This window comes from Poeciliopsis prolifica, unplaced genomic scaffold (assembly GCF_027474105.1).
Source record: "Poeciliopsis prolifica strain line A6 unplaced genomic scaffold, Auburn_PproV2 SCAFFOLD008, whole genome shotgun sequence".
NCBI lineage: Eukaryota > Metazoa > Chordata > Actinopteri > Cyprinodontiformes > Poeciliidae > Poeciliopsis > Poeciliopsis prolifica.
This window is the reverse complement of record NW_026562383.1, coordinates 5691948-5835000: the sequence shown is the minus strand read 5'-3', so window position 1 is coordinate 5835000 and position 143053 is coordinate 5691948. Positions and strand designations below refer to the sequence as shown.

Sequence of the window (143053 nt, the reverse complement as noted above, 5' to 3'; positions counted from 1 at the left end):
CATCTATGTATTCATGTCTACGTTCATGCTGGTAAAACGGAAGAGAAGGACATTTTTGAGCAGAGATCTGACGGAGAAGACGACATTACGGCCAGCAGAGGTGAAGAATCCAGATGTTCTGTAATTGATGTCCGAACTGTATTATTTTCCCTGTAAGAAGACGTAGCAACCTTGCCGACATCACGTTTGTCTCTTTTAGAGGACAAAAAGTTTGTTACGAACTATTTTGTTTTTATTTCAGTTTTCTATGTTGAGTGTTCAAGGTGCTGCTAAAGCACCATTTTGCTGAAGCCCTTGCTAGTTAGGAGTCACTAGCAATTACACAGACCATTAACGTAACAAAAGATTATCTTCGCTCCATTTCTTGAACTTTATATTTTTCATTTTTGCAGCTCTTTTTGAGAATAAAAAAAACATTTTATTACGGCCCCCCTTTTTTTTTTTACTCCTATTCCTGCCGTTGCTCTTTCAAAATACTTTGACCTACATGAAAAAGCTGCTTTGGGAGCTGAATAGAAATTCACCTCACATTTTTCATACTTGCTTTGCGGAACATCCTAATACATTTGGATTTGTGGTTGTAATGTTCCCTTATGTCTGGGTACGGCTCTGGTAATTCTTTTCATGACAACAAGCAATAAGTGATGAAGAAAAACAAACATTTAACCATCTTTGTTGTCCTAAAATACATCCCAGCGTGAGCCCAGTCATAACTAACTATTACCTTTATTTGCGAGAGAGCTGATGTTGAAGAAAACAACAGCAATTGGAGCGATCAATAACTATTCCGGGCTTCTCTGGCACTGGTTCCGACACACTGTTTATTAGAGCGACAACTCAATTCTGACCCCCCCGTGAGGCATAAGGGAACATTAGGGTGAGTGCAATCATTTGGACACCAATGAGGACGACTGTGGCTTTTATGTTCCAGCTCGAAGAATCTTCGGTACCGACTTCCCACCAGCGCAGCTCCGTCTCAGCAGGCTCCTAATGTTGTCTGGTACTTGGCATTCCCTGTGGCCCTTGCGTCTTGCCTTTTTCCCTCCTAGGCATCTCTGCTCATCCAAAACTCAGTGCTGGTGGAATCATGTTTTTCTTTCCTTTTCCCTCCCCTCCTCTCCTCCGCTTTTGACAAGCCCGCTTGATAAACAGCTTTGGATTTACAGGCACGTTCAGCATTTGCATTTTTGTCGAATTTGCAGATGGCAGCTTAATGGCTTTGTTTATTAGCGACTAAAGACAGATTGCATCGCAGGATTTTCCCTGTCAGTAGTGTTTTGGATAGCTCGCGGTTCCAGCCGTGGCCTAACTAGACAGCATCGTGGCGTTGATTGGCTGACCCACATCTTAGCGAGCCTGATGTAATCTATCAAAACATATCAGGATATCTGCTAGCTTGAAGCTAGCCCGAAGGAGTGAGATGATGGTGTGTTTGATTTTTACTGTGCAGTGGATTGAAAGGGGTGTTTACATGTGCAAATATCACTTTTAGAAATAGTTCTGCCAACTTCTTTCAGTCTGGGGAGTCAACTTTCCAAAATGGAATAAAAACAAGTAAATCAATGGGCTTCGTGTGCCTGAGCTTTTAAAGGTCTTAGCTGGAAGTCTTCACCTTTGTGCTTTCTAATTAATGGGATTAGTTTACATTAATTAGCCAGTCTGAGATGAATTCACACACATGCATTTTTTTTTCTTTTGCTGTCTTGTGGAAAACATTACAGAGTATTTATAATTAGCTGCCTGCTGGTCTCTGTTTCCTCCTCAAAAGGGTTCTTGACATTCCATTTTGCTCATTTGAACTGAGGTTGACGTAGGTAATCCTTAACATCTTGGCTTTCCTTTCACAGGCCCAATGGTCCAGTCAAGTCAATATTTGCTTAAGTAGGTAGAGTCTAGAATGACAGGGCTACGATGTGACTGTAAGTGCTGGAGCCAAATAATGACACTGAAAAGAAACAAAAACAGTAGAAAGCGGTGGCTGCAGGGTTCGTACTGGTCATGGGGAACCTGGAAAGTCATGAGATTCTACTTTTCAAGGCCTGGAAAGTCATGAAATGTAATTTCAGGTCATGGAATTTGCAAATGAAGGCAAACAAATAGCTGTTTATTTTTCTTTCTGTGGTGCATGTGTTTCTGTGGGTCTCGTCTTGGATTCGACCGCATTTGGGCTCGTCGTGGCATCAGACATTGATGATTCAGAATTTTATTTCCAGACCAGTCAAAGACCGCAACTGTATAAATGTCACCAAATTACAAAGCATGTTGTTCACTGTATTTGTCAACATCCAAGTTGCTTTCACTGGATGCGAAACAAACCCATTCAAATCCAAACATACTAGTTATGTAGGCACCCAGTATAACACTTGCATTCTATTGGCTGGGAGGTTGCCAGACGACGGTACATTTCTGCTCCAAGCCGTGCAGAAAATGTTTCGCAAGTGAGCAGAGACACGTTTTGAGCGCCAGGAGAAAGGTTTGAGAAAGCACAGTGAATAAATGTAACTTGTAATTTCACAAATAAATGTATACAGAGTAAAAAAAAAAAAAAAAGATATGAACAAATTTAATTTTTTAAATAACAACACAAAGGACAAATTTGAACATTTTTACATATAAACGAGATCAAGCAGAAGCTCTGAATACAAGCATTACAAGTTTTGAGAAGAAAGACACAAAGTCCTGGCTTCAAAATGAAAATGTAAGCACAAGCATAAGAAGTTTTGAGAACAAAAGACATGAAGTCCTGCTTTCAGACTGAAAGTGTGTGCTCTCGATTTATGGCAGAAAAATTTCCCCATAATCTTGTTGCTGTTTATGTATGTGTTTCAGAAAGGGACAGTAGCGCTTTGGCCATGTTGGATATGTCCAGTTATGTGATAGTGACTCAGTGTAGGATTAATATCGGATATCAATATTGACCCATTTCAAACATTTTAACATTTTGTACGTTTCAAAAGTTTTTTTTGGAGAAATAAAACACATGTAGTGTAGCAAGAGTGTCTGGCTTTTTTTGTAAACTTTTCCTGTTTGCTCTGGTGCACTGAATAGTGCGCATCATTGTGACAATGTTTAGTCATTTTAATTTGTGCGTTTTCCAGTTTTTGATTTGTGCTGCCGTGCATTTCTTTCGGTTCCTTCTGTTCTCACCCAGCTAACCTCTCCCTCGTTCTTAAGTCTTTAGACATTTTTGTCTTTTTGCTCTTACTCTGCCCCCCTTCTGCCTGCATTTGGATGCTCACAAACACTTCACCGGTGACATTGGCTTTGTCTCACTGAAACTACTTCAGCTCCACTTGAATCTTTTGCCTTAAAGTCCTTGAAACATCCTCGAAACATTAATTAGACTAAAATTTCAACCAACAGCAATATCCTTGAATGTGAAACTATTTGATTCAACAGAGTGTGTGCTTTTACTGGAGGTAGCCAAGGTTGACATATGATGAATGATTTCAGGCTCCACTGCCTAGAAATGTGTTAAAGTTTGTCCAGTGGGTTATTTTCGGGGCTAAAAAAGGACGTTTTACAAATTTGCATCCAGTTTTATGTCATTTCAAAATGCATTCTCAAGACTTTTGGTTTATTCTCAAAAATGAGAGAATGAAATTACTCAAAATAGGTCTCGCCTTTATTTCTTACTTCGATTAAAAAAAATAAATAAATGTTTTCCAATCTCTGCTGGTAGTGTAGCGCAGAAACAAATTATTGTTGCAGCATTATTGCTGTTCAGTCTTCACTGGTTCCATATTTAGAAGTTATCTGAAGCACGGCCAAGGTCTGCAATCTCATCTAGCTGCTCACATTTCTCTATGTGACATTCGTCTGCTGCAAGATGATGGGAAGGATGCAGCCACCGTGACGGTTAGGGATGAAGGACACGTGCTGGAGCTGGAGTATCATTTACATCAGGGTCACAAAGGCAACGCCAGCTTTCTTTGTCTCCGTATGGAATGCGCCTCGAGATTACAAAGCTTCGCACCGAAGATGGCACTGAAGATAAACTGCTTATGGACCTTCAGGTGCGTTCTAAAAGTAATAAAACTTAATGACAAGGTATAAAAAAAAATATACACATGTATTCAGCATGCCAGATTATGGCTATAGTTTTTTGTTTTTCTTTTTTTAAGTTATAGGCTGTTTTCGATGGATGCGGTCACCGTAACGGCATTAAAATAACTACGCAGCAAGAGATGAATCACAGTACATCAGGATTTAATTATTCATTTCTGTATAGAAATGAAATCGCAACACAGAAGCTCACCTCAACTGAGAAGATGCTATTGACAGAAAGGCTTAAAGCGATCTACGATGCTAGTCAATGCTAATCAATATAATGTAGATGAGTAATGAAGCTTGTGACCTGGATGAAAATTATATTTTGTAATATAATTAATGTAGCATATTTACAGATTCATTAATGTTTAAAACCATACCTCATTTTATTGGAAAACTTAACCAAATAGGCGACTGTGGGAACTGTCGCCGTAGCAATACATGCTGTTTGACAATTAATTCATCAAAAGAGAGAAATAAAAAAGCCTGCTTTTGTTAGGACTCTGCAGTCTGGTGTGCGCGGTGATATGAAGTTGAAACATTTTTCTTTTACATTTTTATATTGCACTTATTCATAAGAATTTAACCTCAACACAGTAAGTCTCCATCCTAGGGAATAAAAACTTGAAAGGACAATTGTGGCTGGCTGTTGATAATTCATGTTGGTACAGTGCAGGGAGGGATAACTTTTCCATTTGAGCCAGAGGATATTTTTTGATTATTGTTCATACTGCACTGCAGGTTAAACGGTGAATAGAAGAACTTAAGTTCAGTCTCTACGCCACTTCTGAGACAACCACAACTGTAAACGCTGCTGGTTTTTTGTGTTGCATAGCTTGAATTTTGATGATTTAGATTTTTGCTGTTTATATATAGTCAAACAGAACAACTAGCTTTGTCCTGTCCTTCCAACTTATGAAACTTACTTATGAAAGTTACAAGCTTTACTTCACCGTGCAGACAATCCCACATCAAACAGCGTAGGTACAAATGCAGCAGAGATAAAAAAAAAAATCTTTGATCTAAAGGCAGGAAAAAATAAGCATCAACCAAAGACTGACTTTGAGAGTATATTGATATGTTTTTTTAATTTTATCTTACTCGTTTCAGTACGGCTGCACAGTGACACAGTTGGTAGCACTGTTGTCTGGGAGCAAGAAGGTCCTGGGTTCGATTCCCGGCCCGGGGTCTTTCTGCATGTTCTCCCTGTGCATGCGTGGGTTCTCACCGGGTTCTCCGGCTTCCTCCCCCGGTCCAAAAACATGACTGTCAGGTTAATTGATCTCTCTAAATTCTCCCTATGTGTGTGTGGTTGTTTGACCTGTCTGTCTCTGTGTTACTCTGCGACAGACTGGCGACCTGCCCAGGGTGTACCCCGCCTCTTGCCCTAAATGTCTCGATAGAGATTTCTTTCTATAACAAGTGCATCGAAATCTATTTATAAAACTTACTGCAAGCTAAAGGCTCAAAGACCCTGAGACATTCTGTGAATCACACGTGCTCTGCTTACACTGTGCAGATTTCCTTGTGACTGGTTGCGGCAACTCTCAACACTATCAGCTCGGTGTTGCATGCAGATCAGTTCATTGTGAACACGGTTCCCACTGAGAAGACGCTGTAACCGTGTGACACCCAGTCTGCCTGGGTGATTTTAAAAATGTATCTTTGGTTTGATGGCCGTCTGCCTTGAGTCCTCCTGGAGTCCGCTAGAACCTCAGCGCAGTTAAGTACGTGTAAGTATTTGGGGGGTCTTAAACACTAAGGGGACAAAAGATAACAAAAAAAAAAAAAAACCCTAAATAGATTTTTAAAGCTATACAAAACTACACAGACTTTTAAAAGTGCCAGTCCATCCCAAGACAACATGGAACCCAGAACAAAAAGAAAAATGCTAACATGCTAATAGCCAGCCTGGTAAGAACTAGCCCCTCATGCTACACTTTGCCTTCTGGAGGTGTGGACTCTGTTGATGTTGAAGTTTTAAATATTACCCACTCGCTGAAGTTTGCCTGTGAGATATGTAGTGTGCCAGTGCGATGCTATGAAGCTTACCAGAAAATGCCTGCACTGTGAGAACCCGCAAATCCAGGGTTTGCACACCAAAGTCCTTCCTGTACTGCACCATGCAGCCACCTTGAAGTTCTGGATGTTTACCTTTTTTCCTGTTTGTGTCCATGGTTGTCTGTTTGTCTCTGCACACAACTATGATCAAAGCTCTTCCGTCTATTCAGTGCTTGACTTTTCAGCTGCTCTCACGCTGTGAGGCCGCTGTAGAGTCTTACATGGCATTATTACGCCTTTCGCGGTATAATCAGAAGTGGACAGCTCTAAGTGTTCCCAGGTGGCAATGAAATGTGTCAACACATACTGTAGCAAACTTTTCAGTGAGCCCGCCTCTCCCCGTGTCACAGCTGAGCTACAAAGGAGGTAGTGCAACATGAGATAAATAACGTGTGATCTTTCACAGCTCAGCGTCGGTCTAACTGCTGATGGCACACAAACACACTCTGAAGTTGTCGGCCTACTTCAATGCCAATGTCTCTCAAGCAGGCCTTCGCTTCCCTCTGCCAAATCTCATTTATTAAATTTATTTATTTTATTTACTTTATCAGACCCAGCGGTCCATTTCGGGAGATCTTTGCGCCCCAGAAGCGCTTCCTTTCAAATAAACTTATAGATTTCTGTTGCATCATTTGAAATTGGCAGGCAGCAGTGTCTTATTTTCGCACGAATTTTTTTCGTTTTTTTCTCCCCCCCTAAAAAGAGAAAGCGAGAAAACATCCAGGTGGCAACGCTGCTGCTGCTCTGTGCTTTTCCACCTGCTCTCAGCTCTGCACAGAAACGTTTGGATCACCCACAGAGTGCGAACTCCAGTTCAGAGATATACAGGGACTTTGTCCTGTGAGTGGTGGGAGGATACATTTGCATATCCGCAAATGCGGTCAGACTTCTGAGCAGTGTTCGGCATGCATGCACGGAGCTGCACTCAGCGATTACGTGCGCGTGTTCGTGAGGAATTTAAAATACGTAGCATGTCAGTGCCGCAATTCGCAAGCATCTCCATTCACCTTAGGTTCTGCATTCCAATGGCTATCACAAGGAATCTATGGTTCAGGATCAGATGCAACACATTCATCACAAAGAGGAACTAAAGGTTAAAATAATTACTAGGTTACCTCATTTTTGGAAACAGATTTAAACCATAAGCACTTACCTAATTACCCAGCAGTCTGTTTATGCTCAGCACTGTATATCACATTCATTCAACTCCATCCTCCCTCATTCCCCAGTGCTCATCCTTTGACCCTCCCTTATCTCTCCTACCTCTTATCTGTCATTCCTCATTCCTACCCTATTGCTCATCCCTATCCATCAACCCTCATCTCTATCCATTCCGTCACCCTTACCTCCTTTCTTCTTAATTCCTACCTCACTCCTCTCTACCCAGAAACTTACTCATTCGTACTCTCATCCACCGTGTCCACTTCCTTCATCCCTCAACTCGGCCTGCTTGAACCTCATTCCTACTCTGCAATTAAACCATTCATCCATTTTGTTTACCCGCTTAAACCAAGCAGAGCAGAGGGACGGGGGAATTCCCAGCAGTCAAAAGTTATGCTTTTATGCTATTTGTTCAGTATTTAAAAAGCTACGTCTTAGCAATATGAGACAGATGATCTGTGTAAAGACTGAGCTCCTCCACATCCTCCCAGTGCTATTTTTGCCGTCTGTCAAAATGTGCTTCTCCCGGTCGAAAGCAGCCAAATAGAGGTAGTGCTGTCAGTCACTCTTGTGTATGCGTTACTCGACGTGCTACTGCTGGAGAAACAACCTACTAAACCTGGTAACAAGCCTGATCATTCATGGCAGCCTCCGTTGTGGTAATCTGGCTCTACCATAGGGAAGATCAAGCAGTAGGGTCTGAGCAGCATGTACTAGAGTTGATTGACATGCGCTAAGATCCTCCTTCATTCTCTGATTGGTTGTATCTGATTAAGCAGACTCAGCCAATGTGCTGCGGATGTCGACAGGACTACAGGGGAGGGCAGAGGAGCTTGGCCCCCCGACCCAAATTTTTTGTTTCATATTATGCTGTTGCGACATAAAGACAAAATAAGTTACACAATGCAGCTTTAGCCAAATAAGGATGAGGATGTTCCTTTGCATGTATAACTTTGAACTTGTGTGGTAGGCTTCACCCAATTACTGCTTTGAAAAGTGACTAAAATTGTTTGCTTTTTCAGTTTTAAACTGGAAAAGCAGTTACCATGAATTCAGCATGCATGCTGATTCCAGTTGCATGTAAACTCCTAGCAGGACATGTCGGCCAAAACTGCAACATCAACAGAGTCTTGCTGAAGCAGTTTGGTCAAGAATTTTGTTTGCAAAAAACCCCTCCAGAAAATCAGTATTGAAACAGAGACTTTGGCTAAATGTTGAGAATTCAGACGGATACTTCATCTGTTTTCTTGTTAAGCCCTCTTCATTTTTATTTTTTGTGTTCACACAGAAGAGTGCTCATTTGAAGCGAAAGCGTGAGTGATGGAGAGGAAAGCTCTTTGTATATATATCAAACGAGACACTTTGGCTTTGGTGCAATTCATCAATATGTTTCTTTCTGCTGAATCATGATCCTATAGGTTTTCTGATGGGGTGGGCTTTTGTTCTCTTATTTTTGAGTTTTATTTATTTGTTTTTTTTATCTTTTGTTTATTTCTGTTGTCATTTTGACAGATGTAGTGTTGGTTTAAAAAATGTAGCAGTGATCTGAATTGATTTTTCTCGTTTTCTATTATCCAGGGTGAGAGACGCTGTTCATTCATGCCATGAATGAAAATATCCTTGCTTAGTGTTCGCCATTCAAGCTAAACTGGCTTTTCCCTCTGAGAAGTGTGCAATCAAATACTGCTGCTTTAAAAATACATATTTAATCTCATGTGGACACAAAAAGAAGTGCACACAGCCTTTCAATAGTTGATGTTTTTAATTAAAGATAAATAGGATTTGATTTGAAAAACAAAACAAAGTAAAAATTGCAATGGCCGACGAAGCGCCTTGCAACTGAACATCAAAGTCTCTCCGAAAGAAAAAGTCCAATGTTCCCACAGCAGCGACAAACATGAAAGAAATTTTGTACAAACTCATCTCCAAAGAAAATCCGTTGTTGAGACCAGGCCGAACCGCATCAATAATTCAGTCCGAGATTGCTCACTTTTGACCTCATACAGGAATTCATTCTCTCGCGCCGCGCCAAGTTCATAGAAAAACGAGTGCCGATGCTTGAAAGAAACCAGAGGGGAGAAGAAAAAAAGAGAGAGAAAAGGAGAGCAGCATCTGTATGTGAACCGTGAACTCTCCCTGCTTTGTTGCATCCTCTCTGTGCATGGTGATTGATGGGATCACGGGCTGCCTTGGATGTAAAAAAGAAAAAGAAATCAAATTCGAATAGACGGAAAACTCCCGCGGCGATAAAGGCTTTCGCAGAGTATATCGTGATGCTAAAACGTTCGGCATCTTTACACGTGCTCCTTAAAAGTGCATTCAGAGAAGCGACACTGTGAACTTCAAAGCTGTCCTTGACCAAAAAAGAAAAAAAAGAAAAAAAAAAGACACCTCTTCAATCTTATCAAATGCATTGGGTTTTGAGGGCTTTACAATGTGCTTTCAACATGGCTTGTGCACACTCTGCATGCAGGTTTTATGACAAAGTGCCTCTTGATTTCGGAAAAGGTTAATTATGCTCTGTGCTACTTAACCAAAATGCTTTTAGCATGTGTGAAAATGCTAATTCTCACACTGCTCTCTGTCGTGATGTGATTTTTTTTCTACCGCTCTTTCTGCCTGATAAAGGAGAAGAGAAAGGAAAATCATGGAAAAAAGAACTCAACAATATTTTAACTGCAGCATCGTTGTACTTTTCAGTTTTTTTTTCTCTTCTCTGGCTGTGTCGTTCTGTCCACCCACTCTGTGTGATCAGCGTTAGTCGAATCCATTGTGCCCATGACAACCATTGGGCTCAGTCGGGACATGCAATAACATAGAATGAGAATAATATTATTGGACACAGAAGAAATCCATATCCTTCATGGATGTGGATATCCTTCATGATGAGTTTGCATCCATTGTGCCAGAGGATGCGAATGCATGCGAGCCGTGATAGAGAGATGTTCAGATGGGTTTTGAGACTGTCACGCCTTTTTGTGTGTAGCGTTTTGTGGGGTTTTGGTCTTGGCAAATATAGAGCATCCATAAGAAAACTTGGTGTGGAAAAATGTTGCACTCCTTAGTAGAAATAATCTGACATCAACGTTTAGAAACCTTTGAATCTTTTTTTTTTTTTTTAAATTGACAGAATATGATGTAAATGTTCTTGTTAATAGAAACTTTCCTCACATACTATTGAATTGACAGTCTGCACAAACAAGCCACGGCGGTGTCCATACATCAGACATCATGCTCGGGTCCTGCAGTGTTTAATGATAAAATTCTGAAATAGCAGCCCTTTGGAAAAAAAAAAAATATCGACATGCATTTGACTCAGAATCAATACAACATTTGGTCTTTGTGCAAGGCAAAGACGACTTTTTTTCTTGATTGCGTGAAACACATTTTCAATAGAACCAATCTATCTTATTCTGCAAGCGGTTCTGAAAGCACATCTTGAACCAAAGTACTTTGAGGCGAAGGATGCGTATGAACTGTAGACCTCTTAGACTGCACAACACAATTACTGACAACAAGAGTCTCTCTTTAAAAACCCGTTTTCGCAGAGCGTTGCTCACTCGGACTTGTCATGTGTCACGAGTTGAGAAGTAACAAGACATAAATATATCGAGTCTCAAAGCCGAACCGAAGAAACAGCAGGACAAACAAAAACTCGTTTTGAGACATTTTAATGTATACAAATAGGAAACTTAATGTACAGTATTCACATTCAGTTAGTTGTCACAGTCTGGTGTTAGCAGGTAAGTTTTTTGTTTTTTTTGTAAACAATTTTAGTCAAAGTGGCTTTGATGTTCACAACATCAAAAGCAATGAAAGCATCGAAAAACAACAAAAATGGTAAGCATAAAAACAATGTGTATAGATAATAATAAAATATTAAATCAGGAAGCAGAACAACATGACAAAATTCATAATGTGTTTTATTGTATTTTCTCCAGATGTTTTCTCTGTGGTTGAGTTTGTTCAGTATAATTCTGGTAACACTTTATTTGATGGGTTGTGAATAAGACTGTCATAAACATGTAATAACAGCCGTCATGAACATGAGTAAGTCTGCATGAATATTCATGACTGTTGTCACAAAGTGTCATTGGGTAAATCAAGACACTTTTAACACAAAGTTGACATTATTCAAAATGTCTTTGTTATGACAACTTGACATTAACCAAGAGTTTGTTATGAAAGTATTACTGGTTAAACTTGAAAAATTATGTAGCTTTATGTTATTGAAGTGAAAGTTTAATCAGTAATGCTTTCCTCTGTGATTTTTTTTATTTGTATTTTCTAAAAACCCAAGGCTACATGACATCCCCTTTACACAGAGGGGAACTATAACAGAATATGACATCAGAAAACACAACTTCAAGTGAAGTCTGCAGAGCTTTAGACGTTGTTCCAGGTTCTTCCATGACCTCCTGGATGAGCCACTGGCACGCTCTTGAAGTAATTTTGAAGTCTGTGACTTTATTCTAAGCTGTGTGGGTTTTCTTTGAGGTATTTTGGTCTACTTCCACTGAGGGTGAATGGTTAATAAAAGAAAAACATGGCTGATCACTGTTAAATCACTAATTTTCACGCAGAGCTAGGTTGGTTCGGGCTAGACATTTATGTGTGGAGGGAAAAGAAAACTGAACCAGAACAAATCTTAAAGGAAACAAATACCTTTTTTTCACTACTTCGACCTGTGTTTCTGTCTGAAAACAAATTAATTTGAATGTGCCATGATTAACCAGTCAACATCAATTAGGCAATCTCGACAAATACTCATGGCCTATAAGCTGACGTGACTAAATGTAATCCCACATTTTTTAAGGTTTTGGGTTAGGCTTCGGCTTGACTTATGGTCTTCTGAAATGTGACTGAAGATCAGGGAAAGCTACTTGAAGTCATCAGTTTGCCCCAAAATGGATGTGCGAATTGACCCACGGTTCCTATAAATTGTTTTGTTTTAAGAGGCTTTTATTCCTTGTTGTTTTTTTGTTTTTTTTGTATAAAATATTGTCTTTGGTTTTGTTGTGTTTTTAGACCTCCAAATAATATTCAAGATCATACCCCTGTTTTGGGGGTTAATGGCATAAATAAAGAAAACACAAGACATGCTCAAAGGATAAAAGCCGACGGTGAAGTGATGCAAACGTTGAGAACTCTGACTTTTGCAATATTTGTTGGACCCTATGCATTCCCTCTGGCCACACACTGATGATGCATCATCCATTAGGTGCATCATCTAATGGATGATTAGATGATGCATCTCGAATGTCATAAAAAGCTTCATTACAAGACGTTTGTTTCTTTTTACTTTTGTTTCCCACATAAGCTTGCCTCTGCCGCCAGTGTAATCATGGAATATTTTACAGCCGCTACAGATTCTCCATCTTGGGAAATATTGCTGTTGATCTAATTCTAATGAAATTTGTGACAGGGTCCACAAAACAGCTCTACTTCACACGAAATTAACTTCAACATACCTGGAGACGAAACATCTAAAGTAAAACAAAGAAAAACATTGATAGAAAATATTCATTACCAACCACTGACAATTGTTACAACCATACACTGCACAGTTTGGGAGGGGGATTTAGTTTAACTGCAATATAGACTTCTGGCCATTTGTAATTATCCTTAAAGGGTTTATTTGGAGACTGAAACCATTGGTCAATTGTTATTTTCTCTGTAATTCGCTCTGTCCAGTCCTCGAACACATCTTTTTGTCACACAATCAATTAGAAGCGGGTATTTGGAAAGCTGGAAGCAATCCAGTTCTCCCTCTGCAATCACTATCTGTGTGTCTCTTCTTTGTCGAAGGCCAGATAATAATCTGATGCTTTTAATTTCTTACAAGATGATTGGTAATGTCTATAAGTCCTTTGACGTTTACTTTCACCCATTGAAGATGTTTCAGCAGTGGATCTCATAGGCAACCTGCGAGCCAAACAGAAGGCTCTGGCTGAGAAGCAGTTCTTCTGGATCTGCCGTTAGCGGGCCCTCACCACCTTCAGTCGGGTTTCTGCGAAACCCCAGTCCCCCCGATCTAGTCAGTGTCTGGACCATTTCGTGTTCCAGGAGAGCTTCTTTCATTCCCTTCTGCTGGACAAAGCCGCTCATCATAGGACACCTGGATGAAGCGGAGCCCATGACGGGCTTGGTTCGGTTGAGGACATACATCTCATGGCCGTGATCATCGCGGTACTCCTCCAACTGAGCAAAAGTTGTTGGTCCGTCAGAGTAGTCATTCACGTAAAGGATGCTCTCCTCTTTGCTGGTGCAGTAGGAACCATTGTCCTCTTTTTGATACTGCTGGTGACGAGTGTAAATCATAATCAGGAGAAGAACGGCAGTGAGAGCCAGCAGGGAGATCCCAATGGCGATGGCGGTCTGCGTGGCTGGACCCAGAGCGCTGAAGTCCATGCTGTCCTGCTCGTACAGGGGCTCTTGGCTAACATCCAGAACTTCTGGCTGATAGAAGGAGCTGGACGACGACGAAATGTAGGAGTGTGTGTTCAAACGAGGCCAGAGCTGGGATGAGTACGAGGAAGAAGACATGTTGACAGCCAGGTGAAATGTCACCCTCGCCACTCCACCTGGGTTCCAGGCCTCACATTCATAGCGCCCGGCATGTGCTACAGTCACATTACTGAGGAACAGCATGCCACTGCCCATGTCCGGATCAAAGCTATCTCTTTCGCCGCCCTCCTCGGCCCCTCGCACGAGTCCCTGGATTCCTTCGGCGCCTCCCACCTTCAGCCCCCCGGTGCTAGGCAGGGCTGTCACCACTCCGCCCGGCCCTGGCCGGAACAACTCCCCGTTGGGTCCCAGCTCTTGAAAAAGACCTCGAGGTGATAACTGGGCCTTGCCATGGGAAGCTTTTTTCCACGTCACCTGAGGCTGTGGGTATCCAGAGGCCTGGCAGGACACTCGGAGGCTCTCGCCGAGTCGCACAGTCAGGTGGTTGGGCTCCAGCTGCACCACAGGCGGAATACACACCAGACTGTTCGGAGCGACCTCTGCCAGGCTAAGGTGGGAAAGACGAGGGGGTTCTGCACACATCAAGCGACGCTGCTCTGCCGAACTTAGCAAACGCTGTCCGTCTTCGCCAATCCACGTTCTTAGCCACCCGAGAGCGCAATCGCATCGCCACGGGTTCTCTGAAAGAACGGGACAGGAGAGAAAACTTGAAGGAGCCTCATCATTCTTCACATGCTACCATTTGGCCCAATCAGACTACCACATAAAACAAAGGAATCGTAGGATTCTGCATTATGCAATAACATTGCGTTATTGCATAATGTTAATGACAGTGGGTTGTGTTGCTGACATTAATTAATGACACGGCAGAACTAGATTACTTAATTGAAGCATATTACCTGGTAAGTAGTTGACACAAGCTAATTATTGCTATTTTTAACATCTATATGGTTTCAACAAGCCACATCATTATAACTGTCTGGTGGCAATTATAATGTCTGGTAATTGTAACATTATGAGGTTATTTTGATTTTAATTTAATATTTTTTTTAAAGCAAAATGCAACAGAAATGAATATATTTTACATTTTAATTCAGTTAAATTCAAACATACTTTGATCCCAAAGGGAAATTAAAAGTAGTTGTAACTCATACTAATTAAAATTCTTCAAAGGGTTATTGTAGATGGTGATAGTTGTCTAATTTTTTAGAATTATATTTATGTTTTGATCATTTTTGTGTTTTGATTTGTTTGGTTTTTTTTCATCTTCAGCTCATTCTCTGTGTTTAGTTTGACATAATTCAATGCTTTACTTAGAAGTAGGTCAGCAAAATAATTTTGCAAAATGTTTTTTTGAGTTTGCTAAAACACACATCCAACCTTTTTTTTTATTTATTTCATTTTAGGGAGCATGCTGAACTTGACTCTGCTCTTCCCTCCTGTTCTGTGGGGTGTGTGGCTTGAAGAAAGCTGCATTGGATCAAAATACCATTTCCCTAATCCAAAAATGAGAGCCTGTAGGATTTTTGCCTGACAGTTTACAGCAAAGCAAACCAAGTGCACACAAGCACTTGGCAAAAGTGCAAATTTCTTTCATTCTGAGGTGCTAGATTTCCCTCAGAGACACTTTCACCAGGGATATTTGGAGACGGTCCATCTTTTTGACACAAATTCATTTTGAGACCTCTTTACTTGGTCCTAGTTACTAAAACACTGCATCAAATCTACAAATTCTGTATAACAGAAGGCTAACTAGGCTGTTTATGCAACAATCTGCAATTGCAGTGTAACACCCCCGTTAGATATTAACTCCTTCTATACAGAAATCATTGGGAATTAAATCAACTGTAATGTGAGGGTATTTTCAAAACACATATATATTTTATATATGTTTGTTTACTGTATCTCACTTGAAAATACTGGAAAAATACATTCCTGTCTGTAAATAACTGTAAGATGAATTTTTACTGTTTTTTTCCCCCCATTTCTAAGCAATGCAAAGAGCAAATATAAAAATGTAGAAATTCCCCCACGTGAGATGCAACCTAACGCATCATGACATGTTTAAGGTACGATGACATAAGCATGAGAGGTTAGACTTGCTTTTCTTCAGACAAGAACATACGCAGTCTGAAGCACGTCACAGAGAACTTGTGCACAGCTGGGGTTTCGGCATGAACGGCAGAGATTCTCCTTTTCCAAACTCTAATCGTTTGCAGAAAGTTTTTTTTTTTTTTAAATCCCTATTTAATGTGAAACAATAAAGTCCAGATTAGACCTTAGATTTTGAACTAGACGAGATCGAATCCAGTTTTGTTGTTCCTGGTATCGGAAACATTTGACAGCAACTGTATAATTGGAGGACTTAAACAGCCGGCAACACAGTGTCGCTCTCACACCTCATTCACAGAACAAGTGAGTTGGCAATCTAAAAGTTATTCTGGGAGCTACTGAAGTGCAGCCATTTCGTGCCGCCCCCATGGGACACCCTGAGTGGTGAGCCATATGGCCTGGTCAAAAACTGCCACAGCTTTAGGCTTTCCACAGGAAACTGCCAAACTCTTCCCTTTCCTGTCAAAAATCATGCATTGGACTAAAATTTGTATTTTATTTTATTTTTTAGCAATTTATGCCCTACTTAAACGATGCAGAGCACAATGTAGGATTAATGTCATTTCATCCCTTTGTCATTTTAAAGTACTTTTCTGTATTCTAGCAAAAGTCAGTGATCAAGCAATGGGGTTGTGTTATTGCAGTAAAAATATCTTCCAGCACAAGGTTGCTGAGTCATTTTGATTTGATTGGAGTTTATAACCAGCCATATTTTAGGAGTCAAACGGTCGATACGGGTATGAGAACGCAAGAAAATGGAAATAGTGATCTGACTTCTACTAAAAACACACAATTGTTTCGAATTACATTAGAGTTTTGAGCATTTCTATTTCAATATTGCCCATAAGTCCTGAAAATACTCGACTAATATCAAAACTGAGTTCATTTGGTTGCAAATAAAAGACGACCAGTCACGTCGCAAATCAAAACTGTCGCACTGAAAACCACACTTTAAGGTATAATAAAATCCCAACTGTCACATGCTGGAAAACATAAAATGTGTCAGGACCTAAATGAAGTAGCTAAGTCCCACACAGCTGACCAATTACTGCTACAATTATGAATGAATGTCACAGCGCTGGTTTGAGAAAGTTGCAGAAATGGTCGGGCTTTGCAAAAGGTGCGAGAGGAAGAAGTCCCACAGCTGGCTGGAATGTACTGGCTTCCTAATTGGCCTCTACACCAACCTTCCCTTAATTGGATATTTCACCATTATGCACTTCACAATGGTGTCTTGAAGTACTGTTTTTAAAAGCAAGACTTTGGTTGGGTGAATTTCTTTAATATGCAAAAATTTGAAGGGCTCTTCATTTTCTCTAACATAAGTCTCCGTAGTATTTCTTTATATAAAAAGATCAGGAGCAGCTCTCAGTGCTTTGCTAAATGTGGTGTTAATTCTTTAATATCCGTCCATTTTCTGACACCCTTGTCCCCAGTGGGGTAGGGAGGTGCTGGTGCCTATCTCCAGCTAACGATCCAGGCGAGAGGCGGGGTCACCCTGGACAGGTCGCCAGTCTGTCGCAATTCTTTAATATTCTGACATAAAATATATTTTAATGATTCAGGGGAGTTTAGATTTTATGGGACTACATGACAGTAACATAAAAGACAGTATGATTTAACCTGTGATACGGAGGACTTGCAGGCTGACTAAGGGTTTGAGGAATGAGGCTCCCAAAGTGCGGAGATGATTCCTGCTGAGGTCCAGCAGAGCTAGAGACGATAAGCCGGACAGAGCGTGCTCGGCTAGTAACTCTATGCTGTTCTCCTGCAGGTGCAGTTCCTGCAGGCGCTGCACATAGAAGAAAGACATAAAGCAAACAGAAAGACAGGCGTGGAAAAAGGTTGTCAAATGCCGACAGGTAGTAAAACCTGCAGCTGAGTCAATCTTTACCGCAGTAGGAGTAAGATAAAGCTTAGCGAGACATATCAGACTCAATCTATTGTAGATGTTTGTCTACTTTATCCAGGAAAAGTCATCCTGAGTTTAATTTGTTGACATCTAAACTCAAACATCTTTATCTTTCCTAATAATCAGACCAAACCTGCAATCCCCTGAAGGTGTGGTCTTGGATGCGAGTGATCTGGTTGCCGGCAAGGTAGAGGATGCGGAGGTGCTCCAGGCCCCGGAACATGTCAGGGGTGACCAGGTGGATGAGGTTTCCATTGAGAGCCAACTCCAGCAGCTGCACCTGGTTGAGAAAGGCCCCAGGTTCCAGTGCCGAGATGCTGTTGTTCTGGAGGTACAGATAATGGAGGCTTCTCAGGCGATTCAGATCCTGAAGACGAATCTGTACTATGGCGTTGTCCTGGAGGAAGATCGTCTTTGCAAAGCAGGGCAGAGATAAAGAAAACGAGTGATCAAGACATGCAAAGGTTAGCAGAGTGAGCGGAGTTGCAAAGCACTGTATTTTCCTGTGCTTTGCAGAGTTTCACAAGAATATTGACAAATGCCAAAGGGAATAAGTTAGTCAAGGATCAGTACAATAAACCGATGTAATGGCACTTCTCCCGTTTTTGTTGTTTCTTTTGTTAAGCATTGCAGTGATCTGCAGAAACACTTGATTGATTTGGTCTTCATGAGAAGTGCTTTGCAAGTTTTAATCCACAATCCACGGGCGCCCGCCTGATTGCTAATGCGACTTCGTCGTGCGTCGGGGTGAGCTATGATCGACGAGGTAGACCTGCTGATTGAGGTTAATGGAACAATTTATGCGAGACTTGCTTTTCATCAATATTCATGAGCTGCGGTAATGTTGGAGGGCCTGAACCCTGTAGGAAAAGACGGTGTAATGTTAAACATCTTCTTAACAGACGATCAGTGGGTGTGCGAGAGTCACTTTCTGAGGACGGATTAATAATTACGTAGCCGCCGGTGCAGTCCCTCCCTCAGGCTTGCGTCAAAGAGGGTCACAATGAATTGGTTGGCCACGATCACTTCAGGGTGATGTGAAAGGATGCAGTGGGAAGGCACCTTTAACCGGCTGGCCAACTGACCTCCGTGATGGAGGGAGCACCCTGTGGGATTTCCTTGATCCCCAGCGAGCCGCACTCCACTGTAAGGCTGTAGCAGCGACATCCATAGGGGCAACCCAGGGACCGAAGAGGGATGAGGGCTGAGATGATCAGGGTGAGTCCGGAGAGCCACAGGAGGGTCATGGCAGTGGCACAACGCCCCTTCAGAGACAAATCCTAAGTAGGGAAGACAAAATGCAAGGAACAATCACACTCCCACCTCAGTGGCATAAGAACAAACCTTTTGCTCCAATGCTGCAATATACCCTCGTAACAGACAATATCTAGGGCTGCAGATGTATTGAATAAGGATATGATTGTCAAATAGCAAAGGAGGATTTAGAAAAAGCTAAAAAAAAAAAAGGCAAGAGAAGTTAAGCATCTCTCCTCATCCCCCCCGGCTGATTACTATTCAGCTGTGTCTATTCAGTGGGATTGCAGCGGCTTCTATTATAGGCTTCGATAAATTAAAGATGTGATAAAAGATGTGCAGGTTGCCTCAAGGACCTTTCTCTGTTCATTTGAACTCATACACAAACCCAATCTTTCAGCAGCTCCGTCTGCGTCTTCTCAGCACATGCGTGCGGACGTGACGCGAGGGATGGAGAGCAGCTGAGCTCCATAATCTCCGAAGCCACCTTCACCGCCTCGAAGCAAATCCCACGAGGTAAACAGCTCTAATGATCTGATCATGACCATCAGGGTCGGACGCGTGGCACACCTCGCGGCGATACATCCCTTTGATATGAACTCATCACTGAGCAACTCATCCGTGCACTGCTTTCCTTCCGTTTTTATTTTTTTATTCCTGAACTGCCTGGAAGGAGTTTATTGTTCTGTCTGACTGCTCACATCAAAACGGCCTCATGCACTCCCTCCGCAATAACGCGCAGCCCTGGCAGCATATGCAATCGTTCCTCGACTGCAGATAGCACGAAGGTACAGCGCTGCTGGAGATATAATACGAGTTGAAAATGTCACACTGCGCCGGTGCTGCTGCTGGTGCTGCTGCTGCACCGATGGAGGGTGGAAGAAGTTTCTTCCGGCTGAGCTGCACACGTCTCCCCGCTCCGATCTAAACTCTCGCATTATCATAAATGATTTATGTGCGCCCACGCGCCGTCGTCTAATCCTGTTAAGTTTGTCGTACATGCAGAATTTCTGGTTTGTTTAAGGCAGCCGAGTTGCCCAGGTGGTGCACAAATTCACGGCCAGCTCTAGATCACTTGATACCCTGCTTTATTAATTACTGGGATATCTGCAGACCTTGTTTAAGTCAAGTGATAAAAAGGCCCTGCGCCTGAAATAAATGGCCACTTATTAATATTTAGTGCCGGAGCTGCTCCGCCAGATTGATGTAAGCATGTCCCATTTGTAATGCTTTAATCCAGAGCGGTAATGTAATGCCTAAGCATAAAAAGCAAGTCGGAAGTCTTAGTCTTGGTGGCTGTGCAGCCGTACGGCATTATTGAGCCAATCAGCAATGAACTGGGTTTTAATGTGGCACATTTGATTTGGAGCACATTTGCGAGGATAGCCAGCCAGATTAATACAATGTGACCCACATAAGCTCTTCTGTCACTGGTGGCTCACTTATTAACAAAAGGGGGAGTGTGATGCCTCTTCTCCAGCATGGAGAGAGAAAGCATGTGTTTCATTGTTAGGGACCGAGGACATGAAAATTGACTGGCGAGCAAGGTGCCGGTCTGTAATGTTGCTGTTTCTGACAGTGCGGCATCGTCTAAATGAGTTTTGACTTGGGTTTGAAGGAAAGAGAGGCTGCAATGCCCTGAAAGCCCCGAATGGTACACCATAACGCTTGATATGTTCTATGTAGTTGCTTGTTGTAACCACAGAGTGAATCAAGTGCAAATCATTTGTGATGTGTGATTGATAGGAGCGGAGCAGGGCGTTTCTGCATGTGCATTTGTTGTGCTCTATGCATTGCGTAAGCTTATTAAACGCAGAAGCACAAGCCTATCCGAACCATCGAGCAAATCATTTTGGCCCAACCTGGCCTGAATGTTGGGTCATAAATCTATACTCTGTGTGCATCGGTGTTATCCCACCGTTAGCCTGATGCTGCTAAATAAATCTTGGTTTTCAGAAGTTCCCCAAGAAGTACATTGAGAGAACCAAAGGTTCTTGTTAGGAAATATTAGTGAACGGTCAGAATCAGCATTCAGATAAGGTGGAATGTTGTGGAGAAGCTTGAATTGGGGTTGGGTTATAAAACAGTATCCCACGCCCACGTTGATCCAATCAGCTAAAGTTTGGGAAAAAAAGGTTCCCCATCTGAAGAAAGAGAGCCTGTTTTGTCAGGTGTGACACCCTCTTGATGGGTTCACTTGCTACCGCTTTTATTGAGAAGGGACAAGAAGAAAGTCATTATTAAAAGTCTGTTTTGCAACATAATTTAGGAGACAAAGATAACAGGGAGAAGGTTCTCTGATCAGATGAGACCAGAAGACGCAGCGACTCTTTTAGCAGAAAAATAACAGTCCACATGTTGAGGCATGGTGACGGCAACGTCATGCTGAAGTCCAGGCTGCCTTTCTTCAGCAAAGACGTGATGCTGGCTTGAGTTTGAATGCTGAACTTGGTTGCAGATCTCAAAGTTTTGACTTCAGGAAGCCAGATAGAAATGTCTGCAACACTTTACGGCTTTTTACCATCAACGTATAAAACAGAACGGCACAATTTGTAACGGTAATACGACAAAAACATTGGAAAAAGTGTCGCAAGTTGCATATGTAACAGATGTCTGGCCCCCGACTTAAACGCAAATGACACCCTGCCATTTGGAGAAAACGCAACGTCTCTTCTGCGCTCTTTCATTAGAGGAAAGAGAAAAGCCTCCTGATTGACAATCGCTTTGCTGATAAAAAGTGTGATGACAGCCTGATGGGACGCGAGGAGGACTGACGGCGTGACCAGGATCCGCAAACGACAACAGAGGCTTTCTTTAAACAACCAGAGTCATTCTCCGGCGCGAAATGGGTCCAGATGTTTCAGATAAAGCGTCGAGTATCTGTTCTCGACCCACTTTTAGATTTTTACTGGAAGGTCAATTTGTTCATTTGAAGCTGAGTAATCCTCCGCGGAACACGCGGTAATCTGCACAATCAGATGCTTGTTAGCTAAGCCGCTCCAGGCGCCAGCGACGGTTTCATAGAAGGTAGGTGCTTTGTTTACTGGAGAACGAACCGGGCCAGCAATAAATCGCTGTTGCCAGTGAGTTTAAAATGTGCAAATTGGATGATTAAAGCTTAATGTTGTGTACACAGATCAGGCTGTCAAACGCGAGCAGCTGCAAAGGGCCTGCGATGCCAGACGTCGGTCAGCGAATGCCAAAAGGAAATCAAATCAAGGCGCGCGCCCGTCAAAATGTACCTCCACCGCCCTGAGTCCCGGGCGAAACGCTTCTGCAAACACTTCTCTCCAGGGTTTGTTTTTTCAGATATTTCTGAAGATTACATTCGGCACTCTTATTCTCGACATGGTGTTTTATTTTCTCACTCCAAACAAACCGTTCTCCTCTGAGCAATCACAGCCTCACTTCTCGCCCAAACATTCCCCAGCAAAAAAACCCAACAAAACATGCTCCCGCGTCTTTCCGTGATGATTGTTATCCAGGAAAAGGTGGGTGTCGGTGAGTCGGAAGCGCTGCAGACAGCTGAAGAGGCTGGAGGCTGAAACAAAGTTCACATCCCTGAGCTGCCACCCGTACAGGTCGACCTCATCTGTTGTTATGGTAACTCCTGTGATGAGGGAAGGTCTGCTCACTGGGCCCGAAGGCCAGCCGGGTCTCCCGCGAGCCGCTGTTAGGCAAACAACTCTGCAGGAATAGAGGCTGTCATTTCCCACGGAACATTTCTTCCAAGCATGCAGCTATCTGATGACCCACAGCTAAATTGCTAAATTCTTTTTCACTCCAGCTTTTTATCGCCGCCCCTCCACCCCCTCCTACCTTCATCTCTTTGCTCCATTTCTGCTCTATTTTTCCCCTTCAACAATTCTCTGAAAGATCATTTTCCCTTCCCCGAGTCTCTGACCTCTGCCTTTTCTCATCTTCCATCCTTCTTCTCTGACTGACAGGTGCTAAATCATTTGTCTTAGAGCATTCTTTTGTCCACAAATAGACCGAACCAAGCCACTAACCCGACTGCGCGGCACTAACCCAAGAATAACACACCGACTTTTGAGGGATTGTCTCGGTGCGCAAAACCGCGCACACGCTCTCGCGCATGCATGACACGCCTACAAAGTAGCAGTTGTGCACAAAGGCTGGCTACCTACATCCAGGGCTTGGGGACACACACACACACACACACACGTATTAGCTCAAGGTTTGTGTCTAAAACCAGCAGCACCGTCATCATTCACCTACGAGTCACAACACACGTGCCCACACATATTTTTATTTTTTTCCCCTTTCCGTGTGAGTATAGTAAAGGAAGCTCTGCTCAGTTAATAAGTCTGCATTGATTTCTTTATTTTTCCACAACTGCCCTGTCCTTCTTGGCTTCTGCAGCCATCGATTTTCAACATGAAAGCTGACGGGGAGGGGAAGGTCGGTTGGCATTTGCGAATGTCTATGTTGAAGAGAAACAGAGTAAATGAGTGGATTTTTTTTCCTCTAAAAGTGCATGGATGCGTGCGTGTGTGTGTGTGTGTGTGTGCGAGTGTGTGTGTGTGTGTGTGTGCGAGTGTGTGTGTGTGTGTGTGTGTGTGTGTGTGTGTGTGTGTGTGTGTGTGTGTGCGAGTGTGTGTGTGTTGCGCTTGCTTGTCAGACTGCCTCCAGCAGAATCACCCTCTGAGCAGCAGCAGCACTCCACCGCTGCTCCCTGTGGAACGTTTAGACTAAAAACCCTCCATCCATCTCCCCCTTGTGCTCAGAGAAAAAAAAAAACTTTATGAATGTTAGCTTTATATCAGTTCTCACGATGCACGGTCCTGACAAATGGATGCACTCACTGCTGGAGGAAAAGGGAGCTGGCGGTAAATTTATTGACGCAAAAGCAATAATACATGAAATTCGGATGCGCGATGAAACAAATGGTATACATTAAATTTCCATATTTCAAATTGTCACCATTTAATAGGTGCTGATAATTATTGTTTTCTAAACAAATAGCAGGACTTGTGTTTCCTTTGAATAATAATTTAGTCATTTGTGTGGATTTATTGCCATGTCATTTTATGAATTTCTCAAAGCATCTCATGCCTGAGCCACTGACCATGTGATGTACCCAAGTAGTATCACTTGGCATACGCACATTTTCAATTAATTTAAAGATCTTATAACTTATCTTCATTGAACAAAGGTCACATTTGTCCATTTTGGACTTAAAAGTGCTGTGAAAAAACATTTGCCCTCTAAAAGATTCCTTCTGTTTTGCCCTCGTAAACATTTGAGGACATCAAACCCATTTGTAACTGCATACAAAGACACCCCAAGAAACTGCTCAATTGATTACTTCCTTAATTAAGGCCAAACAAACACTGAGAGTTTAGGAAATGTTATAAAAAGTAACATTTTCATGTTACTTTTTAAAAAAGTAACATAAAAACAACTGGAGCGGTTGATTAGCAGTTGATTAGCAACCGCTCCAGTTACCATTGGAGCGGTTGCTAATCAATCACAGGGCATCACAGGACAGGGAAATATGTAAAAAGGCGTTCGATAGATGCAGCAGTCATGTTTGACTGTAGGAGGAAGCCGGAGTATCTGGTGAGAACCCACAAATGCATCAGGAGAAAGAAATAGTGCTACAAACGGCGGCAGTGCCTTATTAAGTCATAAATTAACTGTGATTAGCCACATGTTTTCGAAGAGCCGAGTTCAATATCACAAGTCACACTCTGAATTAATTACTCTGTGACATGTAAAATCAAGAAATCACTTGACAATATGAAGTCGATCCAAAAGCAGCACATCCTGCCTGGTGTGAAAGAAATCCAACGACAGACGATGTACGAAATAATTGTTAACAATCAGTCTGAAAACAACTGCAAAGCATCTCTGCAGTGGGCAGATGGCTTTGCAGCGAACCAAAGTGAGACCCATTCTCTACAAATGGGTAAATCATGGCACTGTTGTGAGACTTTCTATGAGATGTCGGGTAAATAAAACGGGTCCACCAGTGACTCATCCAGGAGGTCACAAAAGAATCCAGAATAAAATCTGAAGCACTTCAGCGTTTACCCGCCTCACGTAGGATCAGTGGTCAGTACTGAAAGAGCCAGCAAAATCAATGCGGATGGGTGAGTTTATTTGACCCAAACGGACGGGCCGGACTCACATAATTCAGAAATCAGAGCCTCCAAGACTTTTGAGGAGATAAGTGGAACGTAGCATCTAGTGGGGTTACTTTGACACTCCTGGGGGACTTGTGGTATTGTTGGAGCCATGCAGTTAGCTATCCTGCTGAAAATGATTAAGGATAACTTTAGTCCATTTATGAACCTTAGTCTCACTAGCAAATCCAGCTAGAAAATGAACAAAAAATAAACTCAAACTCTAAACTTCCATGTGACATAACTGAAATATTATCTGACCTTAGTTACTGTCAAAGAAGTGAAAAAATGATGCACAGAAAAGTGGGTAAAAATTCCTTGCTAGCTATGCTACTTATCCCAAACGCTTCACAGACAGACATTCAGTTTAAAAGCTCAAATGTTTTTTCACATTTGGTGTCAGGTTATGTCGTAAATCTTTCTCCCCCAAACAGAATAATCACATTTGCTCTGATTATCATCATCTGACATCTAAATCTCATTAATGATTTGAGCAATTCAACTAGAACTGTGGAAGAAGAAATGTTTGAGAGAGCAATAATTTTTTCGCAGCTCTTCCATTGCACAAGAAGCAGAATTCAGGATTTAGCGGGATTAGTGTGCAGTAAAATAACAATTTTGGCGTCGTAGGGTTAATAAAGCGGGAAAAACTTGTGGAAAACTCCAAACTTCATCAAGCAGCGGCATTGTTCCTGTAACAATACCTGGAGGAGGAAAAGAAAAACAGACTTAACAAGCATGTTTTGTCTCCTTGCTCTCTCAACAAGTTTCGGCGCTTTAATCGGGGTCCATTTGATTTGAGTCTGATAATTGTTAGCGACAGGCACAATGGCAAGCCGCATGGCAGCGCAATCAATGTCCATTTTCCATGGAAGATTTATTTTTCTGCACTCGCCGCTCAGACAGAGTGATTGTAACATCACACTGTGATTGCTCAGAGCTTAAAAAGAGATTTGAAATCTCATTTGAGCCTGACGCATTTCCCCCCTGCCACTCCCCTCCCCACCACCACACTTTTTTTTCCCTCCGTGCATCCTTTCTTCTAAATCCAGTGCTTTATCTGCTTGATGAAACAGAAGCAACGTGGCCAAAGCTCTTTGAAAAATGCATGACTTCCAAACAAGAAAGCACGAGAGCACCGACAACACTCGCGTCGCTCTCAATGACGGATACAGCGATCAAGATTAAATTGGAACAATGCAAAAGAAAAAGAAACATTTTTAGACTAATGAAGACACTTAATAAGAGAGCACAATCAATTAAATTGCTGCTCCCTAAATGTCCTATAAAACAAATCCCTCAGTGCCTCGTGATGCTCTTGTTACGAAGGGTCACCATCATCCTGATACGATGGACGCGATCACAGGGTGTTTGTGATGCGCAGGGAACGGCTCGCGTCCGCCCAGGGCATTATGTTCCCTAATAGAGCCAAAAAAAAAAAAAAAAACGGTCGTCTGCGTGATGCAGTTTGTCAACAGCTCAAAGACTAGAGCAACTTCAAGGCAAAGAAAGTGTGAAAAGTGAGCTCTTTTTGGGGAAAGGAGCAGGCAGGGACGCCATGTACTGAGAAACCAATCCCACCGCAAAGGAAAGATACACAGAAGCCGAAAAGACGCAACCAAATTCACACAGAATCAGAAGATGTACGGTTTTGCAGAAAAGATCTTTATATTTGTAGTTGGAGAAAAAAATCATTTTTTTGAGCAAATTGTGACAACTTAAATCCGGTTTACAGCTGATTTGATACGAGCAAAATGTAGACACTGCTTTGTATCTCTCCATGTACTTTGGTGTGTGGAAACTGGTATGAAGCAAAGTGGAAACTGTTATGAAGCAAAGGACGCAATGTGTCCTGTTGCGTCCAAGGACTGTGTGTGTGTCCTTTTTGAAGTACCCTTGTGTTGTATAGAGTGTCTAGCATCTATACAGGATTTCCTTTGTCCACTGTTGTTGTTATTTCTTTTTTTCCCCCTAAAAGCCTATGAATAAAATCCAAATGTTCTGTCCAGGGCCTTTGAGTGTCCATGGTCAAATAACTGCTAGTAGAAGTAATTAAAAAAACAATTAGGAAATGTACTGTAGCTTATCCATAAACCACTTTTTGCTCCAGTATAGCTAAATAAAGATCACATTCTCCCCGTCAGCATCTGTTAGTCAAAAGAGCAATAGAGATCGCTTGTTTTGGTATTCTGCATCCCCGAAACACCAACAGAGTTTCAAACAAGTGTTCAACAATTTATTTTATCAGAATACTTAGTGAAATTTCATTTCCCTTTTTCTGACATCGCCAAAGGAAACATTTTCCTTATCATCTCCCAAATCAAAATTGGTACCAATTTTCAGCAGAGTTTTTTATTATGACTATGTAATACAAAGTAGCTGTTTTGTTCCAAAATCTGATGTCGTTTGCTCTGGTTTTAACTTGCTAAGCATGTAGCACACTTTTGCAGTAAATGCATTAACCATACATCAAAAATCCATGTGGTTATATCACCACATGAATTCCAATTGCTCTTTGAAGGCTTTTAGGTTAGAAAGTCTACATTGATTCTTTTTACATTTTTCTTTGATTTTTCTTTTTTTTTGGTACTTCACAGAACTGATTGTTACGCAGATAGTCAGGAAAACAATCTAGGGAAAGGGTGAAAATCATCGGAAAGCTGCTTTCTAAAACTATATATTTAAACTGTAATGATCTCAAGTCTAGATACATTTCAGTTCAGAGTTGCCTGTCAGGTTTTGACTCTTTAGAGCCCTTAAATATGCATTTATTGTTTATTTCTTATTTGCCATTTTCCAATATTTTTGTATTTCTTGTACTAATGTGGTGGTTTTTTCCACTGTTTCCTTCAAAGTACGCTGAAATGCAGTGTGTCTAAACGGCGCCACACAAGCTGAGAAACCTAAAAGACTAGAAAATGCGGTTAGCATAAAGACACATTTACATGTTGGTGTCTTTCACAATATGCAGCCGCCAACAGGTTTTCGTACAGGATTGTTTAATATTCAGCTCCGACCAGATTCTCTTGCCTCTGCTTGAGGAGAGCATTCCCACATTATGATGCTGCCGCCACCATGTTTCACCATGGGGACGCTGTGTTCTGCCACAGACATTGTTCTGCATGTACGGTTTAAAAAAAAAAAGAGTTCAACTTTAGTCTCAGTGCCTCCTTTATTAACTTCTTGGCACGTTCTTCCATTAACCCTTCCGGACCGAACGGAGCCAAATTTGCAGTATCGTAATTCAGCCACATTTTCCTCTAGCTGCAAAAAATTACATCAGTTTCTGAAAGGGGGGACATTGCGCTTTCCAGCCAATATTGGGTTAATACGGTAATTTCACCCCCCCCCCCCTCCCCCGAGGGGCCGTCTTCTGCGAAAATAACTTGTTAGACATTGAAAGTTCCAGTTGTTATTGATAAATGGGAAAATATATATTTGCTTCTCTTAACTGCGTACAATTAAGAAGAGCAGAAATATCCAGGTGGAGATTTGAAACGTGAGCCTTTTAAAGTTTTAGTTGCACCACCAAAGGTTGAATCTCTCCCACCTGAGCTTTGGATCTATGCAGCTCCTCTCACGCACCTTTTTGTCTGTTTGCCGGGAGCTGAACACAAATACATGTGACAATGTCCAGACTGTATGTTGTAACAAATTTGAAAACCGTATATGCTTTCCCTCCTCATGATGTAGTTATAAACCACTCAGTACTGGATCATCAGATAAAAATCGATAGAAGTTTGTGGTTGCGACATGATGAAACTGCAACTGTGAGATCTGTGCAAGGGTAGTGAGCGTTTTTGGAAGCCGCCATTCCGCCTAGTAACAAATGTTTTTTGGCAGCGGCTGTCCACGATTTCCTTTTCCTCTCCCCTTTTCCAGAGGGCACATCTGTCAGCGTCGGCTGTTGTCAGCATGTCTCCGTGTTTCCTCGTGGTCTGTTGTGTCACTTCCTCTCAAACACAGACGTCCTTCGCCGTCTTCTGGGGACTCGGCCGTCGTGGCCGCACTGGCCGGGCGCCGGTCAGAAGAGTTGATCAGAAGAGTTGAATGGACGCAAACGCCATCGGAACCCATCAGAGAGGGCTCTTAAAAGTTTCTTGGTTGCTGAACTGTCTGTCATTAAAAACGAGAAGGCAGTTTTGTTTGAGCTTTTTTTCCCTCTTTTTTTTCTAATTTTGCCCCATTTTCTCAGGCCTCTCCTCCTTCCTCTTCTGCAAGTCACCGATCCATTTGCATTCGGCGATCACGTGCGACCGGCTGCTCACTGAGAAGCTGGGGATTTTGCGGCGCGAAGGAACGAACGAGATCCGACGAGTTGGAAGATGGATGCGGCAACAACAGCCACTCTCCTCTTCCACTCAGATCCACTGCTCCTTCCATTTGGATATTTGTGGAAGTGTCGTCCTTTCTGCTCTGTTTATATTCAACTTTTTTCTCTCCTATGTTCCAGACGGATGAATCTGGAGTAAATGAGAAAATTGCTTATTTCTTTTCTTCTTTTTTTTTTTTCTTTAAGGCAGTTGAGATGAAACATCAATAAAAGTGAAAGATAGAACGTGTGTCCCAAGCAAAAAAAAAAAAAGAAATTGGAATATTGCCTCTATCATGATTACTTATCAACCCCACTGTATTGCATTTCTGCAATACTGGCTGCGTAATGGTGTCTGCAAAAGTCAATGAATCCTCAGAAATTATGTTTCATTGTTGCCATGGAAGTGGCAGCATCGGCCGACTCCGTGTGATGGATGTCAAATAACGCCAAAGCCCTGAGCCTGTATTGGGGTTATCTATACAGCCGCACATATAGACAGGGGATGATGAAGCTGGGGGGAAAAAACCCCAATTATTATTATTTTTTGGTCAACTTGTTTTGTTTTTTTTTTTTATACATCTCTCATTTCAGCTTGTCTTTACAGTCATCCGCCCACGGTCGGGTCCGGAACCGAGACGACAATGCAATAACGGCCCGTGGAGAGATTTCAGTTATCATTGTCTGGCAGACGGAAGCCCATGAAAAATTAAAAATCTCCGCAGGCCCAAGGAGTCAACTTGTCCATACAGATCGGTCGGTGCAAGACAGATCCCAAGACACTACCCCCACCCCACGACCCTTAGAGTTAAACAAACGAGGTCCTATCTAGCGGCCCGCTGCTTGGCTCCACACAGCTTCCCATGTGCAGAATAGTAATTAACTGCAGAGCTGTGCATTTACAACTCTGACGTCGGGGGGAGTGCAGGGGGGAGAAACACCCGATTCTGAGGCTCGGTGATGAGGATGCGTAGCCGTCCTCCCTGTGGGGGACATGTAATATTTAACAGTAAGCAACTGCTAACCTAATCACAGCACATCCCTCCTGGCAACTCCCATGGCGTCGTTGCAATGTTTCTGCCAGATTCCTATGGAGAGTGTGCTGCGCTCAGCAGAGAGCGACTTAAGCATCCTTCAGCCAATGACAACAGCGTCACTTTTCACGTCGCAGTCGGATGTTTTTAGATCAGCCCGACTTGACTTGCGTCTGCGGCGCCACGTGAGATCAGCGGGCGTTAACTTCTCACTCATTCCTCGAGCCTTTCCAACCGACCACTCACCGGACTTTTACAGTAATAAGAGACACGCAAAGCAAGGCGCGCCTGACAGCAGATCCTGACGGACGGATCAGGGGATTTGCCCGGTTGTCAAGGTGTTGGGCTCAATAACTTCACCGGACCAAACGCTGCTGTAGACAACAGCCCTGCTGCAATAAGCCAGAATCTGTGATGGTCAGAGAGAGAGCCTGAGGACCTGAATACAAACTAACAGAAGACACATTTTGTGGGCTTTCTGTATTGTGCGAGCAGCTAATTTGGTGCCTTCAAAGCTCATGTTTCCTTGTTGCCTTAAACATATCGGCACCCTTTCGGGTCATAAAAATATCGTTTGTTACACAAACGTTTGAGGAAACTCCAAGCTTTTCAATTAGAGCATAAAACAAACTTACATTGAGAAGATAATGTTTGTAACATGATGATTGATGCAAAAGCTCAATAGAATCCCCCCTTTTTTTATATCCCCGTTGGACAATAATTGAATCTTCTACTGTAGCATTTACCACACAGACGGATCTTCACTCCATGTTCTCCTCAGCTGACAGTAAAGGTTTCCTATCAGAGCAAAGTCAATGGGTGACAAGGACCATGGGTGAGTCTTTGTTCGATTTTGATTTGCCCAATGATCTTCAGTGGGTCTTTTATGAACTCCTGTGGACAGAGTCCACAGAGTCGACCCGTCAGGCCTGCAGAAGTTTGGTTTGATCATATTCTCAGTTTCAGTGGCAGACTCCACCATGTTTCAATTTAAAATCCTCCTCACCTGTCGAGCTGTTTTAAGATGAGAGAGAGGCCCCCGACATCACACATCCTCTTCCATGCCTAACTGTACCTAGGTTACTTTTCGGCGTACCCATATTTCATTTCACGTCAAATCTCCCTAAATCTTCAGTCTTCGGCTCACTTCACCAAAGAACAGAAAGCTCCGGTTACATTTTCAGGTGGGACAGGAAGGCAGAAGACAACCACTCTCCATATATCTAATGACTGCTGCAGAGACTCTGCGACCCCAATACTCTACAGTTTTGGTGAGGTTCTGTCACAGGGAGTTTTCTAGATTGTTCTACCTTCCTCACCGTCCCACTCACTATGCGTGGTGACAGAATATATATGGCCCCTATTCCAGAGGAAAATGGGCCTCGCTGTCATATCATGTTTATACCTTCAGGGAAACAAAAACTCACAGATTGTTGCTTAAAAGTTCCTTAAAAACTCAAAAAGTAAGGCAGGAATAAATACTTTTTAGTTTGACGGATTTGTTAGTGGTTGTGTAATGTTTCAACTAATGTTGACGGCTTTGTATTTTTGTGGGGGGTGTTTTTTGTGATGTAAAACATTTTGAACAGCCTTGCTGCTGAAAATTTGACAAAATGAAAGTGAACAATTAAATTTGTTCACTTTAATTGTGCTGTCTCGTCTGTGGGTGAAATTTATTGTTACAGATCATTTAAAGTGAGGAACAAAAAGCCACCTTTCTAGTGGAAACTAAACTAAAGCTGCAAGCAGCTGTACAAATAAACTTGATTAATTTATTGCACTGCAGAATTTGCCAAATTGAGCTGGTTTTTGCAACCAATAGTAGAAAAAATGAAGGATTATATGAAGAAGAAGAAAAAAAGCACCAAACGTCCATCGTTAGGTACAGTAGGGAACCTGTGACTCATAATATCAATATATTATGACGCCAGTCATTTTGAGACAAACAACTAACATTTCCTAACATTGGTTTCCATATGCACAGATTTACATATTCAGAGTAGATTCATGCCGACACAACGGATTACTAAACATCAGCAGGTCGCAGCATCAACTTGATTTTTCGCAGCATCACCACATGTTTGGTCTGGTTCATAACTTTCGCCTTCATCCATTTACTTCCATCATCACCACTGCGACCGCGCGGGTGAGTTACCGTCACTCCAGATGCACACAAAGGAGGTCAAACAGTTCGGTTCTGATTCTTATCTGAAATGACTGCAATTTTAATAACAGAAGCATCATCTCACACAAAAAACTCGCCTGTTGTTGTTTTTGTTTCCTCCCAGGCAGTTTTGCCTCCACCAACCGGGATTCAGCCAAACCCAACAGAGTAGAGATGTTTTTAAAATAAACAAGTAAATGATAATAATAATAATAATAATAATAATAATAATAATAATAACTACTCCTCAAGAGCACGCTTGCTGCTTTTTTGTTGTTGTTTTGATTCAAGAGACACCTACCGCCTGCCGTTTACTGGAGCTCCACAGCAGAGTCCCTACTGGCTCCAAGGACTTGAAGAGAGAGAGAGAGAGAGAGAGAGAGAGAGAGAGAGAGAGAGAGAGAGAGAAAGGAGAGAGAGGAGAGAGAGAGAGAGAGAGAGAGAGAGAGAGAGAGAGAGAGAGAATAACAATCCTCTGAGAGGTTAAAAAAAGAAAAGGAATAAAAGCTGCTGCGTCTCCACTTGAGCCTCTCCTCTCCTCCTCCGCTGTCTGTCCGTCTCTCTGTCTGAGCAGCGGCTCACAGCCTGGCTGCTGGACGCTGAGGGGATGAAACTGGAACGTCAGCGACGATGATGCTCCACTCAGACTCTGATATTGTTATGCGGCTTTTGATTCCTTCTGGGGGGTTTTTTCCCCCCCTGCCTCCACCGGATGCTCTCCACCAATAATGACCCGCTCTTCTAATTATCCGCGCTTGAATGGACTCCCGCCCCCTTTTCTCTCTCTCTCTCTCTCTCTCTCTCTCTCTCTCTCTCTCTCTCTCTCTCTCTCTCTCTCTCTCCTTCATCTCTTTATCTCTGAGCTTGATTAAAACAGAAAATAAAGGGGTGGAGGGAAGAGGGGAGTTAGTGAAGGGGTTGTTTCCATATAATTTATATATATATATAGTTCCAATTTGTTCACTTTAATTGTGCTGTCTCGTCTGTGGGTGAAATGCATTGTTACAGATCATTTAAAGTGAGGAACAAAAAGCCACCTTTCTAGTGGAAACTAAACTAAGCTGCAAGCAGTCTGAACGACGGCATAACCTAGGGGCGCAGTGGAGTCAAATTACCGCTACCTGTGGAAGCGTCATGCTGTGGTAGGGTTTTTTTTTCTCCATCCTGATTGACAGGAAGGAGAAATGTGAGAGAATCCGAGAAAAGAGAGGTGGGGAATTACCTTGGCGGCCGGGTCTGAGGCGCATTTTCCAGCAGTACGACAGTAAAACGCACAACGGAGAAAAAAACCTCGCTTTTGATCAAACGGGTTGGTTTGAATGCACAGGTCAAAGTACAGGTGTAAATCAAAGTAAGATTCTGGACTTCATGCCTGCTTTTCTGACCAAGCTGGAGGTCTTCAACGCATGGCGGCGGATCGTCTCAGTTCCGGTGAAAGAGACGGTTGACCCGAGGGAGCTTTCAAACACTTTAGTTGTTCAAACATTTTGTTTTTCTATCTGGTCCCTCGCAATGAATTCAAAACCAAAACAAAACACGTCATTTGCAGCAAAAATCTGACAAAATCTGAAAAAAATAAATAAACTAACGCGGTATCCAACGCTTTCACGATGCCTTGGACATGCAGACGTCTGGTTCATTTGCACTATTGCTGAATATGTTTAAATCGCCCGCTTCATACACTCTTGATTTTAAGCCTGACACTTATGACGTTACGCAGAAACGGCTGACTTACATCATCTCACTGACCGGATGAACCCAAACTCCTCTACCGGTAATTCATCATCCTTTCTGCTTGTAGGACATATTGTCTAAATCCAGGGGGAAAATACAATCAAACATGTAAATTGTGGTTGAGTTTTAATAGCTCCCTCTGAGGGAGAATCGCAATCGTATTCTTTCAAAACAAGCTTCTGTTTGATTTGAACTGAGTCCATCCATTGGCCTTGAGCTGCGCTAACAGCTCTTCAACAGCATTTTAATTACGTCTTTAAAAAAACAGTGAAACGTGACATGAACAGCTCAGGTCACTTAGCACACACGCTAATTTAATTGCAGTTCAAGCTGACGCTCATTCGTTTGGAATACGGTTTCCGTCTATGTTGCACAAAGAAGTTACGTCTGACTCTGCTGCATAGGGCCCGAATCAGTCTCCAGTCACAATGCAGCCCACTAATGAGCCTGTTAGCATTCAGATTGCTGGACGTGACGGTGTTGAGAGACTTTATGCAATCTTCCTAATGGATACCTGGAAAGCTCCCTGACAAAAAAAAAGACAATATGTGTTTTTTGTTAATTTGTTCGACGTGTCGTTTTGTTAGAAAATGCATGTAATAAGAGTCGCTCGCTTCATTTTAAAAAAAAATTCTGAATGCAGAAAAAAAATAGAAGCATTGACACATTTTATTAAATTCAGTTTTGTTTACACTGATTCAGTTTCCAACGATCAGTCACAGGACGGCGCAGAACCAAGGCGGTCAGCGTAGTTTCATTCCAGTACGTTCAATCCAGATTTGAACCGAGTTACAATCAGTCTGGTGCATCTGCTCAGGGAATTACAAAGTATTAATCACTGACAAAAAATAAAATAAATGTGGAAATTAGTTGATACAATTGCGTCAAGTATTCACTTTGGTTCCTACTCGGCTCTGATGGGGGGGAGAGCAGCCAGATGACAGAACGCGCTCAGGAATGGAGCCATCTTTCTCCGCCAGCCGGGGAGTTGAGAGTACTTCATATGAGGAGGAAAAACAAAGAGAGGGTCACAAAATTAATGGCAGCAATAACTGCAAATCCACACTCAGGCAGCCAGCAGCAGTAAAGACAGCAGACTGAGGAAAAGTGGTCCTGATGCCTGAGGGATGGCTCGAAATAACCTGTTTATATGCAGACCCATTCAATAAATTCGAATATTGTTGAAAAGTCCGTTTATTTTACGGAGTTTATCACCGCGACGCATTATATAGATGAATTTCACACGTCGCTCTCTTCAGAATACGTTGATTTTCAGAAAATATGACATTCTGAAAATTGAAAGGCGGGCCTAATGAGAAGCGTGTTTTTACAAAGGTTGTGATTTTCTAAAAGGTTCTTTTTGCCTGACGAGCGAGACTCACTGGGACGTGTGCTCTAATTTATTGCATGACTGAGTTTTTAGTGAAAAAGAAAACTTTGAAGCCTACGCAAAAAAAAAAAGAGAAAAAAGTAAAGAGAGAAGCATTTTGTCACCATGGCAGAGTTGGAAACGGGGACAACCAAAGTACAAAATAAGAACCCAGACATGCTTATAGTCTAATTACTACCTGGTTTGATCCATGCAGTTTCATCAATAAATTCAGAAATTTCTCTACAAACGCTGTAAAAAAAACAAATACAAATAAATAACTCCCACAGACGTCAAGCCAGACAACACATTTTCTCCTATAAGTCAGATCAATCGTTAGATCAATGAAGATTGTTTACCCATTTTGACAACCAGACCTACAGAACGTCACACAACGGGGACAAGAAACAGACACGAAACTTCGCTCTACTTAAATGTCTGATTTTAATCGTGTGGTAAATTCGAGTATCAACAGAATAACAATGGGACTTTATCGTATGTCGTTGAATAATGTATCCAGCGGAATCATCATCAAAAAAGAAAAAAAAAAAGTTGTTCTAAGCACTCAGCCCTGTGGAACTCCATGACAGCCATGACTGAGCACTTTTTCCAGTTTCTACAATTTGAAGTTAAATCATAGAATCATTTACCAACCGGCAATGTTTCAGTGGTTTATAAACTCATCCTTAAGACGCCCTAAGTTGCACAATGTCAGATTAAATCTGAACAAGAGAAACCGCATATCAACCGGCGTTTCTTTCTCGGCTTTCAGTGTTTGTTTCATCATTAATTGTCCTGCAGGTACAAACAAACGATGACACGAACTATGTCAGGGCTGTCCTCTCATACACTCTAAAGTGTATTTGGGCTGTAGTTAATGTTATGGCCTTTTTTACATTAACCTGACTTAATTGTTTGGCTTTAGTTATGTCAACTTACTTTCATGAGTTCAATTAACTTAAAAGACACACATTTCATCTAAAACAAACGGTTAACTTTGAGTTGACGTGAACCAATTAAGTTGAATGCAGTTTTACGTCTGACGTCATTACGCAAGCTTTGCCCGAGACAGATCCACTTCTTGTACCGACCGCTTGTGCAGCCGCCATTTCTTCTGACCATCGACTGTCCACCAGATTGTAAAACAGTAAGTATTCTACACATCATGGCAAAATATTATAAACGGTGTAAAAATATTAATGACTTTTTCTACCTTTAATTTGAAACAGTTAACTGTTTTTAACGTCGAAGTATCATCAGTTATTTGCTTTGAACACATTTGCTAGTTGTAATTTGCCGCGCTATTCGGCATGTTTGAACTTAACTGCTCTGTTAGTTAGTGAACGTTTTTTTGAGTGTGTAATTTTTATTTGACCCTAAAGAACTTAAATAGCTGGAAGCCGGGTATGTAGTGAAAAACATGAAATGTGATTTAGACTGGAGACGTTCAGGGCTGGTGCTGGTGGACCGAGAACTGCTGGGTGTTCCGGTCGGAAGCTAGACTGGGTCAAAGTGGGAGCAGCTAATGCACTGCAGTGGTGGCCAGATTTTATAACAAGAACTACTGGACAGGTTGATTTTTTATGGGTAACTTAACGTACAGTTACGGAGGTGTTAGTGTTATACGCAAAACTAATTTAATGTGACGCAACTGCGCTCTGCTTGTCACTTGTCACCGTGAGCTGCGGTCAGGGAAGCCATTTGTTCCAATTGTCAGCCTGCTTACTGACGACATGATATAAAACGCATAATATCCTGACTGCGCTAATAATCCATAAGATGTCTTTTTCTTAAAAAAGCAAAAACAAAATAAGCAATTCATGTTTGTAGGAACTTTGAGTTAATTTCTCTTTCCCACTCTCCAGGCCTGGAGCCAAGCATCATCAGACCATAGAAGGTAAGCCATATTTGCTTCACTAAGCTTCTAATTTAGAAAAAAAAGTTTAGTTTATTAGTTAATATGCTGTATTGTATCAATAATATGAAAAACATATACTCTAAACTAATTCAAAAATAGTTTCGATAAATAACATCATTTTAAAGTAAAAGGAATAATAGGTGGTCAAAGAACGAGATCAAATTAATTTCCTCCAAAGGGTTGATGAGCTCTCACTCAACATGGGTCAGAAGCTCAGTCATCTCGGAGAGGCTGAGATTAGAGCTGTTGCTCCTCTACATCCAGTGGAGCCATTTGAGGCGGCTCGCGCATCTGATTAAGATGCCTCCTGGAAGCCTCCCTGGTGATGTTTTCTGGGCACGGCCTGCCAGGAGGAGGCCATTGTAGTGGGACTATGTCACTCAGCTGGGCTGCAAAGTCTTTAGGATTCCAAAAGGTAGGGAGGTGGCTGGGGAGAGGGAAGCTGCCCTTGCAACCCCACTTTTGATTAAGCTGTTAAGAATTAATTATAGTTAAACAACTTTGTTTTCCCACCAATATCTAACATTATTTTAATTTCTAACACTTAAACAGTGGACAGACATAAAATAGAAAGGCAATGTCATTTTTTGTCCCTCATAGGGAAAATTACATTGCAACAGCAGAAAGTGACAGGCAATTTGTTTACACAAACATACATATACCAATGTGTGTTTTTAAATATGCACACAGAGAATTAAGAGAAACATACTGTACAACCAGGGCAAAATTACAACCTAAAAATACTTTGGTAGACTTTAAAGTTTAATCCCATCCTAAATATGCAATTGAGAAGGACAATTTAAGAGATGTGCAATTTTGCCTAAAATATTTGCAATACTAACAATGACATTTATTAATATAGAGAATGTTTTTCTAGGATATTAAAAACATACTGTAATAATTATGGTTAAAAATGCATTCAGAATCTATATTTTACCAAACAGATCTCAAGTATTGCATGGGGGTAAGATTGTAACAGTACTCAAAATTGACTCTGCATCCATATTTGTTTAATCTTCCTTGCCTTCAGATTTGGCAACATACATGTAACACAGTTCCTCTCTTATCCTTCTAGTGTTTCACTTCATGTGGAGATGCAAAGACTGCGAGAGCTTGTTTTCCAGAAGATCTGAATTGCTCAAGCACTACAAACTAAACCACAGGCATTATGGACGGGCTATTCATATCCATGCACATATTTAAGTTGCGCATGTAGATTCAAGACCTGGAATGCTTTACTGAACCATTTATCAAGACATCATCCAGTCCACCAACAGTTAACAATGACTTAACCGCATTCAAATGCCCCATTTGTGATTCTAATCAACTTTCCACGGAGAGAGATTTTTTTCAGCATATATTTCAACATCTCAAGAATAAGGAAACAGTCACATGTGTGTTTCAGGACTGTGTTTATCAAACAAATAATTACGAGAACTACAAAAGTCATAAATACAGAAAACATTCTGATGCTAACAATACATTGAAGACTGGGATTACTGAAAAAAAACAATTAGACTGTGGTGAAGAATTGTGTGCTAGTTTTGGCACTGACATTTTTGATCAGGACAGTACTGTACAAGCTAATCCAAATCCCATTTAACAGGAATGATTCTGAAAACTTAGAGAGAGATATTGAACTTAAACTTGCATCAGTTCTTCTAAAGTTAGAAAGCACTTATCTTGTTTCAAATGCAGCTATTGATGATCTATTGCAGGAGTTAAACTATTTAATTGGTTCTTGTCCCTGCCTGTTACATGTAGAACTATAACCCAAATACTACACAATCATCTTTGCCAGTTTGACCCATCAGTTGTTGAAAACCTTGCCAAGGCCCTCTGTGAAACAAACCCTGTAAAAAAAGCAATAGGAGAGAAAGGCTCCCTTTCTAGTGCTTGGAGACGAAAAAAATTCTATAAAAGACATTTTAAAGTGGTAGAACCTGAAGAATATTCTTGATAAAAAAAATAGAAAGTCATTCCAATATGTATCAATCCTAAAGTCTTTGCAGCAAGTTCTGGATTGTGAGGTTATCTTGGATCAGACTGATAACTTAAATAGTCTTAATAAAGTACCACAAAGGAGTGTTCATGCATAGGTCTTTCTACGATGGGTCATTTTTCAGTGAAAACGAGCTTTTGAGTAAGGAGGAGAGCATTTCATTAGTATTATATATAGACGATTTCGAAATATGCAACCCTCTCGGGACATCTAAACGAAAACATAAAATTTGTGGTTTATACTGGATTCTTGGAAATTTACCACAGGGGTGTAATTCAAACTTGTCTTCCATTTACCTGGCTGCTTTAATCAAAACAAATGATTTGAAGTGCTATGGTTACGAGAAAGTTTTAGAACCTTTACTTAATGAGCTTGTGATTTTGGAACAAAAAGGGGTCTTTGTCTCAAAGTTGGGGAGAGCTGTAAAAGGCACAGTTCAGTGCGTGGTTGCAGATAATCTTGCTGCCCACAGTATTGGTGGCTTTGTAGAAAACTTCACAGGGTCATACATATGTAGGTTTTGTCTTGCAGTTAAAACAGACATTCAAACTACAGAGGTTAAAACTGGTGCATTTACCTTGAGAACCAAAAGCATTCATGCAGATTGCTTAAAAAGTATCGAGGAACATGAATTGCCAAGTTATCGGGGTGTGAAATCAGCTTCCATTTTATCGCATTTGTTGTATTTTGACATTACCACAGGTCTTCCTCCAGACATTGTACATGACCTGTTTGAAGGAGTTGTTCCTTTTGAACTAGCTTTGTGTCTGGGTGTTTTGATTAAGAAAAAGTATTTCACTTTGGCATCACTGAATGACGCAATAGCGTCTTTCAACTTTAAGGGTACTGATAGAACTAATCGACCTCAACAAATTTCCCTCCATTTTGAAGCCAAAAAAAGTTGGGGTAATGCACATGAGAATTGGAGTTTGCTCAGATTCTTACCTTTGTTGATTGGACACAGAGTGCAATATGAGGAGCCAGCTTGGCATATCTTAACAGACTTAAGAGACATTGTTGATCTTGTTGTCTGTCCCATGCACAGAGGACTCTATTGCCTACCTTGACTTTAAGATCTCAGAACACAGAGCACAATTCCAGGAGGTTTTTCCTAATTGGGACCTTAAACCAAAACACCATTTCTTGGAACATTACCCACAGTTGATTCGCCAGTTTGGTCCTTTAGTAGCCTTATGGTCCATGCGCTTTGAAGCTAAGCATAGTTTTTTTAAAAGAGTTGCAAGAAATATCAAGTGCTTTAAAAATGTCCTCTGTACTCTTGCAGACAGACACCAGTATCAGATGGCACATCATTTGCATTTATGTGGTTTTACAAAACCTCATTTGGAAGTTACAAATGTTTTCACAGTAACAACTGATGTTCTTGATAAGGGAATCGTAAATGCTCTCAAACAGATGTTTTCAAATCTGGCCACAGTATGCATGACTAAAAGTGCAACATTTAATGGACTGAAGTATAGATGCGGGATGATCTTGATCCATGGCTCATTGGGAGGATTACCAGAGTTCATTGAAATCATCCAAATGGTGATCCTGGCAACAGCTATTCTTTCTGGTCAGAAAACTTGAGGGGTGGTATCTTGAGCATTACAGATCTTACAATCTCAAAACATCGTCAGACAAAGAACTGAAACTTGTTGAGCTACAAGACCTAACGGATGTGTACCCGCTGGTAGACTACAAAATTCGAGGAATGCGTCTTGTGACAGTGAAAAGATATGTCCACGTTTTATGGTAATATAAGATTGTACAAAAAATGTAATGCATGTTAGATTTTATTTTTCCTTTATGGCTGAAACTACCTTTTATTTTGTCTTCCCCTCTATAAGCAAATGTCCTAACATTCAACTAATATATCCTCCTGAGACCCAGAGAAAAAAATGTTTTTGAATTTCTTTTTTTTTTACACTACATGACTCTTAGGAGTGAAAAAACATCACTACAATTAAAAAAATGTCAAAACATGTTTTTATTTATTTTTTAGAGTATGTCCTTTGGAGAGGACATCGGGACTCTCTTGTGGCAAATATGAACACATTTCGAGGCATACATTGACCTCTGAACTCTGACAATCTTTAGTGCTGTAAATTTCAAAGAGCTACATCATTTAAGCCAGTGGTTCAGATTTCCAGGCACCTCATTCAACTTATCAAAAGCAAGCTGATTAGTGTAGTTTAATCAGGTGTGTTAGTTCTGTTTTGGTTTGTGGTAGTCCATAAAGCAGTTCTTCTTCTTTGAGATGCAGGGGTACATGTTGCTTTTGATGCACTTTTGTAGGTTTTTCCAGTGCACCCTTCTGCTCTGCACCTGGAAGTATTCGGATTGTCCATCATCTTTGGCAAATGGACAGCTCCATACTTTCTCACTTCCTGATCTGGCTGGGGCCTCCTTCTCTTCTGTGATGGGAACATACTCCTCATCATTCGACGCATCAGATTCAATTGGATTGGGTTGGCCTGAGTGCCCCTGGGCAATCAGTTCCTCACCTAAGAGCAGTTTGAAGTCATGGTATTAGAGAGTTTTCTTCATAGGTTGTGCCAAAGCTTGGCTGTCTTCCTTATACTGTAACCAGGAGTTGGTGATGGCCAGATCGAAGAAGTGTAGGATTGTGCATACAGTCTACAGGCAGGAATCCTAAGAGACAGACAAATACGTTAAATAATTATGTCCTCTAAAAGTGATAGTTCATCCAAAAAATACTCTAATCTGTCTAAGCTTATCTACTCTGGTCTCAGAAACCTACGTGTTAGTTTTGGTCCAAAGTGGGCGACGGGCCCTTGCATCCTCAACTTCACTCTCCTCTTCCTCACTTGATGCCTCATCCTCTGAACTCCCTACCTCAAAATCACCGTCATTCTGTCCTTCTTGGTCCTCCTCATCTGACAAAATCTATGTCTGAGTCTCCATCAGTATTCCTGTTTAGGATTTTCTCTGCCTCAGTCAGTGAGCTGACTTCTATTAAAACAGGTTAAAAAATAAAAAGCAAATCCTGATGTCCTCTATGGAGGACACACATAAACAGGTTATGTTTTATGCCAACAATAATTAAACTGCTCTGAAAATTCACCTAACTATTCCTTAGATGTTTATTTACTAGAAGCAATCTGAATATTAAACTCACAAATCTCATAATTAGAAAATAATATACTTACCTTTCTTCTTTTGATAAAATGTGCTCACAGGGATGGCAGGCAATTTGAAGAATCAGGAAAAATTTCTGAAAAGCCCCACCCCCACACATGTCATATCATTGGAGGGCCCAGGATGTCCTCTCTAAGGACCAACAGGATTTAACACAGTGGCATGTATGGTTTCAGAATTATGAACAAAAAACCTATGTACTCCACAGAGGACAAAAATGCATTGCTGGGTCTCAGGAGGATATGTCATATATTGTGAAGAATTTGAATAGCGGCCTTCATTACTTAACTGTCTTTATGCCCTTTTTTCAGATTGCCATGGCAAGTTCAAAACCTGCAAGACTGAAGGTGATTCTAGGAGAGAGCAACACTGAAAAACTGACTCTTCCAAATGGCATACCAGATTCTCTGGATGATCTTCTCAGCAAGGTGAAGGATACCTTTGGTTTAAAGACCAACATCAGACTGCAATATATGGACAAAGACTTTGGTAATGACTTCTTCAACCTCAGCTCAACTTCTGACCTTGAGGACTTGGGAACAGTCAAGGTGATTCAAGAAGAAGCAGTTCAACCTTTTGTTGATGTCATTGAAACAGCTCCATCTTCTTCTGCAGTTCACTCAGATGACAGCAGTTTCTTTAGCTTCAAATGACACTATACTCCTCTCCTCCCCTGAATCCTTCTCATCGCGAACAAAACAATGGCCAGCCAACTTTCCCATTCCCATGTTTTCGTATGATACTGAACGTCAGCTACAGAAGGGGAATTCTGAGTATCAGGCAAAAAACAAAATATTGACAGTCACCCCACGAATGAAGACTGACATCCTAAATAGATTAGTAGAAGAGATCTACAGATACAGAGCCTATCCAGAGGACGCACAGTTCTGTGTAGTTGCAGAGGCCTTGATTAAAAAACATCCATGTTTAAAAGAGCCTGGTTCATTCAATGGTTGCTACGGTTGGAAACAAAGGCTGAAGTACAAAATGGGAAACTACAGGACTCTACTCAAGTTTCAGGGATGTCCAGAATTGTCTGTTAACACACTTAAATCCAAAGCCAGTACTTCAGTGTTTCCCGCTGCAAAAATAAAGAAGCCAAGACGAGCTGAAGCCAACTTCTATCCTTCCTTTCCAGTGGGAGAAACACAAGAAAGTATGGAAAAAGAGAGAATTGAACTCTTGACAGCAATCAAAAGGAGGAACAATGACAAGGTCATTGCGGAGAAAATGGCTCATACCTTTGCCTACAGGCGTCAGGAGGTGTGAATGAAGAACCTGGCATAGAGGATTTCAAGGACAGATGGCCTGCCCTGTTCCAACAGAAAGAGGTAGTAATGCAGATTGAGGATTTTTACTTAGATTTTGGAATGATTGGTCAGTATTTACTTTAAGTCATTTTGTAAGATACAAAATAAGTTTTATTTTTGTTTCTCAGATTAATGCGGAGTTCCTGAGACTCATGGCTCTTCCCCTTGAGCAGACTTTCTTTGCCCAGTTGGACAGGCTCTCAAGTCAGCTGATTAAAGTCATCAAAGCCAAGGGAGGAGCAACACGTGCAAAAATAGCTGGAATCATGAGAATCTATGATGAGGTATGGATATCATCGATAGGAACACTGGGGGACATTTACCATTTAATTTAAAACAAAGAAGTTAAAGTCTCTAATTACTTTCAGACTTTTTGTTTTAATTATTAATACTTGATACACTTTGCAAAGGTGATATCACTCAAAGAAAAGCAAGTTTAACTGTCTTATGTATTTTTAGTGGATTTAGTTAGTCTGTATTGTGGTTCATTCATGAATTTCATAAAATACACCTTTCTGTCCAACTTGCCAGAAATTAGTGCTATTTAGTACATTTTTTTGAGCTTATTTTAAAATTTTAATTTTAAATGGTAGACTTATATCAATTTTATGCTGCAAGATAAAATACAAACAACAAATGATATTCATTAGTCCTAGTAGATTGTGCTAAGAAAAAGCCTTAACCTCAACAATAGTCTAGTTTCACAAATTGAGACTTGAAGCATAAATTTTGGCAGAGGTGGAATTTGCATAATTTTGAAGAGCATTATTAACCCGGTGGACATGTGGGCTGCACATTATGGTATTTGAATATATTACTGTTACATCAGAAATCTTGTCAGAGATATGGAATATTGATAACAATACATTTTCTCCAGGTGGAGGACATTGGGATTCGAAGGGAATGTGTTCTGAAAGGGCTCATCACCTTTCTTGGAGAGGATCCAGAAGACCTTATTAAGGAATACAGTGTAAGTTTCTTTTAAAGGTTTGAAGCCGCATCTTAACCCATTCAGGAAAATTGAAAAATTCAATGTCAGTTGCTTGTACCTTTTTAAATTATTTCTGGCCTGCATTTTCTATATTTAAACATCTGTTTTAATACATCAGGCAGATTTGGTGTCAGAATTGTAAATTTAACATGGTTATGTCCTGCTTAAATCCAACAGTGGTGTGCTTTGCTATTCAGCAAAGACCATTATCTAACTTCACTATCAACTTCATTTCCTGTTCACCAATATAACAAACAAGTTAATAAGAATGTTTTAGTCATGCTATTTTCATACCAGCTCCAAAATATCTGATAAGTAACAGAAATATGCATTTTGTGTTGATTTCCAACCTAAGATGACCATTGGCTTGGACTACTATTCTGCTTTGATGTATAATCTATGAATTTGTTTAAGCTAAAACCTGCAATATGACAAAACACATATAAAGTTACATCCTTGTATTATCTTTTCTAAAAACCTTAAAAATCACCCTTTGAGTTATTCAATTTTTAATGCAACTTTGAACTTGGAAAATTTATCAAGGATATTTCAGATGCCATAAACGATTCTCTTCAATTCACAAGCTGTACACTTGTACTTAATGCTTGCATTTATAAGGCTTTTATTTGTCAACTGACAGATTAGTTTACAGTCTTCAAGTTTAACATATGGTTTATCTCACTACAGGGCAGCTGTGGAGATGATGCCCAGTGGATCTCAAACAACTCACCCCTGGCAATGTTTGTGATTCGGAAGAAGGGAGAGGGATTGGAAGAAATCCCCAGAAGACATTGGCATTGTCATTGAGGGAGTGGAGGTGTTGCATGACCTGACTTCAGTTGCCTCAGCATGTGCCCTGCTTCTGGGTTTGATATATGCCCTTAACCTGGCTTATCCGAAGCCTCTGCGCTTCACATTTGAAGTGTTTCAAAAAATCTTCATGCAACTTGACCAACACAAAATGTCTCCTAAAGTTCAGAATTTGTTTGGAAGACTTCAGACCTCTCAGTAAAGACAATTGTATGTTGTGCAAAATGACAGATTATTTTCTGTCTTTTTGAACATGAGGGGGCTGTGTTTTGGAAGCTTAACCTCAAGGGACTGAACTTTTTGAATTTCTTTTGGGACATTGTGCATATTAAAGCCACAGCATTAGTAGGCTGCTGTAGTATTGTTCACAGACACTCACAGTTTTTTTTTCATATTTTTTTTTCAATTTGGATTAAGCAGTGCTTAATGTTTACTATTCTGTTTCTGATGTCAGTTTAACTTAAGTATCGGAGATGGTTTAAATGCTGCAAGCCATGACCCCACAACCTTGTTTGAAAGCATGTAGATGTTATTGCTTGTTTTCAGTTTGTTCTTGAAGATGTTAAAAACAGACACACATGTTCTTACATTTTATGTAAAAACAGTTTAGGGATTGAGAATGTTGATTTCCTTTATTTTAGGACTTGTGGTAAATCTGAAAAACATTGTTTTTCAGAGGAATACATCTGGATTCTACAAGCTCACACAGGGATGTCCAAAGTTTGTCCTGGAGAGCCATCAATGTGCAAATGTCAGATGGACTATTTCAATACCACCTTGCTGAATTTACACACCAGCAGACACTCAGCTGAGCAGGCATAGTAATGAGCACTTAATTTTATTTGGAGATTGGATTCATCTGAAAGTTGGAGGATGGTAGCTCTCCAGAACTGGACTTGGGGTACCCCATGTTCAGTTTACTAAAAAGCTAACTCAATTAAGCAGACAAGCAAAAGATCTGTGTAGTATGTTCAGTGCAAAATGTGTTGTGAAAAATCTGTAAGTTTGTGATTTCACAATAAAATTTAACATTTTCTATTTGTGCAGTGTAGATTTGTTATAACCAAGTTGAATTTTTGGGTAGTGTAAAGGAATTTTACTGCTATTGTAAAAGCTAAAACATACTTTAAAAGTGATTTATATTTAAGCATTATTGTAAGTACAAATATGCATAAACGACTTTGGGGTAGTTTCATTTTTTAACTTAGAACAACTTACATTTTTGAGTTGACTTTCTATAAATTTAAGTAAGATGGATTAAACATTTGTATATGAAATAAAGTAAATAAATTGCGTTAGACTGACCTAAATTTATCAAGTTAAACAAACTAAAAAATTATGTTGATCCAACTTAATTGAATTACTTGTTACCTACAGAAGTAATTCAATTAAGTTGGATCAACTTTTTTCTTTTTAGAGTGTATCCTGAGCGGCAGCATCGAAATTTGCCAGAAAAGGTTCAGAGGCTTTGAAGATGGCTAATTTAATTTGGCCGATTCAGGTCACTCCGTCAGTGCAGGAGGCACGGCCCGTCTATCCCTCCGCCTCCCTCATTAACCAGGCTGAGGCCCCGGTGAGCTCCAGCCTGAACCCAGCAGGGGGTTTGCAGAGATCGCGGACCTCTAAGAGACAATTAGCGCATTTAAACAATCAAAAGAAGAAGAAGGGTTGACTCTATTTCAAGAAAAAGTGGTGAAGATGTGCTGTCATATTCTTATCTTCTGATCCTTCTCCAAACTGCCACTTGCAATCTTGTCTTTGGCAAAATGAGAAATCGATTAAGCTGGTCATACCAAGTACAAAGATAAATAAATATCAGTCGTTTTTGTTTTTTTTTTTTCCACTCACTGAGTTGGCGAGCCTCATACAAAAATGAATCGATTCAGCTCATCTCCCCTCTGCTCTTCATTTTTAAAACGTGCATCTGATCTAATTACGAGAATCCCTGTGGAGAAATGTAGCTGAACACCAAAACCGCGTTGCGCGCTTCTGGAACTGCCTGCTGGTTTTTCGTCTCCTGCATCAAACCGAATCTCTACAAAAGCTGCTATTACGGAGAGAATGGAGCTTGACGCCTGATTATCAGTTCAAGTCGAGTTTGTCTCCATGCATTTCAGCAACAGGGCAAGTCAAAGTGCTTTACAGGCTAAAACAAAAGGCAGTAAGCTAACAGAAAACACTGCATAAAATAGGAGAAGTAACAATCCAGACTGCAACTAATCGTCTTCTGGTTGGTGTTTAGTCTCATTTGAAAAGAACTCAGCATTTCTGCATCTTTGTATATATTGGAATAAAAAATAAAAGGTGGTAGCCTATTTCTTGGGTTGCTCTGCTTTGTCGACTAATCAATAACGCTTCCCTAAGCAGTGGCAGACAGGATATGAGCCATGCAAGTCATGCAAATTTAGCAACAACAATTTGAAACTTCCTAAAGGAAAAGTCTTTCTTCTTTGACAGTTTTCATCACTCATTCGTCATCTTCTGCCCATCTGAGAGATCTGTCAACAGGGCCAGGCTTTCCCTTCTCCCCGAGGTTAAACCGCCCCTCCGCTGGGCTCTGCCCCTCGGCCTCCTCTCAGTGGGACTCGCTTGGCAAACCTCCAAAGGGAAGGGACCGAGGAGGCATACTGATAAGACGCCCGAGCCGACTCAATCGAAATCGATCGACGCGAGAGGCTCTGGCGCGTCCCTCCGCCTGTTGGATCACGCGGCTCCTCAGCACGTCCTCCGCCGGTGGAGAAGCGAAAGCTCGTTTCAGAACCAAGACGCCCGTGACTGGGAGAGTCGACTGCAATCCGCAAACTGATCCAAAACCGATCGGGGTAACTGTTAAGTGAAAATAAGTTCAGACGGAGATGTAACGGATTTGGGAAAGCTAAGGAGCACCGGCGCATCAGACGGGCGTGAAAACCTCAGACGTAAATCCAGACCGGAATTGTTTACACTTTCTTCAGTTATGGAAAATCAACTTTATTAAGCTTAATATCATGTTACAATGTTATTCCGTTGTAAAAAACAACAACAACAACAAAAAACATTGAATCTGCTGTGGCAACAAATTGATGTATTGAAGCACAACTACATATAGACCCCATGTACTCAAAATGCAGTTTAACACTACTAAATGTGGTTGCAAACAGCATAAAGAGAAGCATTTTTGCTTTCGCTCGCTGTGTCGGGAGGAGCAGGAGCTTCTTAAAGAGACAGAGGTCCAATTTCAAGGCGTCAAATTACAAAGTCCAACTTAAATTCCACCATGTTTGATACAACACCGCATTTCTTTTTTATATAACAACTGAACATCAAATGGCACAATGTGGTTGGAAAATATGTGCTGCCGCCCCTTTGAAATGTGTGCGTAGAGCATTCCTCTCAAAACATTGATGAAATCCTCTCGGAGGCCTCAACCACTAACTTCCGCCTCCGTTCCTTCATCGCCCAACAGGAGACTATTTTTGTGGCGTTTTTATTTCGTTGTTGTCAGCAGGTCCTAACGAGTCTTTCATGTGCACCTGCTTTGACACTGCTGTGGTTCACCTGACATACAAAAAACAACAACAACAAAAAAAGCTGTTTGGAAACACTTAAGTTGCTCGCTCGCCTCCCTGCAGGCCTGCTCCCTTTGATGACGGTTCCAACTCACAGAGCAGACGACACTGTAGTTAAAACCACACTGACCCACATTTGTCTTAGCTTGATTAACAGCTGTCTGCACGCCCGGCCCGTGTGTGTGTTTGACTTTACGTCGAAGCGTAGAGCAGACACGTTGGTTGGCGTCGTGTATTGCGTGCGCGTGTGTGTGTGTGTGTGTGTGTGTGAGACGCTGTCGTGCATGTTCTGATTTTAATGATCTCCTCCCAGCCCCTCTGGCCCAGCGTGAGCTTACTTCGACTCACATCAGGATAATTAATATGGCACTCAAAGCCCTGGAAGAGCGCATGGCTCCTTTTCGCTGGCTTTTCCCACACCCCGCTGCTCATAACTCGCCCATTTTATTTATTACATTTATTTTTTTAAATAAAAAGAAACTCTTTATTTCTCTTGGCTCACCAGAGAGACAAAACGTGTCGGGCGACAAAGTTTGGGCAACTTTCACGCACGCGAGCAACATTGTGGACACAAATAGTGTCAACCAGCCATAAAACTGTCCCTCAGAGACGGCTCTGTTTGGCTCATGAGACCGTGGTTGCTAGTTTGAAGCAGAGAAATCACTCCTATGTGCAACATTTTGACTTGTGCACAAGTTCAGGCTGAAGTGCGCTTGCACTTGTCCGGGTTCCGTTAGAGGTTCTCTGAAGCCAATGGTGAAGGACTGAGGATGTATGGTCTGTTTCCAGGTATGTATGTGTGTGTGTGTGTGTGAGAGAGAGAGAGAGAGTGTGTGTCAGAGTAATTTATGAGATTATTTAAATAAAAACCCTTCACCTTTTTCAGATACTCCCGTTAGCTGTAATTAGGAGCCATCTTTCTTACACTCTATTTTTCTCTCTCTCTCAAAAAACTTGGCTTGTAAATGAAAACATTTGCTAATGGTGAGAAAAAAGAAGAAAAGAAACTGCTGCACATGAGGTCTATTCTTACTATTGAGCGTTTTCCACCTCTGATCTTCAAATGGAGTGCCTTTATTTTCCATTTGCTTTCTTTGCAGTCCAGAAACTTCATGTGGGAAGAAGATTTTTCCTTCCTTTCTAGCGCGCGCGTGTGTGTGTGGGTGTGTGTATGTGTGTGTGTGTGTGTGTGTGTGTGTGTGTGTGTGTGTGTGTGTGTGTGTGTGTGTGTATGTGTGTGTGTGTGTGTGTGTGTGGAGGAGGGGGAATCTAATTGTCATGGTGAGAAATCTAATTGTAATTGATTCATTCATCTCTTTGTTACTAAAACTGACAAGTACAAGTGACTTTCAAGCAGGCAGAAGACATAACGGGACAATACGACTCGGATGGAAACAGGGAAACTGACTATAACCATTTGCATATTTCATAGCAACATAAAGTGGAGTAATTTCCATATGAATGTTGGGGGTGAAGAAATAAAACGTGGCCAGGTGAGGAAATCGCCACGTGCTCTGGTGGCTTAAAATCAATAACATGCAGAAGCAAATAGTTGGGATGATGATAGTGATTCAATGCAAAAACAAACAAAAGGAAAAGAGCACACCCCCACATTCAGACCATGTAATGAGATGATGTCCCAATAAAATGCATGCAGGACATGAAAGCTGCACAAACGGCCGAGAAAACAACAGCTGTAATGCGACAGGCGAACATTTGTTCCACTAATCACTGGGGGGATTGTCAAATGCAGTCGAACACAAGCTACTGGAGACTTATGCTATTAGGCTCTGCAGCAGCAATTGCACACACACATACGCACACACACGCACACACACACACACACACACTGGGGACGATGCTGTCGTCCAGCTCTCTGTGGATCGGTCCCCGCACCTTGACAAGCTGTCACTGATTCTGACATGCAGGATCGCAGGATAAGGGGATTACACTGATCTGTGAAGAAAAGGCTCCTTTCCATCAGACATTTCAGAGGATGTCAAGTAAACAACGCCGGGTGTTACATATAGGGCGGCTTATTTAAATCAGCCACTTCCTGTCTCTGTGCGACAGGCTTTCAAACACCTGATTCTGAATAAATATGTTTACTGGAGCAGATTTTCCTTTTTATTTATTTTTTTTTAGAAGAGCCAAAGCTTTTATATCAGATTATATTCTGTAATATTATATTACAGATTACATAAGCATGGCAGAGGATCTGTGATTCTGTGGGACCCTTGTTAGAATGCATGAGAACATAAACTATTTGAAATACCAGATGTATAAATTGAAAAATACATAAATAAATACATATGTAATTATAGTAATAAAGGAATGTTTTGGGTGCTGTGAGTGATTTTCTTCAAATCCACTGACTACAATAGATTTGTTTTTCCCACAAGCCAACTTGTACAGGAATGAAAAGTTAGATTTTCCTAAACCGTCCAGTTACTGTAATAAAGGTTTGTTCATTTGAACAGGATGACTGCATGTCTGTGCTTTTGTTCGAATGAGCAACCGTCCCGGAGCGCATGTCCTCTCTCTCTCTCTGCCGTGTCTTTTCGAGTGCAATGGAGGAGTGTGCACGCTGCGCCACCCGCTGCTGCCACGATAACCAGACCGCGTCAAAGTTCCCCTTCATTCTGCCACGAACCCCGGCTGGCATGAAACGCACAAGGAGAGGTCTCAGCAGAGCAAATGAGTTTTTCCAGTTTACTGGGGTGCCGTTCCCATCACAGCGTGGGATTTAGTAGTTTTGAGTAGTTTTTTTTTTTCTTTATTCTGTGACAAACTTGTTTTTTCCTCCCCACTCTGCTAAAAACACCACTGGGAAATCAGAGATTAAGCTGAAACACAATCAGGAAATTTCAGTTTTCAAATCTGAGAGCAGGCTCTTTTGTCTGCGGTTCATTGTTGAGTTTTCTGAGTTTCGCTGTGTGACCAGTGGCTGATTCACCGTTTCTTTATAACCTCAAATCATTTCTGTCCAAAGCCTTGCCTTGAATGTTTCCTGGTATGTTCCTGTATCAAATTCGTGTCACGTTTACTTCTGCATTTGCTCACTGGTACCGGCACACCAGTTTAATTACACAGAAGTGAAATAACTGTTGTCTTTTTATAGCTGGCACAGTAAACTTTGCAATGTGTTGGTCAGAATTTCCGGTCTGGAATTGAATTACCAGTAAAACTGCACTTTTACTACTGCTAAAGAGAAATTGGGTCAGATTTTGACTATCCAACAAATAAACTTTCCAAGAGGAAGGCATTGAAAGAACAGCTGGGATGTTTGATTTTTTCGTCTCTATGGAATACCAGTTTGGTGTTTTATATTTTTGCAGATATTTTTCTGTCTTCCACATTTGCATCTTTGCAGCTGATGTTCAGAATATTAAAATGTAGATGTCACACCTTCTGTTCAGCTTGAAATATTTTGATTACACAAAAGGCCTGAAGTCATCTTACGAGGCAGTTTTTCACAATAAGAGCCCGAAATATGCCCAATCAACTTCTAAAAGCTTAGTGAAAGAAAAGGTATTTTCTCCTTACAGATTTTTTGTCACTCCTTATTATTAACAGATGTTATTAATAGAGACAAATAACAAAAGTAAATAAAAACGTTATTCCAAAAATAAGATTACTGTGATTATTAAGTCATGAACAAATTAATTGGACAGAGTTATAGAGCCATTGTAGATAAAAGTAAAAACAATACCAATGTGAACAAAGGAGTTAATATCCACCAAGAAAACCCAATGATTTCTATTTTTTACCACATCGACAAGAAAAATGGAGATGTTCTTTGACGATAAAATAACCATTTTCAGTGACTAAAGGCATATGTAGCACACTAAAACTAGGATATGCTCTGACTTAAGTCAGACATTTGAAACAAACAACAACAACAAAAAACGACGTCCTCTAAGGTTTAAGCGTTAAATTTAGATTTGCATCTGGAAAGTGTAAGCAGGGTCGCCTCGTGTCTTCCGGATCCTGTGGACGGCGTTCTGATGAATCGCCCGGATGTGCTTATCTTCAAATTTACATTACAGTCTTGGAGAACATCTGGTATTTATTTATTTATTTATTTTGCTGCAGATGTCTCACTTTGTAACCTTTGTAAATCTTTGAAGGTTTTTTGACGTTACAACACCGAAGAATATCTTTGTTTTAATGTGGTGTTTAAATTTATTCTTCAAACGATAGGAAAATGCTGTTTTTTTTTCCATATAAATGTGAATCTAATCTAGAAATTCCTCATTTTTTCTTTTGCAGGAACATCTTTTATCCACACTGGTCGTGATTCTTTGCCCTAAGTACCTCCCATTTTCCTCCACAGCCGGGTGTGTTGACCCCCGTCCTTAGGGGCCACTTTTTCTGCATGTTTCAGGTGTTTCCCTGCTGCTTCTGCCCTAAATGAACGACTGGCTCCCAGGCTTCAGCAGCACTCGGGCGACATGCTGAGGGAGGGAACTCGATCATCTCAGTCAGGCGTCACTGGAGCAAAGAGACACCTGAAACAGGAAGGACAGTCGGAGGACCGGGGTTGAGAAACGATGCTCTAAAATCACCGCGGGCCTCATTTGCGTCAGTTAAGGTGACAAGATTGAACACGTCCACACAACTTGGCCACGATTGCATCCGATGGAAACTTCCTCAGCAGAAAGGAAATAAGAAAAAAGACGGTCAAACAAACAAAAAATAATAATCTTGATGATTTTCCTTTGACTAGAGAGACAGAAATACACTCGATGATTTAACCGCAGCACCATCTACTCCCAATAAAACATCGATGTCTGGCTAAAATCTCCCTGAGAGAAATTACACCTTTTTTTTATGGGTCTCATAAAAACAAAAGTCGAAGTTTGAGTCACAAAATCCTAAAGGAAAGTGTGGAGGAAACATCAACGCAGCAAAAAAAAAGAAAAAACTAGATAAAAATGCCAGGTCCACGGCGGAAGGTGTCAGTGGCGGCATCTTCACCGGGGGTTTCTCTTCTGCAGAGGGAATATTTTTAGAAACCGGTCAGATCTGACCTCAGAAAGCTGCAGAGTGCAAGCAGGCATGCAAAAAAAATAAATAAATAAAATAAAAATGATTTCACTGGAATACTAAAAAAAAGTTTTGAACTATTCTCGTCAGATTTGAAAACTTAATGTGACAAATATAAAAAGTCTGGACCTGGAGAGCAGTCGAACGTTCTGCATTTTTATATGTACACTTCAATCTAACAGATGAAAGTGTTTTGCGACTAAATTGTACAAATCAAATGCCATTCCACACGTAGATCATTTTTGAAACGATTGATTATAGCCTCATATTTTGCGACAAACAAACACCTCGTACTCAACAGGACAGACAGACTTTTGATAACCAACAGGAGAAGCTGTAAACACCACCGTCCCTCTGGGTGGAGATCCAATAAATATTGCATCAGTTATATTCGCTCGTGTTAAATTCGGCAGCGCCGCGTCTTCCTGTACTGGATTAGTGACTTTATCCGAGGCTTTGCTGCAGTCCCGGGAGGCGTCGGCTCCAGAAACGGGCATCTGATTGGTGATTATGTAATGCAGTAAAATGCAATACAAGAGCTTCCTTGCAGCTTGCAGGAAGTGAGGTAATTGCTCTGCAGCCAAAGTTTTTGACGCATCGAAACAAGAGCAGATGAATCGGGATTTGGTGTGGGGGGAACTTTTAATCCGCGTATCTGTCAAAGAAGTGCATGGAGACTGAAAACACGTTCATACAGATAACAAGGTGCCAACAATCAGGGGAAGCAGCGTCTCCCTTCTTCCAGGACATCCCTCCTCCCCCATGATGCCTTTTCATCGGTGATTTCAGGAAGTCCATTACTATTGCAGAAGGGTATCATGCTCCTGCTCCGCAATCAATACTCTTCCATTAAGGTGATGAACGGTCCGTTTCCCCAACCGTCTGCAGTCAAGACAAATTCTCAGGACCCACTGATCCGAATCAGTCAGTGTCAGCGTGACAGCACAACAGCCCGGCTGGTGTGAAGGGTAAGGAGGGTAAGGAGAACGACTGAGTGGGGCAGACGGGGTGGAGGGTAGGGGTCGGCTCACGTTTGGGCGCCTGCGGCGTGACGGATGTTGTCCTTTACCTCAGCAGAGAAATTAGACGTTAGTCGGTCGTTTCTCTTACCTGGGCTTTTTATTCTGTCGAGTGTCCGGGGGTCGTTTAAGACTCGTCTTCAATGTGAGTTATGTTTTTCGGCTGAGCAGTGAAGATATGCGCAGAGGAAAGCTATCAAGTCTTGGACAAACAAACACAAAAAACAACAAACAAGCCAAACAAAGACACAAGTGCAAATTTATCCAGAAATGATATCCACCTGAGTCAAGTTGGCTCTCCCCCCTCCAACCTTTTTCAAATCAAACAAAACTGGTGTCAAACATTTGTGCTGCTTTGTGCTGCAGCTGTTTTGTTTGGTTTTTTTTGCTTGTTTGTGGCACTCGGAATAAATCTCTCCAGAGGTCATGAAAGGTCAACCGATCCCTGTCCCCCCGAATCAAACAAAACTGGTCTCAAACTTGTGCAGCAAAAATTTTGTTTGCCACATTATTGTGCCGCTATCCTCAAAATGATAGCAGCACAAATTGATGTTTTGGTGCTGCTATATATATATATATATATATATATATATATATATATATATATATATATATATATATATATATATTTAAAAAAAATAAATAAATATATATATATATATATATATATAGTGTATATATATAAATATATATCTCTATATTTATATATATATTTTTTCCCTCCCTCTTCTCCTCTAGCAAGATAAATACCCCCACCCACCCTCACTCCTCTGCTGCTGCTGCACCCTGGAAGTACAATTACAGAGGAACATCGAGTTTGACAAGCCAAAGCATATTCAGACCCCCAAATACAACACAACAGACGAACTGTATACATAAAATCCGACAAAATGTCTGCCAGAGCAGTCATTATCTGGAGGCTTGGAACATAAAAGGAAATCCATAAAAAGAGGCGAGAGCCAACCGAGCAGTGAAACGGTGGGGTGTGGAGAGGCTGTATTTCAGGGGGAGGGGGAAACTATGCACTATACACACTGAGGCAAGTGAGATTCAGCGGAAAATGTTCCCAAGTTGTTACAATTAACACATAACTAAAATTCAGTAATTTGCTGTTGCGGTGAACAGACAAGCCCAGAACTCTGTGAAGAGCTGGGAAAAACATCAACAGGAGAGAAAAGAGATTCAGAGTGGTTTCCACTCACATACCACTATCCCAATGTTGTTACTCTGGCTTCCAAAAATCCATTTATGTTGTTGAAAACGTAAAAAAAGAAAATAAAAGTTAAAAAGAAACTTCTTTGTTTTTGGAATCGAAATTCGTTACACCAAGGTTTAAGAATCTTTATTAAACACGCTCAGTGCGGCTTTGTAAGGAAATTGTTTCAGATTCTGTGGTGAACGACCATAACTGACACTAAATGGTCTCTGCGGGTGTCATAAATGATTCAAAGTAGACGCTCCCTGTGACACCTTCAGGAAAGTGAAACAATGTGTTCTGATAAGGAAAAAAAAACTAAAAAAACAAACAAAAATCCCCGCAATCCTTTTAATTCGCACAATACATGCAAAGTCACCCTTCCCGAGGCATGAATTACGTTGCGTTCTACTCCTGACACAGGCCTGCTGCGAAAGCCTCTGCAGAGACGGCAGCATGTAATTTAATAAAGTCTGCATCGCTCGCTCGCTCAAGGAACTGTTTCCCCCCAATTTAACAGCTGACGCGCTCCGCTATCTTTCGGGTAATCCGAAGAGGAACGCGGCGGTGGCAAAGCAATTACCGGGTGACTGACAGGCTCGCGGTCGCACATTCAGCTCAGCCAACAAAGCAAATTCTGCATAATGCTCAAACAAAGTTCAAATCTCTCTGTGGCGCGGACGGAATGATAATGATTAAAAGGCGCTCGCTGCCGCCGCCGCCGTGTCGTCCTGCTGCACCGTCAGGCAAATCCGATGCTGGTTTTAAATACAAATGGCCGAGTGAAACGCAATGAACAACCAGGCCCGATCCGTCGTCCCAAAGCAGAACTTGGGTGAAAACCTCTGATGCGTTGATTCAGCTCAGTTTGGATAAATCAACTAAATGAAGGTGATTTTGGTCTGGGATGAATTTCTTTGGCACAGTGCTGCTCTTACTGCAGCTCGTGTTTTACCTGATTGTACTCTGGATGTTTTAGCTTCGAGCCCCAACACATCCTCGGGGTAAATAAAATATGCTCGGCGTCTCATGAATAGGACATTCGGCAGATGTTTCATGTTCTCCAGGTTGCTTAAAGTTTAAAACACACAGGTAGAGTGTGTCACTGAAGCCCAGAGCCGGCAGCCTGTCTCCCTACTGGAGATGATTTTTATTATTTTTTTTTCTTCTGCTGTAATAAAAATGTGAAAAGGTGTTTTCTGAGATGTGTAAACGGCAAGTGGTTAAAGCTGCGTAACTGAGCTAAACTCATAGTAAGAATAACAATTTTAAAATATTCAATAGACTTAAAAATTTATTTAGAGTTGAAAAGTTTTGGGTCAAACTTTGTTTTCTCCTGATTTCTAGATCAGAATGCAAAGAGATTTCCTTTACAGCGCCATCTGCTCTTCTAAACAATAACTATTCAGTGGAGCACGCCTCGAGCCAGGGCATGACTTTCTTCAGGTCCGAACTCTCTTGAGAGAGCTGGGAAGCAACTTCGCTCTGGTTCTTTTGAAAACACTCACGGGTCTCCCAGTCCTGCGTAGATGGACATGTTCACCTCACAATGACTTGGCTGGCAGCAAAAACAAAAATAAAGAAAATCACAAATGCTATTGGCTATTGTTCTATTGACTCGTTTTGGTCCATTTGGTTTGTCACTGTCACTAGATGAACATGAGAGTCACAGTTAAAAATAAACCCTAACCCCACCTCTAACCCTAGCCCCACTTCCGAATTGTCAATTGGAACAAAAAAAAAAACATGGACAGAAAATGATTGTTGTAGTTCTTAGCATACTGCACGGTCCTTTTTGTTTTTCTTCTTTTTTTCAGCCTCCATTAGGATTGGAGGAACAAGATGACGCATATTAGACGATTCAATTAAATTTCAGAAGAGTTTCTAATGACTTCTAGTTCTGGCAAAAACACATTTTCCTCACTGAGGCTTTGGAAACGAAGGACTTAGCAGCTGACAGAGCAGCACATGTTGACATGGAGGTGTTTTTCTGCTGCCTGTTATCAGTTTTGTGAATAGGTTTGAGCCAAGTCATTCATTAATAGCAATTATGAGGAAAAATCCACTTTTAAAGGCTAAAAGGTCTGCAAACCTTTGTGACTCCCGGCTGTAACTTTCGGGTCATGTTTGGGACTCGGTACGGTCTGGACAAGTTCTTCATCCGGCCAACCGGATTTTATAGGGAGGATGATGACGATGCTATGGATTTTTCTTTCTTTCGCAGAGGTCCTTGTTGATAACCCATGCCTACATTTATACTCGCCGCACTTTAGTCAAATTTAAAAAAAAAGAAAGAAATAAAAATAAAAAGCTCAGCTTTGAAATCTGCAAGACTTCTTATCTCTGCACGGTGAATTAAAGCCTTCCTTTGATACTGGTCCATAATTTTATAGCGTGACATGCCTTTTTCTCATGCTGTAGAGTTAAAAAAAAAAAAAAGTAGCACGGTTTTTCTGTGTGTGTGTGTGTGTGGTGAAAAAAACAACAACATGTATCTGTGTGTTTTAAAGGCTTCTGGACTCTGCAGCTTGAAAACAAACCCCCGCAGTCGCTGCTGTTTTGTTTCAGGCTCCCCCCCAGCTCTTTAAGTTTCACATTCATTGTTGGGATTTGCTGTGGAAAATTACAGTGAACGTTCCCCTGCACAGATTATGAAACGCTCTACACCCAGAACTCAGTCTCATCAGCGGCTCTTTGCCTCATTTCACTCAAATAACACGGCCGCATATTTAACTTTGTTCGCCATTGACGGCTCCCAACAACACGACTGTCTCAGCGCCACATTTGCCGGATATTTCCTGCTAATGTTAAAAGCGTAGCTCTGGTTATCTAAGCGTTGAGGGACCCCCGCAGGGAAATAAAACACAATCTAGTGTAAGACTGACGGTTAACGACGGACAGCGATTTGCATTCATCACTGGCCTCCTGGATTGTTTCTATCTTTTGGTGTTTGTTCAAACGTAAGCCAACTCAATGACTGACTCACAAGTGGATTCCGGCTTAAAGAGGGATTAATTATAGATTAGGCAGGAAAAATGTAAGTTTTTTTTATTTAAACCGCTGGCGTCATGATCTAGAGAGAGTTTCTTTTTTAAATATTTTTTTTCTGTATGTGCTATGATGTATTCCTGCTTGATTTCTTCCTGTTTAGTAGTTTCCTGTTGTGTCACTGTCCTCTCGTTAGATTTTCGGGAACCAGCTCACGTGAGGGGAAAGGAAAAGAGACGGTGCTGCGAAAGGCATCTCCATCTCACTCCGCCGCCGTAGAGGAATGTCGGCCCACTTGACTTTGCATGATTGTTGAAATTCGGCCATATTGAAGAGGTTTTCCAGCCTGAGGAGCCCTTCTGAGGTCGAATTACCAGAGCTCTTCTTCTTCTCTTTCAGCTTTTCCCTCCGGTGTTTGCCACATCTCTACTTTGTCCTCTTCCCTCCCTCCCTCATGTCCTCTTCCACCACATCCATAAGTCTCCATAACGATTCGTACGAGTCCACTACAAAAACTTTCACTTACTTTTTCAGGTGCCCAGACTTTGATGATCTGATTTCAGTAGCCGAGGTCAGGCTTTGTTACTTTTTAAAATATTTCAGCCTACTTCCTGTTGTCAGACGTGTCCTGTTTAAGTGATTTTTCTTTCGCTTCTACAACTGAATAAGCCTGGCAAGTGAAATTCAACCAAACAAACGTCTCATGATTTATTACTGCAGCTGCGTATTTTGAGGACAGACAGTCGGGTTTCCTGCAGAACTAAAGTGAAAACGTCGTAGAGAAAAACCTTGACCCAAGCATTTGACCTGCTGCTGTTTACCAGACGAGGAACCCGGTGTTCTCACATAAAAATGACATTTGCATCAACTTTTCAAATAAACATTTTAATTAAAAGTGTTTTACTGTAATCAATCAATAAATAAAAGTTCTAATTCCTCTCGATGTCTGAACCCGAAGCACATTTCAGAGAACATGAATTTACATGTCATCGGATGTCGCTTCACGGTTTTCATGGTTTTGACGTTTGTCGTCATAAAATGTTTTTTTTTTCTTTTTTAGTATACAACAGTAAGATCTTGATATCAACAACACACCAAGGAAAAAAAATATATATATATTTTCTGCTTTGAACAATAACTCCACTCAGAGCAACAGCAAAGCAGCTTTTCAAAGAGTCCAATTTGCACCGTGGAGATAAATCCGACTCCCTGGAGACGGAAATTGCCAAACATCACGGCAGATCTTAAGAAATGTTCTTCCTTTCAGGTGGCAAAGAGTTCACAGTGGTATCTTCATGTCAGCAAATGGAACACCATGCTGCTCTATTCTTCTTTTTTTTCATCTAAGCTGAAAAGGTATTAAATAATAATAATAATAAAAGACATGAGATCAGATTTTATTTTAAAGCTGGGTTTACTTTCCAGCATCCCAGTGCATGTAAATGAGTTTCTGTGTACGGCCATGCTGCCCTCCGTTGACTCTCGGCGGTATTGTTCTGACTCAAACTACAGGCTTCTGTGATACAGTTCAGGTTTTCTTTTTCATTTTTTTGTTTATGTTTTGTGTGTGTGTGAGGGTGATAACGTCGCCATTTGCCAGCTCAGATTCTTCTGCATTTAAAGAAAGTGTCACCCTATGCTGTGACCTCCAGGCTTGCTCTGCACATTGTAATTAGTTGCAGGCTGCCGTGTCAAACACCTGCAGCACTAACCCGGGCTTAGGAACGCGACTACAAATTTTGTGCTTACGTTTAGAAAAAAACAAAGCTTCTCCGACCCCTTTTAATGGGAAAACAATAAGATGGCTCTCCGCCAGCCTCCTGTATAGTTGCTGCCTGAGGCTAAGTCACCACAGAATTACAAACAGGCCAGAGAGGTGATGCTGCTGCTTTGCTGTCAGTGGGCGGAAACGTACTCTACGCTTTTATGCCCACAGTACAGACACAAACGCAGTAGAGCTTCCTTCCCGCGCTGCAATGCACCGCCTCGTTTTGCGAGGATAAAAACTGGACATTGCAGAAAGAAGTTGGTCAACTGATGGCGGAGGAAACGCAGCGAGGCTTTGAATGGGGTTTCATAAAAGCAACACTCCCCCGAATGCTTCACATTCAAACGATGGCTTGTGAGGTGGAGGAACGCGTCCACCTCTTTCACGGAGCAGCGTGTGGCGTTACAGTGACACCTAGTGGTGAAGTGACAGGTTGCAGTCAAGTCAATACCTCTGCAATGAATTAAAAAAAAAAAACGAGCCTCGTTTTGAGGCAATCTTCAAAGTTTGTAAAGTCAGTGTTTGGTTTTAACATCGACAGAGTTAAGAATGGCTGCATCAAATAAATGTTAACATCTGAGAAAGAAAGTATGAAGCACTTCTTCAATAATGTTTTAATTATCATTATTATTTTATTTTCAGACAAGCCTTGCTCTGTGTGGAAAAGTAAGGATGCTTTACACCCTAAAGCAGATAACTGGTGGTGCCATCCTTGAAGATAACAGCTGACTTTAATTAAAACGTGATCTTGAGTCTTTCTCTACATTCATTTTTGATGTTTTTATTTTGCCACATTGGAGGGTTTTCTTGCCTATTTGGGGTCATTTCACTGAATTTGAGTTCATACTTTGACTAGGCCACTCCAGCACTTACATATTTTTCCCTTTGAGTCATTCAGAGGTGGACTTGCTGGTGGGCTTTGTTTCATCATCTTGCTGCAACTGAACTTAAGCTTTAGGTTATAAACTAACAACCTTCTCCTGTGAGGTTTTTCTGCTGAGGAGGGAAATTCACGTTTCTGTCGACTACAGCGAGTCGTTCAGGTCCAAAAACAGCGAGGCGGCCGCAGACCATCACACTAATGCCCTCATCTCTGACCACTGGTACAACTTTCTAGTTCTTAAAAGCCAGTTTTACAGCCATGAAACATAATGATGTATACCTTGAAAAAACATGCTTAATCCCCTCAGTATGGCTTTAATTTAAGCAGAAATGTTTGGATAGCTATAACACAAGCAAAAAGGCTTTGTAGCATTTGCGCATCCAGGTTCAGTCCAGGAATATTTTTTCTATATATACGTAGATTAAAATACTCTTGATTGGTTGACTGGTTTCATTTACATGCAAAGTGATCTCAGGTACGGCAAGAATGAAGAGAAGCTGCCCTTGGGAAAAGCCGCATTTATGGCCCGAAGTGAAATAGAAGCAAAGTGAGCTGTGGTTTAATTACGTCGATGCTCAGGAGCGTTCAGCCGACGTACGGATTTCTGTTTCTGTTGCCATCAGCCAATACATTTCTTTGCTTGGTGGGATCTTGACTTTTCAGCCTCCGACTACAAAAAAAAACTAAAAAAGAAAAGAAGAAGAAGAATAGATGGTGACTGAGGTTGAAACAGTCTTTATGTCACCTTGGCACTCTTGTATTTTCTTGAGTTTCGAGAGGGATCGTTGAACAACGTTGTGCTTTACACTGCATGACACTTGATTTCTGAGAAAAAAAGATATTATCTCCACCAAAGCAGAAGGACACAGATTTAAATCCGGACCGAATGTTTACTTTGGAGGAAAACGTTTCCATTCTGCTCCTTTAACAAGAAAATAAGCTTGTTAAGTACTTGACACAAAGGAAACGCATTTTAACTTCACGTGTTCTTTTCATTGAAATCACACACAGGAAGTGATCTTTAAAATAGATTTTATTTACCATTTTGTAATTCAACAGTTTACGATATACAGGTGACAGGACTAAGACAGTTCAATGGATTTTGGCCCTAAAGGTTGAAGAACAAGAAAGAACACACATGGTTAGATAAATACACTGACAGACATATATATATATATATATATATATATATATATATATATATATATATATATATATATATATATATATATATATATATATATATATATATATATATATATATATATATATATATATATATGATAGAAAGTACCAGAAGAGCTGTGTTCTCTTTTCAACCTCTCCATCCCATCAAATGCAACACTGCAGTTTCTCTCCACCGTAACCTTGGATAACAAATTATTTTCTTTTCTTGTGCTTTTATTTTTTTTAAGAAAAAAAGAAATATGGAAATTTCTATATTCTGTTTTCAAAAAGGAAAAAAAACCCACTAAAGTGCTGCAGTATGAATATGCTCGTATGAACAGTAGTAAGAAATTCAAGAGGTAAAGTTCTGCCGTTTACCACAGAGATGCAGAAGGTCACAGTTTAGAGTTTTTCTCATCAGCACATTTCTGTTTGTTTGTTTGAGGAAAAAAAAAATCCTACGTTTATTTTTCATCAGCATCAGTATTTGTGGAGAGATGATGGAAGTGATTACTTATTAGTAGCTGGAGACCTGGATCAATTCTGTTTTTCTTTAGCAGTAGTTCAGGACATTTGGAGCACCAAACCCGCCACAATCAGGAAGAAATACAGAAATCATTCAGTCTTTATGCAAAGTAAAAAATACAACAACAAAAATTAGCTTTAGATCATTATGTAGGCGTACGAAGAGGAATAAATAATCAGCTCTACTGTTTTGTTTCTGTTGGTGCTTTTATTTGCTCACTTCCATTTGACTACTTTTGCATGTTTACGTCTGTACTGGTTTACTCTTATTGGTTTTATTTCCCCAAATGTTTTCAATACTGTGCTTTACTTTGTCAGAAAGCTGACAATCTTAGATTCAGATTTTTAAAATTCTTTACTCTTTTTCTCATTTTTATCTTTTATTTTATTTTTAGTTAATTGACCGTAATAAACAAAAAAAAACTTAAAAAGACAATATTGAAAACGCTAGGGGGGAAAAAAAATATCAAAGAATAGCAGTACAAAACTAAATATGTCCTTATATAAGTACATAAAAATGAAAGAAAATACATACATGAAAATTTAGAAGGATAAAATAAATAAACTAGTGCAGTTAAAGATTAAAATATAAATGTCAGTTTATTCCATATTGCAAGAATAAAAGTGAAGTCTTTTTTATCATTTCTTGGTGGTTTTGCACTCAAAGTAGTTCAATTTATTTCTGCATTTGCTCTTGATCGTGGCAAACGTGACTCTCCGTGTTGAACACACGACATTTCGCGTTTCCGACACGTTACATCTCGGATCATTTGACTGCAAAGTCACCAAAGAGATGACGCTTCCCGACGACGACGCGCACGGAAACGCGGAGGCGAGCTCTGAGTGCGGACCCAGCCTCGGCCGCAGGGCGATTTTGGTGTTTATGTTCCGCTTTTCACACAAATACGTCGACAGAAACAGCCAGAAACACGCTAACACCAAGGTAAACACTGAGATACTGTTGGCACTGCACAGCGTTAAAACAGCTTCGAGATGCAATACTGTTAAGGAGAAGAAAATTTAAAAAAATCAACAACAAGAAAACAAAAGCATTGTGATGCATGCGTCTCCATTCGTTTGTAGTTCAAGTTTCAATCCAAAGCTTTTTTGTTTGGCAATGCTTTTTAATATCAGCTGGCTTTTTTTCTTTCAACTTCAATGGGAACAACTTCAAAAACAAAGTGTCATGAACGATGGATAAACAATTCCTAAAGTACGAAGCTAACAATAGTCTTCTCTCTCAACTTCTAGTACAAAATCTGTTCATTTCTCTTCTTTTCCACTAACGGTTTTCACTGTTAGAGCTAACTAATTCTTGGGGATTACGGGGTACATGGACATCGACGCTGACAGCAGCCTGCTCTACATGCGGGTTTCTGCAGCGAGAGCTAATCTATTACACATGTAATACATAATACACCTGACATCGTCTACTTTACACTACCAGAAACATGACAAGTGAAAGTCAGTCAAAGCCCGCTCCTCCCTCGGATCCACGGAAACACAAACCCGCCCGAACCGAAGCAAAAGCAAACACAAACACAGTCTGATTATGTTGTTTCTTCTTCTTTTTTTTACATTACTGTACAATAGCAGGAGGAGATGAGGGTCCAGCAGAGTGAGTAAAGGGGTCGGTATGCATGGTGGTCACACGGAGACGGGCCGACAAACGAACGGGACGATGCCTGAGCTACATGTTTCCCACTAGACACCGAGCAAAAATACCTTCTTCTTTCACCTTTCAGCGAGCAAAACCCTATTTTACATTTATTTATTTTATTTTTTATTTAACGACACTAACCAAGAGATTTAGAAAGAGGATGATAATTCATGGGGTCAAAAAGCACCTGCTTTTCCTTTACCTTGATATTTAAAAAAAAAAGAGAAAAGAACATAGTAAAACACTCCTTATGGCTGGAATGATTGGTGTAAAAATATCTAGGAGATTAGCCAGGACTCATTCTCCGAGCTGTTCTGTACAAAAGCAAGTTAAAAGGCTGGAACACCATGTGTGCTTGTTTCAGAATGTCCATTGTGCTTCTTCGCATTTTACTTTATGTGCTCATATTTCTCTTATTGTTGCTCTATTAACACATCTCTCTTTTTTTTCTTCTTCTGTTTGGGCAGGTCGGTCTTGTGTTTCTCACTCTATTTACATATTGTCAGCATTCCTCCATCTTGTGGTTTGTTGGAGCAACTGCATTCAGACATTAAAAACTATCCGTAGGTGCAAATGTAGTCCAAAGAAGTGCTTTCGGATGTCTTCCTGTGAAGCAAAACTTTCACAGAGAGGTTCACCTTTTCTAGATATGTGCCTCGTGCTGTCAAAGATCAAAATAAATGTTTTTCTGGTAAGGAGATTGTATTAGCCTTGCTTAACTTTGCATAAAGATTAGCAGTAGGCACATAATTTATGTCTAAAACGCCTTTGAAAATGATCACACTATATTTTTGCTACGCAAAACTGTTAGCTAGTGTGAGTGTTGCGAGGCCGTCGGTTCAGTTCGACGACAGTTTTTTTTTTTAAGCAACAACAAAAATAATTTATCTCGCCTGTTATGACTAGGAATGAGCCGTTATTACCTTCACCTCAAAATGCCACAGTTTGACGTTTTTTTTACAATTAAAAAAATGTAAGTATAAGTTTATACCATGGCCTAATCGCTTTCATTTAAAACAACAGATCAAATTTTCCCCTCTACAGAAATACATAAAATAACTTTGATCCTTAATGCATCGTCAACATTATTTATAACATTAATTTAGTTTGATTTTGACACTCAGATTTAAGCTATAACGTATATAAAACATACCAGCTAAGTTTAGCAGTAGTATTTATTTAATAAGAAGAATATTATGACTTTTTCTTTTAGCATTTTGCTCAATATATGGTGGACCTCCACTTAAAACTGCATGTTTTTTTTATTTTTTTTATTTAATTTAAGCACCAAAAATATCTTAAGCAGAATAATCTGTAAACATGTGAATCTCTAAAAACTGAACCACAAACAAGCAATTGCTTGTTTGACAGCTCATTTGATAGCTCGCCTGCAGCTGCCTGCTTAAAACTTTAAAAAGAGTGAAGGATGGTGCACTTTTAGTTTCTACAACCAACTGTCTCATGTTTTGTCAGCCAGAAATATTTCCAGGCGATTTGTTGGCCTTACAAGTAGTGCAGTCGCTTCCCCCGCCCCCCTGCTAGCTAAAAACTATGCACCTCTGCGCTATTTTCTTACTTCATACAATCTGCAGTTACTGGGTAAAACAAAAACCTTTTTTTATTTTACTGCAGGAATGGAATGCTAAACATTTTTAGGGTTTCTGAACATAATGTTTCTTTAATTCTAGGTGTACTTTGAAACCAGCTCATGCATAGTTACAGCAATGCATAGTTACAGCAAAGTAGCAAAACTGTTTGAGTTCTTTTTGCCTCAGAAGATGAAATTTAGTTCTGAACTTGAGCTGCTTGAAATTGTTTTAGGGCAACTTCTGTTGACAAAGTGAGCTAATACTAACATTTCTCTCTCCATTTGACACGTTTAAGTACTGAAATGTCACATCCCCGTACAGGGATAGTACAGTATTAAGTGCGCTGTGAATTTATAGGGAATGTTAGAAGTGTAAATTATGTATCCCTGCAATTTAACGTTTTATGTGAACAGCAGCCAAATTTATAAATTTGAGGTTGGCTGGGGATCTATGACATTTAATGTTATAAGTTTGAGTATTCGGTTAGTTTTTTCTCACAAGAAACTCGGGAATTCAGACTACCATACTGCTTGAAAATGTTCCTGGGTAGTGTCAAAGTTTTAGCTACCCAGTTTCTGTCCAATGCACTTCTTCGGCTAAATTAAGCTGACTGGCAGTTAGCAGCTAATTCCAACCTGGAAGTAGTCTATTTCTACATAGGAATGTACAATATGACTCTCGACACAGAGAACATGCTCTCTGTGCTCGCTGAAGCATAACAGTCATAAAAACACATGTGTCAACCTGAGGAAACGACGTCACGGTTAAAGTCATCTGTAAAAAAAAAAAAAGTGGTCTCTGCTAATGAAACCGAAACCATTTCACCATGCGGAGTCACAAAAATGACATTGTAAAGTTTCTGATGTAGATGTGTGGAGGGGGTATAATTAGGGTCGTTTCTGTCTTTATAAACGCCACGCGACACGCCGCCGAACCGGACATTTCCCACTTAAACACTCAAGCCATCAACCTGCATCAGAAAGAGGTCTCCCCAGTCTAAGAAGAGGAAACCAGGTAAACATGGTTAATCACAAATCTATATGTTTTGTACAAAATAAACACATACTGTCTTCATTATTATTATTATTATTATTATTTACTAAGTAACTTTACAATGAGAAGTAAAAAGACGACATCTACAGAGAGAACAATAACCGTCACAGCTACATAGAAAACTACAGATTTCACTGCAGAGTTTTATTCCGTTGTCTTCTGGAAACAAGCGGCATCTCTCTGCCTGTTGTTTCTCTAACAGCTTGGCTCAGAGCTCGAAAACAAAGTAATACACTTAAGGGTTCCACAGACGGCAAAGGACCAACACGTACAGCGTCTGCTTCTAAATCGTAAAATGTGCAACACCCGTGTAACTCAGGTTGCATGCCAGATGGGGGCAGACGACTGTGACCCATTAGAGACGCCGACTATAGTACTCAGGTTTTTCCTTCAGAGATCACATCCTAAGACGCACTTCGCTCAAAAACAACGCCTGGAAGACTTTAGAAGAGATGGCACTTCAGTTTGTATGCGTGCATATGTGTTTTTTTTTTCAGACAAGGGTAAAATTCAGTGGTTTTATTCGCTGTAACAATTTCCGCAGGCAAGGAACCGCAGAGTTTTACCTTCGCTTGGACCCTGAGAAATGGGGCAATAGGACCTCTTCTATCAAAAATAAAGCAAAAATGCTTGTGAGAATGAAAAGACAGCATTACAGTACAATTCATTGTTATTATTATTTGTCAACCTAAGCAGCTTTAGTGAAAAACAAAGTGACTACTGGGGAAATGCCCGCAGAAGATCAGCCTCAAGTGCCATTCATATTCTTGGGTGCAGTTAAATATTTGTGCTCTGTGGTTCATTTGAAGAATAAGCAGCATAAGAAAACAAGAGGCTTAGTCCTAAACTGAAATCAACTAAGTCTGAGGTCACTCTGTGCTCTGGAAAATACTCTATTTAGAGTGTATGTACGGAAGGCCAAACCTGCCATAGTCAGTGAAAACAGAAATTGATAAATGGCTCAATAGAAAAATTTATGGACCGAAAAAAATCTAATAAAATGATTGCGATATAAAAAAAAAAATAAATAAAAAAAAATTACAGCATAATCAAATGCGTAAAAAAGGTTATCACTCCTCCTTTTTATTTGGAGAATTTTCACTTTATGGTTATTTTCTTAGTCATTTATTCCTTAACATTCGGTTCATTATTTATATTCTTAACACATGCTTATTTCATGTTTTATATTATTGTTTGTTTCATTGCAAAAGATTAAACTTTCATCGATTGCTTTTATCACTGGTCACTTCATCAAAACAAGAAAAATAATGAAGAAATAAATGGTCATATGCGAATGACAATTCTTTGAAGAATAAAATTGGTGACCATATATTTAAAAAAAATTATATTCAACATTTTAGATATAAAAAATAAATGCATGTAACAAGTAAATGAATTGAAAAATGAAAACAAATGAATATGTATATGTAACATTATTAAATAAAATGACATGATTCATTACAAATATTGAATATTTTGACAGCTAAAAACAAAATACAAAAATGCAATTTATGCGACTTCTTACGCCATCATATGTTTGGGTACATTTAGTTTATTTACTGGGCCTTTTATTTCTTTCTGTTTGAGTAAAGCAGGTTCGATCCTTCACGTCTACTAGTGCGATTCGGTGTGTCCGCCTCTTTTTCTGGCTGCAGAACGAAGCTTATTTTCAGTTTTGTCCGTGTCAGATGCCAGTGCCGACACGGTTCGCTGTCCCCCCCCCCCTCCCGCCCCTCTACGCTACAGCACCACACCGGCTGTCCGACCGCCGCCACTACGAAGTCGTCCGTCCCGCACGGACCTGGCCGACTGAATACCGGAGAACGGCGCGCCTCTCTTTGCGACTGCGTGCACAAAACGAGCGCATGCAGCTCCACGATCTACTGTACCTCTAACTGCTGATGATGAGGATGACATTTACAAGTTTTACACCAAAAAAAAAAAAAAAAAAAAAAAAAAACGAAAGGAAAGGAAGAGCAAACTCTATCATTAAATTACGCGGAACAAATCGACAACTCACTCCCGGCACACATGAACGCACGTTTACACGCTCGTCGCACACACGCAGACCTTTTGGATGACGACCCAAATTCCTTGATTCTTTCATTTTTTTTTCTTCTTCTTCTTTTGTCTAGAGATAACATGCAGACAGATAGAAGAGGTTAGGATAGATATAATAAGCCCTTACAATATGTAAAGGTCTCCAGCGAATGGGATCTCCCCCACAGAGAACTGTGGGAAAGTAGGGTGAGGATGGAGGAGAAGTGAGGATAAGGGAGGAAGAGAAGGAGGAGACGGTGGCCCAGTCGCGCTGACAGAGAGAGGCGGCGTCTATGCACTGGGGTTGGGGTTGTTGTGTGTGTTGGTGGAGCCGTTGCTTCCCTGGATGGTGAGGCTGATCTCATCCTTCTGCTCCGTCTCCTTCGCTTTCTCCTCCTCCTTGTGCTCTTCTCTTAGCTCCTCCTTCTCCTTCTCTTTCTCCTTCTCCTTCAGGGGCTGGGCTTCGATGGCGTCAGCGGGGGCCGCGGGGGCGTAGCGGCCTGTTCTGTGCTCGGCCAGGGCCGGGCCCCACTTTGGATGTGCTCGGCAGGCGTGCTTCAACCGCTGGTAGGAGAAAGGTGGAGAGGGAGGGACGTAAACATCAAGTTGAAACCACAAACTTTAACGCAGCGTTTTGAGTCCGTGCAACAGACAAACATAAAATATAGTCTACAATCGAGAACAGTAAGGAAAGTGACAGATTGTTTACAAATAAGAACCTCAAATGGAGCTTTGTCTTTTTCCCCCTTTTACTCAGATACCCCGTCTATGTACGCTGACAGACTGGACGAGGTGAAACAGCCATGAAGATCATGGTAACTCTAGGGGAGCTGTATATCTATACAGCTCCCCCAGTATATCATTAGTGGCATATTAGTGCCACTAATTATTAGTGCCATTAGTGCCTATACTGTTTTCTTAGGTATAAAAATCCAAAACACATGTCTCATGCCTTCCACATCACTCTGTGGTTACTTTCTGTTGGCCTATAGCACGATAAAATATGCAGAAGTTGGTAAGAGTTTGAAGAGAGCAAAATAATTTGCAGAGGTTTTGTTGAGCACATTTTATTCTTGCTTTTAAAAAAAACAAACTAGATTAAAACCTCTGTTTTCCAACGACGTTACATCACTATTCAGGAAAAGCCTCTGCTGGCCTCACCGGCAAGAACTTTGGCTTCCTGTTGTCATCAACGCACCAAGCTGGTGCAGTCGCAGATCACAGCATCTCCCCAAGCAAAAAAAATAAAAAATGTTTTCATTTGGCCAATTCTGGATTGCAAACCCTCTGCAGCCACAAGGCATCACACGCCACCAAAACTGTTGGAGTTTTTTTTCCCCTTTTATTTAGTAGTGTATTTCCATTAACTTTTTGCTTTGCAGATTATAACATCTTAAGTTTGACAACTTTCCGATTGAAGCTGAAGAAAATAGCACTAGGATGACTTTTACAAAAGTTTTAAATTGAAAAAAATATGTTTTTTTTTTATTTATGTTTGGGCACAGGTTACCTCTCTAAAGGTGGCCCCTGGGGACCTGGAAATCTTGTACAAGCCATAAACGGGTATGCAAATCACTGAGGAGAGGGCCATGGCGAAGCCGATAGCCAGGGACCAGCCGGGATACACGTAGTCATTGTAAGTGATGGGCTTGTACTGGATGACCGTGAAGATCAGGATGAACTGCAGACACACGGGAAGGAAAACACATTTAACAACGTCTCCTGGCAGCACCTCTACATTTCAAGTAGTTTTAAAGAAATGTAACAGAAACTGCACATGAATGTTTGTTTTTTAAATGTCCTTAGAAATATATACACACAATTACATATTTCATTTGGATTTAGAAGTGCTAGAACTTTACTGTTCAATTGATTTTCGGCGTTAGTGGCTGAAAACGTATCGAACATGTTCACTTGATGCTCCGTCAATAATTTCTAGAAAAGCCTTCATTGGTAATGATTGGTAAGATGCACTCACTGAATTATTTAACCCTAACTTTTAAGACTCATGTCATTTTATCACATGACTAATTCCATTTACCTATTTTCAAATAAACTTTACATTATTTGTATTCATCAACGCAATAAAGCATATTCATTTTAATCACTTAGGTTTATGTATTGTATTATATTCAGTCATTTCATTATGTTTGATCACTGGAATCGAACCTACAACCTTCCAATCACAATACAACTACCACAGAGCCACAGAGGAACATGGACCTGAGTGTTGGGTCCATGAAGTTCCTCCTCTTCTTCTTTTACCGACTTAAGACAGGTGGCAGCCAACTTAAAGGGACTTTACTGCCACCTTCTGGTGAAGGACATTGTGTCCGATTCCCCATTTCCCTTCAATGGAAACCATTCACATAAAGTTTAAATACCAGAATCTTGTTTGCTTTACAACTTTAATAATTTATACTTTGTCAGTAAATATTAGCTCATTACATTCACTGCATTCTAGAATTGATTAGATTATGTAGATAAAAATTAATGTAAAGCCATATGTATACAAGATAAATAAATGTAAATGCATGAAACTTAACTCTGCCATTAATCATTTCTGTAACAAACAGTTTGACTTTGTTTATTTTGTTTGTTGTTTTTACCAACAACCGATGTCCTATCCTAAGAAATTGTGACACATTCAATACCTTGATACTTATTTCACCTGCTGCGTCACACAAAACCACACAAGAACAAACAAAAGAAAACGTTTCATTCTCTCGCAGCACGCAGGAAATTAAAAATCACAAACCCAACACCCGAAGTCAGAGGAAGCTTTAACGTGGCGTTTGTAGTCGGGGCATCCTATTGTGCGGTGAAATGCAAAAGAGAACAAAAGTGCCCTAGATGTGACCAGTAATCCACAACAACACATTTCTCAGCTGACAGAGTGGGAATGAAAGGACTAATTTGGCTGTTTGGGAAATACTATTGACTGTAGCTCCATGCTTTGAGAGATTTGGACTGCAAAGAAAAGCAGTGAGCGAGGAGATTAGCCGGAATGTAGGTCAGGTCCCCAACAACTGGTCAACAAGTCAAGAAATGTTTCTCTCTCTCTCTCTTTCTTCTTTTTTTTTTTTAAAACATCCACTCTACTGAACCACAGCGCTCCCGGCTTCACATCACAGTGTGTGTGTGTGTGTGTGTGTGTGTATGTGTGCGTGAACTCACAGAGATAATGACAGGTGAGATGAATCTCCAGCAGACTTTGAAGAAGAGAGGAGGAGGAAAGCCCAGCATCATCTCAACATCCTTGAAGTAGTTCCTGTGACCTGGAAAGAAGAGGAAATAAATGTTCATCCAGGAAGAGAAGTCTTACAAAGACTCCTATCTTTCATCCGCTTTTTTTTTATTTTTTTAACAAAACTGTGACATGTATTTGTGTGGGTTTTTTTGTTGTTTTTTTAATGGTTTTTCAGGGAACAAAATGTTGATAAAACCTCTTTTTTACCCTTGTCTGTTGATACTCTGACTATAACTGATCTATATTCCTGAAAGCGTTTCAAACCCTCGGTGCTTTGGCTCAGAATAACAACGACTCTCCTGACGCTTCTGCTTAGCTCAGCTGACAGGTTTAGTGGAATCACAGTCCTAATTAGAGGGGAAAAGCCCCCGCTGGAAACCGGCGGATGAGTCATCTTCAAAAACAACCGAACGGTGTCTGCAGGTTAATTTACGCCAACAAGGGATCTGATGAAGCGATTAATTGTTTCAGTGTTGCTACAACTCGTGAAATTCTGACATTTGGCGTTTTAATTAAAAGACAGTGCGCGTCATTTGGTTCGGTCTGATTATGGAGAAGAATACCAGAAATCTGGAATGTTTAAATAGGCCTGATCAGGTCATGAGTTGGAACTTTTGTGTGTGCTGAATTAGAGCTTTTGTTCCAGGAATCATACGATTGTTCATGGTCAAAATTACAATGAGGAGTCAGACTTTTGCTGTCTGTGTGTTTTAAGCAGAAAAGAGAATGCTTCACTCGCTTCTTTGTTGTACAGACCTCTCTTACAATTCCAGCACCGTGGTTCTGCTCTTATTAGCATAAAGTGTCTTGCAAAAAATATTTTTACACCTTGAACATTCTCCCATTTGAACAACAGAGTACGTGTTTGCATGCAGGGCGAAGTGTTCAGATTTGGACGTAGGGGACGAGAGCGACTTCTTAAAATTGTTTGCCAATCCTACATGGCCTGAAGCAACAAAACAACACCAAAAAACCCCCAAAAAACATAATTGTTCTTTCAGCTTTAGAGTTCTGCAGCTCCTCTAGAGTTATTATAAATTTCTTAGAAACTTTGATAACACTTTATTTGAAGGGGTGTGCATAATACTGACATAATTATGCCACTTCACTACTGTTGCCGTGAAGTGTCATTCAGTAAATAATGGACTTTTAATGCAAGTTTTAGTACAACGCTGCATTAAAAGTCTCATTATTCACAACGACACTATATGACAACAGTCAGACATTCCTCAAGACTCCTTCATCTTCACAACAGGAGCTATGTTATTTTTATGAAAGTATTATGCACACCCCTTCAAATAAAGTGTTAGTGAAACTTCATAATTAATGCTTTCTTAACTTGCTTGAGGTGGATGGCTGTGTCTTGGTAGGTTTCCAGTTGTGTCATACTGTCTCTTTGCTAGTGTGTCAGTATGTCTTAATGAGCCGATTTGTCCAAAATTGGAAAATTTATGTTACGTCGATTTTCCAATTTGTGTAACACTAGGACAGATTAACAGTGGATTTTCAAATTGCTCAGGTATTGTCAAATATATTGTGTATTGTGGTAAATCCCTAATAGAACAGGTAAGGGTTTAAAATATAACTATAAGATATAAATAAATTAATATATAATTTTCTGCTGGAATAATTTAGAAGTCCGCTGAACTACAAAAACACAAAATACACTGGGCATTTTTATAGTATGACCCTATATAAACTGCATCCTTTAAAGCCTTCCATGCTTTTGCTTTTCTATGAGTTCTCGTCTGTTCTGAAACGTGAGACAATTAGCCTAGCATAACTAAATAAAAAGAGAAAACTTGTCCGTTTCAGTCACATTTTGGTTGGTTTGCGTAACAACAAACAAAAAAAATATATTTGCTAACAGTAACATGCTGGATATTATAGGTTTGATTGTCACCCTACTCACCATAGACATACATGATGCAGATACACATGATGCAGGAGATGACGACCAGAGAGAAACTGGCAGCGTAGTTGTCCATCAGCAACAACCAATAGATTCCTGCCTGCAAAAATACACAAAAACCAAGACTTTGCTGAAATGTGTCCCATACAGGAGAAAACGTTTAAACACTGCGGCGGCGGCGGCATGGCTCACCTGCGTGGTGAGCGGGATGCCCAGCAGGAAGCCAACGACGGCCACTGAGAGTGTGACCACGGTTTTGTTCCTGATAATCCAGTCTGTGCCAATCTCGTCCACGATGGCCGTCACCAGCGTCTCCAGCAGGCAGAACTGAAAAAAATAAATAAAATATACAAGAACAAGGTTTAGGGAGTTCAAACCGTGGATTAGAACTGGGAAAGCTCTTGCTCAAATTCATCCCCAACATACTGAGAGGAGATCAAAGTGATTCTTGACAGTTCATTCAAACTTTGACATTTCGGTGGGGGAATAATGTTCATGTTAAATATGGGAGTGTGACTATGGAGATTTATAATACCAGTATTTTCTCTGCATTAAAAAAAGCAAAAAAGCACTTAAGAAAAGCAAATTTATTAAAAATGTATGTTTATATATTCTGATTTGGGCTCAAAAAAATCACAATTATTATTATTTGGTGTTTACTCTTGTTCTTCTATCTTTCCCATTTTGAAAGAGACTTTATCTCACCTTATATTTATTTTAATTATCATAAAAAAATAAGGTATTAATGGGTGAAAATAAAAACTGTCAAGCTTGTATGAGGAAAGGTTCTGCAAATGCTTGGAGCCAAAGTAAATCTTTTAAAAAGAAAAATGGAGATTCAAACAAAAATGCTAATCTGTTGTTGTTCTCAACTCCATTGTTACCTTTCAGTACCTTCTGTTTAAGTTTCATTCATACTTTCATATTTCAATAATAATGATGATAATGAAAAACCCTTAGCCTGTTCTCACCTGGGTTCCCAGCCCCAAGAGGATGAGCATGAAGAAGAACAGCAGCGACCACAGAGGTGAGATTGGCAGCAGGGTGAGGGCTTCAGGGTACGCCACGAAGGCCAGGCCGGGTCCGTGATCAGCCACTTCAGACACCGGAACATTCAGGTGGTGCGCCATGAAGCCCAGGATGGAGAAAATGACGAATCCGGCGTACACACTGGTGGCACAGTTAGTTATGCTGATGATGATGCTGTCTCTGTGTATGGGAAAAGGAAGGAAAAGACGCAGAAACTTTTGGTAAACCGCAGGCAAACATGTTGTTCTGATGGTGATGACACTATTTTGCAGTTCAGTGTCCGTGCCAAACAGTTAGGGCGAATCAAGAAATGTGGTTGTAAAACAAATACCAAACAACTAGAGAAGCTACGAATTGTCCAATAATGTTTCCTTTTCCTTAAATGGATCAAATAGAAAAACTTCCACCATTTTTTATCTACAAACAAACACACACAGCTTTTACTTTGATTAACTTTTTGAATAAATCAAAAAGTTAAAAACTGGCTGACAGCAGATAAGGCCTGATTTGTGCATATTCTTGGAAAAAGATTTGGAGTAGGGATGCATAATGTTGGAGTTGATATATCCGATATGCCAATGTACTGAAACTTATTTGGCCAATGTAGCGATATGTTTTTTCCCTGAATCTGCTTACTGACACTATATGGTTTTTTCTACTGTGGAATTAAAGTACTGCATTATCTTTGTAAATTTAGCCTGCTATCAAATGCAAATGCTAAAAAAAGAGTCTAAAAATTATGTAAGACTTTCAACTGGCATTATGTTTAATCCCAAATCTATGCATGACGTTTCCTCTGCCTAGACAATGACAGCACTCAAGCAGCGCACACTTGACATCATGCTGTGCTGCAGGCACCATTGCCAGGCCTTTTATATCGGTGACTTGTTTTGACAGAATGGTCGATGTCTGATATTAAATTGTACAGCTAATATCAGCGGATACCATGCCGATCATACAGTACATGTCTAATTTGGAGTAAGCTGAGCTGGTCGGGACCGATCACAACTTTTTAAGTCTAACAATTCTTTAATCCTAAATACCAGAGTTGAGTTTACTCTGTGTAAAGATTGCATTGTGCAGTGAGATGAAACGAGACAGGAGTCAGGATGGACGCCTGGTGACAGCCCACTGACTTCTTCTTTTCATCCACTCTCTGTATTGCATTTACTCAAACTTTCCACCAGGGGAATTGCACATTTTTTCCCCCTTCTATTTTCCACTAAGGTAACTGAAGAGGATGTCTTACAAAACATAAATGCCTGTTTTCTATATATATGTTTTGTTTCTTTTTTCCACCCCGGCGGCTGCTCTCTCCTTCACTTTGCACTTCTGCTCATGTGCTGACTGGTGGTGTGTGTCTCTATGGGGCCTGAGCTGCAGAACAGAAGCTCGTTGGCACCTCTGTGCAGCTGCCTGGGCAGATAATGCTATCTCACGCTGCTAGAGGAGGAACAAATTATATCTTCAACCTTCCTCTTTGGCCTCTGGAGCCTCTTGGCACCGTCACTGTCAACATGTGGGGACAACCTTTGAAAATAAGTGACAAGTTCGTTCCTTTTATTGCCCATTTCCTAAGTTGGAACCTTCTCCAACGCTGTTTGCTCTCTCTCCCCTGTTGACCAAGCACAGAACAAACCGCCTCTAAGCACAGGCCAAAAAAAGTACCTTGCTCTGACAAATAGTTTTAAAGTTATTCTTACTTACTGTGGATCAAGCAGAGGTGGGTGGAGTACCCAAAACTCGTACTCAAGCAAAAGTAGCACTACTTTCACATATTTTTACTCAAGCAAAAGTAAAAAGTAACCTTCCAAGAAATACTCAAGTAAGAGTAAAAAAGTATTTGGTAAAAAGTCTACTCAAGTACTGAGTAACTGATCAAATTATCAATCTTTTAAAGTTTAAAAATGACATTATAAAATAAAGTTAAGTGAAAATGTTAGTCGTTTGAAAATAATTCCTTTAAGTTATGAAAAATAAAATCAGGCAAATTAAAAACGTTCTTAATCAGTTTCTTTCAGAAATAATAATAAAAAAAACCCTCCAACTTTAAACTGAAAAGATGAATAAATGCATCCCTTCCCACAATGATTACCAGAAGCTATATTCCCTAAATTGACATGTTCACTAACAACATCACTAACAACTTAACGCACAGACCAAAAGAGAAACAGTCCAGACTCAGAGAGAGAAGATGCACATGTCACCCTGCATAATGAGGAGAGACGTGGGCCGCCACTTATTGTGTCATCCTCTGCTTTGGTCATTCTTCTGTAGCAAGACTCTGAATGGAGAACAAATCCTCAGACCCATTCTGTCTATGGAAAGATGTAGTCTGGTAGTTCTTACATGTGTCCTGTATCTAATTAGATGGAATCCTTTTTTTTAAATGGACCTTAGCTGGTTTGCATAAAAAAAAAAATAATAATAATAATAATAAGGGTGGCCCAGACAGATAAGGTTTGTGGGGTAATGGGGCTGTGTAGGTTTGGATTTTGTTTCCTCCATTAATAATAAAACACACACATTTAAAAACTGTCTTTTGTGTTTGCTTGTGTTGTCGCTGAATAACATGCAAACTGGTTTGATGTTCTGAAATAAGGATGTGTGACAAACGGGGGAAAAAAATTAAAAAAGGAAAGCGGCAAACACTTTTTCTCACCACGGTGGGACAACAGGAGATATTTTTCATACTGAGTAGGTGTTTCACTCAGGAAGATGATTGGCGGTGCACCACCTCCAACCTCCATTTCCTGTTTAAATTATAATCACCTGTAAGTAACCAACCAATTATGCTTATTTTGGGACGGTAAAAATTCAAGTTCACCAGGAAATAAGAACCTTCAAAATTCTGCAATGTCCCTTTAAAGCAGTTGCAAGTGCATTTTAATACTTCAAAGTCTCCTTGTACCGTTTTCACTCTTGTGAACTTTGAATTCATTTTTTTTTTTTATTACAGCACCGGCCCTTTAAATCACATGTTTCATAAGTCTTTACCTGAAACAGTTGTTGTGGAACTTGTTATAAGAAGCCATCGTGATGAGACCGCCCCAGGCACAGCCCAGGGAGTAGAATATCTGCGAGGCAGCGTCTCCCCACACCTGCAGGGACAAAACCACAAAGAAACAGAGGCAATGCCAGGGAAAAATAAATAAAACACTTCAATTGAAAACAACTGTTTTCCAAGTTAGATCAGTACATACCTTTGCATCAAGAACCTTCTGCCACTGTGGAGTCAGGTAGTACTTAATGCCGTTTATAGCGCCATCCAATGTGATCCCACGGATGAACAGAATAGTCAAAACGACATAAGGGAACGTGGCTGTGAAATACACCACCTGCACACGGAAACAGTCGACAGAAAGCTGCTGAAATCGGTTGAAATGCTTCAACTGCAAATGCGAGAAACGCTGTGAATTTGTACTTGCGACCTGACCTTTCCTGAAGACTTCACGCCCCGGATGAGACAGAGGAAAACCACGAACCAGGAAACAGCCAGGCAGCCCAGGATGGGGAGGCGGACCTCCCCGAAGTTTCCTATGTCATCGGAGATGTTCAGTACATAGTGCCTGAAAGGAAAAGCCAACGAATGATAAAATACTTTCATTTACTATTCCCCAAATCTTATTTATATTTTAGAATAAGAAAGGAAGCTATCACAAATTAGTTCTCCATCCATGTCTTCTCAACTTTTTGTTTATGCAATTTATTTTTACTGACATTTTTCTGTTTCTCAACAAAATCCTGTACTTGTTTTATTGCCTGGTACTAGGTATGGCTGTTTATCCGGGCCCCTGAGTTGATATTTGCGTGTTTCTGGTGCTCTTATAAACCTGACGCACAAGCAGCGTCCGCTGACAACAGCGGTCAACGACAAAATTGCTTCTCTTGGTCCCCTGAGGGTTCACTTTTGCTTCAAAAACCTTTCTGATGGGATGCTGGAGAATAATTATTGTTATGTGTAAGATAAGGTATGGAAAAAAAAAGTTTGGCTGAAATCGCATCTCAATACAAAACGTGGTAATGCTATTGTTAGCATCAACAGTACACATTTCTAAAGCAGTGCTTCTTTTAAGTTTTTGATAAAAATTTAATTTTGATTAATTAAGTACAGACCCTGAAGTTAACTCTATTAAAACTTTATGTCTTTACTCAACAACGGCCCTCTGGTCTTTGACTGGCGTCGTAATGAAATTACATTTCAGCTGCATCCTGAGTTGACTGAGTCAGGCTCAGTCAACTGAGGTTAGCTGGTCGTTATCTTTTACTGTAGTGATGCATACAGATAAAAGTTGTTCAGTCACATTTGCACAGACAAGAAAGAAAAACGCAATTTCTCTCTCTGTCTCAGAAAAAGACTTTGTATTCTTAAGTTTGAATCCGCAGCAATTTGCTCTTACTTCCAGTATTCCTCGCTGGGGCTGGTCCTCTTGGTGCGGTTGACCACCTCCGTCACCCCGGCTACCAGGCTGGTGGTGGCGTTCACCAAGCTGCCGTTCAGCTGGGCGCCGCTGCCGACCACCCCGCTGCAGTCCGGCGTGTTCCAGGGGTTGTTGCAGTACGTCCAGGGCAGCAGGTTCGTCATGGACATGAAGAAGTAGTAGAAGGCGATGCATATGACCACATTGTAGTAGATCCCGATGTAGGTGGACACGACCATCATGCCATAACCGACACCTGATCGAGGAGAGGAGAAGAAGAACCAAAAACATAAATAAAGGCATGAAATATCCTGCAAACGTTTCGTTCGACATTTTTGCAAGAAAAAAAAAGGCATTGTCAGTTTATTACTGACTAAAAATGTTGTGTTCACACAACTTTTTTCTTTGGTCCTGTTTGCTGAGTTCTTTCACAAAACCAAAAGTTGGACGGAAACACATTTGAACGCTTACCTTTGAACATAGGGCTGATCTTCCAGACACCCAGACACCCGAGGCTAGCAAACTGACCGAAGGATAACTCGAGAAAGAAGAGAGGGATGCCGCAGAATACCAACATGATGAAGTATGGCAGCATGAAGGCACCTGGGGAGACACGCGGGCAAAAAACTTAAGATATGATATTCCATCTGATTTTACAGGCAATTAAAAAGAACTAAATGCATGAACGCTGCGAGGGAATTTTACATCTACACTTTAATTGCTATCCAAAAAACAGAGGGATCAAGAAGGGGGGCAATCGTGAGAGGCAATTATGCACTGCATCATTAAACATTGCATAAGTTCCATCCATTTATTTTTCTTATTGCTGGGTTACCAGTATAAATCAAATATATATTCAAAATTGCAGAGTTCAATCAAACTGCAGCAGCAAGCTTCAGAGCGACATGAAAATGACTATGCCTAACTGTGTAAAGGTGGAGCCATGCTCAAGTCTGAACATAAAGTTGAAAACAGCATACGTTTCTCCATAAACTGTAAGCTTTATGGTGGAGTTCAAATAACTTTATGCTGATTATGGATAGTCTGCTTCCCACTTGCTTTGCAGAACAGAGCAATTCTGACTTCAGAGAAAAATCAATAATGATTTGTAAGGCCACCGACCAACAATTACCACAGGAATCAATTTTCAATTGAGCCCAGAGAGGACTAATTGTAATGCATTATAATCTTACAATACTAAAAAAGCATTTTTCATCCATCTTTTAGGGTCATACAATGTAAGGTCTATCAATTCTAGATAAGAATCGAATATTATATTGCAAGTTGGCTGGTTTTACTTTTGAAAAGAAATCAACTCTGCATCTTCGACTTAGCCGGAACACATAGCACTCCAAGTAAAGGAAAAAAGAACAAGTAAGCAAAGATAAACCTCATCTGTGGTGAGAACATGTCATGTGTTCGCTGAGGGGTCAGTAAATGTCCAGCTGAGGCCGTCCAGCTGTGCTCAAGCAGAAATTAGACGGGCCAACCGTGAGAAACATCTGCATGTGTGTTTTCGGGTGTAATTTGTCGTACCAGCTGATCCAGGGCAAAGTTAGAAACCTCGTCACTACGGCTAAAGAGTTAGCCATCTTCTGCATGCCACACATCTACCGACGGATGCAGAGTCAGGGTGTGTGGATGCAGCTCTCTACCAGGATCCCACCTGTGCGTCAGATACATGAAGCACAATCTAGACAATCTAGGAGTGACAGTTCGTGACTGTAGCTGCGATTAAATCCACCTTATTCACCACTTTGTTGACTCTGAACTGGTTCCACTGGATTTTGTTTGCTGCTGTCAGAGTAAAGGGAACTACTTAAATGTGTACACCACACTTATCAGATTTATAGATATATATATATATATATATATATATATATATATATATATATATATATATATATATATATATATATATATATATATATATATATATATATATATATATATATATATATATATATATATATATATAAAGAATATCAAGCAGTGTTACATCCACTTCAAAAACACATGTGTTGGTCTAGCAAGAAAATCCAAACAAAATATTAAATCTAAAGCTTGTGGGGTTTATTTGGCATGTTTTGTAAAAAGAAAAAAAGTAAAAAAAGAAATTAAGAAAATCTGTATATATTTTTACAAGGCATTGCATATGTAACAGTGTCGACACACTAGGCATGTTTGAAGTGATGGGGTTAAATTGTAAAGGATGAAAACACAGATTAAATGAAATGAGGCAAATTTAATTGACTGTCTTTCAATCTTCTATCACAGATGTACTCCACAGTTTGGTCCTTCTCCTCTTCTCTGTGTAACATTTCTGACAGATTACTGTCCAATCGAAGCCACTGAAAAGTTCTTTAAAAAAAAGGTAGTTCTAAACTTTAAAGCAAAAACAATTCTCTCTAAATAGAAAACCAACAACAAAAAAAGCTAGCTAACTAGCTGGCAATGGGCTTTTTCAGCAGCTAGTTAGTGGTAAAAAAAACAGTAACTGGCTAACAGAACACATTATTAGAAACATCGTCATTTTGTTCTGTGTGTGAAACTTCATGTTGTTTTTATGACATGGACCCCAAGAAGTGGGTCCACATCCTTTTTGGGGTCCACGAAGGATGTGGGTAGACATTTTTACACAGTCAGCACTGGCTAAACTTTTGCCTGACAGAAAAGACTCAAGAGCAAACATAAACTACACATGACATAAAAGATTAAATATTCCTAATAAGACGTCTTATTAATCAAAGGGCAAATACTATTTTTAAATGAATTTAAGACATTTTAGGGTTTTGATGCTTATAAGACGGGCACCCTCTGTAATGGTACGACAGCCCAAAGGCAGCTGGGACGCGTACCTCCTCCATTTCTGTAGCAGAGGTAGGGAAACCTCCAGACGTTGCCCAGCCCCACTGCATAGCCCACACTTGTGAGGACAAACTCGATCTGGTTGCCCCAGTTCCCCCTCCGGGAGTTTTCATCCTTCTTCACGGGCTCTCCTGGAACGGCTCCATTCTGCAGCAAAGAAAGAAAGAGAAGGAGAGGCACATGGGTGACTTCAGGTTGCAGCGAAAGCGACTGGCTTTCCGAGATAGTGTTGCTACAGTGAGTTCAGCAGTTTCACATTCCACATTAAAAATAAAAAAAAACACCTTATTGATCCTGTAAATTGGTCTCATCCTCACTTCTAACAGCTCCAAGTCTCTGCTGGGCGCATCTGAAGGAGTTATCTTTTTCTCTCGATTGTGAAGTTCGGATATTCAAGTGTCATGGTTGTTATCAGTTATTATTATCTCCTCTGCCCCGAAGTGGAGCATAAGGTGGGCTTGCTGGAGCAGAAAGGATGGGAAGTGAAATCAGTGCCTTTAGAAAAGCCTCCCAGCATTCACTTTGTGCCGCCCTGATTTCCAACTTCTCCTCTGCTCTCCTCCCTCCATCGTTCCATCTGCTGGCATCAGATGGCCGCTCTCCCGTGACCCCTACGCCCCAGACCCTCAGCTGTGTGTCTTGTCGGCCCCGTTTGTGTCTGAGCGCTGCTCACATGACGGCACTTGTGCCGATGCTGCATGACAGATAAATACCGCTAACTCAGATCGCCGAGGTGGAGCTCGAGGTGTCGCGCACGGACTGGAAGTAATCCGACATTCGACTGACTGAGTTCTGCCGATTCAGTTGAGCAAAAGCTGCGGCGAATCGGCAAAAAAGGTGAAATCATCCAAACGATGGGCCGGAGTACATGAGCGAAAATGTTTGACTTTAGTACTTTAGGTGGAGAAGAGCTTGAAACATGGTTAAATATCTCTGCTTCCTCCTCCCATCATTTTCAAACACTAATTTCAGCTTTTCAGTTTCACGGTGTTCGGGCTCGACGACGTGTCAAAGAAAAACGACGTGAGTGGAGAGCCGTTGTCAGGCTGCAGCTGCAATGCAGAGGTGTCGGTGTTGCCAAGGTATCATATCACTGAGTAAAAATAACCCGGCATAATGCTATATACGCACATATTCATAAAATCATTTGACTTTTAAAGACAGAAAAGGAGGAACGGTTGCGACAGTTGCTAAAGTATAACACTGATTGTTACAATAACAACTCGCAGGTGAAAAAGGCAGGCACCAGAATGACTGGCGGTTTCTCTGGCTGTGATGGAGAATAATTTACTTGCATCTGTGCACTGCCAATCAGCTGGCAGGAATCAGTCCTGATTCCTGCAACAGAGACAGTGTAGGACTTATCTCTAACTGAATAATTTAATAAAACAGTAGCAGTGGTGTTAGAAGTATAACAAACTTCAAACACCACTTTGCAGATTTTGCTTCTGCACAGCAAGTATTGACAACTACATGTACGTTTATTCTGTATTTCTGCTCGTCTTTGCCTTATTAAAGAAAAACATTAAAAATTAATGTACGTATAATAATTGGTATGCTCTATCAGTGTTAGGATATGTTGCTTTTCTTTGCTAAGTAAAGCACTTAGAGCTCATTGTTTCACATTTTCTGTGAAAGCAGAGATACCTCGAAACTGTGGTTTGATATAGTCAGTGTTATTGTAGAATAAGCTGCACATAACTCAGAAGTAGCACATTTTTGCTGATAAAGACCTTTTTCCCAACAAACAAAGCTCCTACAGAGACATCATGTTCATGAGCATGGAAAAAAAAATACTTAGACAAAATAGCAACAAGCATACAAACAGCTGCCATATTTTCTGGAAGAAAAAAACCCTCTTGTCTGAGTCCAGCTGTGCGGGCATGTTTGGAGGGAAAACAAACACAATTTCTCCGGCTTCCTTGACCTCTGTTTCCACAGGTCTTCGTATTGCAGGTGCCACAGACAGAAAAGATCAGCAAAACAAGCTCCGTCGCTCGGGGGAGCCTCCGAGTGAGCCGGCGGCTGCAGTGGTGCGTGGGTGGAGACCGCCAGCAGAGACGCCGCCGTCGCAGCGGGTGGCGCATTACAACATCTCCGTCCCAGAGTTGACTTTGGAAGAGCAAGAAGCGGCGGAGCAGACGTGAGCAGCTGTGTGAGCGCTCCCCGCAAACATGTCGGGAATACTTCTTGTGCCGACCGGGGGCAACCAGGTGTGGGCGTGCACGGAAAACACAAGCAGATGTAAGAGCGGGACACGAAACTCCGGGAATAGCAGTGATCCTTGGATCTCTGGTGTTTGTTCTATAAAAGCTCAACTTGATGTGCCCAAGACAGGCTTACACACGCATACACACAGTGTGTGTGTAGAATCTGAAACTAGTAGCACAGGGACAGAAGATGAAGAAAATGTTGAGTATAGGTGTGCATTTTATGCTACACAGTGACATTTCAGCTTATGAATTCTGATACAAACATCTTGTACTCACATTTTCATGGCTGCCTCAAAGTAATAAAAGTGATTTCAAGAAGATTCTGAAATATTTCTTCTTAAATATCTCATGTCATCAAACAAATACTATTAATAAACATTGGAATGATTGTCTGGGGCTGCTCTGATGCCTCAGGACTTGGACAGTTTTTTCTAATTGACAAAACAGTGAATTCTGCTCTATTTTCTTGAAGAAATTCAAATTGTAGCATGAATGTTTCAGTTTCATGCTACAATTTTGATGGATTTAAATCCATCAAAATCTGGATTTAAATCCATCAAAATCTGGATTTAAATCCATTTCAGTTATTTCAATGCAACCTTAAAAAGTTATTCAGGCTCAAAAACCTGTGCGATGTGACTGTATGATAAACAGATTTGCAAAGAACAGTTGGCCAGATCTCTTCCAGAGTGGAAACCTACCAGTTGTATTAGAGAATGAAGTTTGATTGTTGATCTGAAACATGCGACAGAAAAGGAAAAACAGCTAGAAAAACAGGAAGATATTTTTTTCTTAATTTGTGATAATTGACGTAAACCATTCATGCATCAATTAATCAGAAGTTTAAGTAAATCAAACGTTCCAGTAGGAACCTTCGCGTTGGTACGTTTCTGGTACTCCGGTAAATCTGACGCACAATCAGCAAACCGGCCAAAAATGGCCGACAGTTGTGCTGGATATTACATAAATTTAATCTGGTTACTGGAGTGTTGTTTCTCCAAACAGCCATGATGTCATAAATGAAACAGTTTTGCTACATACCAAAGCTATATATTAGAAACATCAGAAATGCACATCTTCACTGACACACTGGAAAACAGACAGTGTTTGGTCAGAAGATGAATTGTGAAACTTGAAACCTGACTGTACAAATATACATGCCACTTTCATCAAGATATCTAAATCTTTTTTTTCCTTTACAATCACTTTCCTGCGCTCAAATGTCTACAAAAAAGTGATGGTGAAGGAAAACTAGCTGCAAGAAAAGCTGCTGAAACACTAGACAGCTTTGCAACGTTCAAGACAACTACTTTTTTTTCTCCTTGTGATGAAATTGAACTTTTAGCTATAAATCTGTCACAAGCCAACATTATCACAAAACGAGGTCAAAGGAAAGAGCAGGCATGCTAATGTTGGCAAAGTGCTCAACGAATGGCTTCACCTGAAAACAAGATGTGAGTTTAGTAAGACATTAAATGACTTCTTTTCTAAGTTTAAGTTTGAAAATAGATAGCAAAGCGTTCGGTGATGCTTTATAAAATGTTATATTGGATATCATGCCCAAGTTAAGTTAGAGTAGCATATAGTGACTTGCAGAAATTCCACTTGGGACAAATCAGCTGTTTCTTTAAAGACAAATGCATACACAGTAGAACTGCATTATTTTTACTGAACTTTTGCGTCACTAAAAATAATGCTACAAGATTAGCCCACCAACCAGATAGGTGGGCTAATCTGGTAAAATGAAGGTAAGGCGAAATATTGAACTGGGATTCTACTTTAGCAAAAACCTCTTGATTAATTTGAACCTGGAGAGACATAATTCTGACTTGGACCTTCTTATTTAAGACAATACTTTTGTTGAAGCATGCCAAAAAAAAAAAAAAACACAGGAGAAAAGAGAATATTCATAAGATTGTTTTCAAAGCAGCTGGCTTTAAATTGTGCAGCTGACAAACCCTGAAGAGCCTTTACATATGTCTGACTCATTCTCTGGTGATACAGAGTCAACGACTCTCATTTTTACTTAACTCCTATGGAATGAAAAGTGGCACATGTTCAACAGGGATCTCATTAAGACGGACCCAAGGTGGTGACTAACTCTGAGCTACAACCACTAGCTGGACCCTGAGGGTGACATCGGTATCTGACCACAGAGCATCTCTGTGCCCAGGTGTTGCTGGCCTGCGGCATTAGCTCCCTGGACCTCCTTGTCAGACATGCAGACGGTCTTCTTCCCTCCATCCATCCACTCCTCCATCACATGGTTCTCCATATGGGCTTTATGTAACCATCAGTCCCCTCTCTTCTGTCCTTTATTTTAGTCCGTAGCTTTCACCAGATTTTTTTTAAAATAACCGCTCTAACCTTGCTCAAACCCATGTCACTTTTGGACATTTCTGCCATTGTACAAGAACAAATGAGCAGCTAAAACCTAAGAGCAGCTAACAAGACAAACTTCAGGAATAACCAGCAGAATTTTTTTTGGAGAGATTTGTGCTTTGTTTATTGTTGTCTGGGGTCCCTTGCTAAGTAATAAAAACATCAGCATCAACTGTGAAACATTCTTGTTATGCAGGAGCTACGAACATGAATGTTTTAACAAGGATATTTTTTTTTATCTGCCAGGTCGACACAAAGTGGAGCATCGTCGTGAAGTGACAAACTTTTCGAGGTACAGATGAAAAGAACTGTGCTTTTTGCAGGAGATCTTTACTTTGTAATTACAGCTGCACATCTATTGTGATATTTCTATGATTTCTACATTTAGGGAGTAATCATTTTTAAGTAATAATAAAAAAAAAAACATCAAGTACTAATAGTATTAGTAGGGGCAAGTCTTTCTTGCCCCTACTCACAAACTGCATAAATATCAAAGGGGGTGTTAATACTTTTACAAAGCGCTGTAAGACCAGAACCTACATAACAAATCGTGAAGGTGATGTTTCAAACACGTACTGGCGTTCAAAGTAGCGACTCGTCCCCCTCATAAACTGATGTTTGGCCGCATCACCTGACATTCGCTCAACTGGTTTCCGAGCGCTAAAATTAGACTCAAGTCCCCAAAGAAGCTAAACGGATTGTTGTCATTAAATATTCTGCAAGGGCGTTCACACAGGTTTGAGATCAGCCCTCTGTCAAAACGTCCTGTTACGAGCCGTTCCCTCCCCTGAGCTGATCTCGTAAAGAATGCCGGCTCAGTGCCTCGGATGGAAATGCCAGCAAAGCTGCTGATCGGCTCTGTGCAGACTCAGACGCTGAGTGCAGGGTGTGACATAAGTTGGGATCACAGCGGTTTATCCAGAAGCACGCCATTTTCCAAATATCTGCAGTTGTAATGCAAATTCTTCCATCCAGGTAGATTAGATGCTTGTTGCACTCTCATAAAGATCACTGTTAACATTCGGACAGCTTGCTTTCAATAGCAGCTCCAGGACTCTTAACTCGGACTCTTAAAAGTTCAACTGGTTGGTCACATAAGGATGCAGTGATTGAGTTACTTAGATATTTTTAGTTGTTTTTTTGTCCTTTTTTTCTCTTTCAGCAACACAACAAGAAAAATTCAATCCGCTGTTTGAAAACAAAAAGTGTTAAGAAATGTTTAAATCCCTGGTAATTTATCATGTTTTTGTCTCTCAAACTGAATTCTCACTAGTCTCATGGCAGCACTAAAATTCTGACTAAAGTCATCTCAAGGTATTTTTACTGTCTACCCAGAGCATTAAGTGCTGGTTCTCTCCTCATCGCATACAAATACAGGACATGGGTAATAATTATTACACAGATTTGTCTATCAACCAATAGTAGATCACTAATATTTTGTAAAAAATGATGACAACAACAACAAAAAAAAACTAAATCAAAAGAAGAGAGGCAGTTCTAAATCACATATTTAAAGCATCATGGAGCCACTCATGTTACCGGTAAACCTTGTAATGCTTTCACTGTACGCAGTTCTTGGATGTTTGGGTTTTTGGTTTTGATTTTTTTTATGGGTGCTTCATAGTTTCAGCCATATTAGTTCATTCCGTTATGTCTGTTTTCATAGTTTTTTGATGTGTTACCTTTGCTGAATATCTATTCCTTTCTAGTTCACCCTATCACGACCTTCTGCGTTTTTGCCTCAGCTCAGGTCTCGTCTGCGTTTTTGCCTCAGCTCAGGTCTCGTCACATTTCTGTGCAGTCTCCTGTATCAATTATTGCTCGAGAGGTCTTGCTATATAAATTCATCTCTTTGTATTTTCCTTCTTAGCTTTTATTCTTGCATTTTGTTCTTTGTGCATTTCTATTTACTTTGTTTTGATCAGGGTTAACCTTTCTTCTTCGTTTCCTCTCCTGGTATTAGTCTCCCTCTTGTTTTTGATTCCGGGGTCACGGGGTCAGCTTTAATTAGATGAGCTCCCGTGAAGCTAACAGTCCAGATATCACTATTGTAGCCGTAATATATCTAAGTTTCAAAAATACTTTTTATGTTGTTTTGTACAGTTTATACAAATTTCCCAAACAAGCAAAAAAAGCACTACGTTTACCATATTTCAAGATTTAAATCAAACAAACTAAAGTAAAACGTCTCAAAGGAGTTGACAAGAATACTGGAGGGTGGTTTTAGAGAGACCAGAACACACTTTGGACACTTTAGTTCCCAGTTATATACTTGGTTTTAGCAGGACCAGCAAGATTCCTTTCGCCTAGTAAAACACAGCGACCAAAAAAAAACAAAAAACAAAAATCACATGCACATCACAACACTGTTGGTTCAGACAATATTAAAACACAGCGCTCTTATTTTCGCTTCTTTTTCTTATTTAACTGATTCTTCTAATACTTCCGCCTTCAGTCCGACCCATTAATCCTATCTTCTTCTACAATTGCAACGAGGAAGCAGTCAGGAACACGCAGAGCTCTGCATAGGCCTGATAATCTCTGCAACAGAAAAGCGATTTGCTAGTGCACCTTGTGCGTGTCAATTGCTGTCTGAAAGAATTTTATTTATATGTTCCCACTGTGGAGCGATGACATTTTACCGACTGTTCACAGCCTTCTTTTCTCTCTCTCTCTCTTTCTCTCTCTCAGAGGGAGCTACAGTTGTCGCAGTGAAAGTTCACACTGGTGGTTTAGGCAAACAAATGTAGGTTTGTGTTGTTTGTAGAGTCCGACTTTTCCGCCAAGTTTTAGTTCTCCAAATTTTAGATCATCTGCTTGTACCAGTTTGTCCAAATCTAATTTTTAAAACCAGTTAGTGGAGAAGCAGCTTTAGTTCACTCGGTAACAGCAGTCACACTAAAAAGTGGACGTGCTTAAACATTGTGCGCTAGCGTCACTGTTCAGAAACATATTTCAATTTCAAGATTAGAAATACAATTTTACAGTACATCTATAGGTACATTTATGGTAGAATCTAAGTTTTAAGTGTATGTTCAGTTGCACTTATCTCAACACTGCAAAACCACCAAATCTTACAAAGTAATTTTACTGTTGTTTATAGTGCAACTATCTTACTACACTTGAAATAAGACAAAACTGACGTACAAGTGTCTTTTCAGCGAGATATAGAAGCTTGTTGCAAGTCAATAATTCCTTAATGTTGGTGAGAAAGAGCTATTTCCATTGGCAGATAAATTTACTTTTAACAAGAAAATTTCCCCGTTAAAAGAGAAATAATCTGCCAATGGAACTTGCACTTTTTAGTTAAAAATCAAGGAATTATTTACCTGAAACAAGCTTCTATATTTTGCTAATAAGTTCCTTTTGAGTCAATTGTGTCTTAATTCAAGCTTACTGAGATATTTGCACAAGAATTGAGACAAAAAAACTTGGTAAAATTGTGTGTTTTTGCAGCGAAGACAATTTGTACTTTCTTTTGGATGTCTATACATTCACTGGAGGTACAACAAAGGTTCAGCAAATAAAAATGCATGATCACTGAAAAGTCAAATTGTACTTCTGTTCAGGAAGGTAATCAGTTTTTCTCCAGATGAATAAAAAAGCAGCTGCAGTTGATAGACTTCGATAATACCCAAACCCTTTGCTTCAAAAACCATCAACTTTTTCTTATCAACATGTGAGAAAATTGTCTTGTGGAACTGTTTTTGTTTTTATTGCTTGTTGCCGCAGATATTTTTGCCGTCGCCCCCTGACTACACAGCTGTGGCCTGTGAACTCAGGACATTCTCTCAGCACAGACTTACAGCGCACAGTGTGTTGTTCACCCTCAAGCTCATTTCATTGTTTTGGGAAATTGAAACCAGGGACAAATTTTACGTAATGACGGGACAGACCGACAGGAAATTCGGTTGTAACTATGACCCATTCAAAGGACTATCGGACTTTTTTAAAAATTAAGACGTTATTGAAAACAAACATCCGTCGGGCTTAACTTACCGGTACAAATCCTAAATATGTAGATTAAATAAGAAAATTCTGTCAAAAAATCTGCTACAGCTTTTGGACTTAGTCCAGGATGTAGGTTAACCTCCTGTATTTTCAAATTGCTTATAAAGGCTTAACCAAAGTTTCATGAGCCTTTTTGGAGGCAGCTCTAATTCTTTCCACATTCAAATTTCTGGACATTCCTGTCATGGATGGATGACAGGAATGTCATAAAACTTTTAAAAAAGATTTATCTTAAAATGTAACAGTGTTAATTGTTAATTTTCTGGTAAGAAAATAGTTTTTTCTCAAATTATGTAGGTGTCCTGCTTTTGGAATGCTAGAAACCTAACCTTGTATAACATCTCATCTCTAATGTATAATGTGAGTTAGGAATCTTACATAATCTATCTATGACAAGTATCTGTATCATGCGTGCTACCTGTTTCAGTGAAAGGTGCTGGCTGGTTCACAGCTGTCATTTGTCAAGGCTCAGCTTACACCATCTTTAACTCAGAGACAACATTACACAAGAGTTGTGAACACTAAGAAGTCAGGAGCTGCTCAGGCAAACTGTCAGCTTGAAAGGGAGACGGGGTTGCGGAAAGGATGTGAAGAAACTGCGTCGTCCGCGTCGACATCTGCCTGACATTGAAAGCAGAAAGGTCACGCAACAAAAATTAATATTGGGTGTGCCTTCAGAAGAATAGCTTCCACTGAAAACCTGAAATGACTTGCAGTTTCCATTGTTATGTTGCTTTTATTTTATTTTCTGTTTCAATAATTTGTAATGACAATGAAAGTTGTATATTGTCTGGAGGCTCAAACTTTTTGAGGCCGACTTTTTGATATGTTTGATATGTTTGATATATGACGCATGTACAGCTTTAACCACCTGTTCCTAGCTGAATGATTTAATCTAAATCGTCAGTCAATTATGTATTTCTTTGCTTTCTCTTGCCATACAACAATCTGAAAGCAACAATATCGGTAGTGGATTTGCACTTATGCTCGCAGAAAGCACAGTTAGCTTTATGAAAAAAGCAGATTTGTACTTTAACTCAAAACTAAAAATACTTTCAACATTCACCGTTCATAGTGTCTGCTCTCTCTGTTGGTCTTTCTCACAACATGAATGGAACGTGGAAATAACTTAGCTGTAAAATAGTCTCACAAATCTCCGTGCTTCCGAGTCTGTAGTTGTAAGTTGACATGCAGTAAACAGGCTTAGGCGCGGTGCATTTGATAAATGGGAGAAAATCAGATTTTTCAGTTTCAACACCTTCTCCACAGGAATATGCTTTGCAGGTCTGATAAATCTTAGCAGCCAACAGGGCCAGTGAGAAATCCAGCAGCGTATGTCCATTTCAGCACTTACTAAAACATCCATCAATCCATCCATCCATTGTTTTCTGCTTATCCGAGATAAGGTTAACTTAGTGAAGCGTGCTATTGCTCGTCCTTCCCATAAAGTTGTGCTTAAACCTCTACAGTGCAGACATTAAATGTGAAGCTCTCCCTGGGACTGTCTTGTGTGAATCTCTCTTCCTACTCTTTGGTAAAGCACAGCCAGTCCAAAAGACCTGAAAAGATTCCCGTGAAACAGGCAAAACAACATGTTGCCATTTAGTCCAGAATTCCCAGCCAATGGTCACCCCTTCCACTTATTCCAAATGGCACACGTAATCTCCCCTGCTGCACCTATGCAGAGTTTAGTAAACATGTCTGTCTGTGCCGACTGAACCCTCTTGGCTATTGTGGCACAAAAAGCCCACCGGATCCCCCCGAAACCGGGCAGCTCAAAGCGTCTTTTATCGGTGGGCTGTGAGGTGTGAGTAATGGGCCTAAAGACAGTGCAGACCGTAGCTTCTCAACCTGCTACCACTGGGGCCACATACCAAAGGATCCCATTGGGCAGGGATTGAATAAATCCCCCTCCATGGCTGATTAATTGAGTCCAATAGCTTGGGTGTCAGGAGCAAGATGAGAGGGATTCGGGTGCTTGTTAGATAAAAGGTGGGAAAAATGAATGACGCATCTCTTCACAGACTATGTAAATCATTTCCAGCTCATGGTCATAAAAAGCATCTTACAATGTTGTCATATTTGAATCTAGCATAACCTCTAAGTACAGGTGTCTGTTCATTTCACTTTTCCAAGGCATTAGGCTTAATCTTTATATCAAAACGAGGAGAAATGTCAGTGTGGTGCTGTGAATGACAGCACCAGTTTAAATTATACCTCGTCTCCAAATACCTGTACAATCGAACACCAATCTGTTTCATGGCTGAATCAACTTTTAATTCAGAAATTAAAAGTTTTGACTGGAAATGACTGAAATGATTTTCAGTTGGAAACCCGATAATCCAAATTTTTTTCTGATCAGTTAATCAACGATGCACCATCCCAATAACAACAATCTGCAGTGTGAACGTCGTTACTGAGAGAAGAAGAGTGTTTAGGAGCGATCGGAATCAGATTACATTTGTAGCAGCAAGACAAGGCTTTAGTAAATTGTGGGGATTGGATATAAGCTGCAAAATTATATTAAGTTATGAACAAACTGACAAAAACAACTGTGATACTGAAATAGATAAATCCTGGTAAGTTTATGAAACACAAAGACTAAACCAGCTGTAAGGAAACTTTTTGACAAGAAATCAAAACCTTTATATGAATCCAAAACTTAGTGTAATACCCAGAGCTCTCAATGTCAGAACTGCATAATTTATTTGCAGCATTGACCAGGTAGTATGTCGATTTAATATTTTTGTAAATAGTTTTTAGAAATAGGTGTCAACAGCAGCAGCAAATTCAGTTAAAAAAGTAATCTGCAGTAGAACGAGGCACTCTACTATTGTATTAAGATTAGCTTTTTACATGCAGACAATGCTTTAAACTCAGAATTCTGTAAAGAGGAACAAACTAATGCTGAGAACAAATTCACATTAGCATTAATAAAACCAGATTTCAAAATCAGCAATCCAAATGTTCAGAGCATGAGACAAGATGTAGTCTATATGTGAAGCAGTTCAATTAAAAAACATAATTCATGCAGATTAAACATCACAATTGGTCTTCCTGGTTTAAAAGAAAGATATGAATGGCAAAGCTTTCATCTTGCAGTAGAAAAAAAAAACTATTACTAATGACCAATGCATGGATCTGTTTCTCAAGATCTTAAAGCATTTTTGTACCATGAGAATCTTTGTCTATCTATATATAACCAATAGTCCTTTCTTAGCACTGAAAAGTTCTATGTTTTTTACTTTTGACAAATTGCACAAGAGAAACATTTTTTGAAAGAGTTTTATCCCATGAATTTTTAGTGACTGCAACTGCCTGAAGACACCGAATCTTTTTGCTTCGTTCCTCTTTTTCTACAAGTGTGGGACAACGTCAGCCTGTCAGGGCATTGTGAAGCTCCAGAGATAGGATGTTCTCTGATTAAACAATGGCATCGCATGAGCCTCGGCAGAAGTTTGGAGACCTGCAGCGGCTGACTGAAACGGAGACACACACTGAGAGGTCCAGAGAAAATGTCACAGAAAGAGAGTTGGCAACAGAGGTTGCGGCAGGTTTAGCGGGAGCTGCTACATCCAGTCTCTATCGGACTCTCTGTCTCTATTTTGCGTTCTCTCAATTTTGCTTAACAAGTTCATTTGTGCATAGGCCTTCATCAGGGCATGGCAAGTCAAGTGAAGCGCGAGACTGGCCCGCGGAACTGTTGGCCCTCGCAAGCTGTTCACCTGCACCCCTCCGCTCTCAAACACACACAGACCCACAGACATAAGCCGCGTGTTTATTTTAGTGCAAGAGCACTAGACACCACATCCAGAACTGTCAAAAGCCTGAGCAAATGCCGTGTGAGTTGTCTTCAAGCTGCAGCGTTTCCACAACATCGGCTGTAGAGTCGGAATTGAAGGAGGCTCACAGCCGTGCTTTGTTGATAGTAGTGCTGACATGCTTAGCTGATTAAAGCGTCAGTTCGAGGGCGCAAAAGTATCGCGCAATTACGACTGACTGCTTCAGAACTCATCGCGGAGGCTTCGGGTTCCTCCTAAAGCATGGTGATTTCCTGCATTTTGTCCATTTTTAGAGCTGGAGTCTTTATCGCAAAAATCACGGAAAAGGTCTTTTTTTTCTTAACAACGGCCAGTCTCTTTTAGGTTGCAGCAAATGTCCCTGGGGAGACCAAACAAGGATGGAGCGTTGCAGTACTATAAGAAAATGACCATGACCTAGATGACATGCGCAACCTTTTCAGCTATGGAAAAAAAAAAAAAACAGATTTATATACCTGGTTGATATTAAATCACCAATCATTTCACCAAATCTTTTAATTTGCATTGGAGAATCTAAAGAATGTTACCAAGTATTTTTGGCCTTATTACTAGTGCAAATATTTCAGTGTATTTGAAATAAGACAAAACAAACTAAAAAGTAACTTTTTAGCTGTGCATTTAATGTCATAAGTTGATGTGATATTGTGGACATATCAGGGACCAAGGAGTAAAGCCTGGAGGACACAGGTGTTTTGAGTCAAAATGTGTATTTTTCATTTACCCCCAAAAATGTAAAAACACGATTAACAAAGCCAATCAGGTGACCCAACTCTAGAAACAAGACTCAAAAATCAGAACCAACCAAACCTCAAACAATCAAAAAACAAACTGAGCTGCTGAAATGGCTCACAGGGGAACTTAACTGTTATCCAAAAAAGATGAAAAAAGACAAAGAAAAAAGAGAATCCAGGCAAAAATCATTTTAGTTGTTTTTACCAACTCAACTTATTGGAGTTTCTACAGGAAAACAGCGAAACAGAGTTAATCAAAGTGATCTTTTCCTGCAGCTGGCATCCTGGCTAATTAATTTACAGCACTGTACTATCCCGCTTGTTAGCTCTCCTCCCAGCACTCTCCACTGGAGCCAGTGTTAACAAACATCCTCTCTATGGAGCCGCCGCTAATCCCTCATACTGCAAAGCAAGTGTGCTGCTTCACCGAGAACACACACACACACACACCACACATGCAGACTCAACAAGCATTATCAGCCCTAACCCCCTCTGTATTTTCTTGCTAACACAGTGAACATGCTGCCTTGCCGAGCCTCGTCATCAGCTCCTTTTCTCCCCTGGTGTTTGCCTGCTGTAAATCCATGACAAAGCTGATGAATAAGCCTCATCAGCCTTTTCTCCTCACCCAGTTTCAGAGTTCTGCCTAAACTTCTTTGGCCCCGTTTTTAAAACTTGCAGCGCAACAAAATGTAAATGTGACGCGTCCGGATCAGGACAGCTGAGGAGGAGAGTCGGTTGTGACGTCGACGTAATTGGGATCGATTTAAGCTTTGCTCTGTGGAGACCCGCAAGGTTCGTTAAACGCAAACAGCCACCACATTAAATGCTAATGCGAGTTTGTTCTTAGCCTTGGTTTATTCTTTAATGCTGAGTTTAAAGTTTGGTCTGCATGAAAAAAATCGATACGATAGTAAAATGCCTGATTGCACTGAAAAGGGCATCATACAAAGTGCCATTATTTTTTAATTTTACAACAATTTAAGATTCATTTAGCACATTTTTTCTCTCCATCAAGTTTTAAATAGCATACATTTTACATAAACATTCACCCATTGTAGAAGTGTCTCTCTAAATTAAAGATGCAATATATAACTTTTATAAACTTTTATATGTTTCTTGTTAGATGTTTCTTAAAACTGTTGCGACAGAATAATGAGGCATTTTTGAAAGTATCAAGCCCCTCTCCCTCCTGCAGGGACGTGCAGAGGAGGGGGGCAAAGGGGGCTTGAGCCCCTGCCTCTTTTATCCATGATGCCCCTAGTGCCCTTTTTGAAATTTGTCTTTTTTTCGTAAAAAGAAAAAAAAAATTTCAATATTCATTTTTTTTATCTGTATGTTAAAAGGCCTGTTTGTGCCCCTCAGCAATAATATTGAGCTAAATATAATAACTCCATCTATTTTTTTAATGTTGATGAACAGTTAAAAAAAAAACTGCGTAAAGTGTAAAGGAGTTGTAATTACAACTGTCCATCCATTTCATTCATCCATTTTCTTCCGGTTATCCAGGGGAATTAAGGTGGTGATCAAGGAGCGGAGCTGTCCACTGACCACCACTTGATGGTGAGTTGGCTCCAGTGCTGGGGGAGGATGCCTGTCAGACCTGGAAGGCCTAAATGTGTTGTGAGGTTCTGCTGGGAACATTTGACAGTCTCCTGTGTGATGGAGCTTTAACTTGTTGGTTTTGGAGCTGTGGTTTGTTCCTCAATAAGTAGCCTTTTAGTCCGTTTCTCTTACCAGCTTGTCTTCTGTCACCTTCTGAGTGTCTTCTGCTTTAGGTTTGTGATCAACAGTTTGCACCAAAGCATGTTCACCTACAACACTCTTACCAGCTGAATGTTTCGTTGGTGTATATTTGCTACTTTTTACAACAGATGAACTTGGTATGTTCTGCTGATTGGAAATTGTACCTAAGGACAGCCGCACTTTTCCGATTCTCTTTGATTCCTTTGATTATGTTTTAGCCCAGAAACACACCAACACCTGTGCCTCCAACTCCAACAATTATTATATGTAACCGTACCAACATGGTATTGTTTTCAAAACTGGGAGCAGCTGGTTAGCATCTCAAATAATACCTGAACTACATGGAGGCAGAGAAGGACCAGAGCAGAGAGAAGGGAAAAGTTCAAACCACCTCCTCTTTCAATCATTTTATGGGCCAGTACCATATGCACGACTCCAAAGTCTCTTCGCCCAACTTTTCAAATAGACAGCCAGAGATTTGGAAATGAGGTGGCAGCTCATTTGCTTGCTAACAACTGATGAGGTTATCCAGGACTTGTCTCTGCTGCCGAGGAATTGAGCCATTACCTCGTCAAGATATGAAACTTCGCTCAGAGGCCTCTTCAGATTTGCTGCAAAACTGACTGCTACCAGAAATCCTTCCTGCCTGCAGCAACAACAATGACTTTCTGAAGATACTTGGATGACGGAAGTTAGGGTAACATTTAATTTCCCTCTGGAAAATGAAGTATTTTTTAAAAAGAACTGAATTTAATATCAGAATATAGCTGAAAATGTCTTCTAATTGTGTGCATAAATAACCAGTTTTAAAAGTAGCTGCATTTTATTATTTTTACCTATGCACTATTAGTGTAAGTAAATCATCATTTTGCTGTGTTAATGCTTCCTCTTAGCATCTCTGAAGTTTCAGCAAATTAACATTTGCTTACACTGTACCTAAAGCTTTGATTTTGTTTCAACAAAAAGGGGAAAAAAATAACAATTTGCTTCCAATATAGATAACTTGAAACAAATATAAAACCTGGGACGAGTACGGGACTTAAAAGAAATACGCAGGACAAAACTATAAATATCTGTTTTAAACCAGAGTGGGTGCAATTAGCGACACCGACCTTCCCCACCAATTTCCCACAGTGTAATCTTGTAATGTTGGGTATCATGAGCCTGAAGTGGCTTCCTGCCATTCTCACAGAGCGAGACAGAAGCAAACTCTCCATAATGGCCTCGTTAGTTCTGGTTTGTAATAAAGAGTTCCAGGAATCAGCATAAAAGGGTGGGCACAACAGCATGGTACAGTCAAAGGTCTGGGGCTCCTTCGGCAGTAAAGTTACCTGGTTACAAAATGCCTTCGCTTGAGGCAAAGGCTTTTTCAGGAAGTAAACGTGGAGGAAATATATTATTACCGTTGCTCCTGCCTGTGTGTTTTATTCTACACAAACTTGTTCATTATTATAACATAGTTTAGGGTGGCGGGAGTAAAACATATACAGAGGCGCTGCTGACATGTACAAAAAGCCTCAATATAAATCGTTGCTTATTGTTGCTATGGAGACTTGGCAACCGCAGGATCCCAGTCTTTGCAGCCGTTCTCTTAACAGTAAACTTCCCATCATTCTCAATGCGCGTGACGGGAAAATTACCTTCTCTGTCCCGGCTCCAGTTGCTTAAACGTTTTAATTATTGCTCTGACTTCATATTATTATAAGGGCAAGTTCAGATCAGTAGCTATTTCTGCTTAATCCATGTTGAAATGTGCCAACAAGAAATTGGCTTCTGTGTATTTATAACCAAGAGAAGCAATAAGTAAAAAAATAGATACTCTAATTAATACCAAAATAGTAAATTCTAACAAAAACAAAAAAATACATTTGTCCATTTCCTGGATGTCTCAACTGTTTTACTACTGATTTCTTTCTTTGTGTAAGAAAATGCTATTGCAGGGGTGCTGTGGTAGTGGAGGCGAAGCACAACCCATGTATTGAGGTCTTAGTCCTCATGCCGGTGGTTGCAGGTTCGATTCCTGGCCTGGCAACATTTGCCACATACCTTCCTTCCTGTTGAACTACTTCCAAGTGAAAACCATGAGAGTCAAGAAAACCTTTAAAAATATATATCCCAGTGTGATAATAATAATAAAATATTTATTTAACTTTACTGGCAATGCCAATAAGAAATCATTGCTCATTGGACAAAAAAAACTACTTTAAATTGAACATTTTTATTACAATTCTACAGTACAATAAAATCTATCCACTTTAAAGTCCATCATAATCCAAAGTTTATGGTGTAAAAAAAAAAAAATCCCTTCATCCTTCCTGCAGATTATTACAGAGCACCCAATGGAACATGGAGAAAAAACATTTCTTCGGCGTTACTTCACATAATGTTTTGCGTTCTCTCACAATAATGTTCATTCGACATAATTAAATACTGAAAGTCTTTCTACTGTATTTCCTGCTATAACAAGTTTTTTTTGTGTGTTAATGTCTTGTTTGTGAGATATCTGAAGTTTTATAGCTTTTTCTTGAGGCTAGAAATGCACCACAAACCTATATACAAAGTGCAAAAGCAAAACAGGCCAAGCACGGGCTTTCCATCTCCCTGCTAAGATGTAAAACAAACTTTCCGTAAGAAGGAAAGAAAGAAAAATACATCCAAACTATTTGGACTATTTCTGAGTAATGTTCACGGGGTAATAAAGTCATATCTTACAGTTTCATGTGTCTTTTTGTTATGGCAGTCTGAAGTTTCATCTCTATGACTGCAATAAGCAACTATTGCTTATTGCGAGGGAACGCAAAAAGCAAAAATAAATAAATAAAAAAATCACCATGTCCCTTAGGGGTTTTCCGTAGATTATGACTGAAACTAAAACTGAAATCAAAGCTTTAGTGCTCCCTCCACTGAGTTTTATTAGCCTGCCTTGTGTTGTTTAGTGCGAGTGAACGCCTCAGCAGGGCAGCTGTGAGCCCAGAAACCAAACTAAAGCGAAGTACGGAGGCAGACCCGAGGTCGGAGCCACCGCAGGGACACCTACACATACATCCATCCACATACACACACAGCCGCGTTTCATTCAGTCTATTTCCATCACCCTTTTCCACATGTGTTGGTTATCCCAGCTTGCCAAACCTTGGCTCGGAGTAAATGCAAGCTACTTTGCTGCGCTCCATAAACTGCCAACACCTGCCCCCAGATGAGCCGAGTGTTTCTGCATGTGTGTCTGTGTGCTGGCCCCTGCTGCTGGCTTCCCAGGACAGATGTGATGTGCTGAGCTGAGAATGAGCGGCAAGCTAGCGTAAACATCGTGTGTGTGTGAGCGTGCGTGCATATGCGTGTGTGAGATGTTGGTGGATGCTTCGCATTTGATTAGTCATATCACTTTTTCGCCCGTGTTTAAACATCCCTGCCAGATTATCAGTCTCTGCTCCAATCAGCACGTTTAGGCTGGAATAAAACATAGGAGAATCTATAGCGTACCTCTCTAAAACTGTGACAGCCTGCGGCATCGAAAGGCTAAATACGTCCAGGGTACACTGGTATGGATAAGGATTAACCAAAAAAGGCGAGCACTGGAGTGCAGTGATGGCCTACATTAATGCATCTGTTTGAGAATCAATTTAAAACAACAACCAGTTTCGTCGCTGAAACTATTTTCCTTTGAGGTGCGATGCATCAAACATTTGCGTCAGTGAGAAATTCAAACACAACGGAGTGTAAAAAAGTTCACGTGTAGCTTGATGGCAACTTTTCAAAAATGACACTGCTTCAAATTAATGACAGGGTAATTACAGCTTGTCTGATTTTATTTATTTTTTTATTCCCCCCTCTCCATTCCTTTTTTTCTTTTCCCAGTATAAAGCACGTCAAAGCCAATCACTGGTGTTCGCTCAGCAATTACCGGAGCTATCCGAGCTTCTTATTACTCCAATTACCAGTCAAGCATTTATTGAAAATCATACACATGACCTCAGACTATTGTCTCGGCATGCTGAGGTCCAGCCACTGCTGCGAGCTGCGAGCTGACAAAAGAGACGCTGGAACATGCTTTTGATTATAGCCTGGACAACAGACTCTTACTGAGACGGAATCCTAATGACTTTAGACGTGTTGGAAAAGCGTTGTAGAGAAAACTGAGCGAATTATATACTTTTGCTTAAAAAAGAAAAGAAAATCAATAAATCAAATTTTTGAGGTTGCTGATAAGTTAAAAAAAAAGTCTGACTCATTTTTTAGATTTAACAAGTCTTATTTATGTCATTACATTCTCTTGGCCTTATAATAGAGTAAGGTCAGTTTTAAATGGTAACTCATTGCTTCTTGCACTATGGTGGCGTCCATTCAGCTCCTCCTGCTCCTCCCAAAAGAGGCTTAAAATTATGTGATGATGTAATTAAAATTGAAACATATTTTGATATGTTATCCACTAGCAGCTTCTGCAACATGAGAAAGTAAATGGTGAAGCAGTTCTGACTGACGTCATGGATTTAAATGGTTCTCTACAATGTTGAAAAGTATGAAAGATAAGTTCAGAATTGGCATGGAAGTCAGTTCTCATCAATCACTGTCATCATGGTAAAACTATTTTACAACTTGTCTATGGTTATTTTTATTTTCTCAGTTTTACTTCATATCATCATTATATTGTGAGCAATCAGCGCTTAATGGATGCTTCTTCATTATTTTTGTATGAATCAATGAGCTAGCAAAATACAAAATAAAATGTACAGTAATAAATATTCAGTCAAGCTTAATGTTATGCATATCCCTTGTGGATTTGTATTTAAATTAATATTTTAAAGCTGCAGTAGGAAATTTTTGTATCAAAAAAAACCTGACAAATTCTTACTATGTCCTGACAGTAATTTTTTTTTAAATGAATAAATAAATAAAATTGAACTTCCCTGTCCTCTCCCTGTGGTCCTTCTGTCATCTGCATGAATATACACCTCCTGTTGAGAAACAACCAATCAGAGCCAAGGAGAACGTCTTGGCTCTGTCAATCAAGCTTGTGCACGTACTGCTCAAGATTCTCGGTTTGGTGCTGCTGTTCTAAAACCAGAAAAACAACTGTCATTGGCGGCAAGGCTTACTACCATGCACAGTCATTAATTTGATTGTTGTAAAATTAATTTAAAAAATTTGTGAAAAGAGACGGATAAAATTTTGTTTTCTTAAATTCAATACTTTATCATTAAAACCGACTGACGCCAGTTTATCAAAAAAAAAAATCTATCAGTAGCAATCAATTATTACAAATTAGGCTGTAATTACTGGAATATGAAGTAAAACAATGAATATTCGACCCACATCTGTTTAAATATGTTAATGCAACACTCGTTGCTTTTGATAAGATGGAGCAACGTGTGTGATAACGAGAGCAAAAGAGCATTTAACTTAGAGACACCAAGTTGTCGACTGGACCGAGTAGTTTGTCTTCGTTTTCTTTATCATCTGTGTTCAGTTAAATGCCATCAAACAATCTCCGACAAAAACCAAGGAAGCGCTCCCTCACTTTGTTTGGATTTTAATTGCCTCAATGTGTGCACACAAGCAATCAGCCTCATCAGCTCCATCTGCTCTTGATTCGACCTAATCAATTCAGGCGGCACAAACCTGTAGAAAACGTGATTACACTCATCTGTCCGGTGGAATGTAATAAGAAAAAAGGCAATGTCCAAACAATAATTATGTGACAATATGAGATGATTTTTTTTTTCTTTTTCACCATTAAAGCTCAGCGGAGCACCAATTAAGTACAACGTGCAGCAAAAAGTGCTTTTTTGTGTTGTTGTTTTAAACCCACTGCTGACTGCTCTTTTTTCACTCTGTTCCTTTTTAATGGTTTGATGTTCTTTTAAATCAGCAATCTCGAAGCCTGGCGTGACACTGTGACAGGCAAAGGCAGATGACAGGAAATGAGGTGAGATCACAGTGATCTTTGGATCTAGTGGAGACTTTTACCGAAAAATATTTCCCAATTCAACGCTTTCTTCATTTAACCCAACCTGCTCCACCAAAGGTTACTGTGTGACCTATAAAGGTGACAAATAATAAAGCGATTTTCATTTTCTTCCTTCTCTGCAGTGGTCGACCATTGATGCTAAATCATCGTTCGGTACCGACACAGCTATACATATGTAAGACTCAAACGCTGAGACAAATGTAAGTTCCCTGAGGTTGGAGGAAATGCCCAGTATTCAGAGTTGCCGTTTGGTTTTCCTCAATAATTCATAATTTGACAATTTTCTCTTCATGCCAACTCAATTCCTCTGCAAAGCACTTGCTTTGCAGAGGAATTGAGTTGAATTGAGTCTTTTACAGCAGAGACATGAATAGAGCGTTATATTTTGACAGATATAAGCCAATTTCAAAGCGTCAAATTGGGAAGTCGAAATTCTTTTAGGTTATGTTTGATATATACCACAACAACATTGCAACAACTAAAGGTGAGATTGTTGACATTCTGCTTTAAAATGGAACTATGTGTCCGAAAAATATGAGATATTTTCCCCACTTCAACAGCGATGAGATGTCCGTGAAGTGAGCGAGAGTAAAACGATCAGCAGATAACACGAAGGCTGAGCAGAACACAGCAAACATGTTCTGCTTTACGCTTCTGAGCTTTCAACATATCTCTGCTAGAAAACCCACAAGTAAGGATCTACGTTTTCTAGGAAATGCTGTTCGCTGTGCTAACCACGCTATCAGCTACATCCTTTCTAAAATGTAAACTTGTAATGACGATGAAATCTCGTATTACAACTCTTCTCTTATCATCAGTGTTGCAACATCACATCTGCTCCTGTAAAAATTCACTATTAGCAGCATAAAAGGTGCAAAAATAAAATTTTTCTTAAAGAGGAGTCGGAACAAAGTCGGTATGGGAAAAGTTTTGCAAATACCCCGGATCGGAGATCAGCCATGGAATTTTGAAAGTTTACGTCTCCTGGAGAAGATTCAATGTTTAATGAGCATTTCTTATGTAGAGACTTAGATCATTTGTTGCAGTTAAAACGTGAAACACTAATGGAGGGAAATAACATTCCAGTCTTTAATCATTCCAAAGACTGGAATGATTAAAAAATAAAACTGATGTAAAGAGTTGAGGAAGGCAGGAATAAACGTTATCTTAAAAGGCGTGAATAACAGCCCTCCCAGGTATTAGCTGGTGCCGATACCTATTTTTCAGTTTATTTTTTACTGATAAACTAAGAAAAGGAAGAGTCAGTAATTATGAATATAAATGTGGATCCATATGGACAGGCAGCACTACCTGTCAGTCTCAAAGACTTACTGTCCTGCCACTCAACGTTTGAAGAGAAACCTGGCGCCCGCCTGTTAGCGAATCTAAACTGTTCAGATTTGCTGGATTAGCACACACAGGCATACATACGCATGCATGTACACACCAATGTGTACCAATGTGCACACACACTATGGAGATCTAAATAAAAATCAATCCTCCACCCACAACTTATCCCTTCAATTTGCAGGCAGGCTGCTATTTGTACTATACTATTTGTTGTGCTAGCACAGAAAAAGGCTCAAAGCATTTGTGTAAATGCTTGAAGGTAAGAATCTGTGTGTGTGGCTCCAGAACTACAGCAAGCTGACTCAGCCTTGAGAGTATCAGGCGGAAACAGGAGACAAGGACTTGGCTAACAATGTATGCCGGCAGCGAGGTCGGATGCTCAACACACACTAACACAGCGGCATGCGCACACCCACAAACGCACCCCCTACCCCTTTTTTCTTCTTTTTTGTCTTTACCTGCCATAATGGAAGCAACCGTACGTCTTATCTTACACAGATCACAGGATTTAATTGTTTCAGTCAAGTTGACTGTTAATAAAAGAAAGCGGAGCGAGGGGATGATGTGCCAAAGCGTGCAATTAAAGCTCTCTGTGGAAGTGGCGGAGGGGGTGCTGATGTAGGGATGGGGAGGGAGCATAAATATCTGCCTTTTCTGCTCTCTTTCAAACCCACTCTGTCTTTTTTTTTTCTTTTCCCAAACACACGGCAGACCGGCCCACTTCCTTACCAACCCCGTCTCTCACAGCACTGCCCGGACTTCCCACTGCAATTACTTATAAAACTTTTCAGGACCGCCACACGTGGTCGGGTTTTTAAAGAGCTGCGTTCCCCTCCTCACGTGGTGTGGGGGGTATTGAGTCGTCACCGACCCCCTGAATGATCACCGAAAAATAAGGCGACGTAGACAATAGCTCGTCTTGATGAATTCAATTCTTTCAGGACCCTGTACCGTTGTCCAGGCAGCTCCGAGCAAAAACAATCATTGCTTTGAAAGTCCAAGAAACACACTCACTCACAGTTGCTCTTGGAGACTCACCCTCACAACTTCCGATTTAGGATCTAAAGATGATATACATCTCACCGGATCTTGGGACTTTTTTTTTTGTCGGAACTTGTTCAAAGACCCTAAGAGGGACCGTTTCCCGGTCCTTGAGCAGGCGTGAGGGTTGCAGCTGTAATGCCGGGGGAATATCTGCACGCTCGCGACCCAAAAAACAAAGATACAACCACGAAGACAGCTTCAACTGACCTGGTCTGCGGTGGAAGCCGTAACGGTGTTCGACTCGGACATGATTTGATGCTGTGACCCGGTGGTGCTTCTCTGCAGGCCACTGTATGCTCCTTCATTCACACCTTGTCTTTCAGTTCCGCGGCAAAAAAAAAAAAGTGGGGGCGGGGGGCGAGAAAACAGTATACCCTCCCTTTTGCCCTGGCTTGATTAATGCCTGAATTACTTTCACCTCATTTCATCTGATGGAGCTCTGCTTCCTCTCCGCCTCATTCGGCATGGTAGCCCACTCTCTCTCTCCCCCTCCCTTCCTTCTGTGCTTCCAGTTCTGCCTCAACCTCTCTCCCCTCCCTCCATCTCTTGCTCCCTCTGCACCTTACTCTTTACTCAACCCTCTCTTACTTTTTTTCCCCCACTCTAACTCATTGCATTTCCTCTTATCTGTCACATTTCTCCATTTCAGGAGTTTACTCCTGCCCTCCTGTTTAGCAGTACACCTCCCACTTTACCAGCCCCTGCCATCCCCCCGTCCCCTCCAACTTCCTCCGTCTCCCAAAAAAAGACACAGGAAAGATCCAGAGTCTTTTTTTGCTCTACCTCCACAATGAATGGCTCGTTGTCACGCCAGCACCTAGACAGAATACAGAGCAAGTAAGTGGGAGAGGGGAGGACCCATGGTGGCGGTGATGGTGGGGGGGTGTTCAACTTCAAGTTTAGCTGTCCGGAGTAAAGTGGGGGGGGGGGAGAGGGAGGACCCTCGGCCAAGTTTCCTCACGCTTTTTCTCAACAGATTAACACAAGCAAACAAAAAAAAAGTTAGGAGCTTGCAAGCCTTCCACCGGACTCTACTGCCCCCCCACCCCACCACCCAAACCCTCTTTCTTTTTTTTCCTGTCTCCCTTATTTCTTCCATTTGTTTTCAGGGGCAGCTGCATGCAACTCTGCAGACCACCAACAACTTCCCCTTTCAGCGGTACTTGACTCTTCCAAATCCTCGTCCGTCTTTACACCCTGACGTTGCCAATGCCCTCCACTCGCCCACCGTTTCACACCGAGAGGCCGGCCCACGCCAGAAAGCCCACCTCTTTCGCCTAATCAGCAATGCGTGCACAGAGTCGACCACCCTCTGAAATCTAAGCGCTTCTCCTCCTGGGCCGCCATTTGGATGCCAACATTTTTGTGTCTGTTTGCCACCGCATGGCTAATGGCCGCCCACAACAACAACAAACACAAAAAAAAAAAAGGAGAAAAGTGGCTGAAGGGCAAAACTGCATCGTTAATTGAGGGGTGATTGAGAGATTGACCAAAAAAAGAAGAGAGAAAAGAATCAGTATGAGATGCTGTCACTCAATAAGTCGTGTAGCAATAATTGTGCGAGTGAATGCGGCGGTGAATGACGTCCAGAGTTGACAAGCAACTGGCGCCTGGCCTAATGGGTGTTTGATAGCCGTGGACAATGGCTGCTGCCGCTTGAGTGGAGGCCCTCCCGTTATGTTTAGCACGAGACAAGCAACACGAACCGGATGCTTTTCATTTGTCTATCAATTAAACGCGACAGAATCTCACAGGGGACGCAATAAAAGATTCATTAGCATTTAGCCACCCCATTCAGAATGCTGAGGGGAAACACTGAAGGGCAAAGAAAGGAAACGCTCTTGACAGACGACTGCGTATGTTGACACGTTTGTAAAACATAAACTGTTTGATAGGGTGAAGTTGTGTGTTTTTGCCATGACTTGTATTTCATCCCCGCAGGTTGCTTAAGGCAATAAATTTACTGCATCGGGTGTGTGTGTGTTGTTCTTATATTTATTCTAGCGGAATAACAAAACTATAATCTCTGTTCTATTATAGATTATAAAGTAATTTAAAATAATCTATAATAAAGCTATAATTAACACCTTAATCCGATTAATGTGTTAATTAATCACATTAATTAATGTAATTAAAAATCACATTAAAGGTGATCTTCAATGTAGGTTAGCTTTCAATGGAATAACGTCAAAAGTGTCACTAGTTGTGTTGCTTTCTCTTTGTACAGAACAAAAACTAGTTTGTCTGTGTATTTAGCTTTTGAAGCAGCACCGGCTGTGGTTTTGCTATTTCCTTTTGGTAACGTTTAAGAAAGCTATGATTTCTTAAAAACAAAAAAAATGAGGTGGTCTGAGCAGTAGTGACATCTTCATAAAACATGAACAAATTAGTGTTCGCAAAAAAATTTGGAACTACGTCTGGCAAACTGGCCTAAAAAGGCTTTGAATATGTTTTCAGACTGATACATATCAATAACTTTGTTGCTCATCTGAAACGCGAATTTCTCAGGCTTGAGTTAAAATGACTAACTTTTTTAGATCTTTAGGCGTATTTTATGTGTGTCTATAAGTGGTGGGTTTTTAGACAGAGAAAATGAACAGTTCATTCATAATGACCAGGCTGGCTTAGAAAGGGTTTTTCTCCCTTGATAAATGAAGTTAGCATTTGAATTTTTAAATTATTTATTCATTTTGTCTTTGCTTGATATCTCAATGCATTTGATGATATAACCATTTAAATGTGACAATGAAGTAAAGAAGTATGTTAAAAAGAAACATTTGTATCACTCTTCATAGCAGTTCATAATTTCCTCTACAAGGAAGAACGCATTTAAACTGGTTTTTGTTAAGGTTCAATTGGCAAGATTAGGTCAAATGGACTTCAAGCACTTTGATTTCAAAGTGTTTGAAGTACAGCACACACATGCATGCACTATATAATCCACTTCTTTTATTGTGCCGTTCCATATTGGAGGAGTCACAAAAAATTCACTTTGTACTCAACTAATGAGAATCTATTACTAAAATAATTGAGACTAAAGCTGGTTTCTAGCAAAGGGGCTGCAAAGGTGTTTAGTTAGCCAATGTTCAATTACATTAGGTCATTTAACTCTAATTAAAAATGCACAGATGCTGTTGCTAACAAGTGATTTTTTCCTTTTCACTTACTCCTATTACTTCTTGTTACAATTGTAGAGTTTCTGGGACATGGATGATAATGTGCACAATAAGGATTTTTTTTTCTTGCTGTTTAAAGATGGAAAAAAAAATAGTGCTGACACAAACACTCCACGCTGGACTTTTTGTTTCAAATTACTAGCAGTCAAAGAAAGCAAAAGGTCTAATTTCGATCCACTCCCCCAAAAAAACAGACGTCGCTTGTTTTGATAAAGTAACCAGAATTTGCATTTGATTTTATTTACTTTTCTTAATAATGCTGAAGAAAAAAAGTTATTGAACATGTGTTCTGTATCATAATTGATATTATACGTATCTGAAACAAGAAGCAAATGCCTTGGGCGTCATTCCCTCATCTGTTTGCACCCACTTAATTTGTTATAGATTATGTTTTGTTTCACAAAAGAGATGACTAAACTCCACAAATAATAACTATAATTTTTACTGCTTTTTGTTTTGCTCAAGTTACTGTCGAGATTTGAATAACTTGTAAGCCAATGACTTATATTGCATATTTCATATCAGATTAACATTTCAGTGCCAGAGGAAAGGGTAAGGCAAACATGAACCACTTGGACAGGCAGGGAGAAAAACGTCTCGCTTCCAGTTTTTCCTTTTCTTTCTGTCTCTTTCATCTCCACTTTTGTGGTTTTTGGCTAACTTTCAAAGTATTCCTATCTGGATTAACAAACAGTTTCAAATATCACTGCATAATTGACACAGATACACAGTATCTCTCTAAAGCCATTCTGCATGTTTGCTGAAAAGTAGCTTTGTGATTTTAAAGGGCAAAAAGTATTAACAACGTAGAGTGATAAATTGCAAATATTCAAATTGTGACTTGGGTTTCTTGCTATAACTGGAGGTTGCTGCTTGTGTTTGTACAACTGTCAGTCTAAGCATTTTTTTATCTCACTGCTCAGTGGGAAAGAAAAACTCTACGTCTACAATTCACCACTTAAGCGTGAATGTTTATGGCTTTACAGCTGAAGCAGGTTTTCTATCGCAGTGTTGGATATTTGGCATGCTAGACTATGCTAAACTCCCAATATTTGTGTCTGATTTACTGTGATTTCTTTAATTGTGTGATTTGCTATGTCTTACTCTACTGGAAAAACAAAAAAGAAGTCCGCCTATTTAAGTTTACATTTTGATCACAAAACTGTATCATGGATTTGAGAAATGACAAACAAATCTGGGTTTTTCTTAAGAGTTCAAGTGATTTTTTAAAAATGTTTTTTTATTTTATCCTTGGCAATGGCATCGATGAGGGACGAGAGGCTGTCTCTTGTGAAAGTCATCCAACTTGTTCTGCCTTGGTCAGATATCCCTCAATGTTCCTCGGAAGATGTGCAGAGTGCAGCTGATCCATGAGTCACTAAAATTTGCGACGTTCAAACCAAGGCACAAAGTTTGAACAGAAAGTCAACTTTCTGTGTTAAGTTTCGCTAAAAATCTAACACAGAAAACTGCAACCAAAATTGAACCAAAATTTAATTTTCCTTAAAAACAGAAAGCAAACATGGTAATGTTTTTATAGGAATGCACAATATTATCAGCCAGTATTAGGGACATCGGTCATTCCGTCAACATAATCCATCGATGTAAAAGCCGTTGTTTTCATATGACAAACCAGTGACAATAGCATATCAGACATTGCCCAAAATCCAATATCATCCATTCCTAAATGTTTAGCCTCACAGTTTAACAAGTTCTTCTACAGTAAGAGTGTGAATGGATTTCAGCTGTATTTGTGCACCATCTAAAAAAACTCTAAGGATCTGAAGATCCTCCAGGAGTTCACTAAATCAAGAAATTAAATTACATATGGCGATAGAAAACCTATGACTCCGCCAAAGGAGTTACAAACTTCATCGGCTGAGATGGGAGAGACTCCGCATACGACACCTGTTGACTGGATTCTTCACCGGTCAACAGCGCCTATGACAAATCCACTTGTGAAGAAACTTCATATCAAGGTTTGAGTAGAATTTGTCAAAAAGCATGTGGGAAACACCATGGTCAGGCAGAAGGAAGCTGTGTGGTGTAAGGAGACCAAACCGGAGCTTTTAGACCGTTACAGATGAAGATACGTTCAGCGGACATCAAACACTGCACATCATTGCAAACACACGTAGATCTTTATAAAGCTGTCGTTTGTCAGCGGTGGAAAAAATGGATGGTAATTTCTTTTGGTTTTATCTGAACACGAATAATGAAAAACAAATCGGAGTGTGACTTCATTTGTTTCAATTAGCCAACTTCGAAGAGAGCCAGTGAATGTATCTGCACTCATTACATCCAATGCAATTTATGTATCTGTCTCTTACAGCAATTTGGTTAATTTCTCTTCACCTCTCATTAGCTCAGCATGCCTGCGACGGGACGCCAGACTGTGGGAGAGAGGTTTCGAAGTGAAGGAAGCATGGGCAGAGTGCACACTATTCTTCCTGAGCTTTTCATGCGAGGAAGCACAGAAATCACAGAGCCTCGTGTCGGCAAAACTGCACCGGACTTCTGGACAAGATGAGCACCAAAGAAAGTCACACAGGAGAGGAAAACAGACGTTTTGTGGCGTTCAACGATCTGACTTACAAACAGGAGTGTGAAGAAAGACGCATTGAAGATGAATGGAAAGTGGGACAATGAAGACTCAGACACAGAGTGATGTTTGTCCGTGGGTCAAGCAGACTTGAACTGAACACGACCTGGCCTCTCCAGGGGAGAGAAAAACAAATGACAGAAGCAAAAAAAGAGAGAGAGAACAGGGAGACATTTCCAACGCTTGGTTAAACCCGAAGTTCTCCATGTTAGTTTCTCCACCAACCCCTTCGACCCCCACCCCCCTCCCTCACTGTTTTGGCTGGGAGGGCCCCAGCTGTTCAGTCTGTATAAATAGCGTGAGGCTTCGGCTCGGACCCCCGGGGAGAGCGGGGCTCATCGGAGAGAAGGCATGGGAACAAATCGGGCTGGAAAAGCACACGGCACACACGTTTTTTATTTTTATTTTATTTATTTATTTATTTATTTTACAAACATATGGGACCATTTGCTGGGGATGAAAAAGTGGGGAACACGTGAGCAAAGTTGGCCTCACGTGGCAAAAGTCACAGTCGCGCTGAAAGTGTGACAAAAGTTAAAGGAAGAAGAAAAAAGAGTGGAGAAAAAAGAGAAAATGTGCCTGAAGCAGACAAAGCACTGTCCAAGGTGCTGCTGCTGCTTCGTGATCAGAAGCTAATCCGCTCTTCATTATATGCAGAGATATTAAAGCCAGTGAGTGAAAATCTGTTCACGCCGAACAATAGAATCTCAAAAATTACATAGCGGGTGAGATAGAGGAAACAATTTTTCAAGCTTTTATGAAAGCTTTTATATCATCTGGTGTAGTTGACTATAACTGAAAATCTGAACGCTAGTTTTTCAGAAACGAGGAAGATGATCTGCTCCATCACGTTTCAATGGAATCAACATGGCCCCTTTTTTTAAATAAAAATTGAAGCAAGCCTATTTCTGTCTAAATGTACATGTTTTATTTTTTAGTAGACTCTGATCGGTGACCAGCAGTTTAGGAATGACACTACTTTTCAGAGGACTTCGAAGCATTCAATCAGCAGCAGGTAAAACGATTGAGACAAACATGGTGGGAGTTTAAGGCGGCAAACCCCTGGTTACTGGAAACACTTCTAACTCCTGAGCCATACAAAAACACCTCTGTAGAGAAACATCTGTCCTGTAATCTGGAGGGGTTTATTTTATTTTAGTAATATTTAGTAACATTTTCCTACTGTTCGCTTATTGTTTTTGTCTCCAAATGCACTTCACCTGAATCCGTCACGTTTGAACAGAATCAACAGAATCTTCCGTCGTTCAGCAAAGGCCAAAAGAAGCTTAATACTACACAAGCTGCAAAGGAAATGCAGAGAAAAATCAGCTGGTGAATGAAATCAGATGGTTTTAAGTTCGACTTACCCGAACCTGACATCTGATTTTTGTGAACACGAAAGAAAACTGTTGAATTTCTGACCAATCTAGAAAGTAGAGAAACGTATTTTGTTACCAGTAGTTCTTCGAAGTAACCCAACTAACTTCCCAAAATTGGTGAAGAAGAAACTGCCTGCATTCTAATCTGATCGGCCCATTTCGAGTTTCTTGATTTGAAGTTGGCTTTAGATGAAGAAATGTGATAAATAACACGCAGGACACGCAGACAAACAGGCGGGACAACTGTTCAAAGATGAGAAAACGACTGCTCTCGACCGAAGGAGCTCGCAGCTGCCATTCAAAGGCTGCATGGCCAGAGAGCAGGTTCAGTTCAAATGCAACAAATCACCTAAAATTACCTCTGAAAAGGCTTTTGAAAAGAGTGCAACTGGAAACCTCTGAAAACAATAATTCCCTCCCCTAAAAAGGAAGTTTCACGTGTCCGGACGCCGTCCATAATTTCTCTGACTTCTGAGGAGGAGAGAGGAATTAAGGGGGAGAAGTCTCCTCTGTTTTACTTGCTTGTCTTATTCCTTTGTTGGGTCTGAACGGCGAAGGATGGCCCATTAAAACTCTCATAAAAGTGGAAAAGAAAGAAAGATCAGAAAACAGAATTTTCAGGCTGAGTGGGCCCTCTTAATGAAACCTGGAGGTCCCAAACACAATAAAGGCCCCCATTTCCCTCTTGCGAAGCATGTGTGCGTATATACGTGTGTGTGTGTGGGTGTGTGTGCGTGTGTGTGTGTGTGTGTGAGCATACATTGGAAGTCAGTGAGTGGTGAGAGTTACCTTTTCAACATGGCCCAGCAGAGGACGTGTTTGGCACTTGTGGCGCTTGTGTTTTAATTGTACGCTCGCCACAGTTGCGGCTGTTCAACTGACTGTGTGCAGTTGAACGAAATCTTTTTTTTTCTTTCTTTTTTTCATCTTCTTCAGCAGGCTGCAATTTTTTTGTTGCAGTCTGGAGGTGGAGTGAAATAAGAGACCAAATCATATCTGACCAAGTCATCCTCCTCCACCTGCCCTCTAAGCTCCGTCTTTCTCGAGCTCCCGATTTACATCTGCTTGTCGGTGCTTTCTGCCTCAGAGGCAGTCAACAGGGCTGCTGAGCACTGCTGTTAGCTAAACGACTGACTGGCAACTCAATATGTTTCTTACATAACTGCGGAAAATAAAAAATAAAAAAAAGAGAAAGGGAGCGATGGCGAGAGAGATGAAATGTCTGTTTTTCACCTGTTGGTCGGCGTGGAGCACGTGGTGCAGAGCACGCTGAGGAGGAAAGCACATACAGCGTGACTGCTAACAAAGTCAGGCGTTTCTGACTCAACACAAGCCACTGAATAATTAATATTTAAAACTTGTATATATATATATATATATATATATATATATATATATATATATATATATATATATATATATATATATATATATATATATATATATATATAAATATATTTCTTTTGTAGAGTTTGAGTTTGCATTAGACTCTAATGTGTGTCCTGCATGTGTGTGTGTTTGGGTCCTGACCCAAAGGAGGTGTTGGCTGTCGGATCCACTTTTTATTTTTGTTTAGTTTCTAGTTCACAGTTTACAGCACACATAAGTCCCACAACCCCTGGGAAATGGAGCACACACACTCATGCGCACGCCTGCAGACACACAACATCAAAAATAATTTGAGTATATCAACAATATGACCTTCCAGTTCCAGTGGTAAATGTTCATCAAAATGCAAAGTTTATTGAATGTGTTCTTGCATTATTATTTCTTGAAAATTATCTCAAAATTATCAATAATCACAATAATTCCTGGGACAATTTATCATCCAGCAAAATTTGTTATTGTAACAGGCCTATCCATAAATAACAGATCTTTGGAGACTTTGTATTCTACTTTGTGATAATGTAGTGTTTTGTGCTGGCTTATCACCTAAAATCACAAAATAATACATTGACATTTGTAGTTATGATGTGACAAAACATGCAAATCTTGAACTTGATGTAAAATTGGACATTTCTGTACTCCACAAACATCTAATGACTCAAAAGTGTTTTCTCTTTCAGGACATTATTAGTTCCTCTTTCTTCCTGTCTCTTTTTTTGCCATAGCAAAAAACCCAAGATTTCATATATTCCTTTCTCTATAGTTCTGTCATTGACATTTTGTCATTGACAGAACAAAAACAATAAAACATTTTTTCGTTGCTATTGCTCTGCTAAATAACAGAGACTAATTCTCAAGGAAAACTGAGAGATGACTAAACGGTACATGAGGAGCTTGTGATTCTAAAATCTCTCTGACGCGAGTTCAGCCAGGCAGCACGCTGACAGCTACCAGTCAGCTTAAAGGAAAAGACAAACCCCACTTGCATAGAGGCGAATGAAAAAGCCACACTTGAGGAAATGCACCATTGCACATCTGGGTGTGATGGCAAAAACGCAGTGCATCAGTGAAAGCAGAAGTCAAACCGCAATTCAGAACAAGAGACTTCCTGCACTTTCATTGGAACAAAACGTGCAGGAACAATCGCTGTTACAAGGCGACGAAAGAGGTTGAAACGTGATTTTCAACCCGACTTCAACTTGCCCCCCCATTTCCTCATGTTCTTTGATCGTCATCCAGACTTGGGTGACCTCCTCCGCCCGTTTGGCCTCGGAGGTTGATGGAGCTGCAGCAGTGGTCCACACCGCCTGACATGTAAATGCAACAAATCAGCAACGCCGCAGTCCCAACTCCTCCTTCTCCTCCTCCTACCCTCACATCCCGTGACATACATCTCGAAACGCGGACACTTTAAAGACTGCGAGTGCAAAAAGAAGTCATCAAGGAGTGAAAACAAAGAGACAGTTCTCTGTTCATCCGGTGAAAAGCCTAATGCCAGGGCACCATCTGCTCATCCGCTCGGTGGAAGTCGCCACTTCCAGGGCAGTCAAAGACAAACGGGGAGATTGAGGGACATGGGGTTCTTTTTGAGAGCTGTGAGCGGTGGCAGGAGATTTAAGTTTGGACAGAAAGAGAGAGAGAGAGTCCTGGCAGAAGGCTACGGACCGAGCCAAATGGTAGCAGGAAGCTACCGTCTAGTGTGTGCCGAGATTTACGGTGCCCGCTCCATCCACCAACCATCTGGGCTAGTATAGATAAATCTAACTTGACGAAAAGAGCAGGAACTTTTTTAGAAAAAGGCAATGTTACCCTCTTCAAACGGCAGTTTGGGTGAGTAGTTTACATCTAAAAGGTTAGACAAATAAATCACAATTACAAATTGTCCTTGTGGATGTCAGACAATGCGAGAGGAGGATACGGCCGACAAAAGAAGTTAAGGAGAGGGTGGAGTTAGAGTGGGCGCACTCAGAGGAAGAGGAAACAAAGAGGCAATGGGAGCACCACACACACACTTTCTTTCTTTGATTGGTTGCTGATGACTTGAAGTTGCAGCTGACACCAGTGGGCAAACATCACTGTGCAATCCTTTCTGGGGAACAGCAGTCTTGACCGTCGGCACGGAGAAATTAGAGAAAGCTTTGTGTATGACACTCCAAGTCAGACAATCCAAGAAATAAAGAAAGAAAAGATCAGATTGCCTTCTCTCTAAAGCTGCAGTTAAAACTCAAGGCTGAGAGTTTGTCGTCAGCTGATATCTAAGAGTGCTTGAAAAGTGGTAAGTGGGTGTTAAGCAGACTAACAAAGCCTGACTTTCAACATACTTACTTAGAACTTTTGGTTTTCGAGTTCAAAAGTCTGCACTTTAATTTGTGCAGAGAAGTCAAGTGTTGTTTAGAGAAGGGACTGCGATCGAGTGTGGATGGCATCCGACTGTGGTTTTACCTTTTGAACTGGGTGACAGTAGACCAGGATGTACTGTGCCGAATTTCTGGTTAATTTGGCATCACAAAAATATACAAAAACATACAAATATACATGCATTGAATGTATATACTCTTATTTGCTTAGGATTTTGTAGTAATCTGCTACACTGCAAAAATCCTAAATCTTGTCAAAAAAATACTTTTTGACAAGTTTCTTGTGAAAATATCTTAAAAACGTTAAATAAGACAAACTCACTTTCAAATAACTTTTCAGTAAGAAATAGCAACTTTCTTAAAATAAATAAACCCTTAATATTGATGAAAAAGTACTACTTCCATTGGCAAATTATTTTACTTATTACATGGGAAAAAATGTCTTGTTATAAGTGGAAAAAAATGCCGATGGAACTTGAACTTCCTCATCAGTCATCAGTAATTATTGATTTGAAACAAACTCTTATTTCTTGCTGATAAATTACTTGCAAGGTTATTTTGCCATGTTCAAAGTTTTCTGAGATATTTACACTAGAGGCTTGACAAAAACAACACTTGGTAAGATTTAGATTTCTTGGCAGTGTACTTACCACTGCCGCAACGAGGCAACAGCTTGCACATCTTACCACAATTTCTCTTGAAACACAAATACAAATTTGTTTTTAAATACTGTCTAAGATATACAACGGCACATCTAACATCTGATGTTTGCAACCAACCAATAACTGAATGAACCCGTCTCAGTTTTGCCATGTTGCTCTGACAGTAACCGTCTTCTGTGCTGCAGAGTGAAGGAGACTCACTTTTCTCTATTTTCTGTCTCAATGCGATGCTTAAAATTGAACCATAGCGGTGTGAGGAGATGTTTAAAAGAATGTTATATTTTCTGTGAATTACTGACATCATGTGCCAAAGAGCAAGAAGAAGCAAGACATTCAGCAGTCAGCAGAAAGGTTTTGGTCTTCTGGAGCTTCTGACCTCTCCTGGTCATAAAACAAACAGGACTTGGAAAAGTAGGCAGGTTTTTTAAATTCTAACAATTAAAGTAAGGCAGTTAGCATGCTAATCATGTTTTCTTTTACAAAATATAGAAAAACTTTAACAGCAACTATTCTCTCCCTCCTGCTGCCCAAGATCAGAAATGAATAAATGCTGGCAGCAGAAAGGCTTAAAAAGTTATTTTGCATACCACATTTATGTCTTCTTTTGTTATATTTCTTAAAGAGAAATGAACTTGGCCTGTTATCGGATGGTCAAAGTCAAGGCTGTCTGATTGGTGGATCAATTTTGCAAAGTTAATAAACTTTATAGCTGATGAAACAAGTCAAATCGAAAGCAAAATCTTCCAAACTAAATTATGATTATTCCACACTCCATATGCCGTGGAATACGAAGCATCCATGTGAGCATTTCTTAAAATTGTCAATCGTAGCGAATAATTGCTTCATCTCACTACTCCTAAAAGTGATCCCTGAGGACCGCCAGCACTTTTAATTCAAACGCATGTATAAAAACCTCTTCATATTTCCATTGTGAATGAATGCCAGCGCTTTTCCTGCTGTGGCTCACAAGTCAAAGCACTGACTGGCTTTTCTGGGGCTAAAATTGAAACTGCAACAACACATACAAAAAAGTTGTAAAAAAAAAAAAAGTCACGGAGCAGGATGGGAGAGAGCGGGCAAGACCGATAGGTTGGAACGGACGAACATCTTAAAAGGACGCAACAGAGTCGGTTGGAAAAGTGTCACCGGGGGAGAAAGGCAACGGCTCAAACAAGAGAGAACGTCAGAGAGGAGAGCTGGAAGTCTGGGTTTGTGTTTATTGCCGTCTTAAGACGGACTGGAGGACTTGGACCGAAGGGAGAGGTGGAGGGAGAAGTGACCTGACTGTCAATGACGCCACATTACTGACGCTCTGCTTCAGAGCAGGCCCAATACCGACACATATACCTCGTGGCCCAATGTGTTATCAGCGTCTCGCCATCTCTCTCTCTCTTGCTCAAAAAAAAAGAAATATCAGATATGAAGGGAACAAGAACAACAACCTAGGAAAACTTTTCTTCTTTGAATTGAAACAAGCTCTTTTGACTTTTAAAACACCTCAGGATGAACAAGAAATTACTAATTTCCCACCAGTCCTCTGGTGGGGAAAAAAAAATAAAAGCAGCAGAATGATTTCAGAAAGTCTCTAAAGGTCTAATGAGTGGATGAAAAGTTTTGAATATGTGTCAAAAGTACCCAAATATCACAACTAAACAGAGAAAAGGGAAGCGGAGAGCAACTCCACTGGTGGTCCAGCAGCCACATCTCGGCAGCGTGACGCCGCCGAGACGCGGCCCCGCATCCCTGTGCCTTTTGTGCTTCCAAAGTTCTGAGTGTCGCCGCGCAAGAGGAGAACTCACCAGGATCCCAGAGAGCGGCTTCTCTTCCATCCTTCGCGACCTCGTCGGCAAAGATCCTCTGCCTCTCTGCTGCTTTCTCACTCACTGCCTGGAATGGACTCGTCCGCCTTCTGGCTATCAGAGCTCTCGGCGTCTTCTGAGGGGCCCCCGGGTTGTTGCCTTCACCCCGTCGTGTCGGGCTCGCTTTCTCTCTCTGTCTCTCTCTCTCTCCGTCTCGGTTTCCCCCCACCACTTCTGTGCCGCTCGCAAGTGTTGCTTGGAGTGGCGTTGCCGCTTTGTGTCAATTCTGCCTTAATCCAGAAACTTTTCTAAGCTGTGAAAAGAACACGTGACAGGCAGAGAGGGGCAGGAGGAGGGAGAAGAGGGGTGGGAGACGTGGGGTTGGGGGTGTGGAGGTGAGAAAGAGACACTTTTTAGTAACGTTCCCTCCCCTTTTGTGAATATTCAGATCCATCTTTAACCGGGATTTGTAAAACAAATATAACGTGGCACCAATATTTGTTGGTTTGTTCTTTTCTTGTCTTAAAACGTCTTAAAAAGAATTTTAACTAAAAATACATAAATCAATGACAGCGGATGCAAAGAATTTCGAAAGCATGTCGTGAGATATTTGCATACTGTAGCAAAGCAGCTGGCACCACAAAGTGGCCTTTTGTGTTCAGAGATTAACTGTTAGGGAAACGTTCAGACGGCTGTAAGACGGCCAAAGTGGGAAAACGGCTCTGAGCCCGGATTTGAGGGCAGGTGGCGGAAAATATTTATGTTCCAACACAACATTTTTTTATAGTCCCAGCCTGTCCGAAATTTCTTTTCATGAGGTTTTAGTGAAAAAAAAAAAACAAATAAAAAAAATTAAGTGAAAGGCTAACTATTTGGTTAAACTAAGCAGAAAAAAAGACATTGTCACTTTTATTTGTTTTTTTTTTAGATTGGAAAATATCTTCTCTAAGTTTTTTATTTTTTTTTTTGCAACTAAAGATTAAATATCATAACTTACATTCTTTTGGTTTCTGTTTTCTCAAAGGGAACACCAGACATCAAAAAGTCTTTATAAACTTATTTTCCTCCCTTCAGTTTTTGCTTCTGTTGAACAAAACTGAACTGAGCATTAGGATTTCATCTTCAGTAAATTCAATGCGGAGTGCCTTTAATCAAGAGCAAGCTCTAAAGTTCTAAAAACTGGACGGGATTATTTAAAATTAAATACAAATTCTTCCAAACGCAATATAAAACTCTGAAGCCTTCATTCCATTTTGGAAAACAAAAGTTGAAATCCAATAAAGGATTTAAAAAAAGAACTGCACAGAAGGCTATGAAATGACTTATTCTTTAGCTACATATGATTACATAAGAACAACCAGAACTATAAATAAGTAAAAAATGTATATAATAAACCCATCCAGTACTCATCCAATTCCAAGATAAATTACGTAGTTCTGAGCAAATGTCATAGATAACATAACGCTGATAATCATTTACTTATGACAAAATTTTAGCAGCAACTGGAATTACTGTTGCTTTCTAATTTTAAATAAAAGCAGTGAATCCGTGCAAACTGTTTTAGTTTGTGTTTGCACCGTGAAGATGTGGCAAATATGAACTATTAGACATTTGAATTTTGTAAGAATCTCATATGTTCCGGTAGCGGTGATCTCTACAAAATGTCTCGACCACAATCCGTCACTTCAGCACTGATTGGGACTTCCTGGCTGAAGTCTTAATCACTTTTAGTCTCAGTCGACTTTCAAAAGGACAGATTACATCAAGCCAATACACCAAGAAAAAAAAACATAACAATTTACACTGATCACCCAAAGTATAAATATTCCAAATTCAACACTAAAAAAAACATCTATCCCAAATGTTAAGATTACGATTCTGACTAAATTAGACAGCAACAAGAACAAGGCACATCAATGGAGGTCCCAACATCAAAAAATACAGGATCCAACATACCACCAATAGGGAAAAGTATCAAACTACGCTTCATATTAAGAGGAAAAAGTTTTATGTCAGCTGAACAGGTTGTTGTATCGAGGCTGTAAAATCATGCACAGTGGCTGGTTAGCAAGTCCTGCCTAATCTGACTCTATAAAGGGGTCATTACAAAAAAATAAATAAAAGCATTTCAGCAGAAAAGGGTAGGGGAAAGATATAGCCACCGTTCAGGGTCACACACATAAAATAACCCTCCACCACATGCAAACACTACGCCAGGAGCCCATGGAAACTCCAAAATGCCCCGGGCCATGCATCACACACAGCACACTGCACATCGATAAAAGATAGCCGAAAGAAACAAAACCACATTATAAACTTGAACCCTACCATTTACAAAGAGATGCTGGAAGAGAAAGACAACATCAGCGGAGGGCAGCCGGCTCGGGCTCTCAAGAATGATCAGGGGCCGGGACTGAACGCTGTGATTGAAGTACGTAGCTCTGCCTTCGTCCCACTGAAGAACTCCACTAATGTATGGACGTGAAGAACCGGGGAAAGCCGATTGGGCAATTCTGGAAGGAGTGGCAGCAGGAAGTAACATCAAGACACCTCAGTGAAGGAAGTTGGAGAAGACAGAAATGAATGATTATGTGATGTTAACGCCAACATAAATACACAATTAATACTGACCCAGGCAGAGTTGGATAGTAACAAGCACTCAAATACATTTACTTCAGAAACCTTTTTTGTTTATTTACTTTTTGATTTACTTTTTGTTCATTCACTTTTACTTGAGAAATTTTATCAGAAAGTATCGCTACTTTTACTTAAAAGTAAAACTTTTGGATTCTCTGCCCATTGGATGAAAAACAAACATTTGAACAACAAATTTACCAGACACAGGCACACACCTGCAGTTTGTTAAAGTTTTACATTGAATGAAAATGTGCTTGTTATTTATGTTAATTATTGTCATTATGGTCCTTAAAATACCAAAATTTCCACTTAGCTTCATATTTTAAAGTATTTTTTTTATAAAAAGTTTCATACTTCAGCTTAAAGTTTCCAGCTACTGTGTCCCTGTTTTCTGTGTCTCCTACTATCTCAACATCATAAATGAAATTATGAAGTATAAAAATGATTCTAAGGCTTAGACAGTCCTGTCTATTTAATAGGAAGCAATTTTCACCAAAGAAGAGACAGAATCTTTCACCTGCGGCAGAAAACGTCTAAACCAGCTACAGAGAAATCCTTCAAGACTGAAAAGGACTGGACCTTCAAAATGATGTCAAATTTAACCAAAAGACAGTAAAAAAAAATTAAAAAAAAGAGAAAAAAAGAACTAAAATAGCTGTAAATTTGGATCCACTGAAAATAATCCAAACAATTTGTGACCTCGTCTTAAGTCACTTGCCTGTCTGATTTGTGTCGGGTATAATTGCAGAGGTTGCAGAGGGTATTATGGTGAACGGATCTTTGGTCTTGTCTCTTAGTTTCATCAAAAAGAAAAGTCAATGCTTCAGGTCACTTTGAACTATTATTCAAAAGTGACCTGTATCTTCACACGTCTTCATCGTCCTCCCAGTGATTTTAAAAGAAAAGGAAGACCCACACAAACAATTTCACACTAAAACTCCCCAGAAAAATGAAGCTGATGAGCTCTGATGCTTGTTTGCATCTCTCCTTGAAAGTGGCGGCCATTTATTTTCTTGTCCAGCATCAGTGTCTGACCTCAAAAACATGCTTAGAATTCTCAAAAACTCCCGTAAACACCCCCCAAAAACATTATAGAAAGGCTTTCCAAAAGAGTTCAGTGTAAGTAAAACAGTGGGCTGATATAATAAACCACATGGATTGAGAGATGTCACTCCACTTCATATGTATGAAGGCAGACAAGCGAATACTTTTAATATACTCTGTACTTTTGGTATACACATATCTAAAACATTCTTGGAAGGATTAACGTTTCGTGTTTCAAACACATTCATTTTTGTCTGAGTTTAAACCATGCTGTGTGCTGACTAAAGCAGAATTTGCCTAAAAAAAGTGTCTGTACAAGAAAAAAAAAGTTACAGTAGACTCGCAAACCTTCTTCTTTCCACATACATCAGCATTTCCCTTGAAACTTTATGGGGAAAAAATAATAAACGGTGACAAAACCAGAAATCAACACGGTAGCACAGGGAGGGAAAGCCACATTTTTCATTCCTCTGCTGGAAATAGTTGTGTACTTTCTTAAACTCCTGCATAACATGACAAAAAAAAAAGAAAGAAATGCATTAATGCAATTGTAGAAATGATAAAGCTGAACAACTTTATGTAAGTGAGGAGAAGTATACAGCAGAACGGTAGACAGCGTCGCTGTTATTTTTAATTTCTGCTGCTCGACAATCAAGGCCAACAATAACTAAGAAACATGCGAGCTAAGCTAAATATAGCACTTGTCTCAGAGAGATCCAACGTTGCTCTCAATGTATTGACAGCTATACATTCAGTTCTTGCAATCTGCATATGAACTGTGTCAGTCAGTGTGACAGCCTCTGGTTCCCGGCCCTGACACAATGTACAACAAAGCAGCCTCCAGAAAACAAAGCGGCCACCTTTTATTGCAAGCCATGTCTACAATGCGTCATATTGTTGGCCTCACAAAGCAGCTGTGTCTACTATCAATGAGGTCAATATGAGGCAGCAAGATTGGGACTCCACAAGTTCTGTTTGGTTGCGATAGACAGCCTTACTCGTATACATGTGTGACGCCAAGTACAACTAACGCAGCACTCAAAGCAGCCCTAACTAAGCTCGAGCCTTTGTTCAGGACCATGTGAAACAGAGGCGGCAAAGCTGGAAGCACTTTGGGAAAGCTGGAAAGACAAAAAGGAAACAACCACAGACTAATTCCGTCAACAGCGCAACGGAAATGAGAATATTACGGGATTGCAGCGTAAAGATAAAAATGACGTTACAGTAGAATTTTAATGATTTTCGTACCTCAGAGAATCCACCAGAAAAATGTATGTAGATGCTGTTTGTGTGTATCAGTAGGACTGCCAAAGTGGAGGTTTATCTTCAGCCATCCGTCGCAAAAAATATTTTACAATAAAATAAGGCTGTCCTTATTGTAAAACCACAATAAGGACAGCCTTTTTGAAAACTAAATGAGGTCAGTAAGAATTCCAGCTGACGGCACAAAACGACACACAGCACTGGGTTCAAGAGGACGGGATGTAACAGAATTTTAATATTTCTAGGGAAATGTAAAATCCTCTGTTTTGTTTTTGGGACATGGTAGAAACTGAAAAGGCAGAAAAAAATTTATATATATATACGTAATTAAGGCTTTGATCTTTGGAGTGGCATGTTGAAACACCATACATTTTCAATACAAATTTGAAATGCATTGTAGCTTAGCAATGTCAAAATGCTCCAAGGAAGATGCTAACTTCAGCTGCATTGGCTTAAGGGGATTAGCCAGACAGAGTATTGTGTTTTTAGACAGAGTATCTCCCCAGTCTTTGCAAATCCTTTCTATCTGTTCTGCCACTCTCTCGACATTTCAATTTCTACCAAGTCAGAAATAGTACTTGCACAATCATCATTTTACACTTGAGCTCGTTTCTTCAGTGCTTACGCCACCAGATGTTGGTCAGCTTGATTTCTTTCATATATCCAAACAATCTCCACATGCGGACAAAACAACTGGATAGAGCGAATGAGAGAGACGTCGTTTAGACGACAAGAGGTGTGCTGTTTCAAATCATAAGCAGTCCTCCAGCACAATCTATCTGATCTATAGAGCTCTTACAAAAACACAAGCATATGTCCACCAAGAATAACTCTTTACCCTGAAACAGTAACCAGACCAGATCAACAGAACTGTCAGAATCAAAGACAAATTAATTCAAACAAAGAGTGCCACTCAAAACATCTTTCGTATGCTTAGTGCCAGCATCATCCAATCTTGTTTATCAAAGCTTTACTTTATACATATATAGATAAGGAGAAGTTTATGTGAGTGTCTTATGTAGTCTATCAGTTTATGGCAATCGATACCCAGCTGCCAGACTGGAACAGGTCGTTCTCTTGCTTTTTCCATTATGAAGAGTGGCTACGGGTAAGGGTCTCTGTGACATGATATTTACACCCAAGGAAGGTGTGGGATTTCAATAAGTTGTGGATTTCTACTATGAGGAACTTCACAAAGTACAAAATAGTGGCAAACTGTTCAGTAACGATCAACATGTAGGGTTTGTTTGAGGTCAGGACTTGTGTGCCACTGGTAATTTTGTAAAGACATTTCTATAATATACTTTTTCCCAAAATGTACAGAAAATTTGGATTGTTCAATTTTTCAGGTTACAATCATGCTGTAACAAAGTATTGATTCATTTGAAGAAACCTTTTTTACAGTGGTATAATTGATGATTATGCTACTCAGTGCTCTATATTTTATCTTCTTTTCAACATTATTAGTTAAGTATTTTATCTAAGATTAGTTGAATTTAGTTCCAATATTTTATTTTGTTCTCTAACATTTTAAAGCTCTTTTGAACATATGTCTGACCCAGCATCCAAACTGTGGGTTTAGTCTTGAAAGAAGTGGTATTCGGCATTAGGAAGTACTCTACAACTTTTAAGCTCAAACATGAGACATGGTAACAACCAACAGAAACACAACAGAAGGTCTGAGGAAATCAGAAATTATTGCACGAGTTCCAAAGCTTGCAACTTTTGCTTTCACTCTGAGCACTTACCAGAAAAGAAAAGGAACTAAAAATCTCTTGTATTGAGAACTGAGTCACCGGAGGAAGAATGATCAGACTAATTTGGGTTGGAAACCAATTCCTGTGGCAATCAGAGTACGGAAGAAGTCATAGTTTTGGTGGTCAGAGAAGGAATCTGTGAATGACTGACAGCTAAATACAAGTAAAACTCCAACAATTAGCAAATGTAATTGTTTCAGCCATTAAAAAAAAAAAAATAATATATATATATATATATATATATATATTATATATATATATATATATATATATATATATATATATATATATATATATAATACTCTGCCGCTAGTTCATGATATAACACATTCAATACCACACCTCAGCTGTCGTCCACGCTTTGTGAATCTCCCTAAACTCTTCAACAAGCTTTCCAATACTCTGGTTATATATATATATATATATATATATATGTATCATATTGTATGACTGCTAACTCTTGCTAAAATGACACCAATAGAAATCAACCTTACCACCTTTGAAATGCTCAACTGAAGACATCGTGGAAAAATACCAACCAGTTCCTTGACTGCAAAGGTGTGCAGACATGTAAAATAAAAGAAGGAAACAAGAAAACAAGAAGAAGAAAAAAACTGGTCAGAAAAAAACCCATAACGTTACGGATAGTAATGGACAGTAACGTTAAAGAAGTTGCAGGAATAATGATTAATAATGGTTAATTCTGGTTGGATGTATTCTATGTGTCTGGACAAAAAAGTAGGAAAGGAAATGTTTGTAAAGGAAACACTAAATCTAGCTAAAACTTACCAAAACCTGGCCAAACGTGAATGTGGTAAGATCTAATGAAACCAAACATTTGATCCCGAATCATCAAGGACTATGGAAACTTCACTCTGAACCTAAAGGACTTTGGACAGTTGAATAGCAAGACTCTTTTCTCCTTAGCCCAGGTTAGGAGCTTATAAAACTGCCGCTAGTTCATGATATAACACATTCAATACCACACCTCAGCTGTCGTCCACGCTTTGTGAATCTCCCTAAACTCTTCAACAAGCTTTCCAATACTCTAGTTATTTCTGTTGCTTGGCCATCTTTTTCTATCATACGCTTTCCTTCCACTATTTCCAATAATTTCATATGATACTGCACTCTGTGAACACCCACCAGTTTCTTGATTGTGTAGGTCGGTGTTTAAAAACTGGAGGGCAAGTGCTTGACAGAAAAATCATTGTTTTCTTTGTCCTATCAATCTAATTTTCTGATTAACTCATTTTGGGTTTTGATTAACTGTAAGCCATACACTTTTTTTATTTTCACAAAAAAAAAGCTTAAACTATACCTTCTATATGTGATAAATCTGTGCAAGATATGAGGATCTGTTTACTAGCTGAAGTACCTTTCGGTAATGTTCTAAATTATCTAGATGCAAGAAAAATATTTATCAACAAAAGAAAAATGCAAAGTCTAAACACTGCAGAAAATGATGAACTGATGAAGTAAAAGTGAAAGACGACAAGAAACTGAATCCAGACGCACAAACAAATTTAGAAACAGAAACAAGCAAGGCAACCAAAATTTAAAACAGGAACAAGGAAATTCCAAATGTAAGATTAAAAAGTAAGAACTAAAGAAAACATTTGTCTCAACTTAAAAGTCCCACTCTACTTTCCATAAGATCAACACATATGTCAAATACAAACAGGGATTTCAGGACTTTATTTGAATGAATAGATAGATTGATGAAAAGAAGTGGGAGAAATACATTTTTATTAATCATATTAATGAGTTTAACCCTAACCCCAACCCATACATATAATCTACTCCACATTTCTTCAAAACAAAACTAAAAAAAATATTTTAAAGCTCTTACTCTACCTTATTTCACTTCACATTTGTATCTGTGACTCAGATCAGGCATGCCTTTTGGCTGTAAAAAAAGAATTTCTGCATTTTGTCTGACAAGATAGCAGCTTTGCTAAGACTATAAAACATCCTTGAACCATTGCAGTCCAGAGCGCAAACGGCAAAGCTAAGCTGCACGTTCTTCCCCTCTAGTGGTGACTGGAGATAAAACGTGGCCCAATCCTGTCTGTGTCTTCACTCTCATCTCTTTCTCTGTTTATTGGGGCCTGCCCATAACAATGCATAAGGAGAGCAGTGAATGACTCACAAAACAAGTCAGTCACTGCCTCCATGGATTGCATGGCAGGGACCCAGTGTTCTTCACCTAACAGAATGTCTCTTTATTATTATCGTCGTCATTTATTCTTCTTCTTAATGCGGCTCGTACCGCTGCGTGCCCACCCACAAATGTGGTATCAAAACTTGCGGCTCGATCCCGGCATTGGAGCTATTACTTTTAGTGTGATTCAGAGTTATGCCGTGCATTAACATTAGCACAAACATTACCAGTTCACTGCAATAAGATTAGCCTGCATCATCTTTTTCTCTAGCAAGGCAGAGCATTAGCATTAGCATTTTACCTGACATAAGGTATTATCTATTTCTCTTACTTATTAGCCATGTTTAGTATACTGAATTGAGTAAGTCAATTACAGACAACATGCTAATGATGCCCCACATGCTACTGACAGTATTCACGCTACCATTAGCATTTTGGCTAATTTTAGCTTTTACACTAATTTTAACGTACTGAATGGTTCAAATCCATAGTCAACAACCTTGTGATTTGTGCATGGGCTACTTTGTCATTTTTTAGCTAAGCTTAGCATTGATGCTAATTTTTAGCATCAGAACGCTGATTCCAAACCAATGGGCACACTTTGGCAGGCCCCGGTTAAATTTTTTTCAAGAATTTTCTAGTTAAAAACTAAGATCTGTCATACATAACCTAGCAGCATTGTCACTTTAACTGAAAACCACTTAAATCGGAAGATGTGACGATTAAAGCAACATCTTCCTGGGCCAAGACCATCACAACACGGCCGTGCGTTGACACCTCCGACACACAAATTGTCTTTTTTAATTATCTTCTGCTTTGCTGTCCACGCGACTCCCTTCCTCCTCCCTCCTAATGCTCTAAATGCCGCAGCATTTGGGAATGCCAGACGTCCAGACATGTCTGGACAAACGCTTGGCAAAAAACAACACTGAAATGTCGGAAAGCCATGCTGTGAAAACTGTCCTGATCCAGGTCATGGGAAAAAGTATGCTGGGTGACATCCAACAGTCCTGACCACTTTCAGAGGAATTAAGAATTAATTCCGCTTGTTAAATTGACCACCGTCTGAGGCAGCGAGAATCCCTTCTGGCTTGATGTATTGATGGAAGAAAATTTGGACTTTAGTAAAGAGCTGGAAATTTTTAACCCAATAAATTTCCACCCCTGCAAATTTTGCGGCACCTGACTACATTAAAAAATGGTTCATATCTAGTACAGGCGGTTAACGCAGGTGGAGATTTATAATTTAATTAGAACAAATTTTTTTACCTATTGAGTTCTTGAAATAGAAACTGCAAGGAAATAACTTTTGTTTGTGTCCCCGACAAGACTTTTTTCCACATTCGAGTTTTATGGTAATTTAAAAAAATAAAAAAATACATCACCAACATTGAGAAAAACTCTTGAGGAAGTGAATCATTGGAAGTCAAAATTAGAAATCAAAGAAGAAAGTGCTCATTTTCATTTAGATCAAGCACATGCTAGCAACAGGCATAACGGAGAAATTTCTTCAGACTCATACCCCCTCATCATGGAAACACACGAAGTTCATATGATGTCGCTTTTAAGTTGAAGGCTATCCTTCTGCTAGTACATATCGGTAGCCGCTGCACGTAAGCTCATGAACAAATCCATGATATGGAGACACAGGGCTGCGTCCTTAATAGCAGGTTTATTAAGGCTTGTGAAAAACCAACCCAGAGTGGTGGAGATACCAACGGCTTATAGCCCAGTGTGGCTTTTATATGTGCGTTTCCACTTAAAAAAAATAAATAAAAAATTTGTGGGTGTGGCTTAAAGTAAGGTGGGCTCTATAGTCCAGAAAATATGGTAAACATCCAATGGGAAGCAGTTGCGTGGACCTCAATGCCTTTGTTTGACAGTCTGAGGAGACCGGGCGAACAAGCACAACATGAAACCGTACAGCTGAAATAGCTACTTATCACAACTAAATTATGCTGAATTAACAATGCGGCAATCCTTGAACACTCGGCTGAGAACAGAAAACTGAGTAGACCGCAGAAAACTGAGTAGACTGTAGTAGACAAAACTGCGGTTTGTCTACGGTCACCAAGAATGAAAACGATGGATGGGGAAAATGTTGTCTGGTCCGTCTATTCTCAACTTCAGACAGTAAGGTCAGAATTTTTGATGGCACTCAGTGATTGGCTCAGGCTGATGGGTTTCTGATGTTGGTGTGGTGTTTAACCACCACAACTTCCCAGAATATTGTTGCTGGCTATACTTGTGACTTTATGACTCCAGTGTCCCACCATCTAAATACACAAAGCTACAGTAATCTCAAACAGACACATTGTTGAAGGTTAAGGATCTTTTAACAGTAAAAAAAACAAACAAAAGAAAAACACTTGGTTCTAGCAATATGCACCTCGTATAGCAGTGGTAAGTGCATAATTTTAACATTAATATGGAATTGCTTTAGTGCTAATTCCCAACTTATTCCATATACTGTTACTCTGTTTGGCAGTTAATCACAGAAGAAAGTGGTGTCACTCATGCCAGAACTCAATGTTTAAGCAAAGTGTTTGAGAGGACAGGAAGTGACAGGAAGTGTGGAAAGAAAAATCTTCCATCAAGCCCCTCCCTTCATCACTAATCCCCCTCCTCAGAGCTCCCTCACTTTCTGCATAGTGAACACAGTGATCATGAATGGGGTCTCACTGTAACAGTGCCACGTCTTTCCTCCTTAAACATGAGCCCTGCAAAAATAATGACAACACAGACGTCATCCGAGCAAGATGCTGATCTGACTTTAACACCGTATGGTCACTGGGGCAGACGTACCCACAAAGCTACAAATACACCAGAGCTGAAGTCAAACCTATCCCCCCCACCCTTTTTCTAAATCTCTTTCTGATCAGAGATGTGTTATTGTGTGCAGAGGAGTGGCGCGCCCTTCACTTCTGCTCAAACACGAGGCACCGGGTAGAAAAAAACCCCAAAAACCTGCATCACCTTGGTCTTCGGTTCCTCCCCTGTCAACGTCAAACCTCCTTAGAAAAGAAAAGAAAAAAAAAACTCTTCCCCTTCTATAGACCCCTCCCATTTCTTTCTCAAATCCAAACCGGCCGTGGCGGGGGGGACAGCAACATGTGAGGGCTCTCCGTCCACCTGAGGCTCCCGAACCAGGTTTTGACGCGTCTGCGTCACTTCACCTGAAAGTTCCCGATAACGAGGACAAAACGATGTCAAGTTGCCTGCAGTAACCAAATCAGTTTCTCCTCCCTTGTTAGTCCTCATGCATGCTAACAAAACTCCTCCATATGTTTTGTTTCTTTGTTTCTTTTTTTTTTTTTTGCAAGACGGAATGTCAAATAAAATGAAATAAATAAATAAATAAACAGCGGGGGTAACTGCGCCGGCGTTTCTGCAGCCGCGCCGCGTTGACGATCTCGAGACCCCGACCGTCATCAGACAGCATAAAGAGCGGAGCGGCACGTGCTCAAAATGCATGTGCTGCTCGTTCTTTTGTCACGAGAGCATGCCGCAACGACTCCTCTTCCAGTCCCCCCGGTGATTTATTGTTTTTGTTAGTTTGTTTTGTTTTCTTCTCAAACCTCACTACAATAATAATAATAATAATAACACCCGTTTTAACCACGATGCGAATTTAGAGCTCAGCTGAGCCAGACAGGTGTGGTAGCTCAGTGCGGTGGGGAGATGTGGAAGGAAATAACAAAAACATATTTAATCAAAGAAATAAAGGAAGAACAGTGGAGAAAACAATAGTGGCTGTGTGTGTCATGATAATAATAATGATGATGATAAAAAAAACTGTACTGAATGGACGGAGACAGTTCGGAGGTTCTGGCATGCAGACGGGGACTTTACCTTTTTGTCAGGACCGATCAGGTCGGAGGGATGAGGGGGAGAGCGGAGGAGGATGAGGAGGAGGAGGAGGAGACGTGCGTCGGCATAACAACTGTTGGAGAGGCTGCGGGTGAGAGGGGGGCAGGAGGGCGTTTTTTTCCACCGCAAAGCCATGAAAATAACAACAAAGGACTCCTAAATGTGGAACAAAAAATTTTTTCGTACTTAAATCCTACGAAGACTTTATGACAATAAATATGAGGAAAAAATTATTATACATATGAATATACACACAAAATTAGTTAGCATCAATAATAATCCATTTACATACATGTGAATAAATTGCTGCCTGCAGAGCAATTAAAAAAAGAATGGAACCAAAAAACAGGGCAATATTTAATCGTTTAAAGTGAGGCATTTTGTTAGCATGTTTTCTATCATTCTTATAGCTTGATAGGAAGCCTTATCCAGACATTAATAAAATGGTGAGATAATACTGACCACTGAACACTGCATTTATAAAAGATATCAACGTTTTTCCAACCCCATCTGCCGCCCATCTCTAGCTCCCTGTTGTCGAGTTCAATACTACAATTCAAGTTTAAAAAAAGAAGGTTAAAAAAAACCCGCCTCAGCGCGCGCTCGGAGGGACGCTGCCCAAGCTAGCTGTATGGGGTCTAGCTAGCGGCTAGGAGAGCTAACTAATCAGTGCTGTTCCTGTTATTGATCTGTTTAAAACTGGAGCTATTACAACATTCCAAAGCTATTAACATTTATCTAGGTATAGTATATACTATTCTTGGTTATTCTAACACTTATTGCTTTTCATACTTAATTGTATTCTTCTTAAAACTCATAGAGGTGAGAAGGAGTTACGAAAAATAGTGTCACAAAGATGGGATTAACAGATGTCAAAATAATCTTTTTTTTTTAAGGAGAGGCTGAGAGGAAGGCACCCAGTCACGAGAACTTGAAATCAATTAATTATTAAGGTTATAAATCACTTTATTGGTTAAATGTTGGCATAAGGTTGTCTATATAGTCTCTCACAATCTTTCAGCAAAAGCTATTTATATTTTTCTTAAGACTTGCACATGAAAATTATTTAAAATTGAATACATTTCAAATCAGTTTTACAATAAAAATATTTAACAAATCATTTATTTACAAGACTACTTGCTAAACCAATGGAAAACACTCCTTTCAGGCTCCTGGTGCCGGTGACCCCCATAGTTCCAGCTCTGCCCCCAGCGACCCCCGAAGATCCTGTTCAGAAATTGAAAAATCCGGGGTGGCAGCCAGTATCGTAAAGTTCCCGATTGATACATATGGATAAATCATGCCTGACTCTCTGAAACACTGTTGGTGTCTCTTCCAGGGTCTTTTCTGAGTTTTCCTTCAGGGTCTCTTCACTTTCCTGGACATCCTTTGATTTTTCCTTGGATTTTGATTTTTCCTTGGATTTAATCCTGTCAAGCTTTACTTTCAGAGCAACAATTTCTTTATTGAGCTCATTGTTCTCTGCTTCAAGCCAGTCCTGCTCTCTGGACTTTTCTCTCAATGAATCTGCTACATTTCTTCTTATTGAGCAATGTGTTCGTTCCCGGAGCACATTTAACCTTTGAGACGTCATCATAATGATGTCTGAATCGAAGCTCTTGCTTCCTGCAATTCATAGAGCCCCAATCTGTTTTTCATAATTCTCTTTTGCATTCACAAACATTTCATTTCCTGCTTGCCAGATTCTTACATTATTGTTCCTGTTTCTGTTGAGATGCTCAATTTTTATCCTAAGGTTTTCCTCTCTGTTGAAACTCCTGGTTTTCTTTCTCCAGTTTCCCGCATCTCTTCTGTAAAATGTTCATTTTCACTAACAAGAAATTCTTTTCTGCCATATTTGCTGTGGGTCAAACCTGAAACTGCAAATAAATTTCTCTGTGGAATCTGGTAATATTGAGACAGACACCAGTGATGTCGAAGACAGGATGAGTGACATCACTGTTCCACATCAAAGCCACAAGAAATCTGTTGGGCGTGTGGGGTGGTGTTAGGGTTTTTTTTTTTTTTTTTACTTTATTCACAGATACACTGTATAACGACAGAGTGAAACATTAATTGTGCCTCAAGAAAAACAAATATAGTGAGAAAAAAATAAAATAATTATTTTCCCCACTTTTCCACTCTGTTAAAAGTGAATAGGCTGCATGATCAAAAATATATATTGAAAATAATAATAGTAACAATAAATCATTATGATTTCCATCCTGAAAATGAAAACACACAGGTGTATTTTCTGTTGTATCCATATCATCAATGCATGCATGTGTAATGCACATATTGAGAGATCCCACAGTACTCGCTGTGAAACGTGGCCCATCTAGAGGATGCGGAAACTGAAATCAACCTCAGGCTGCAATCTTCCGTAATGACAACTTAAAGTCACCTTCTGTGTCTGGTACTGGAAGAAGTCTTCCCACGTCCTCTGTCTGACCCACTCAGATGGCGTCCACGTTTTCAGGGAGCAGCTTGTCCGAGAGAAATCCCCATCGAAATTCCTGCTTCCTGTTCAAATATTTAAATGTGTGAGCCAAGAATGTTTACGTCTCGTTCTGCTGCAGCGGAGCTGTACAGCGTACGACAACCGGCCGCATTCAAGCACTTGCACTGGTACCAGCTGGTTTCCGCCCAGACTCGCGACATGAGGCGCACGACCTCTAACCTGGTGACTGTTGACAAAACCCAGAAGCCCACAGGGTTAGATAAACAAAGCTACAAGCACCCACATGGCTTCGCCTCCTTGACAACACATGCGCGCACACGCACTCACTGGAGAACATCTGCAGAATACTAATGCATTATCACCACTCAGGTAAACCATGAGCTCTGCATATACCATGAGGTATAGAGCTTTGCACATACCTTATGCAGAGGTATATGCATAAGGTATATGTGCATATTGAAACAGTCCTGTTTCAAAATTCAGTTTGATTAAAAACAGTTATAAAAATTATGATTTTTAAGGGTTTTTTGATTATTATTTATTTTTTTATTTCTTAGGATTTTCTTCGGATTCCTCTAAAAGTGATCGTAATAAATGAAGTGACGTCGTACTGTAAATATTCAGCTGGTGATTTAATGCAAAGAGTTGGAGAAACAGAACTACGTCTTTGCGAGCACATTTTGTGCTAACATGGCTTCAGTGGTGTGACATTTTGTTGACACTTAATATTCAGGTGAACTCAGGTAGCTGAGGGCTACTCAACCAAAGCAACGCCCGGCCAGAACACATTGCATTAAATAATAAGACATAAATTAACGAAGCTTCGAAGTAGATCAATTTTCCTCGAGGAATTTTAATAATGGAGGTATTCGAATCACTCGAGGAATCGTTTCAGCCCTAATCCAATTTCAATATGGCAGCTAAAAGTGCAGTAGGCCTACTATAGTTTTTTGTAAAATTGTGAAAATAAATTTTTAAAAAATCACCACTGACTATTACCAAAAGGCATTAATTTTGTATAATTTCTTTTGTTCCCCTTTGGGCCCCCGACTTCATCCAAACTCAACGTTATAACAAATAGTCAAACCATTATAGTCCACAAAAAGCTCAATTAAAAAAAGCTGATCAATCATAAAATGTTCTCTGGTTCTGACGGGTCTGCAGTTCCTCTCCTGATCCATTCCGTCTGTCATACTGCGTCACGGCGGACACCTTTTTGTCCATTATCCATCTTCACTGACATCATTCAGCCTGGAATGTGCGTCTTCCTCCTCACGTCTGGATTTTAGCCAGCTTTTGCTTCTAAAGAGGTGGAGTATCCGGTGGTAATTTAAAAACTCGTTGATTGCAGCTCGCCGGGCTGCGTCGTGTCCGTCTGAAACGGTTGCCTAAGTCGGTCGGTAGAGTTCCGGGGGTCCTGATTAGCTCCAGCCACGACAATTTAGCTGACCTTGATATTTGCTGTGTTTTATTTGGGTCATTTAGTGTTGATATGTGTGTGACAGGGGTGCCTATCGGACATTTATGTATCGGTTCAATACGAAACGTGACATTTAACCTTTTTTTTTCTTTTTTTTTTTTTACGGAAAGGGTGCAGGGCTAAAATCGCCACTGGGCCAGACTATCCTTTCGGTGCTGCATTTGAAATTCTGAGAAAGCAGAGCAACTAAACATCCTGTCATTGGGAGAGACATGGAATTTACTGACTTTTGATATGTCAATTGTGTAGAGTTGAGCGGCTACTCCAGTTGGAAAGCTGGAGAGACTTGTTGCTGGTCCCCCGCCGGGTGGACGGCTAATTCTAGCTTTAAGTTGGAGGTATGGAGCCACCGCGCCTGGTTCCGTTCAGTTCTGTTTTGGGTGAGCTACCTTATTGGGGGGCTGTTTCTTGCGTCATGCAACAGCTAGTTCCTAAAATGTGTGTGCACACCATGCGTTCACTGAAGGCTGACCTTTATTTTCGCCAGGAAACCTATATGAAGAAAACGGCTGCTAAAGTTCTTAGTCCCTCGTGGGCCTCCCGTGTACGCCAGTCAAATTTTAGCACAAAAACTAGAGGGCTTGCAATTTTGATTGTCTCGTTAATTAAGCTGTCAAGGAAGTTGACAACAGAAGCTGCAGCGGCGGGAAATAAATCAAGAGGGACATCTAGTGGACAAACTAAGTATTCCACTCCAAGGATGCCGCCTGTCTGTCGATGTTTGTTTTGTTGTTTTTTCCCTGAGAGAAATGCAGCTGATCTCGACCCTTGACCTTGTTGCAGCTGCTAGGGTGAAAGGAGACGTCACTGCAGAAGTCCCTGTTGAAATACAAACAATTAAGATGAATTTGCTAATAATCAAGATGCAGCGCTCCAAAACAAGGGATAGGGCCTGATGTGGGACTTCAAACTTGTGAAAGTGAAAATGGGATCTTTGTTCACCTGCTGCACTTGAATTGCTCTTAAATATTAAAAAAATGTGACATTTCGTAACCAAACCCCAAAAAATTGTACTACAAAATATGAAATAAAACACCTGAGAATTACAAATATCCATTTTCTTATTAGATGCTGCTTGTCATTCCAAATAAATTTAAAAAATATTCCTGATTTATGTTCATAATAGGTTTTTCTAGTATAGGTAAATATTTCGTTTGGACAATGTTGTTCAAAAATTCACGTGTATCAGTTAATGTACTCAGTAAATCATGTTTTATACTTTGAATATGCACATACTCATGTACTCAAGCCTTTATCTCTATTAATGGTGATTTTTTTGTTTTCTGTTTATAGTTAATGAAAACATGAAATTTAGCACTGGATAATTACATCTGACCAATTCAAAAGAAATGATTATGAAGAAATGTGGTTAATAAAGAGAAGTATGCATTATCACCAACCTCTGACCTGGGAAAAAAAAAAAAAAGAAAACATGCAATAGAAAAACGTGAAAATAAAGGCTCGTGTCCTGAAATATCCTACAATCTAAGTTACACTGGTCAATAATTTTTTTTTTTGTTTTTCTTTTTTTTTTTATGACTGTTCAGAGTCTGTATTGAGTCTAGTGTTACTTTTCAGTGAGTAGAACTCATTTTTTCACCACTGCCCTGAACAACGCAACTACATGACCACTAGGGAGCAGTATTGCACAAGCAACGATGTGAAATTTAAAGGGCATCCTGGCCAACTCACCAGCTGCAGTTCTTCCAGGCAAGGCACATGAAATATTTTCCAGTTACTTTCAGCACATGTTCAAGCAGTGCACCGACAAGAGCTGGACGTTGTACGCTTGATGTCTTTCGTCCCAAATGAAGACAGAAGAAAAATGCGACCAGTTGCTACTGATGATGTTAAAATCTGCAAGTTGGTAGAGCGCGCTCTACTCGACTCCCAGACCAATTACTGTTAAATAAAAGCCCGTTCAGACTAAAAGAAATCTCTAACTTTCTAGTTGGTAAAATGAATTAATAACAAAATCCTGAAATTACAAATCCAACCAATTCCATCTTCAAAACCCACTATAACTGCTGTGTGCTTAGGACATAGGGGAAGCTTCTCTCAGTTTGTATCGCTTTAAATATTACTACTAGTGAACATGTCTCATTATTTTCGGTACGTATAAAATAAAACTCATTGTTATCACTTTGTACCAGTACACAGGTTTTCTTGGTCACTGAGTGCAACATCTCCCCATGTCAAGTTCTCCGTTAGGACACTGTAGAGTCGGGTTTGGTGTTCTTCCAAAAGTCAAGTTCTGCTGAAGTCTGTTTTGGTTCTTTGTTCTGGACTACAGCTAATCTGCTTCTTGTTAGCATGAAAATGGCTGACTGAGCCACTTCATGGGAGAGTCATGGAAAGCAGCCTACGTACCACCAGTGGTCCTTGCTCCACAGTTTGAGAACCACGGTACAAGTACAATGAAACTTAACAATAAAAGTTGTGATATATTTTAGAGCAGTTTAACCATTTTACACTGTGGCTAATGTAAGGTTCTCAAACCTTAGCTTGACTCAGTGACATGACAGTTAATTATCTTTAATTATAATGGAGTTTTCAAAAGGAGCAGATAAAGAAAAAAGCTTAAGTAAAGATATAAACAGGTGTGACAGTTTGAAATGAGCAAAAACGAGAGCGTGTTTATTGTAAAAGTACTTTTTTTTATTACGAGCCCTTGAGCACATAGAAAAACATTTGCATTCCATCAGCAGTACATATGCAAGCTTACATCTTAGTTTCAAGTAAAAGCCGTTTAACCAGTGGTTACAGTGGATACTTCATTCTTAGACGCACTCGCTCAACATTCATTCATTCGCTCCTCATTCATTCATTCATTCACTCATTTGTTCCTGACCGTTGTCCCGCCAAATGAGCCATGTGTGGGAGAGCTGAAGGAAGCCATGTCTGTTAGCGCTGTAAAAAAACAGTACAGTACCTGAATTTGCTCATTTTGCTTGGATGAGCAAAATAATAATAATAATAATAAGACTGAAAGTGAAACGCAGGCTGATCCCTCAATGCAAAGCAAGGCCACGACATCTGCTGTGTTCAGGAAAAATATGGCAACTTTGACCTGATTTTTACCTTATTCTTAGAAAAAAAAAAACAACGTAAAAATGAGAGAAATAACATATAGAAGTATATGTACACTTCTATACAATCCTGGGTCCGGCCCACAGTGAGCGAATAAAGCAGTCTGGCTAAGGCACTCACCAACTTATCAATAACTTACAACAAAGGCAGATGGAAGAAATTAGTTAAATACTAAACTACTATAACTTAGCCAGTGTTTGTCATATTTTATTTAGGGTTTTTCTTTTACAAAAATATACATAAACCACCAGAGGCACTTGATATGGTAGAAATGAGGCACTTGTAGAAAGTAAAAAAGAAAGTAAAAAAAAAACAAAACATAAAAAATATAAAATCTCCACCATTTCCCACGTTGTATCTTCTCATAAAGCACATAGTGACTGCATTGGGCACGCTCCTGTGTGTGAATGCTTCATTTCCTTCATACACAGCAGTCCGGTTAGAAGTTGTCCACCTGTTGTGCTGCGTCTCTGGAGATGCTGACAGTGATGCCCCGGAGGGGGAGACCGGGGGTGATGGAGGGGTCCAGAAAGAGAGTCTGCAAGCTGGGAGTGACCTACATGTGCCTTTTCATGTGGAGAGCCAGGTGGTCCGAGCGAGAGAACGCACGCTCGCACAGGTGACACTGAAACGGCCTGTGCCCGGTGTGCTTCCGGAAGTGCCGAGTCAGCTCGTCGGATCGGGCGAACTTCCAGCCGCAGCCTTCCCAGTTGCAGTGGTAAGGCTTCTCACCTGGCGAACAGAAAAGCCAAACGGAAGTTAGGATTTGCAGCGCAGCACCACCTTGTGGGAAACATTAGAAGTTCGGGCGCCGCACAAACGACAAAACAACAACAACACCCGATGAAACGAAGATTAGCTCACCTGTGTGCGTCCTCATGTGCGCCTTGAGATGGGAGCTCTTGGTGTAGGTCTTCCCGCAGCCGGGGAACTCGCAGTTGTGCGTGGCGGCGCGTTTCCTGGTCCAAGACTTTCGCCCTCGCTTCTGCTTCACGCAGCCGACCTCGTCGTGCGCGTAAAAGTCCAGCAGAGGCGACGAGGGCGGAGTGAGCATCATCCCCTGCAGCGAGGCGGCGGGATGGTGCTGCTGGGGATGCATGCTGTACTGTCCCTGGAACTGTGGCGCACCTCGGTGTGCGTAATGCGGGTGGTACGGCGCGTTCACGTACTGGCCTGACAGCTGGTTTTGATCATGATCGTGATGATGAAGATGGTGGTGGTGGTGGGGCCTCATTTGCGACTGCAGCGTGCTGTCTGTGCGTCCCTGAAGTTGGATCTGGTGCGCGCCGAAGCCCGGCGCCGCACCGGGAGGCTGGTGGTGCGTAAAAGCCGCGGCGGTGCGCATCTGGTGCTTTTCATACGCTCCTTCCGCGAAGGCTCCGGCAGCAGCTATCATGCACGACTGCACCCCGGGCTCGGTTTTTATTTTGTATCCAAGCGGGGACGGAGGTGACGCCGCGTGGGGGAGCGCAGGGCCGCTCAAAGCCCGCAGCTCGGTGTACTCGCAGCTGTCCCTCGCCTTCCTCGCGCTCTCCGGAGCGCCTTCCTCTGGATAACTCATGTCGGGCGTAAGAAGTTCCGCCATCAGGCTGCGGACAGGGCTCGACTCCGCGAAGCCGCCGACGACGCCCGGGTAGCCACGAGCCAGGTGAGAAGGCGGGTGGTCGGTGCAGTCTGGCAGGGAACCGCCGCCGCAGCTTTCCGGCGACTCCGGCAAAGAGTACCCGCACTGCTGCTGCGTGGGAGACGCGCTCCCCCTGTCGCTGTTCCCTGCAGTAGAGTCGGCGCAGATGGTGTTCGACAGGATGAACTCGAGGTCCAGAAACTTCCCGAGCTCGTCGTCGTCTTTGTGGGCTGCAGACGGAGAGTGGACGATGCTCAGGTCGACCTCGATGCGCGCGCTGCCCGTGCCACCTGTCGCGCCGCTCCTCACCCACTCATCCATGTTGCACAGCTGCAAATAAACGCAATAAAATAAATAAATAAACGAAGCTCGCGTCAGAAAAAACCCCCACAAGAACATGCTACGCTTGTGATCAACCAAGTTTAAAAGATTTAAAAAAAAAAAAAGAAAAAGTAAAAACATATATTCTACTTACGTTATCCATCGCTTTGAAATTGGGAAACGACGTCAAGGCGGGCATCAGTGCCTCAGCCACAGCCATGCTGAAAGTCTCTCTCTCTATATATGTATATATATAAATAAATATATATATTTAACAATCAAGGCAACGTTAAGAGTTTGACGTATCTGTGCACGCACGGCGCACGTTCTGGTTCGCACAGGCAGCTCGGGCGCGCTCCAGGATTCAGGATGTGAGCATCAACGTCGCCAGACGGACTTTTTATACCTCCGAGTGGGAGGCGTGGCCTCGGCAGCAGTAATCGCGCGCACATGTAACTTATGCATGCACGACCTTCCCCCGTCGAGTTACAAAAAAAAAAGAGAAAAAGATGGAATTTCTTGAGCAGGTCACATCAAAGTGCCAAAAGACTTTAAAGAGAAATAACCTGTAGTTTGGATGAGCATAAGTTTAAATGAGAGGAATAGGACTTGAACTGAATTAAGTTAAATTTTTGTGGCAAAAAAAAAAAAAAGTCCCCGAAGGCTTTGGCACATGCATATTAGTTTCATTCACATGAAACCTGACATTTTCCTAGAGGCAGGAGCGAGAGGGCGACTCCAAACCCGAAACGCAAACATTAAAATCCAGGTCACTTACATT

At 40.4% G+C, this 143053-nt stretch overlaps 4 protein-coding genes across 7 annotated transcripts; 1 reads left to right on the top strand and 3 right to left on the bottom strand.

Annotated features, from left to right (window-relative positions):
• Window positions 1-10927: 10927 nt before the first annotated feature.
• On the bottom strand, window positions 10928-33072 carry lrrc24 (leucine rich repeat containing 24). The gene is made up of 5 exons (XM_055033390.1): window positions 32979-33072; window positions 18850-19044; window positions 17898-18176; window positions 17476-17644; window positions 10928-14420 (listed from the first exon to the last, which is right to left on the bottom strand). The coding sequence occupies exons 2-5, from the start codon at window positions 19009-19011 to the stop codon at window positions 13174-13176; spliced, it is 1857 nt and encodes a 618-aa protein (XP_054889365.1). The 5' UTR covers window positions 19012-19044; window positions 32979-33072; the 3' UTR covers window positions 10928-13173.
• Window positions 33073-43179: 10107 nt separating this feature from the next.
• LOC129361694 (uncharacterized) lies at window positions 43180-45970 on the top strand. Its single transcript, XM_055032714.1, has 5 exons — window positions 43180-43410; window positions 44116-44193; window positions 44301-44456; window positions 45050-45142; window positions 45851-45970. Exons 1-5 carry the CDS (start codon window positions 43180-43182, stop codon window positions 45968-45970), a joined length of 678 nt encoding a protein of 225 aa, XP_054888689.1.
• Window positions 45971-63651: 17681 nt separating this feature from the next.
• Window positions 63652-133324, bottom strand: slc6a9 (solute carrier family 6 member 9). 4 transcript variants are annotated; one of them, XM_055033388.1, is made up of 15 exons: window positions 133279-133305; window positions 122890-123074; window positions 120562-120874; window positions 83928-84084; window positions 81541-81672; window positions 81049-81325; window positions 80085-80217; window positions 79852-79986; window positions 79646-79749; window positions 76591-76828; window positions 75812-75946; window positions 75620-75719; window positions 73635-73735; window positions 71968-72138; window positions 63652-71021 (listed from the first exon to the last, which is right to left on the bottom strand). In XM_055033388.1, exons 3-15 carry the CDS (start codon window positions 120589-120591, stop codon window positions 70749-70751), a joined length of 1986 nt encoding a protein of 661 aa, XP_054889363.1. In that variant the 5' UTR covers window positions 120592-120874; window positions 122890-123074; window positions 133279-133305; the 3' UTR covers window positions 63652-70748. The 4 variants fall into 4 exon arrangements, with proteins under 4 accessions (XP_054889363.1, XP_054889364.1, XP_054889362.1 ...); XM_055033389.1 differs by lacking the exon at window positions 122890-123074 and having other exon boundaries at window positions 133279-133324; XM_055033387.1 differs by lacking the exon at window positions 133279-133305 and having other exon boundaries at window positions 122890-123190.
• Window positions 133325-139873: 6549 nt separating this feature from the next.
• On the bottom strand, window positions 139874-142662 carry klf17 (Kruppel-like factor 17). The gene is made up of 3 exons (XM_055033837.1): window positions 142427-142662; window positions 141192-142281; window positions 139874-141059 (listed from the first exon to the last, which is right to left on the bottom strand). Exons 1-3 carry the CDS (start codon window positions 142490-142492, stop codon window positions 140884-140886), a joined length of 1332 nt encoding a protein of 443 aa, XP_054889812.1. The 5' UTR covers window positions 142493-142662; the 3' UTR covers window positions 139874-140883.
• Between the last annotated feature and the right edge of the window lie 391 nt (window positions 142663-143053).

Coding starts and splice junctions, on each gene's coding strand:
- lrrc24 (XM_055033390.1), bottom strand. CDS start 19,011: ATGACCCTCCTGTGGCTCTCCGGACTCACCCTGATCATCTCAGCCCTC. Junction 17,645..17,897: donor ACACCTTCAGGGGATTGCAG/GTTTGGTCTGAT, acceptor TTCTATGTGCAG/CGCCTGCAGGAACTGCACCT. Junction 14,421..17,475: donor GCAAGTCCTCCGTATCACAG/GTTAAATCATAC, acceptor CCGTTCTTTCAG/AGAACCCGTGGCGATGCGAT.
- LOC129361694 (XM_055032714.1), top strand. CDS start 43,180: ATGGCAAGTTCAAAACCTGCAAGACTGAAGGTGATTCTAGGAGAGAGC. Junction 43,411..44,115: donor AGGACTTGGGAACAGTCAAG/GTGATTCAAGAA, acceptor CTTTGCCTACAG/GCGTCAGGAGGTGTGAATGA. Junction 45,143..45,850: donor ACCTTATTAAGGAATACAGT/GTAAGTTTCTTT, acceptor ATCTCACTACAG/GGCAGCTGTGGAGATGATGC.
- slc6a9 (XM_055033386.1), bottom strand. CDS start 107,449: ATGTCCGAGTCGAACACCGTTACGGCTTCCACCGCAGACCAG. Junction 75,947..76,590: donor TCTTGGGGCTGGGAACCCAG/GTGAGAACAGGC, acceptor TATTTTTTTCAG/TTCTGCCTGCTGGAGACGCT. Junction 73,736..75,619: donor CTGCATCATGTATGTCTATG/GTGAGTAGGGTG, acceptor TCTTCTTTCCAG/GTCACAGGAACTACTTCAAG.
- klf17 (XM_055033837.1), bottom strand. CDS start 142,492: ATGGCTGTGGCTGAGGCACTGATGCCCGCCTTGACGTCGTTTCCCAAT. Junction 142,282..142,426: donor ATTTCAAAGCGATGGATAAC/GTAAGTAGAATA, acceptor GTTTATTTGCAG/CTGTGCAACATGGATGAGTG. Junction 141,060..141,191: donor GCACATGAGGACGCACACAG/GTGAGCTAATCT, acceptor TCTGTTCGCCAG/GTGAGAAGCCTTACCACTGC.